The 142,495-nt window shown below is 36.9% G+C and overlaps 8 protein-coding genes and 4 long non-coding RNA genes across 20 annotated transcripts; 5 read left to right on the top strand and 7 right to left on the bottom strand.

Annotated features, from left to right (window-relative positions):
• Positions 1-25,359: 25,359 nt before the first annotated feature.
• Positions 25,360-31,688, bottom strand: LOC129373433 (sodium-dependent phosphate transport protein 2A-like). Of its 2 annotated transcripts, none has more exons than XM_055051339.1 (13): positions 31,420-31,545; positions 30,745-30,898; positions 30,501-30,644; positions 30,264-30,375; positions 28,439-28,634; positions 27,646-27,741; positions 27,442-27,493; positions 27,117-27,284; positions 26,860-26,976; positions 26,553-26,677; positions 26,094-26,206; positions 25,704-25,987; positions 25,360-25,622 (listed from the first exon to the last, which is right to left on the bottom strand). In XM_055051339.1, exons 2-13 carry the CDS (start codon positions 30,878-30,880, stop codon positions 25,411-25,413), a joined length of 1,755 nt encoding a protein of 584 aa, XP_054907314.1. In that variant the 5' UTR covers positions 30,881-30,898; positions 31,420-31,545; the 3' UTR covers positions 25,360-25,410. The 2 variants fall into 2 exon arrangements, with proteins under 2 accessions (XP_054907314.1, XP_054907313.1); XM_055051338.1 differs by lacking the exon at positions 31,420-31,545 and adding an exon at positions 31,600-31,688 and having other exon boundaries at positions 25,361-25,622.
• A 2,135-nt stretch (positions 31,689-33,823) lies between these two features.
• LOC129373435 (solute carrier family 22 member 4-like) lies at positions 33,824-42,446 on the top strand. Its single transcript, XM_055051342.1, has 11 exons — positions 33,824-34,231; positions 36,070-36,252; positions 37,841-37,944; positions 39,019-39,173; positions 39,253-39,424; positions 39,552-39,678; positions 39,948-40,045; positions 40,800-41,014; positions 41,162-41,344; positions 41,418-41,553; positions 42,377-42,446. The coding sequence occupies exons 1-11, from the start codon at positions 34,010-34,012 to the stop codon at positions 42,444-42,446; spliced, it is 1,665 nt and encodes a 554-aa protein (XP_054907317.1). The 5' UTR covers positions 33,824-34,009.
• Positions 39,680-41,236, bottom strand: LOC129373437 (uncharacterized). The gene is made up of 3 exons (XR_008607363.1): positions 41,153-41,236; positions 40,867-41,001; positions 39,680-39,742 (listed from the first exon to the last, which is right to left on the bottom strand). It is a non-coding gene; the product is annotated as an uncharacterized LOC129373437 (long non-coding RNA).
• LOC129373434 (organic cation/carnitine transporter 2-like) lies at positions 42,077-59,394 on the bottom strand. Of its 3 annotated transcripts, none has more exons than XR_008607361.1 (10): positions 58,881-59,394; positions 50,386-50,489; positions 49,904-50,058; positions 49,658-49,829; positions 48,480-48,606; positions 47,533-47,630; positions 45,932-46,146; positions 45,652-45,838; positions 43,982-44,117; positions 42,077-43,089 (listed from the first exon to the last, which is right to left on the bottom strand). XR_008607361.1 is itself a non-coding variant. In XM_055051340.1 (10 exons), the coding sequence occupies exons 1-10, from the start codon at positions 59,310-59,312 to the stop codon at positions 43,002-43,004; spliced, it is 1,710 nt and encodes a 569-aa protein (XP_054907315.1). In that variant the 5' UTR covers positions 59,313-59,393; the 3' UTR covers positions 42,077-43,001. The 3 variants fall into 3 exon arrangements, 2 of the variants coding, with proteins under 2 accessions (XP_054907315.1, XP_054907316.1); XM_055051340.1 differs by having other exon boundaries at positions 45,656-45,838; positions 58,881-59,393; XM_055051341.1 differs by lacking the exons at positions 49,658-49,829; positions 49,904-50,058 and having other exon boundaries at positions 45,656-45,838; positions 58,881-59,391.
• On the bottom strand, positions 52,274-54,101 carry LOC129373436 (uncharacterized). The gene is made up of 3 exons (XR_008607362.1): positions 53,982-54,101; positions 52,931-53,014; positions 52,274-52,365 (listed from the first exon to the last, which is right to left on the bottom strand). It is a non-coding gene; the product is annotated as an uncharacterized LOC129373436 (long non-coding RNA).
• A 2,136-nt stretch (positions 59,395-61,530) lies between the features above and the next one.
• On the bottom strand, positions 61,531-62,799 carry LOC129373567 (uncharacterized). Its single transcript, XR_008607382.1, has 3 exons — positions 62,567-62,799; positions 61,901-61,991; positions 61,531-61,737 (listed from the first exon to the last, which is right to left on the bottom strand). It is a non-coding gene; the product is annotated as an uncharacterized LOC129373567 (long non-coding RNA).
• Positions 62,800-65,861: 3,062 nt separating this feature from the next.
• On the bottom strand, positions 65,862-77,088 carry LOC129373583 (solute carrier family 22 member 4-like). The gene is made up of 10 exons (XM_055051590.1): positions 76,612-77,088; positions 76,194-76,297; positions 74,550-74,704; positions 74,283-74,454; positions 72,064-72,190; positions 70,980-71,077; positions 69,895-70,106; positions 69,634-69,816; positions 67,626-67,761; positions 65,862-66,872 (listed from the first exon to the last, which is right to left on the bottom strand). The coding sequence occupies exons 1-10, from the start codon at positions 77,086-77,088 to the stop codon at positions 66,773-66,775; spliced, it is 1,764 nt and encodes a 587-aa protein (XP_054907565.1). The 3' UTR covers positions 65,862-66,772.
• Positions 77,089-81,102: 4,014 nt separating this feature from the next.
• Positions 81,103-90,015, top strand: LOC129373584 (organic cation/carnitine transporter 2-like). The gene is made up of 10 exons (XM_055051591.1): positions 81,103-81,927; positions 82,009-82,112; positions 82,562-82,716; positions 82,788-82,959; positions 83,036-83,162; positions 84,113-84,207; positions 84,382-84,596; positions 85,296-85,478; positions 85,579-85,714; positions 89,693-90,015. The coding sequence occupies exons 1-10, from the start codon at positions 81,538-81,540 to the stop codon at positions 89,793-89,795; spliced, it is 1,680 nt and encodes a 559-aa protein (XP_054907566.1). The 5' UTR covers positions 81,103-81,537; the 3' UTR covers positions 89,796-90,015.
• Positions 90,016-91,308: 1,293 nt separating this feature from the next.
• On the top strand, positions 91,309-97,138 carry LOC129373531 (solute carrier family 22 member 4-like). The gene is made up of 10 exons (XM_055051520.1): positions 91,309-91,864; positions 92,504-92,607; positions 92,706-92,860; positions 93,385-93,556; positions 94,232-94,358; positions 94,538-94,638; positions 94,764-94,978; positions 95,217-95,399; positions 96,382-96,517; positions 96,669-97,138. The coding sequence occupies exons 1-10, from the start codon at positions 91,436-91,438 to the stop codon at positions 96,739-96,741; spliced, it is 1,695 nt and encodes a 564-aa protein (XP_054907495.1). The 5' UTR covers positions 91,309-91,435; the 3' UTR covers positions 96,742-97,138.
• Positions 97,139-97,219: 81 nt separating this feature from the next.
• Positions 97,220-104,897, top strand: LOC129373530 (solute carrier family 22 member 4-like). Of its 5 annotated transcripts, none has more exons than XM_055051516.1 (12): positions 97,220-98,204; positions 98,381-98,457; positions 98,979-99,038; positions 100,112-100,545; positions 100,938-101,041; positions 101,130-101,284; positions 101,472-101,643; positions 102,330-102,456; positions 102,601-102,985; positions 103,909-104,091; positions 104,278-104,413; positions 104,578-104,897. In XM_055051516.1, the coding sequence occupies exons 4-12, from the start codon at positions 100,138-100,140 to the stop codon at positions 104,630-104,632; spliced, it is 1,725 nt and encodes a 574-aa protein (XP_054907491.1). In that variant the 5' UTR covers positions 97,220-98,204; positions 98,381-98,457; positions 98,979-99,038; positions 100,112-100,137; the 3' UTR covers positions 104,633-104,897. The 5 variants fall into 5 exon arrangements, with proteins under 5 accessions (XP_054907491.1, XP_054907494.1, XP_054907490.1 ...); XM_055051519.1 differs by lacking the exon at positions 98,979-99,038 and having other exon boundaries at positions 100,280-100,545; positions 102,601-102,701; positions 102,771-102,985; positions 104,578-104,893; XM_055051515.1 differs by lacking the exon at positions 98,979-99,038.
• Positions 104,898-106,184: 1,287 nt separating this feature from the next.
• On the top strand, positions 106,185-129,016 carry LOC129373529 (uncharacterized). Its single transcript, XR_008607376.1, has 2 exons — positions 106,185-106,509; positions 127,950-129,016. It is a non-coding gene; the product is annotated as an uncharacterized LOC129373529 (long non-coding RNA).
• Positions 129,017-133,940: 4,924 nt separating this feature from the next.
• On the bottom strand, positions 133,941-137,238 carry irf1b (interferon regulatory factor 1b). Of its 2 annotated transcripts, XM_055051689.1 has the most exons (10): positions 137,081-137,237; positions 136,459-136,553; positions 136,216-136,315; positions 135,957-136,124; positions 135,800-135,840; positions 135,485-135,617; positions 135,268-135,378; positions 135,110-135,138; positions 134,834-134,948; positions 133,941-134,603 (listed from the first exon to the last, which is right to left on the bottom strand). In XM_055051689.1, the coding sequence occupies exons 2-10, from the start codon at positions 136,543-136,545 to the stop codon at positions 134,515-134,517; spliced, it is 873 nt and encodes a 290-aa protein (XP_054907664.1). In that variant the 5' UTR covers positions 136,546-136,553; positions 137,081-137,237; the 3' UTR covers positions 133,941-134,514. The 2 variants fall into 2 exon arrangements, with proteins under 2 accessions (XP_054907664.1, XP_054907665.1); XM_055051690.1 differs by lacking the exon at positions 134,834-134,948 and having other exon boundaries at positions 134,516-134,603; positions 137,081-137,238.
• Positions 137,239-142,495: the final 5,257 nt, after the last annotated feature.

Genomic DNA, 142,495 nt, shown 5'->3' with positions numbered 1-142,495 from the left:
ACTGCTGCAAAACAATTGTTGTCGTCTCACATGGACATCGATTCACTTGTCATGGTTTTAGGTGATTCCTTTTCTCAAAGCCAGACAGCAATAATTTATCTGCTATAGTTTGTTCATGGCTGGGTGTAACTGGGGTGTAGAACTGAAGAAAAGTTTTTTATTATTATTGTACATTAAGATGAACAGTAAAATAAAATAAAAAAAAGTGTTTATACCCAGAGTTTTTGATCAGGGCTTTGCCTATATATGTATTTGCCCCTTTTCTTTCCCCTTCAGCTGCAGCCTGTAAGCAATCAACCACATGCTTCTTGTTCTCTAATCACCTCCCAAGCAAACAGTTTTTGTTACTCGTCTCATTGGCAGATCAATGCCTGTTCTCTGCTGACTCAGTCATTTTATCAATGGCTTCATCTTGTGTTATTTGTCCTTTTCATGTTTCAGAGTTTGACCATTTTTCCTGCACTGAAAAATATCTAAATTACAAGACTGATCTACAAGTTTCTGGTCTTGGATTCAAAGTGAAAACAATTTTTCAGAAGATAATGGACTCCAATAAAAAGTAATTTCAAATTTCCGAGGTTTTTATTGTCTAACACCTTCGCCTTTTCTAAAAACCAAAAATAATGCTGTAACTCTGGAGAATTGCTCCAAAGTTCTATTTGTCTTTTCCACAAACAATGAGAAAATCTGACATTTTGTTGCAGCCAAGAACATCTAATCAGAAAAGCAAACTGAAAAGCAAACTGAAGCACGTATCGGCCAATAAAACACCAACAAGTTACCCACAGTCAAACCAAGTGAGATCATTTCTCCTCTACACAGTAATGTTAGAATGCTGAAAGTATCTGGGAGGGTTTGTGTTTTACAAACTTCATAAAGCTGCAAAGATTTAAGAGATCAGCATCATTACTTCAGTTAATGTTAAATATATCCAATTTTATTCAACATCAGTGTAAACTACTGTCAGGCAGTAAAGCTGAATGTAACTGAAGCTCCAACATGAAGACGCCAGTTTGCATTTATTTGCTTAGTGCTTCTGTTCCCTATTATTTTATAAAGCTTTAATATTTGTAACTGTTTTTAGTTTTGCTTTTTGACAATGTGATGCAACTTCTCCTTCTTCCAGTTGTCAGAGTGTCACATACTGACCCAGGCTGGTCAGGATTTATTTTAGCTTAAATTGCAAGAAAAAATAAGCCATTTAAGTGTTAATTTCTTATTTTTATCCATTTTTTTTTTCATTGTTAAATTTTTGCTGAAAGGGGAGAAACTTTATCAAATGACGTCAGGATACCTGATGCTTTATAAAAGTTGTTTAGTAACAATAGTATTTATCACTATTGTGTACTAAACTACATTTGTCTCTCAGAAATTCTTAGCTGTGCAGAAAATATCCTGACACATTTATATACCATCATGAGCTGAACTAATTACGTCACGCTGAACACCGAGCTCACTGACCTCAAACATCCTTTAATCTTATTTCCAGCTGCGTTCGATTAAACGGCTTCTGTGCTGCAAACGGGAGGAAGGTTGGGAGGAGCTTGGCTTGTTTTAATTGGTAGAAACATTTCCTGTTAGGAAGATGGATGGCAGAGGAAGCTCTCTGCCTCAGCCTTGGCTCATGAAGAGCTCATTGTTGCGAGACGTGCAGAATGAAGCTGATCTGGTGATCTTACCACAGATTGACCTCTGAGGTTATTAATGTGGAAAGAGATGGTCAGTTGGTAGGGTGTGTTATAACATCACCATAAAGACAAAAAGGCAAGGAAGGACACAAGTTAAAAACAACATTTTGGAAATATTGACATGGGAGGAAGGTTAACTATGCATTACCTTTTGTTCTCAGCGCCTGTAAGAAAATATCCCTCACAAAAAACATTATGAAGGCAAAGTACAAAAGATTTAATATTTTTCAAATGTATAAAAGATTAAAAGTGGGAAATTTTATTAGTTTTTTTAGTTGTGCATGTTTCCACTTCAGAGAGTTCGTATTAGCATATTTCATTTGATTGCTTTTTCAAGACAAAAATGTAAAAAATAATAAAAGGCCAGTTTTTAATACTGAAAAAGAGACGTCAGATTTCTTATTGATCAACATATAAAGCTTAAAATGAATAGTTTGAGTCAGTAACATCGCGCCCTTTTAAACTAACATGGTCTGATCTCATTATAGGTTTCAGAGAGAACTGCCAAACAAATCTGCCTTGTGTGTGAATATTATCCTTAAAATATATTTGGTTATTTAAAAACTCATGAACTGCAGACACTTTTTTAACCTGTTTTAATGTTCACTTGAATTTGTTTAATTTCAGCTTTTCAGTCAGAACATTTTACGTCAAACTGAGTTCACAATTCTACGAACCCAGCTTAACAAAAATATGTTTAGAAGAAAATATTACATTTAAACAGCACAATTAAATCAATTCTCTTTACACTTTATTTGCAACGTTTATTTAAAAAAATAAAGGTTGCAAATTTGTTATAGCGTATATAACCATGACAGTGATGTAGATAATCTCATGTTACACTGAGATTAAAAGAGTCATTTTTAAATGTTAAGTATTTTAAGTGGTTCAAACACTTAAAATACTTGTGTTGGAACCACTTTGATTTGATTATAAATCAAACATGATTTATAATAAATTTGACTTTGTAATTTGATGTTTTGAAATTGGGCCTCTGTTTCTTTAAGAAGCTCCTACTCTTTAAGACTCTGATCATCATATAAAGCTTAAAATATGTTTTAATAATTATACTTAGCATTAACTTTAAATCTTTAAATCTGTGATTTCCAAATTAACTGGATCCATTTGGCACCACATTCCAATGTGCCATGTTCTATAAACTGTTTATTAATAAAGGCCAATTCCATTGTGTCACCATATTTGCTGAATGTGTGGATTTGTTTTAATGCAGGACTCTGTTCCACTCTCTCACCTGGACGTTTTCCACTTCTAAACAGTAAAAGCCTGAAAGTCAAAGCAGGATAAAAGCTGCAGCTGTGGGAGAAGCAGACTGTCAGACAAAAGTAAATGGAGTCATTCTCCAAATCAAGGCCAGCTCACTGGACTGCTGCAGTTGTAACCCAATTACTCCCAGGCCACATGTTTTCAGAGCTGGGACGTCCTGCAGCAGAGGGAAGCCCTTCTCCCTTCTCTGCAGTCACCCTATAAAAACACAGCAGGCAGAGCGAAAGAGAGAGGCAAGGAGAGAACGATGAAAACCTGCAAGCGCTGCTCCTCATGACTTCAGTGTAAAGATATCTTCAAATACTTCAGTGTAGAGCGAAAGCTGGCACATCCAGCCATTTTGTGCATATGGAAAAATGATTGACTATTCTAACAATCGCTGTAAATTCAGCCACAGCCAGATTCATAAAAGAGGTGTGACTGAATGATTTACTTTAGTTTTTAAAGAACTTTAAAATGTATGTTATTTTTAAAACACATTGAAATGATCGGATGAATAGGATGTAAAACTATTATTTTGTAAAGAGGAGAAGAAAGAAGAAAAGCGCAGAGCAAAATATATAGCGCCAATAAAACTAAAGGAGACTCCACATCTATGAAGCAGGGCAACCCAGAGAACATGAACCATGCGGTTTGCAGTGGAGGTTTTGTGTGGGGTAATTAATGATGTGAGGATGAGGTCTTGTTCCACGGATGTGTGTGGGTGACTTTACAGTCTTTGCAAATGAAACCAGCCCATTCCATCAGCTTACTCTCCGAGCTGACAGACAGTATTTATCCCTAAAGGTCAGCGGAGATATTATTAAATAAATGTGGTGAGATGGCATTCTAATTTTCATCAACACATTTTATTCAAAGGGCAATCGAAATTAACCAGAAAAATGTTGTTAATTATTGTGGTAGGCCCTGCTGTGAGTTTTGTGGATTTTTTTGTTTTACAAGCCGGCATATAAATGAACAGGATTTGTTAAAGATAAGTTACAGTTTAATTTTTTGTCTCATTTCCAAAAATCTTAAAACATCTTATTTGTTGCTAATTTGGAGTTTTACTTACAGATTCTGTGTCGTTCTCCTTCACAGAATAACGGTTTTCTAATTAGGTCACAGGGGGAATTTTAAATAAAAAATCCAATAAAAGAAAATCCAATACATGATCAATGTTTGTCAACATCCAAACAGCTGATCTATACAGAGAGGAGAGAGGAAGAAGGATACAGAATGCAGTACAGATGGATCACAGAGTTTCTACTGCCATCTACTGTTGGCCTTGGCTATGACACCACAGAGCACCAAAAACCATCAGTTTTTATTTGTGTGCTTTAGAAGATTATATTCATATAATACATTAAATTCATATAATACATGATGCACGAAATAAAACTATTGTGAACAGGTGAATCTTAAATCAGAATAAGAATGAATAGTGTTTTTCAGTAATTCAGTTCAAAAAGGGAGAATAAATCTACAAAATACAAATTTGTCACACAAAGTGAAAAATTAAGTTTTGATTTCTACTTATTGTGATTATTTTGGATCACAGCTCCAATTAGCTTCTCCATAAACCATGAAACGTAAATTACTCTAATCGTTCATTAGCTGGCTGCTCTTTCTTTGCTTTCATAAAGAGCAAAGAAAGAAGCTTTAGCCATAAAATCATCACTGATTGTGGAAACGAGACTTTGGACTACAAGGAACATGGATTCTCTGTCTGTCTGCTAATCCTCTAGATTCTGGGAAAAATTTTCATTCCTTTGAAAAGAATGTTATGATTTTTCAGACTGAATTTTACTTTCTCTTCTTGGTGTTTTTGAGGATTATATTTGTGATTTTCCTGTGCAATCTGTGACTTTGGTTTGACCTTCATGAAACAAATAAAGCCAGAATGAACTGATCACATTAGATCAAGCCGAGTTTAATCTCTTATCCTAGATTTCTGAATTTTGCTTTTATGAAACAACCCTCTGAATAGAAACAAATAAATATGAATTTAACAAAACTAATGTAAAAAATGAGAATAAACTTCAGCTTTAATCAGTAACACATCTTGGTTAATGTCAAGATGTCATAACAGACATTTTGAATGTCAACTTTGTATTAAAAGTGTCATGATTTACCAAATGACACTTTATGACATCAGTCATAAATATTCATGAAGTCTTGCTCATGTTCATGTCTGTCTTATTCACAGCCCGTCAAATAAAGTGTTACCAAATAAACAATCAAAATCTGCTAGAAGAGAAATTAATTATTTGTTCCTAAATGTCCTTTTGATAAATAGATTCAGTCACTGACACAAGTCATGGTTGTTATTAGTCTTTATTCAGGATCATTTCCAATTTATTGCTCTTCTATTTATTCAACTTTTTTCTCATCATTTCAAACGCTTTAATCTTTGATCTTTGAACAGGCCGCATGTTTTTCCCTTTGTGTGATCCTAATACTTGCAGAGGCAGCAGTTAGACTCTAACACAAGTAACTTACTCTTGTGCAACAAATCAAACTTATTTTATAGTGAATTTTATTGACTTGACAGATTTAACAACATTCTCGATGGTTTCAGCCCGACCCAAATGCAGTACACAAAATGTTTAAAATACATATTCTGTATTACAAAATAATATACGACAGTAATCTGTAAATAGTAAAATATGGAGACTGATGCATACAACATAGATGAAATCCTATTGAAAATCCAAAAAGATGATTACAAAAATTACTTTTAAAATACTGTATTTTTACTATAAGAGAGAAAGCAAAATATATTTCTAATTATTGCTCTTTACACAAGTATTCATCTTTCATTTCTATGTATATTGTTAATGAAGAGATGCCATGAAAGGCTTCTTGTTTCACATCCTAACCATCCCTCTTCCTGTCAGCCAGATTCACTCTGACGTCTGAGTAAATTATTTCTGCTGCAGCATCACCTGAAAGAAGCAAAGTAGACACAACATAAGGGACGTCCATTACTATTAATGCACTTCAGAATAATAAAAAAATGTCTATTTTTATCTCACCTTCTGTGATAGTGGTGGAGCTTCTTCTTATTTTCAGTTTAAACAGTTTGATACCAAGATACAAAACCAGCAGAAGAAGCAGAACTGTTGCACTTGCTAAGACAATCACAGCCAGAAAATGTGCTGCTAGAATAAAAATAGACATCAGTCATGAGAAATATAAATATCTACCATGAAAATACTTTTTTATGTGGAAACGGAAGAATAAATTATGCAGAGCATTTTAATTGGAAAATTTGCACAATTTGGCAAAAGGATTAAAGGTGCCATTTTATAGAGTAACTTAATTTCAATATTATAAAAAATATTCAATGAAATATAACTACGAAATTTGACATTGTAATTTAACTTCTTGTAATCGGGCCTCTTTCTCTTTAAGAAACTCCAGGTCTTTCTAAAGCACAACCTTCAGGATTCATCACAACTTGGTGATGACATCTCAAAACTGAAAAGTGCAAAACTTCTCATTTTTGCACTGAGAAGTAGCTCCCAGAATGAGCTCAGCAAAAGCACGGTTTCTCCAGGTGTTTGCTAATTGCTGCTGGCTAGTCTGAAGGAGCTGAGTGGAGGAGGAAGCTCTGACTCTTGGAAACTGCAACTCTGCGAAGTAGCTGCACTGCAAAAGCATTTTGAAGCATTTTGCCATGGAGATTAAAAGACGTCCCAAAGATGCATGAAAGAATTTGTTAGTTTTACGTAACACTGCTCTTTTAAAGAAAATGGAAACAAAATGGAAAGTAATCAAACTAAATATAAGACTGAAGCCCATTACCTTCACAACTTGGAAGATGGATGATGATCTGTTCACTGCTGACCTTGTTCTGAACTTTACACTCCAGTTTTCCTTCCAGTTGACCATTTAAACTGATGGTGACACTTCCATTATTTGCACTGGTGGGTTTAGTGTGTAGTAACAGGTTATTATCCAGAGAAAAGAGAACTGTGTGTCGTCTCCCTCTGCTGAGCAGATGACTGTCCTCTGCTCTGGTGACAAACATTTCTGAAACATGGCAGGTTGTGAAACTGGAGCTGAAAGACAAACACAGTTAAAAGTGTTTGTTTATTTTTATGTGTATCATTTAAGAAAAAAATCATCATTTTATGACATTATTTAATATTTCATATTATGGGTTAAACTGTAAATCACAATGATTCTTATGAAATGCATTTATATACATTTGAAGATAAAATAAGTTATATGTAGCACAAACCGATAATTAATGTTCCTACCTATAATCTGAAGATTGATGTTGACTTTCTTGATGTTTTTGCCATTATTATCATGTAGCTCCATCAGATAAACTCCAGAGCCATTCATTATGATGTGATCACACTTCAGTGCTCCATTTTTGTCAAATTCGCAGGATTTAAAGTCCTTTGATTTTGTTTCCAATGGACACAATACGCATGTGTTGTTTACCCAATTAAAAAGTATATTTTCTTTTTCTTTCATCGTAATCTTTGTAGTTTGAATTGGAAGGTAAAATATCAGAGGTTTTCCAGGTGCTCCATAACAATGACATTCTTTATCACATTGAGTTATGTGGCATTCTAATGTCCCTAAGAGATTAAAAACAAGCAAGTCATAAGTTTACAAGATAGTAGTAAAACATTGCAAAACATTCATTACAATGGCAAATAACTGGCAAGATTTAAAATATATGATATATAAATATAGCTCTCATTAAATAATATTAAGTGACAAAATCCCTGAAGTAAATTTCATTTAATATCTTAGATCTAACATTTACAAATGATCTAAGTAACTTAAAACTTGATTAACTGTATGTACTCTACCTGTTGCCATGGCTGATAGAGCCAGAAATGGCATCAACATGTAGATGAAAATCATTTTCTGTGAAGACAAGAAAAGATATGAAGAAACGGTTATAAATAACAGATTTTTGTTATCCAAATACAAACTGCTAATATTTAAACAAAGTTTGTTACCATATTAGTTCAGTTAGAATTATCAACATTATTATTCATCATTAAATATCAAATTAGAGATACATTTATAAAATACCATCCTAACATTTACACATTACCTCACAAAATGTTTCTTTAATGGGGTAAAACAATATGAGGAAATATGAGTTTATTCTGCACAATTTTAGTATTTTTGCAATGATGTGATTGGTGTCTTCAAGTTTTTGTTTTTAATTCTTGCACCTGCACATAATTTAAAACTTTGCATGATATATTATATTAATGTTCTCAAATTAATCCTGATCAAAATGTTCTACTCAAATACTCAAGTTTTTTTTTTTTATAAATATTTTTTTCTCTTTCTTGAATAATTTTGGATTGTGGATGAAGACATTTGGTTTCTTTTTGTATCAAAATATATTGAATTATTACTGTTTCACTTCAACACAGTTTTCAGTAAATGGACCCACGTCTGGTTTGAGTGAAGATGAACTAAAACTTTTACTTCGTTTTTAATCAATTTCTCGTTTTACAGTGGAACCTCTAACAAAAGGCTCATATCATGTTAATAGTGTGTGAATGATTTGAATTGTGTTTTCTAGACAGAAACTTGTTGCTTTTGTACTGATTTTATTCTCATGTCATTAAAAAGCTTTCAAAACATAAACCTGTTAATGGTATCGGCTGGTAAGGAAAGAAAGAGGTGTTTCATATTCATAAGTAACTCTATCATATGTTACAGTCTGCAGTGTTTCATGTATTCACTCAGATCTCACAATATTTATCTGGCTTTTCAATCTGAACATTCAGTGCCATGAACTTTTCTGCCACTGGACATCTCACCAAAAATCTGCTCAAAACTGCTTACTTTACGAGACAGAAGCTGAACGTTAAGAACTCTGATAAAGATGCTTTCAAATTAAATCATCCTAAAATTTTTATATGCAGTGCTTATTGTGTTTTGTTTCTTTAATGTCAAATAAAATCATAAATCTTTTAAAGGTTTTTCAACAGAAATGTATTGGCTGGTCAGATTAAGAAAAAACTCTAAATGAATAACATTCAGATCTGCTGTGTAAAACCCAAATAAGTGAATAAAACTATAAAAAATATTTAAGTGTTTGGATAACAGGATAATTTCTTTCATCTTTATTACATTTGCATAATTATAGTAGTAATGTTAGTAAGTAGTTTAAAAAATATTTCAATCAAGCTACTTATAAAATATGGATTTTCTTTTGAAAAATAAAAGTAATGCCTTCAACAAGATATTGGTTGGGCTATGAAGGTAACAGTCTGCAGATTTTTGATAAAAAGTAAAAATCACTTCAGTAGAAATCATTTTTTTAGACTCACATGCGATAGAAGATCGTCGTCTGTGAAGAGGTTGGTTAGTTTTCCACTCGCTGCAGGGAGGTTCAGCAGAAACTTTTATCTGTGGTCTGCAGGGAAGTGAAAAAGCTGCTGAATTATTGACGACTGAGTGGCTGCATCTTTATCTCTGATATTTATGCATCAGATGCAGCCGAACGATTATTACCTAGAAGGAAATATTTAGATCAAAGATTATTGTGCATTTTTTCTTTGTTTATAGAAAACAAATTTTCTATATTTCTATAATGGAGGTTTGGTGAAAGGTAGTTACAATACATGGCCTTTGACCCACTTTACATAAAAATGCTCCACACTGAGATCATGTTTAATGTCAGAAAATTTTCCAGGAACCAAAGCTAAAAAATCAGATATGAAATACATTGAAAGAACATGAACATGATTAGTTTAGACAAAGTTTTATGTTAAAAAATAATAAAAAAAGATTAAAATTTGTAATAATTGGTTACCAGTAATATTGAGTTCTCATTATTGTTTGTTTATTATACTGTAAAAATGCAACAAAGAAATAAAAATTGTTCCTACTGACAAGATTAAGTTCATTTCATAAGTCTGTTCTTTTAACGCCTCATTACAGTAATATATAATGAGGCGTTACTTATTTTTTCAGAAACTTAATCGAGTACATGCAGTCATTGAGTACAATTTTATTCAAATTAACAAGCATTTGTACAGTTTATAATGTATCATCATAAGAAAACTTTCATTTCAATTCGCTTTAACAGTTTAACATTCGTCTTTTTGGCTTCATTTCCTCTTAATTAAACGGTTTTAGTTTGTTTGAAGGAAGTGCAACCTCAAACTCAAAGCTATTTTGATACTTGTTAAAACCACATTTTCCATTCTGTTTGTGTGCTTACTGCTAATGTGTCACTGCAACCTATTTACTGTCGGGTGTTAAGAGAAAAGGCTTTTATTTGAATTGGTGCACAGAGAGGAAGGGCTTTGTTGTTGTTGTTGTTAATGTTAACAAATGTAAAAACGCACAACGGATGACATCTGACCTTCATTTCCACAGCATAACTAAAGTATTCACACCTCCTGAAGCTTTTCACATTTTGTTACATTACAATCACAAACCTCATGTGTTTAATTTGGTTTTGATAAGACAAAGAGGAAGATAATAGAAACATAGCACCCAGTTTATACCCAGAGACAACAATTTATAGGATCTAATGTTGTTTGAAGGCCTCAGATGTTTGTTGGAAAACATCAGTGAACAAACAGCATCATGAAGAAACACAGTGGAAGTGGAAGATATAAAAATTAACTGAAAACAAATGGAAAACGCCTTTATTAATTTATTTGGTATATAAGATAAGTGTTTGCAAATGCTGAATAGATTCAGAATTATAATTTTAAATATTAGTTCTGTCTCAAAATGCCCTTGGTTAGACGATGATTTTGTGGTTCTGGGACCGGGTCCCGGCGGTGGGCTCCTGTCAGGCGATCTTTGACTCGAAGTCTAAAGCTGCTGAGCTCCTGTGAGAAACTCTAGTCCTCAAAGGCTGATGTCCTGCAAGTTTTAGATGTCTCTCTGCTTCAGCACACCTGTCTCTCATGTGGCCTTGCTGGGAGAGATTGACTGAATGCTTCTGAGGCAGTTTTGGACTTTAATTTGTGAGTGTAGGACAAAAGTTGCAGGACTCTATTTGACTAGCTTGAGTCTACTGCTTTTGGGCAGAGGTTCCCAAACCTGCCCTGCACGTTTTAAGCGTCTCTTTGCTTCCTAATAGCTAACTGAACGAATGAGTAATTAACAGACGTCTGCAGCGTTCGATGGCTGCAGAGGAGGCCATGCAGTCATTTGGATCTGGTGTGCTGGAACTGAGACACATCTGAAACATGCTGGGAGTTTTGACGACTAGGTTTGGGAATCAGTGGTACACAGTAAATCTAGCAGGTCAAAACTAACTCTGTTAGATTTGATTTTAACACTTTTAAAGTGCCTATAAGGGCACTCTCCAGAAAGTGTTAATTTAACTCTTTTTAGAGAGTTGCTACCTTAACTCTAATTAAGTCTGCAGCTCACACGTCACATCACTGTGTATTGCGCAGGTAGAGGAAGCAAAAGTTAAATTAGCTCATTGCTTTGGAAAACAGCAGCTGTGTAGGACGACACATGGTTTAGAAATATTGGATTTGAGTTTTTCAGACAGAGGTAAAATATTTTAGCTCAAGCTAATTCTTCACTTCTGTGTCAACTTGCCAACAGGCTTCATCATTAATCCATCTCAACTCACTGGAGTAAAAAGGTTTACATCAGGTTTGGTATGAGAGGTTCTGGGAGGCTGACATCAGCAGCAATCACCACTAGATGGCGATGTGGCTTTAGATTATTTAACTGAAATAATTCTGAAGACAACAAGGATCGACGCCTCGGATTAGTCACATCAACAGCTCACATATTAGGTATATAAGGAAACAGATGTAAAGTCAGAACTCAGATCTCCACACTGAGAAAATATGTTTAAGGGGTTTTCTCTGGAAGTATGAGCAACAGAAGAATTTCACACCAAATCAAGCATTTGAATAAAAAGAGTTGCATTTATTTTCAATTTTATTTGTTTAACAGTTCAACATTCAAAATAGCCAAGGTAGTCAGGCTTTCAGTCACTGTGGTTAACCATCCACCCTGCAGGCAGGCTGAGTCATCTGAGTACACAACTTCTTCATCGACTGAAAGAAGTAAAAATAGAAACACATCAGTTCATCAAACACACTCACATAGAGGCAAACTTACAGGCATGCATGCAGTAATTTGATCTCTTACCTTCTCTAAGAGCTGCAGAGCGTCTTTTCTGATTGAAGCATTGTAGCCTCTCTCCTTTGGCTTCTGTTCACCATATCCGTAACTTCAATTTAAATTTCAGTCTTCTGACTATTTGCATATTAGCTTTTATTACAGCAAAATCAAGCTCTTCCACTCATGGTTTAAATCTTGTGGATATCAGGGCTGTTAAAAGACTTAATAACAAGACTGGAAAAAGCAGCAGAACAGAGTTGATATCATAACCACAATCAGTTACAGCATTCGGGTCTAAAAAGTTCATTTCTCATCAAAAATAGTCAAAATCATTGTCCAGACAGATTTATTCATTTTCTGTGGTGACAGACGTGTTTGACACACTGCAAGCTGTTTACAGGAGCCGACAGACAAGTTCAAAGTCACACTTAGTTAATAAAGTTGACAGTAAATGTACATTTCAATAAAACATCTGAACAAATATCAATATGTTTTTCTTACCAAGAATGTGAAGATTGAGTATTTTTGTCCTCAGGTGTTTGCCAGAGGTGGATGAATATGAGTCGTTCTTTATTGTTTTGACAATCTTAAAAGTCAAATTTTGAAGTATTTTGCAGTTTTTTCATCATTGATTGACTTAAAAAGCCCAACCTCATTTCTTCTAAGAGTTGTTCTCTCTTCAGGTGAAACATCCGAGACTCTCCAAGTCCTCCAAACCAGTATAGTTTGGTTTATTAAATTACATCTAATTGGTCCTGAAAAGGGAACAATAAAAACCAAGTCACAACCACGGAAAATAATTTGAAATCATGTAAAGTTTATTCATTATTTTTTTTAAATTTGAAAATATACAATATAATAAGTTCAACTTTATAACATGTACTTGCATTAATTGAAACTTGAATAACTGCTTAAAATATGAAATGCACCTTTTGCCAAAGCTGATGTTCCCAGGACTGCGATTATTAGTAGATCAACATAATCACTCCAGCAACATACGGTGGGATTCAAACACATATTTAGAGATGTGAACAAACCATTTGCCATCTTTAGTTCTTCAAACTTTCAAATCAATTTGGTGTCATAGCAATGAGGGTAAAAAAGACAAAACAAACCCATAGCAACATTTTTATTATATTTAGTTGACCTTTAATCTCACGTCTGTCTACAAGACAAAACAAAAGGTCTGATGAACCTCCCTGCTGCAGGAGGAAGAGGCACCAGTTGGTATTGAGGCGTTGCAGGTGAGTGCACATCAATATTTCAACATTGCTTATAGCAGATTAAAAAGTTTTTGTAAAATGTCTGCAGAGGCTTTCAGTCAATCCCCAGCATAGAAAAATGGTATTAAGATACTAAACCAAATACTAGAAGTAGATAAAGTATTCAAGTCTGATGTAATTCCACATAAAATGAGAGAGAAATAACGTTACATTTCTAATTTATTTACACTGATGGGGAACATCATCAAGGTGATGATGTTCACTTTGATGATGAACATCATGGTTGATGCATTCAACAGGATGTATTTAAATGAAAAACCTGCAGTTTGCCTCCCATTATACCAGAGCATTGAACCCGACTGTACAACATATTGTTTTCAGTGTGGAGATCAGAGTTCTGTATTTATATCTGTTTCCTTATCCTGGTGACCATCCAGACCCAAACACAGCAAATCTCAAGTGTTTTTAGCATCTTTTTGCTAAGATGCAGAAATATCTCATTTCTTCTCCCCTCTTCAGTTTTTGTTTCTTTGTTGTCTTTCTGAAATGAAGGAAATATAAGTAGGCAACAGGCAATAGATCTCGTAATAAAATATTTTAATCTTTTCTGTGTATTATTTCAGGAACATAACCTCACCTGTGTCATCTGGTCCCTGTGGGAACCTTGTTGTGATTTTGTCCTCTGTCTTTGTCCAGTCTGTCATGTTACTGGTGCTTCTGGGTCTTTGTGGACTTTTATAACATTGAACTACTTCTGCACTCCACCTCTCACAAGATGCAGTCAGGATCGCATCTTGTCCTCGCCACCAAACCTCCAGTTCATCCCAGTTGCTACTGGAACATTCTCTGGAATTAAACAGTCTCAATGTAAAGCGTTTTCATGTAAAGTTGGTCAATGGCTATGTATCATGACTACCTTTCACTAAATGTCCATAACAGGAAAGCATTACATTCATTTTTCAAACATATGTTGATGTTGCTGTAATCCTCACACAATAACAAAAAGTTAACAAAATGCACAATATTTTGATACAAATATTAAACCAGGTGCTGGTAATTGTTCGGCTCTGTCCAATGAGAAAAGATGCAGCCACTCAGTCGTCGATAACTGAGCAGCTTTTTCACTTCCCTGCAGATCACAGATAAAAGTTTCTGCTGAACCTGCAGCGAGTGGAAAACTAACCGACCTCTTCAGACGACAATCTTCTATCGCATGTAAGTCTAAAAAAAATGATTTCTACTGAAGTGATTTTTACTTTTTATTAAAATCCACAGGCAATGTAACCGTTATAACCCAACCACATATCTTACTGAGGGCATTACTTTTATTTTCCAAATGGTATTTATTTTATAAGCAGCTTGGTTGAAACATTAATTAAACTATTTACTAAGATTATTATGCTTATCCAGATGCGGCTCCGTTGAATGAAAACATCAAACCAACAAAACATTTTGAACATTTTGAACTTACAGTTTGTTAATGTTAGAATGGTTCTGAATATTTTATCAGAAGCTACAGGAGGATTTATGTCTTATCTAATTTCACAATATTCCTCCATGAAATCACTCAGGGATGACATGTTTAAAATACAAATTCATTAATTGATCCAAAATGTTGTCAGAAGTTTCCAAGTCATGACATCATTTCGGCTCTATCAAATTGCTTAGTCATAATATGATCCTTCTAAATTTGATTTTTAAAAATATGTTTAAAAGGTTTTATAAATGTGTCTCTAGGTTATCAACATACAAATAATATTGATAATTCTACTTATTAATATAGTATTAATATAATTTGTTTAAACGTCAGTGGTTTGTATCTGGATAACAAAATCTGTAATGTAAAACTATTTGATCATAATTTTTCTTGATTTACAGACAATGATTTTCATCTACATGATACCATTTCTGCTTCCAGTGGTCATAGCAGCAGGTACATTTAACTCAATTAATCAAGTTTGTTTTTTTATTAATTTATGTATTTTTTATTTAAATTAAATCATTTAGATCTGATCCAAGGTGTTAAAAAAATTGAATTCAGGGATTTTATTTTTTATCTTACTGATATTAGTTATTATTATTTGGCAATAATTATATTTATATACTACATATTTAGTATTTAATGATGTTGTCAGTTGATTGCCCTAGCAATAAATCTTTGCATTTAAAAAAACATCACTGACAATAAAGACATTAGGATGTTTTACTATTATCTTGTAAACTTATGACTTGCTTGTTTTTAATCTCTTAGGGACATTAGAATGCAACATAACTCAATGTGATAAAGAATGTCATTGTTATGGAGCACCTGGAAAACCTCTGATATTTTACCTTCCAATTCAAACTACAAAGATTATGATGAAGAAAAATAAAACTACACTTTTTAAGTGTGAAAACACATGTAAGGAAGAAAATTCAAACTACTTTAAATCCTGCGAATTTGACAAAAATGGAGCACTGAAGTGTGATCACATCATAATGAATGGCTCTGGAGTTTATCTGATGGATCTATATAATAATAATGGCAAAAACATCAAGCAAGTCAACATCAGTCTTCAGATTATAGGTAGGAACATTATTTATTGGTTTGTGCTACATATAACTTATTTTATCTTCAAATGTATATATATGCATTTCATAAGAATCATTGTGATTTACAGTTTAACCCATAATATGAAATATTAAATAATGTCATAAAATGATGATTTTTTTCTTAAATGATACACATAAAAATAAACAAACACTTTTAACTGTGTTTGTCTTTCAGCTCCAGTTTCACAACCTGCCATGTTTCAGAAATGTTTGTCACCAGAGCAGAGGACAGTCAGCTGCTCAGCAGAGGGAGACGACACACAGTTCTCTATTTCTCTGGATAATAACCTGTTACTACACACTAAACCCACCAGTGCAAATAATGGAAGTGTCACCATCAGTTTAAATGGTCAACTGGAAGGAAAACTGGAGTGTAAAGTTCAGAACAAGGTCAGCAGTGAACAGAAGATCATCCATCTTTCAAGTTGTGAAGGTAATGTGCTTCAGTCTTATATTTAGTTTGATTACTTTCCATTTTGTTTCCATTTTCTTTAAAAGAGCAGTTTTATGTAAAATTAATCAAAAAAACAAAACGCCCATAGTGTTAATTTTATTCTTGATGCCTGAGAAATCCTTTTACCTGAATTTGTTGAACCATTCAGCTTCAACACACCTGAATGGACTTAGCCCCGCCTTCCAGGCGCAGCTCCTCCTCACATCTGCAGTTCCCAAGATTCAGAGCTTTTGCCTCACAGAGCAGCCCTCTGCCACAACTCTCCCACTCAGCTCCTTCAGACTAGCCAGCAGAGACTAGCAAACACCTGGTTGAGCTGCTGAGCTCATTTGAGGAGCTACTTCTCAGAGCAACACTATTAAAAATGTTGTGAAAGGTTAAACAGAGGATCCATGTTGTGAAGACTTCCTGAAGACAAAGATTTAGAAAAAGCAGGAGTTTCTTAAAGAGAAAGAGGCCCAATTACAAGGAGTTCAATTACAAAGTCAAAGTACTTTTAAGGTATATTATACTGAAGTGACTTCAAAATACATAATACTGCCCCTTTAAATCTTTTCATACATTGTGCAATTCTTCCAAATAAAATGTTCTGCATGATTTATTTTTCCATTTCCATATAAAAAGTCTTCATGATACATAAATATGTTTTTTTCTAGAGGCTCGTTTTCTAGCTGTGATCGTCTTAACAAGTGCAGCAGTTTTACTGCTTCCTCTGGTTTTGTTTCTTGGTATCAAACTGTTTAAACTGAAAATAAGAAGAAGCTCCACGACTATCAGAGAAGGTGAGATAAAAATATCACTGACCTGTTTTTAATCCCAAAGAGCATTTATAGCAATGAACATGGACTAACATGGCTTTTTATTGAATAACCTTAATATTTTAAATCAATATTAAACTTTGCCCTTATTCCTTATTTTGTGTCTATTTTTGCTTCTTTCAGGTGATGCTGAGGAGGAAATAGTTTACTCAGATGTGAGAGTAACTCGGGATGCCAGAAAGAGGGACGGTTAGGATGCTGCTGAGCAGAACGAAGAAGGATTGAACAAGAGTCACCTGTGAAACATGAAGCCTTTCATTTCAACACAGATCTACACAGAAATGTAGATCTGTTAAAATAATTGAAAGAAGTTTCAAAGTAGTTACATGCTGCAGTTTTAACGAGACAATATTCTGGGTTGTTGTGTTTTTAACGAATCTGTTAATGTTTCCCAAGATGCACTGCACAGTATGTTTAGGTTGTTAAAACTTCCCATTTATATTTTAACACAAATCTTCACTCCCTCACTAGTCTTCTGAATTGACTTTCTTAAAGTATCACTGATGTGATAAAATCAATTTCACGATTTGAAAAGATAAATGACTCTGCTTCCAATCAGAAAAGCTTTTAATAACACACAGAAGTTTATATTTTAAATCGTGTAAGTGGTTTTATGTCAGTAGCACTTCAAGATATATTAAAAGAATACCACTGCAAACTCTTTCTCTACATCAAATGACCAAATGTTTAAAGAAGTCAAACTTAGCAGAGGACTCAGCTGAACACATCGTACGGTGGCGTGAGCCAAAACCACAGTGGCATTTTTTGTTTCTCAGCTTCCTGCTTCAGTAGCAGACAGGAGGGTTTAATTTTAGCTGAGTGAAAGTTATTGACCCATACAAAGTAAAAAAAAAAAACAGAAAAAAACATTTTGATAGCAGAGTCTGAAAAGTGAAACAAAGGCCTAAACATTTATACAGCTGTCATCCTGTCAACATTTACCAGCAGTGTTAACAGTTTACCTTTAAAGATACTAAAGCTTATATATTGTGTCAAACCTCCTCTCACCAACAGATATGACAGATTAACATATTAATAGATCTTAAATGTTTACTTCCCTTCATTTCATAAAGCTGTTGCTGCCTTGATTTTACTCAAAATGAAGATTAACTGGATTAGATTTGACATATCAGCCTTCGTCTTTGAAAAAAAGATTTTTTAAAAATTTAATCTAAATGTTGTGATGTTAAAATTTAGTAGTCCAACTTAAAAACTGACACCTGAACAAAATTAGTCCAATTCAAGTCTAACATCTACGAACACAAAGAGTGAGGGGAAATCCACTCTCTCCCTTTCTGAGAGTGGGCGAGAGAGCCACGCTCACAAAATGCATCTTTTCTCTTTTATAGGCCGCTGATCTGCAACTTTTAGATGTGCCTGTGCTGCACCACCTGAATGAAATAATTAGGATATTAGCAGGATTCTGGAGAATTTCTCTACACAAGGAGGAGGAAATTAAACCTTTTCTTTCCAGTGTTTTGTGGCACATCTAAAAACAGCAGGTCACTTTGAGGACTGCACTCTGGTAGCTGTGTTACAGAAGAACAATGACTGTTACTTTCAAACCAAAAGAGGAATTGGACCAGAGGATAGTTACTGATACTTACCTACCAACCCTGAATAAGAGTATCTAGTTTATTCACTTTGGATCAACATTATTAGCTTTTTCTTCTTTTGCTCTTTATTTTGGGTCATTATTTTGTTTCTATTTCCTTTAAATGCTTGTAAAGTTCTTTGTATTGCCTTGTTGTTGAAAATGTGCTGTATAAATCAAATTAAACAAGTTTATTTCAAATAAAGAAATATATACAAGTCAAATAACATTTGTTTTAAAGTTCTCCATGTTGCAAATCTGGATTTAAAATAATCAAGTAAAAATATGTTTACACAGAAAATATATAATTTTTAAAAAACAAAAAGTCTGTAAGCTAATAATATCAAATTGTTCACTGTGTAAAGACTCCAAAGCAAAATACATGTTCTAAGCTTATAGCAACAGTTCACGAGGCTTCGACCAGGAAGACGTTGTTGAGCAGCTGTCACTTTGCTTTGTCTTGGATGCTCAGTTCAGTTCTTCCTGTATTGTTTTTCACTTTAACATCTGCATAAATAATTTCCTCTTCTGCATGACCTGAAAAATTTAAGCACAAAAATTATAACTAATATTAAATAGACTTTATATAGACCAACAATTTTCATATGTTTTAAAATATTTTGCTTACCTCTATTATGTTGTCGACGTTTTTTGCAAAACTTAATTACAATGAAACCCAAAACCACCAAACCAGCAGCTGTGGCAGCAGCTGACACTGGTACAGTGAAGCTCCCAGAACCTGAACAAGACAAGAAAAATAATATCAGATCAACAGTAAACGTGCTGATGCCAATTTGGAAGTTTTAAAGAAGCTGGTAAGGATTTTTGTATATAAGACAAGACAGCAAAGCATGAAATCTGATGCTAACAGCTTCAAAAATTGTTTTGTTTAGTGATAGAATCTGAGGATTTGACACAGATTTAAAAGATATTAATGAAACATGGAAAGGAACATATTTTTACCTTTGCATGCTGTTAAGTGAATTCCTGAATCCTCTCTGCTGACTTGGTTCCAAACTTGGCAGCTGAGGCCTCCTGTCATCTGGCCGTGTATTTTGATCCAAACATTTGTGACATTAAGTCTTTCACCTGTGCAGTTGCTGATGATCTGTCTGCTTGGTATAAGAGAGAGACCATCTAAAGTCAGGATGAACTCCACTTCTTCTCCTTCAGAAGAACATGTGACCGTCTTCTGATCAGCTGAAGAACATTTTTGAGACACTGCTGGCTTCGACACTGGCTCTGCGAACGCAAAGTAAAGTCATGTAGAGCAAGGTTGATTCATTCAGAAATTACTTTTTAGAATTTTCTTTAGCTATGTAGCATTGAAATTTAAATCATTTTTATAATATAAACTTTTTTTTATTATATAACTTGGACATTACAATTTCTAACATTAATATTAGCCCAGTACGTATAGATTTTTTAATTATCAATGTTCTAATTTGTTAATCTTTTTTTTTATCTTCATGTTAATCTTTTTTTTAACATATCAACACTGTTTATTGAACAGACATCTAAGTGCAGTCTGTCTTGGAACTTTTTAGTCTAATAAAATACATATCCAAGGTTTGTTTTAGAACAAAAAAGGGAAATTATATTAAATTTATGCAAAAATAAAATGGGTTAATATGGTACAAATTTAATTTAAAAATCTTAAATGAACTAAAATATATATTCTGTTGTAAAATAGATAAAAGTTATATTCTTGAGCAAATTGTTGTTGTACAATAATCACCAACATGCAAGATGTAATCACAACATTTCTTTCAGAATATTAACCTACTTTGTATTTTTATGTGGACCTGGACATTTCTGATCCGTTGTCCTGCAGCATCGTATTCCTCCAGGGAGTAAAGTCCAGAATGTTTCTTCATTGCGTTTCCCAGACTGAATGTTCCAGGTCGGATTTCCTCAAACTGATCAACATTTTGGCCCCTGATGTCCACTTTCCCATTACTGCATGTTATTAAAAATTGGTACTCGCCATCTTTTGTCAATCTAAAATCAATCATTTTTGTCTTTGAAAGGTGAAAAATGAGTTGCTGTCCTTCTGCTCCATAACACGGCTGAGTTCCAGCGGAATCATAAAATTTACACTCGATTGATTCTACAAGAAACAAAGAAAAGCTTCATGTAAACTTTGGAGTTAAATTCAGTCACTGAAGATCATTAGTCAGATTGAAATACTTTTGAAAATAATTATGTTTAAGCAAATATTAAAAATACTTTTCATTAACCAACATTTAAAATGTCTTTCCCAATTTTCATTAGTTGTAACTTAAAAATAATCATGGTCAATAGAAATACGACTCAGAAAATATTATCCTGTGAATAACTAATCTATAAGTGTTTTAATTATTTTACAGAGTTGATGAAATAAATAGACTTTCCATTATAATTCTATTTTATTGAAAATATTTGTATACAAATAGTTAAATTAGAGAAACAAACTGTGAAGCATAATTCCATATAAGCAAATACCATTAAAAGTTTTTATTCTTTATCCAATAAATTTTAACAAAAAATATCAATTACCAAATGACATACAATATAGTTAAGAACTGAATAATACCTTTTGCCAGCGCGGTTGCAACAAAAGCAGCAAACTTTATGAAGACAGTTATCATTGTTCCTGTGAAAAACAAATATTTGAAAGTCATCACACATCATCATTCTGAAGAAATCCTCTAAATATGAGCATAAAATTTGAAGCAGAGCCTAAAAGTCAAATGAAAGAAGATTAGAACTGCCTGGTTTGACAAAGAAAACCAGACAGTTTTATTATTGATTTTAAATATTTAGCAAAATAAAGTTTTGTGAGATCTACTCAAATTCTGTAATATGTATGAGTTTCATTTCCACGGATTCAATTGTTTTCAAAATGCTTACCAGGCTGAGGGGACGTGATGCTGAGCGTTGAGGTTGAGATGGAGCTGCAGACAGACGGTTGGCTTTATGTTCTCCTTCTCTTTGAGTTGAGCGATCTGAATCAAGGAAGCAGTAACACCTTAGGGTGTTACTGCACCAGAAGGTGTCGCTGCACGTGGCACCTTTAGATTTTGATTAGCAAAAATCATATATAGCTTTATATTATGTTGTCAATATACATTTTCTGAAATATGTGGAACACAACACAGAAATAGAGAGTATTTAACTTCAGTAGAGCAAAGGTGCACATATTTTATATCACAAAATGTCCAGGTTGCTTTTTGCCTCAAAATACAATCTTAGCTATTGTATACATTTCTTACAGAATATGGAGATATCATATCTGGTGTGGTAAAATCCAGGCCTATGTCCTACACTATTTGATTCACACTGAAGATCTGAAGGATTGGACTCTCCTGAAGGTTGTAATAACCTTAAAATGTAAATAATCCATTCTGTAATCCAGGTCAGAAACATGGGCAGGAATCAGTACATTAGTCTCAATCAGATCAGCTCTAACTGGAAATGGCTTCAAACCCTCATCCTTCTCCAAGCAGACTTATTTTGTGACTCTTCACTCTGTCAGGTTTATTCAGTTGACCACTTCAGCAGTTAGCTGAGTAACTTCCTCTTCTCCATAAGTCATCTGTTACCTAATGTAAATCATGTAGATTTATTTAATCTATCAAAATCATCCTGACATGACAGTGAAAGGCTCTAAAAGTAAGCAGACTTTTCCCAACAACACTGCAAACTTGTGTCAAATACATTTTATTCAGGTCATTGGTTTAGGTTTTAATGAATGGTTGAGTATGTATCTGCCCAGTTAAAAACCTTAAATTCATCCTGCATTAATGTTTTTGCCTCATAAACATGCCGAATACACAAAGCCCACAAAGAAAAATGCAAGTACAAAGGTAGTGGAAAACCTGGGTTCTGTAATCAGACAGGAGTTTCCATTTGAAGCTTGTTTCTTTTCAAAGGTCACACAAGGTGACTGAAATGCAGAGGTGATGGTTAATACTTCATACCCTGAGGAAGGATTGGACTGTTTCATTACAGTTTAAGGGGAAAAGCTTCTTCAGATCTGAAACAGAGCATATCATGAAATACAGCAGAAGTTCTATTAAAAACTAACTGAAAACCAGGTTGTGGTCACATATAGAGCAGCTCATGTCAGCCAACAGGCAACAAGGCAAACAATGATTTCACATTAACAGCCAAGAAAAGTCTGTCCTTGTTTCATTTCAGGTGCATCTTTCACATGGTTGGGTCAAAATCTGGTAAAAGCATCTTGAAACATGGATCACTCCTTACTTGTGCCGTTCATGCTGGTAGAGGAGGTGTCATGCTGTGTGGATTACTGGTTGTGAATAAGACCGTTATAAACATGACATAACACCTGTCATGTAAGCCTTCATGAATATTTATGGCTATTGTCATAAAATGTCATTTAAAAATTATGTAGTTTTATGTCATCAGAGCTAAAGTTTAATCAGTAATACATAAATTTATGTCAGATCATAATGTCTTGGTTAATATCAAGTTGTAATAACAAAGACATTTTGAATGTCAACTTTGTATTAAAAGTGTCATGATTTACCAAATGACTCTTTGACAACAGTCATAAATATTATATTCATGACAGGTGTTATGTCATGTTTATGACGGTGTCATATCAGTATTATTCACAACCCGGCAAATAAAAGTGTTACCGATTTTTTAAAGTACTAATAAAGCAGAGACACCATAACTGCCATCACATCTTTGTGGGCAAAATTCTCTGAGTAAAAATGAAGAGAGTTCCTAAAGCAAGTAGGGGTCCAGTTCAGGACTCATCCAGTGCAAAACTCATCCAGTGCAGGACTCATCCAGTGCAGAACTCATCCAGTGCAGGACTCATCCAGTGCAGAACTCATCCAGTGCAGAACTCATCCAGTGCAGAACTCATCCAGTGCAAAACTCATTCAGTGCAGGACTCATCCAGTGCAGGACTCATCCAGTGCAGGACTCATCCAATGTAGGACTCATCCAGTGCAGGACTCATCCAATGTAGGACTCATCCAGTGCAGGACTCATCCAATGTAGGACTCATCCAGTGCAGGACTCATCCAATGTAGGACTCATCCAGTGCAGGACTCATCCAATGTAGGACTCATCCAGTGCAGGACTCATCCAGTGCAGGACTCATCCAGTGCAGGACTCATCCAGTGCAGGACTCATCCAGTGCAGGACTCATCCAGTGCAGGACTCATCCAGTGCAGAACTCATCCAGTGCAGAACTCATCCAGTGCAGGACTCATCCAGTGCAGGACTCATCCAGTGCAGGACTCATCCAGTGCAGGACTCATCCAGTGCAGGACTCATCCAGTGCAGAACTCATCCAGTGCAGAACTCATCCAGTGCAGGACTCATCCAGTGCAGGACTCATCCAGTGCAGGACTCATCCAGAGCAGGACTCATAGGATGTGCTTAACATCGGTCACTCCATAAATAGTTTGTATCTACCGTACAATGACTCGCATTGTGCTTGTAAAAGTCACTAAATTAAAATAGGTTCATTTGGTTTTCTGCCCACTATTCTCCTACATGTGATTAAAGTGAAATAATGACTTACATCAAAGAAAAAATATTTTATATTCAAAATAATTCAAATATGAACCACTTTGTTGTAAAGAAAACTTTCCTAAAATACTAAAAACTCCTTATTAAAACGAGTGTTTATTGTGCCAGGCTGCAGTGCAGTGCGCAGGAAGGACCTGATGTCACCGCAGAGCTGCAGCTGCACTGAGCTCAACACATCGTTGGTTATTTGGTATATTTTACTGAAGATAAAAAGATATTTTTAACTTGTCAAGCACCTTCATCTTTTCACTCATAGCTCTAGGAAGTCCAGTGCAGACTGCAACAGAAACCTGTTCAGCCATTTATTCAGTTTGTCACTGACTTTGAAGCTGCAACTCTGACATCAAAAAGGTTTTCATTAACAAAATGTATCAAAACACCAGACATTTATAGATTATTTGGAACACAATTTTAATGTCAAAGGTTTTAATGTGATGCAAATTTTGCCGTCTTAAACAAATAAAAAAATATTTGTTTTCCAAACTATGTGCAGAAATGAGCGACTTTGAAATGATCAACTTCATGTTTCCTGCGTCTCTGACTGACAGCATCTCTGCATGTTTGCACAGGAACAGAAACGAAACAAATTTAAGCCGAGCGAGAGAGTAACGGTTAAAAAACCGCAGGTACTTTTGGTCACCTCGGCTGTTTGTTGCATGGTGTGAAGAGAAAAGCTTGCATTTCAATCGCGCAACAAGCCGCACTTTAAACTCTTCAAGTCTTCTCGACCCACAATAATAAAACACCTAGCATAAAAAGGAAGCATTCATAGATTTTTTTGTTTTACAATGAAGGATATTTTTATACCACACCATAACCATAAGTTTTTCAGTCCTAAATCGAACTTTTGAGAAATCGTTGTGGGTTTTTGGTCTTTTTGTGTATATTTATTAAATGACATTGAGCCACTCCACGCCTACCAACAGCTACAGAAAGGCATTACTTACTTTTGTTGATGTCGTAATATGAGCTTTGTACATTGAAACCAAAAGTTTCCTGAGTACGTAAACTCTTCTTCACCAACCATATAAATGATAAACTTCATGCACTGTAGTTCTAGAACTGGTGTTCATAAAAAAGCAAAATAAGTGAGTGATTTGAAGTCTGTGTGTTTCTCTTAGTTTGGCATGTTGTTTTCTGAAGTCAAACTCCTTGTTGATTTCTTTGTTCTGCTTTGTTCTGCTTTCCTCGTGTGTTTTGATACCCAACTACGATGATTATATTGTTTTGTTTGATTTATTTGGCTTTCATCAGGCTCTTGGGATTCCATGTTCTCCTTCGATTCTCCTCTTGCAGTTGCATCTGGCTCATAATTTCTCCCTAGACACCCTAGAACACCATATTATCGTCAGCAAATAGAAAAATGCACTAAAATGTAACAATGTCCGATATTATGAAGGGGATATCTACCTCTGGTTTGTCCACACCAAAGAGTCACCCTGGTTATGAGGTCATCCATTGGCTGCAGTGAAGTGAGCCAAATAGGAAGAAAGTTCCAGTTTTGCAGTATTGGTGGCAAAAACTGAGGCTTCCGTGCTTGGAGGAGGTTTATCATTAACACAGATATAATCAATATTATGACTGGTACACCAATTCCAGTCAACACCTTCCAGCCAGCCAAGGAGAGAGCAAACACCACCAAAGGCAACAGCAGGAATAACACGATGAGGTAGAGGACCGGAAACCAGCGGTATCTGGAAACGTTTCAGTTTTAGCAATTTTTTTTCAATTATTTCTAATAAAACCATGTGTTGATTTTTGGTTTGTTTTTAATTAAATATATAATATTCATAAGCATACCTTGCAGTGCACTTTCCCAGTGCATTGGCCAGTCGTATTGGTAAACGAGTGGCTGGTATCGGATACAAAAGGAGGATACCAAAGAGGTTGAAGAATAAGTGGCATATGGCAACCTAAAACAAAGAATAGAATAGATTAGAATAGAATAGAATTTTAATGATGATTCAGATTGACTTTGTTCCAATACATAAGATTCAACTGTGCAATGCTGAGTCTATACTTATTAATTTTCAACTATTATTCATAGTTGGGATTCTTCAAAATCAGCACAACGATATTTGACTAACCAACTAGCTTAAACTGTGCATAAAATATGTGTACAGTGTCATAATAATACTAAGAATGGATAAAATAAAACAAAAACTTTCCAAAACAGAAAAGCTACACTCATGTTCTAAAACATGAAAATAATTTCTGAAAGATGAAACCTGGCTGAACAAAATCAGAATGTTTTTTTACCTGTGTGGTAGCAGCTAGCTTATCTGCACGACTAGCCATGGCTGCAAGCAGAGCAGTACCCGTGGTTCCAAGGTTGGACCCCAGGGTCAAAGGGTAAGCCCTTTCGATACTAATCACACCAACCCCTGTCAACCCACAATGCAATATGTAACACCACATTTCATAAACTTTTCAACCAACTGATTTTGGGTTGGTTTCACAGCATTCCACAAAGCTGCTGTCAGTTTGTCTCAATGGAAGAATGATTCTATATTTATTCAATATATTCAATCAGACTGCAATAAAAGATTTCTATTTTTGTTTTTACCTATGAGTGGTGTAATGGCAGATGTGAAGACAGAACTACTCTGGATCAAAAATGTTATGCCAGCTCCAGCTAACAGAGTCAGATAACCTGTGACCCAGGTGAAAGGAGGCGGGAAATCTGAAAAGCAAGACAGCACAGAATGAGAGAAAGAAATCAGAAATCCTGACTGGTCTGTGTCATAACATGTTTGGTTGAGCTCTCATACTTTTCACAAAACTATTTTAATAAGTTTTGTGTGTAATGACTCAGTGGTTTACCTGTGTTAACGATTTTGTTAATAAAAATTGCCACGTGTCCCTTTAGCAGGGAGTTCAACAGTCTGACCAGCAGTATGAGGCTGCCACAGAGGACTAACAAGGAGCAGATCAGCAGGATGAGACCGATGGCCAGGTCTGACAGAGAGGAGCCGGCGAACAGATGCTTACCTGACAGAGACGGAGACGTGGGATTTAAAGCTGTTCACAGTTACAAGAGATATTTTCTAATAAATCTTTGTGAAAGTAAAATAAAAGCTCCTCCCATTGTCTCTTTTGTAGTGCATTGTTATGAAAAACACTGAAACTCATATTTGTGCAGACGTACATTTATATGTTTTCTTTGAAAGGATCTGTGCTCCCAACAATGTTTTGTTCTCCTGTTAACAACAACAGAGTTAGGCAAGAAATAATGGGACAAAAAATACAACGTACAGTTCTCACACAGTATTAAAACAATATTATCATAAGCTTTTACATATTTATGGACAAAGTAATTTATTTTTGAAAGATTTTACCAAACAAGACAGACCTTGATAACAGCAGAGTGACACCAATGCTTCACCAGACTCTTGTTCATGTGAATTTGGTCCTCTGTGGCCAGAGCACCGAGAACTGATTTATCCAACTAAATCAGATGAAACAACATTGTGTTTTAGCTTCATCTGGACTGTCAGGGTTGGGAATAATTAAAGAAAAGATTTTTGCATGTAATCAAAGTGTAATGTAAACCCCTATGAGTAAATACCAGACGTCCTAGTTAAGTTCATAATTACGCTGATGAGCTAAACTAAATCACGTTTTGCTCTGTTCATCTGAAGTATCGCACAAAATCATTTTTATCGAGTTCTAAATAAGTGGATAATGGTTTTGTCTGAACAAAATTTTATTTTATTTTTCTTTGGCTTAAACCAGCATTCAAACTAAACTAAGTGTGTCAGAGAAAAAAGAAACATTGGAAGAAATTAGTTTCCACTCCGACTCGTTTCTTTCTGTTCAGTCTGGAGCTTCAGATGAATATCATGTCTCTATTGTCAGGACAAGCATCTACTGCAGCACAAAGCCTTAATGCTGCTCCCAAAGTCCCACAGCTGCAGGATGACTGCAGAATCAGTGTAAAAGGTAAGCATTTCTCTCTGGGAAAATGCTAAATCTCTAAATGAGTGATGCTTTCAAAGGACACTCTTTTCACTTTGTGAGAATGCTCAGACTTTATTTTGCCAAGACATGTTTGAAGTTTTAGAGCAGCAGGATTATGTAGAAATAAAAGAGAGAGTGAGTCACGTTATTAAACGTGGCTGAAAGGAATGTGACTTTCACGTTACCTGGATTATCAATTTAGTCAGTGGCTTAGTGAGAACTGTCAGCAGTTCAGGTGCGTTTTCTCCGCTTTTCAGAGGAAGGGAGTCGACTACAGCCTGTGACAGATGTCTTAACACTCCACAAACGACTTCCACAGGGAGAAGCAGCAGAACCGATAAACAGTTAAAGCAGTCATGAACTGTTGCGCCAGCAAATGCCCTGCAAATAAGCATAATGTCAACATTTGACAGGTAAATCAAAAAACATAATATAAAACATGCAGGACACTGGGCCTGGATACTGGGCCTGGACACTGGGCCAGGACACTGGGCCTGGATACTGGGCCAGGACATTGGGCCTGGATACTGGGCCAGGATACTGGGCCAGGACATTGGGCCTGGATACTGGGCCAGGATACTGGGCCTGGATACTGGGCCAGGACACTGGGCCTGGACACTGGGCCTGGACACTGGGCCTGGATACTGGGCCAGGACACTGGGCCTGGATACTGGGCCAGGACACTGGGCCAGGACACTGGGCCTGGATACTGGGCCAGGACACTGGGCCAGGACACTGGGCCTGGATACTGGGCCTGGACACTGGGCCTGGATACTGGGCCTGGACACTGGGCCTGGGACTGGGCCTGGACACTGGGCCTGGATACTGGGCCAGGACACTGGGCCTGGACACTGGGCCAGGACACTGGGCCTGGATACTGGGCCTGGACACTGGGCCTGGATACTGGGCCTGGATACTGGGCCAGGACACTGGGCCTGGATACTGGGCCTGGATACTGGGCCTGGATACTGGGCCTGGATACTGGGCCTGGACACTGGGCCTGGACACTGGGCCAGGACACTGGGCCTGGATACTGGGCCAGGACACTGGGCCTGGACACTGGGCCTGGATACTGGGCCTGGACACTGGGCCTGGACACTGGGCCTGGACACTGGGCCTGGATACTGGGCCTGGAGGGCTGGAATGGGGGTTCATAATGCAGCTCCTGAGGGATTTCAGTGGGACATCAGCTAATTTTCTGTCCACTAATGTGGACGACATCCAGAAAAAAGAATATATGCAGAAACAGCTGCAACAGGAGGGCAACAAAATGTTTTTTCCATCTATCGAGCTTTTTGTCCTATTTAAACTGTGCAGATCAGAAACAATGAGAGTAGATAAATTTGTATCGTCTAGGGTTCGTTATCACACACCTGGAAGAGATTAACTGGGTTATCAAAGCATGAAAATAGAACTGATTCAAGATGATCATTCTTTTATGGACCTAAAAAACATACATTTATAAAATTTTAATTGCTTCAAAACAATACCGTGGCTAAAGCTAATTTAATTATATATGTATATATACATAAGATAAACTGACCATGTAAAAATTATATTTGTATGCTCTATTAGCGCCACCAAGTGGTGAAATTATAATCCAAATGAATCAGACAGCAAGGAAAATGTTAAAGTTCACTTTCATTTTCAAACCATCAGGATGACTTAGTGTGACATTATTTAATATCATTGCAGTTGGTTGGTATGTTATCAGCTATCAGGAAAGTAAAGCTGCTGGTGATTCTTGATGTTATTTTCCTCATGTTTACTTCCTTTGCTAATGAACTGTGGCTGTAATAAAAGAAGTTTGTTTTTGTGTTGGCAGCTGTGGCAGACATTCCTCCAACCACATTACATTTCTATAGACTCCAGTGTGGTTCTAGTTGAGCAGTCAGTTTGAATGTTTTTCTATCTTCACTTTTCAAGTTTTCAAACGACTGTTTGAAAACTTGTTTGTCCTGCGCTGTGCATTATGGGTAATTTTTTTAAGCTATTGAAAACACACAGTACCTTTCAAACACGTCCTTGTCTCCAGCCTGCATTAAAGCAACAATGGTGTTGGTGACTGATGTTCCAACGTTGGCTCCCATGATGATGGGAATGGCTGACTGTACATTCAGCACTGAGGAGACAATTAGACCAGAAAGAATGGTGTAACCTGGCATAAACACTAATGCTGACAAGTGGAGACTATTTTCAGAGTTTTGCTAAGTGTTGCTGTTTCTGTAGATAGTTATTCTTACTTACAACCAGAGGACACGAGGCTGACTGTGATGGAGGTTGATGTAGAAGAGCTCTGGACTAAGACTGTCACCAGAATCCCCACCATCACGCCAGCCACTGGGTTAGACAGAACAACATTTTTATGGAAGATTTTCCCAGCTGCCCTCCCTGTAAGCAGAATCAATGGAAAACAGAAGAAAACATCCCAGTTTTAAAAATCAATTCATTTTCTGTGCCTTTAGTAAATGAAACCATGTGTTTATCTTACCTCCTACAAGTTGAAAGGCAGAGCTCAAAATGTCAAGTGAGCAAATAAAGACATAGAGCAGCAGAAAGAGGAGGAGGATTTTCAGGATAGTAAGTGCCGTTTTTTTCACTTGGGGTAGTTGAGATTGAGTCTCCATGCTCTGAACCTTCAAGAACTGTAAAATCACAGAGCACACAGACACGGTTCACAGTGTCAGTGGCATTTTGTGTAAATTAACTTTAAACAAAACGGATCTATTCTCTAACTTCCAGAAGAACAGAGCAGTTTGTAAATACTTATTTTATCTCAAAAGAAAAAGAAAGTTGAGTTGTGTTTTTTTTTTTAATTCATGCGCAATTAGCATCAAAGAACCTAGCACCGACTAGTGGTGTGGCGGGAGCATTACACCTTCTCAAAGCGTATTGTTACTGCGTGAACAACGATTGTAATTAGAATGTGTTAACAGAAACTAAATAAAACTCCATGTTCGTTGGATCTTTGTCGTGTAAACTGGGCTTTATTCGGGCCAATCATTTTATTTGACATAATCGCGCTGTGGAACCAGAACCTGACCTCAAACTCACAGAAAATATTCTCTACTTTCATGTAAATGTACAGAAAAACACAACCAAACCATTTGCCGACACTGTTGTCGTGGAAACGGGCTATTTTACTGTTACAAACATCGTCACGAACCAAAGCGGAACTTGGTTGAGTTTTTGTCGCTTGTTTAGAAATCGCAGCGGCTGCATTGCGCCACAGTGAAGCCGCATTAACGCTGATAAACAGGTGAAGAGTAAAACCAGACAAAACCACTCCTGCTCTGATCTGATTGATCTGATTGATCTGATCTGATTGATCTGTGTGTCCGCTTACCCTGCGCGCTCAGCCGTTACCACGGTGACCGTCAGACAGAGCAGAGAGACGTTCAAGTCCATCCGGACGAATCACCTCCAAAAAACTAACTTTTCACACACAAAAACTTAGGAGAAAATCAGAGCCTTCAGTTCAAGCTGTTTAAACATGACGCGGTGTGTGGGTCGGAACCAAAGCAGGCCAGCAGCAGTTAGACTGGCATAACTCACTCACTGCTCATTTTCTCTATATTTTCTATCAATCAAACTTTTTCCTCACTTGGTAGGAAAACCCATTGGACCTTGTTATGTGTGGCTGACAGTAAAACAACTGCATACTTTGTTCTGATTCTTTGCCTGAATGTGGCATGTTTCCGATCACCGATATTTCCGAGTCAATGGCACAATAAGTCACGTCAAGTCCAATCCGATAATACATGTCCATCGATGTACATCGATGGTGCCGCCTTGCCCTCTGACCTGGCAGCTTCTCTCATGCTTCCTGCTACTGACAAGGTACCAGGTTACATTGGGTTGCATTCAATGTTGCCGGAAAAAAAGAGGTTCATGCTCTCAATGTCCAATTTGTTTAAAAAGTTTAAAATCAATCAGTGATTATTGGCTATAATATGCTGTGATGTATTTGAGAACAAATTCGGCTCAAACACAAAGATTACAGATGGAACCATATTGTAGCCATTATGACTCATCTTGATAGTTTAATTAATGAGTAAAACTTCCTCATTAAATCCTAAATGTGCCGTTTCTTTTTTTTATTATTATTTTATCTAATCTGCTGAACACATTAGATGAAACTTGATAGTATAGTCATTGTCAATAAATGACTGCTAAAGTTTTGGATCAATAGTCTGTGTTACAATTTAACCCTTTCAGCACTGTCAGCAGCAGAAACGGCAACATCACACCTATCAGGGAAAACAGACTAAATTTGTTCTGCATTGCTCCCACATGGTGACAATGACATAGCATGACCCAATTAAATACTAGATTATTGATTAATATGGGTTGTTGTTTTGTTGCTGTACAGCGTTTTAAGATATTGTGCAATCTTTAAAAATTTAACCCTCATCCCTTCCAAAGGTCTCTCCAAAGCCCTGCCAAAGTTCTTGTTTTGCTGTCATTATGTGTGTATTGTTGTGATGAGTAATAACTAATCAATCAATCAACCAACCAACCAATCAAGTTTGAGTAATAAGACATATCAGGATGTTACAGAACGTTATGAAGCACTTCTCAATCAATTATCCTCCAATAAATTAAAAATGAACGTTTTTTTTTTTAAGTATCAGCTTGTTTATGTCATTTTAATGACTCAGAGGAATGTTTGTCTCTTTTTTACAGATGTAGTGCCAGAACACTACATCTCGCTCAGCAGCATTCCACTGAGCGACGTGCAGCACACAGTGAGCGTGACACTTTCTGCAACCCGTATCAAAAACTGGAAGCATTGCAGCCTTTGCTGAGATACTCGTGCTTATGTGCCAATGCATGTAATTTTTCCTACTTATTCTTGAAATTATTTAGCAAATTGAATGTGGTCATTTTTACGGACTTGATATGATTTGTAATTAAATATCTAGTTGCATATCAGAGCAAAAAGTGAGCAGTGAAGTTAAGGGAATTATTACAGGTGTAGTTGTGTAAAACTGACTGGTGTCAAAACCCCAATCTGGAAACTGACACATGAAAGGTTTTGTCTAAAACATTTGGTCACAATTATTCAGAATTAGAATAAGTTGGAATAACGAGAACCTTAATAAGCTCTTGCCAATAATAAATGTTATAATTCTATAATGTGTTAACATCGATATCAAGGATGTAACAAAATGTGAAAAGTTGCAACGATGTGAATACTTTGCAGTCATCATAAAGTTGTTTCCTCTGTTAGAGACCTCTATCCGTGTGATAATGGAACTTTCAGAAAGTTTTGTCAAAAGTCAAACATGAGACAGTTGACTTTTCAGACGGGTTTCACTGCAACTTTTTTATTTTAGCTAGAATTTTGGTTTCCGGTTCTGGTAATAGATCCCCCCATTCTCTTCTCCTCCTGTCTGCTTCCTGTTGCTCCTCATGACTCTTACCTGGATGTTTTCCACCAATCTCAACCGCAGGTTTTCCATTTTTTAGGAACTGCCCACTACACACGTCTGCATCACATGTTGCCAGATCAGGATTGTCTTTCTCGTTTTCATCAGGACAAAAGGTCAAATCCTTCCCTACAAAGGCTTACAGCTCCTTACACTGGATCCTTGTTTGAACTGGCATATTTAGTTATGCATGATTTTACAAGAGCTGGCATGTTCAGTTGAACATCCACACTAATCAGATTTGCACAATTTTTAGCCGTTGCCTGCTGGACTATGTAGCATTTAACCTTTGTGCTGAGAACAGACTGGCAGTCGGATCAGGAAATGAATCAGTTAAGAATGAAAGACTATGAGGAAATTGTTGCTTTTTTGGATGAGTGGGGCTGTTTTCAAAAAGTCGTCTTTTTTTTGCTCTGTGCGAGTATTATCCCCAATGGATTCGGTGCTTTCAATCTTGTTTTTCTGACTGATGTACCAGATCACCACTGCTTCGTACCGGACCTCAATCTCTCAGGGGAGTGGAGGAGAAGCATTATACCAAAAACAGTAAGTCACCTCATTCAGGTTCCTGGAATATTTCATTTTAGTGTACTAATTAGCTGTACATTTTGCTAGAACAAAAAAATGCTTGTTTTTTTACAAGTTTATTGTCTTTGTGTCGTTTTAAAGCATAAATGTTTCAGATGAGTCATATGAAAGAAAATAGGTACAAGGAGCAGTTTTCAGATAATGATTTTATTGAAAAAGGGAGAAACGGGATTTAACCAACTTCACCTGGAATATAAATTTCCTTTGTTTAACCTCACCAGACCGAACGTAGCCCAGATTATTCCTACAATCTGTTTGGTGATATGAAGTAGACTAAATTATCTTAACAAATTATTGTGAAGATTCTGGGTTTTCAGGTTGTTTTGAGATCTGATTTGCCTCAGTTTTGTTATTATTTTTATTTAGTTTGGTATCTTGTTTTTATTCTTTAAGCTTCTCATTCTGAGCTCATCCTTGCCGGTTGCTCGTAACCTCCTGCTGTCTTTTTTCTGTTTTATGTCTTTTTTTATGTTTCGTCTCTGGTTCCCTGTGGTTTTGTTTGCGAGTTTTTTCTTCTGTTTGCATTTTGGATCCTCCAACAATCACTCCATGACAATTATTCAGTTTTTTAAGAAATTCTTTTAGACACACTGTTAGTATCTGAAGGTTGAAATGACATGTTAAGGCTTCATAACTATAGCAAGCCACAAAGAGAGCCAATTTTTACGTTAATGTTAATATTTTACAACATATGTAAAACATTAACAGTGAAGTGGTAAAGTGGAGAAATATTCTTAAACGATTGATAATGACTCAGAGTTCATTATCAACTCATTAAAGTCACAAAACGTTCAGGACGACATCCGAAACGCTCCAGAACTCGGCATTCAGAAATATACCTCAGGATTTCCAACTCCCAAAGGCCTCAGTGTGGAAAAATTCTTCTGTGTTTTTAAGGTTATTTCAAAGTTCTGTTTAAGTTTTTAGAGGTAATTTAATCTGACAGCTCTGGATGTCTGACATATGTTGCTCTCATTTCCTCTCTTGCTCTCAGTGAAGCCAGACGCTTTTGTCCTCTGCTCCTGCCTGTCCTGCCTGTCCTGCTTGCTCTGTTTTTGTCTTTTTCTCTATTTTTGGAGCCTTTGTTTGCACATCTTCCAAATCTACAAATTGTGGATAAGGTCAACCAGTCTTTTCAATGCAATTGATAACATTTTCTAGACAAAGAGTCTGGACATGGGAGAGTCCTCTTGACCTGCAGGGACACACCCGGCAGAAATCACCCTGGATTTATTCATGATAACAGGATTTGCTGTTCGGAGCTTGCAGATACCTGGATTATTGACTAATTTGTGACAGACTTGGCTGAATTCGCAAACACTCGGACTGTTGGTGTGGACAGAGTGGGATGCGAGTCTTACGAAGACTCGCAGCCCAGTTGAGGAATCTAAAACTCACTGACAGAATGGAATGGATCTTGGAGAAGTTGCTAGTTTTGGATCAGTGGAACGACCAAACTAATTTGGATAATTTGGAACTGAGATGTATCGGAGACTGAAATTTATAATCTAAGACATTCTGTATCTGAATTAGCTTACCCTGTTTTGCCTTGGAAGGGCTGCATATTTCTAATCTTCTTGAAGATATGTAAACATAACACTCCTTTCCACCGCCTGTTATCGATGCAGCTGTGGAGCTGAGCACTCCCAAGGACATTCCTTGATAACAACATCCTATTGGACTTCTGTCAGGAGGCTGAGCAACGTGATTTCATGGCCCCGAGATGTCATGCCTTGTTGCTGAAAATGTGCTGTATCAATAAAATTTCCTTCACATTTTACCTCTGTGTTTCTAAGGTGCTGAATGGAAAGCAGGAACTAAGCAGATGCAGCAGATACAGGCTGGATGTGGTCCAGAATCTCTCTGATCGAGGATTGATTCCTGGGAGAGACATCAACCTCACCGACCTGGAGGAGGAGCGATGTGTGGACGGCTGGAGCTACAGCACAGACACTTACCTGTCCACTGTAGTGACAGAGGTGAATGTAATTTCTTTTCTGGTTTTTGTTTTGCCTACTTGTTTCCTGATGAACGCCAGACAGAGCTTATCTTGGCATCCTTTCTGTCTTGCTTCTCATGTTGTAACATGTGTGCTCTTATGAAGTTATGAAGTTATGAAGTTAACTGTAACATGAAACATGGTTAAGTACCCGCCCTTTCAATTCTCTCCCTTTGAGACCAGCAGTCTGTTATCACAAGCATAGTCTTTAATCTCAGTATTTATGGAAAGATAGCAATACACAACCTCAAAATCTACTTCCAAACTAAACAAGATATTGTTCATGAGATGTGCCTTGTCTTCCTTTAAGCAGAAACCGCATAAATAGAAAAGCAAGCACCAGAAATATTTCATAAGTCCTGACAAAGCAGGAAGGAATACTGAGTTCCTTACTGGATTGCTGAAATGATCTGCCTCTCACTGAATAGACAGCGACAGGCAAATGCTGCTTGTAGAAATCTTAAATGTAAGAAAACTTAATAAATCTCCAACGTTATTCTGTTCCATTCCTTCAGTCCAATCAGCTACTGGGCTGAAGCTACTGGTTACAGTCCAGTAGCTTCATCAGTGTGTGAATTGTGCATGACTGGAAATGACTGACTTCATGTCAAACATTTTTGAGTGTCAAAATTGTTTGACCGTCAAATGTTTAATTTCCTTCTTGATAATTCAAATGAAAACTACATAACTAAGTTCTTTTTCATAATCACAGTTTAACTGGTGTTGACCAATTAGATATTTTCTGAAATATGAAGGAAAATATTTAAAATTGTCCTTAGCAACCTGCTATTTGTACAGCAGGTTCAGGAGATAACCTCTCTCTCTCTCTCTCTCTCTCTTTCTCTCTCTCTCTTTCTAATAAAACAAATGTAGCAACTTCATAAGAGCAAAATATGGATGTAAATGTTTTCACCAGGACATGATTGTAGATTATGATCCACCACTGAAAATAAAGAAAGAAAAAAAAACATTTGAGCATCATATCACTTAAGGTGACAGTTTCAAAATGATAAGATTCTGATTTAGACAGGTTCTGACTTTATCACCTACAGTTTGGAGCACATTATGTAAAACATTAACTGCAACAACTTCTTAGCTATTTACCAAATGCTTTTATTTGCAGGTCCAAGGTTTATATCATCTGTCCTTCATTTTCTTCTTGTTAATTCCTGGTTGTGTTTGTATCTCTCTTTCACCTATTTATGATGACTACTGGGAAAGAGGGTTAGGGACACACTTTACCCGATGGTTTTACAAAGTTCACTCTTTTTTAGTTAGAATGTTTCATAGCATAATGATCATAATTTCTTAGGATTTCTAAAATAAATTTTAAGACATAAACTACATCAGTCTTCTTGTGAAACATTGTTTGTAAATCTGAGTGAATTGAATGCTTCACCAGAACCTCGTTAGGAAATGAGCAGCAGGGAAAACAAACGTGAACATCATGGGCAACTATCACCACTTCCAATAGAGCCAAAGAAATGGGAAGAAATGCGCAAAGCTTTACTGAGCAGAGTTTATGTCATTTGTTCAATGTTGGGATTTAAATAAATTGCATGTTTCAGTTTGACTTGGTGTGCAGTGACCAATGGGCGCAGCCATTTACCACTTCAGTTTTCTTTATTGGGGTTCTTGTTGGATCCTTCTTCTCGGGACAGCTGTCAGACAGGTAGAGCAACTTTTTTTTTTAACTTAAAAGCAGATTTGCATATTCAGTTTAGTAATTATTTTGAAATATGTTTTAAGAGGCTTCTGAGGCTAAAACAGTTCAGTGGGTTTAATTACAGTAACTATCAAAAATATCAATTCTTCCTTTTCACATTTTGTCAGATGAAACCCATAAACACATCAGTTTGTTTTCTTGGGATTATATGTGGTTAGACTAATACATAAATTGTGCATACATATTTCACAACAGTAAAAAATATATTTACTAAAAAAAAAGTGTGGCATACATCTGTATCAATTTAACTTCTAAAATATCCAATGTAAAAACCTCTCTGTACCTAAACAGTAGATACAGTCCGTCTCTGTAAAATGTCATGTATGATACAACTTTGTTGGAGGTCAATGGGACATAAAAAATCACAAAGACCAAAAACACAATGTAATTCAAAGCAGGAGAGATTCTGGTCAGATGGGACCTGCATTTTATGGTTTGTCTGAAATGCTAAATGCTATTTGTACATAAAAATTAGCAAAAAGGAAAATGTGAAATAGTGGCATTTTTTGCATTTTTTTCAGAAGGAACAGGAAAGAAATGAAAGTTGGTAGATATGAGACTAAATGCAGAGATGTGTGGTAACTTAGTACTTTTATGCAGTTATATTCAGACTTTGGTCAAACAACTTTACTTTCAAAAATAGTTTTGCTGTACTGTATTTCTTACTTTTATTTGAGTAATAAAACTGAAGTGGCACTAATCTTAAGTAAAAAAAAATCTGCACAATTTACTTTACTAGAATAACGATATAAAATCTAAAAATGTAACACATAAAGACACTCAAACGCATTTTATTCTTGTTTTTTCACAACTTTCATGTTCAGATGTTGTCTGCTGAGACATCAGTTCAGTAAACCCAATTATCACAGACGTTTAGTGTTCTAACAGATGTAGAAATTACCTACTGTGTTAGTTTAAGATGTTTAATGCTGAAAAAATTATTTGAAAAGTGTTTATTCTGCTTTAATTTTGTCTTGCATTAGGACCTAATATAAAATATTTCTTTCCTTCATCCTCTAGGTATGGACGGAAACCTATTCTATTTGCAACGATGGCTGCACAAACAATATTTACCTTTGCTCAAGTCTTTTCCACCTCATGGCCCATGTTTGTCATTCTACTCTTCTTCAATGGACTGGGACAAATATCCAACTTTGTTGCAGCTTTAATTCTTGGTACAGAATATGATTTTGACACATAATTCTCTGTATATTCTATCATGATCCAAATAGTTTTCTTGTTTTTGGATTGCAGGTGCTGAGGTTTTGACTGGTAACATACGTATCCTTTATTCATCAATGGGCACATGCTTAGGTTTTGCTGTTGGATACATACTGCTTCCTGTTGTGGCTTACTTTTTGAGGGACTGGAAATCTCTCCTCATGGCTCTCTCTCTCCCTTGTCTGGCTTACATCCCCCTCTGGTGGTAGGTTACTAGAAAACTCCTTGAAATTGCATTTATAACAAGTTACTTGAGAATCTTGGAGACCATGTTGCATTTTAATGAAATGATCCTGTCTAATCCTGTTTGTGGATTGCTTGCTTTTGAGCAGGCTTCTCCCAGAGTCTCCTCGATGGCTTCTCTCTCGAGGCAGAGTGAAGGAAGCCGAGGCTGTAATCAGAAAAGCTGCTCGATGGAACAAAGTTCAAGCTCCAACGGTCATCTTTGAAACTGACAGCGTAAGTTGTCCTTCAAACAGCCTATGTGGTTCAAATCAGAAATCCTTTCTTTCAACAGTCAAACCTGAAACACAAAACATAATTTATTCTAAATTTTGCCCCGAGAGCCTAAAATGAACAATTTCTGATTTTCAACAATTGTAGAGCTTTCAGAAATCGAACATTCAGGATGAAATATTGCCAAGACGTGTAAACATCATCACAAGGTGAGAATGTTACAGAAGCTGAATTTAAAATCTCTTCCATAATCATGTTTTCTGTCTCCGCAGATTAACAAGACTAAATCTGACAAGAAACCAAGCGGCGTGTTGAACCTTTTCAGGAACAGAAGCATCAGAATCACAACTCTCATCATCTTCTTGGTGCAGTGAGTACCATAACTCTCGGACTATAAGGCGCGCTTTAAAGCCTTTAATTTGGTCAAAAGAAACGACAGTGCGCCTTTATATTATTCTGGGGCAAAACAGCGCCCTCTCGTGAACTATCATGGAATAATTCTGGTTGAGCTCACTGGCCTTAAAGTGATTTTGTGTTACACTGCGCTCGGTCGAAATGTTTTAGTTACATTACATTATGTCTACAGGAGTCAGGAGGGGAGCAATACTGTACTTTGACTGACTGAGTTATCTTTTTGTTTGGCTCAATGCGCTTTATGGACTGGTGCTCTTTATAAATGAGGCAATTCATGGACAGTGCGCCTCATAATCCAGTGGAAAATATGGTAGACACCTTTATGTTATGGAAAATAATAAATAAATGATCCTAAATATGGAATCAATATGGAATCAATGCTGATGCTACTTGGCCTTGTCACTATGTTTGAATAATAATAATAATAATAATTAATAATTGAACTATTAGGTAAATTTTCCATGTAAAAATATTTAAAGGGGTATTATGTTCTTTCCAGACACATAGTGTCATTTTATAGGATTTAAATCAAGGCTAAAATCCCTTCTGTTTAGAGTTGTCTTTGATTATCAATAAATGGAACATTGATCAATAAATTATTGATTATTTCCTAATCCATCACTATATAATGTTTTATGATGTAAAGCACTTTGGACTGATTTGCTGCATGAATGTAATATAAAAATAAATCAAGCTTTGCTTTTTCACAGCTTCGTCATGACGACTGGCTACTACAGCCTGTCGTTTAACACGGCTCAGCTCCACGCCGACCCCTACATGAGCTGCTTCATCGCTGCAGTGGTGGAGATCCCTGCATACGTATCCAGCTGGATCGCACTCAGATTCCTTCCCCGGCGACTTTCTGTCTCTGGGACATTGATCCTTGGATCTCTGCCGCTGTTCATATCACTACTGGTGCCAGAAGGTAAGCAAAAAGTTTTGGTTGTTTAAAGCACTGTTTAAGAAATGTTTTGTTAAAGTTAGAACTAGTAGTTTCATATTTTGAAGTAAGAAACATTCATGCCTAAAATGTGTTTCATTCCACAAACTGAACCTCATTTACCTGTGTTAGATGTACTTAGTGTTTCTCTTGCTCTGGAGATGGTGGGTAAGTACAGTTTCACCACTGGGGCCTCCCTGATGTTCGCCTACACCACAGAGCTTTACCCAACATCCCTGAGGAACACCGCAACAGGGACAACCACCACAGTTTCCAGGACTGGAAGTTGCATCAGTCCTTTTCTGTTAAGTCTTGGTGAGGAAACGAGAGCTTGAACCTTTAGAAATACCTGAATCTATGAGTATTGATTCTCTCTTGTTCATTTCAGGTGGATACTTCACCTACTTGCCTTATGTAACTATTGGGTCTCTGGGAGCTGTTACTGCCTTTGTTGCTCTTTTGCTCCCAGAAACTTTTAAGCAACCGCTGCCTGAAACCCTTCAACAAATGCATGAAAGACAAAGGTATGTAGTCAGGTTTTTATCTAACTTAATCTGTTTCTAAATTATTTAATTATGCAGTTTAGAACCAGATCTATAAATAATAATGTAATGTCAACTTTTGAATCTAAAGAAATGAAAATGTTGCCTTTGTGTTTTGTATTATTTTGGTTTAAAATTCAATATTTCAAATTAAAACAACTTTCAGCGTAACATGCAAAACTGAGTGAGGAACATCACTTCTTAAAAACTTAATGTTGTGGACTTCCATGTTGTGTATTTATCTTTTGGATGTATAAAAAGCTTTTATAAACTGATTAAAAGCAAACCAGACTAACTGCCTTAAATGGAGTTGCTTCATGTCAAAAGGAAGAAAAATATGAAAATATCTGGTTTCAAATGTATTCTGGTCAGTTCTTATACACAAGAATACAGTGCAGCTTTCTGTAACATGCAGAGACTTAAATTTTCACCGTAACTGGGTTTATAATCCTCAAACCAAACTGACAGGCAAGCAGAGGCACAAAGACAACCACTGAAAAAGAAATAACAAAATAGCTTTTTTATTTAGAGATTTGTAGCTTAACAATCTGCATCACACTCAGTCGATAATAGGTAATGATTACAATCAACCAGTGGATGGCGCTGGAGCACAAGGTGTGATGAAACAACTATTAACATGCTAACATGCTAACATGCTGCTCCACCTCTAAATGTTGGCTGCAATTTTGTCAGCAAACCTTCACAGAAACGTGTGTGTGAATGGGGGGGGGGGGGGGTGGAGAGGGGGAGGGGTCATTTGATGAATTCAGCTTGCTTTTGCTCATTTGTCTTTTTTTTCACCCAGGAACAAATGTCCCTGCATCCAAAAAGCTGAAGCCTCAGAACCAGTTGCGTTACCAGATAGTCCTCTGTGACTATCTGGTTCTCTGTGACTATCTGGTCCTCTGTGACTATCTGGTCCTCTGTGACTATCTAGTCCTCTGTGACTATCTGGTCCTCTGTGACTATCTGGTCCTCTGTGACTATCTGGTTCTCTGTGACTATCTGGTCCTCTGTGACTAAGTGTTGCTGATTCACCTTTAAATTCAGTTTTTTTAACACTTCCAGAAGTGTTGTTTTCTGAATTACATTGGACATCCCACCTTCCTCAATAGTTTTATTGCTGTTTATGTTAAACAAATGTTTCTGTGTCTTAAAATTTGTGAATTTGAGGAAACATCATCCTTTGTTCTCCCTGAGTTTATCACTACAACATATAGAGTTGGATCCCCTCTGTGCAAAACAAAATAGAGGAAAAGGGATTTAGAAAGGCTCTTCTTTTGTCTTCAACAAAAGAGTCTAGACTCTAGATCAACTTCAGAATCAGGGACTCTTTAAGTAAATCCATTGTTTGTGGATAGAACAGCAGATTTCCATATCCTGAATCTGTTTTCTTATATCTTTTCTGTGCAGTTTTTACTCCACAGAATTTACAGCTGTCTGGCCAGAGATTTTTCTTCAGCAGAGTTTTCCTCTTCTTTAGTCCTGGTGAGAATGTAAGGTCTTTCCTGGCAACATCTGGAAGATAAAATAAATGCACATTTCTTTAGTCAGATTACTCACACTGATATTTAAATAATAATACAGTTAATAATTATAAGTTACAAAAGACCTGCTGGGAAGTGAAATCAGAATTTTGTAAAACTTGTCTATGAAGCTTGAAATGCAATAAAATAGTGGGCAATGCAACTTTTTTGAGTTTGGCTTTGCTTCTTAATCCTCTCAAGCCTGAAGTCATCCCTGGTGCTTATGCATGTCGCTCTATCACATCTCTTCCTTCCGCTTAACTTTCTGGTCAAGCTGATTTTTTGTAGCAAAGCCTCTAACACTGTCAGTTTTCAAGTTCCTTCCTGACTCAGGTTGTTAGTAGTTTGAATAAATGATTTACTTTCTTCATGCATAGTTTTAGGATATGCATGAAGAGAACTGATCTTTTCCCTTTCTTTTCTGTCATCAATATTTTTGTGCTTTTATTTTTGGCCTGCAGAAAAAACATCAATTAAAAAAACAAGAAACTAAAAGGCATGTCAAAATGTGACTGTATTTTTCCAAACTCATTTGAGCTTTTGTTGTTGTCTTGCATTACTTTACCACACGGACAGTGAATGATTTACAGGTTCTAAACATTCCCTGAGGCTTGGATGGGCGTATCTGGTTCAGAATGTTTCATGTTAAATGCTGGAGGTACTGAGAAAACTTGCTAAGCAAGTAGAAGCAGTTCTCTTTTTAGTTTCTGCTACACTTCCCAACACCTAATGTTTTTTGTGCATGTGGAATTTAAAGCTCAAACCTTTAAACACAAAATACATTATTTGATGAAATAAATCAAATATTTTATTAATATATTTTCAAATTGATTTAGCATCTGAATCGATGTAGAATCATAGATGTGCAGGAGTTTTTTTGTTACCCAGGAAATCTTTGCATTTGGCTGATGGTGTCGGGGAGGGGCATCCCGAAGCTCTCAGGGAGGAGCAGACTCAGCAGTGCAGTCAGAGCTGTGAGGCTTCCCACTATGATGTACGGCAGGAACACGGAGTAGGTTCCTGTGGTGTAACATCAAAGGAGAGAATATGTGAATATTTGAAAACTAATGTGAAACAGCATGTCTCCACAAATATAAAGTATGTCAGCTCAGATACGCTGAACTGACACAGCATACACACACGCACACACACACACACACACACACACACACACACACACACACACACACACACACACACACACGTTTCTGTGAAGGTTTGCTGAAGTCAGTGAGCTCTGAGCCAACTGAGCTGCTGTTCTAAAATCTAATTTCTGCCCGGTTGCAAAGAAACGAACAAAACAGAACAAAACGAGTCAGATTTCATTTATAAACCCAGCCAACCTGGAGGTCTGAATGAAACAGTCACATATCTGATTAAAAGTAACTGCGTTATGAAGAGATGAAGCCAAACTCCAGTTTTAATGTTTAAGATGAAGCAGCTCTGACACCTTCTGCAGGTCCAAGAGCCATAATTAGTTACAGCTGTGGGCCTGAGAAGTTTGTAAAATTCAGAGGAACAAACACAGCCTTCTGAATGAAGTCCAGTCAGAGCCAGTCAGAGCTGGACTTCATTCAATCTGTTGTTATTAAAACAACAGGTTTAGTTTTCCACCCAGTAGACTGCTGCATGAATCTGTGGGAGGACTGAGATGACAGACGTCGTCCATTCAGTGAAGCGGCAGGTGAGCCAGACATTTCAGTGTGTCTCTGAACAAAAGCACCACTTTCTGCTCTTCTTTTCCAGTTTGTCACTTTCCCTACAATCTTATTTAAATTTAATGCTACATATGTGAGCCCCATATCTTTGCTTCAGATTGTACCAGTATTGATACAACATGTTATTCTAACCATAAACCTCAATGTATTCTTTTGGGATAACACATATTTTTTGCATGGACAAACAACTGTGACATCCAACTTTTAGGACCAAACTATTTGACTTGGTGTATTTAAGCTGAAAAATATCTAAAATTTTGATATATTCCATCCTATTGCAGTTCTGGCTGCATGTTTAAGGTATTCTGCTCAATATTGTTATCCTTGATTCTCAGTCGGAATAAATCTGCAGACATCAAGAACAAACACAAATTTATTAGTGTGAAGAGACTTGAGGACTGGAGTCTAACTGGAACCGCTCCAGTCGCTGCTGGTTGAACCAGTGAAACCAGTGAAGCCAGTGAGCTCTGAGCCAACTGAGCTGCTGTTCTAAAATCTAATTCTGCTTCTGGCTTATTCCTTGTTCTTTATGATGCTGTTTGTTCATTAATTTTAACTTTAAAAACTGTGACACCTTCACCGGACAGCTGAAATATACGGAGGTATAATCAGGTGAACTCTGTTTCCAATTGAGTAAATTATTAGATTTTATTAAGGATTTAAGATCAAAGACGGCTGAATCCAGATGTACGCTTAAAAATATAATAATAATATGATAATAAAATATTCTTAAGCCCCATAGTTTTGATCTTCCATAATAAGACAAAGTTCAAGGCATCTTAACTCAAGGATTAGTTATTTTGTTTTGCTCAAAGGCTCAGGGAATATGACTGTACTTGCGTAAGTAAATGAAGTATGGAGCAATAATGCTGCCTATTCTGGAGGCCGTGGAGCAGGCGCCGACGGCCGTGTTCCTCAGCACAGTGGGGTACAGCTCTGCTGTGTAGGCATACACAACGGCAAAGGCAGTGGACACCGCAAACTTCCCCAACATCTCAAACGTTATGGACAGAGCAACCAGGTCTGCAGGAAATGAAATATAAAACTGATCAGGTTTGGATATGAAATCCTGATGTAGATGTACAAGCTGTAGTTGTACAAGCTGTGATGTCGTACGTCGTGGTATGAACAGTATGATGAATATAAAGAGTCCTCCTGCAAAAAGTGTTGAGAATTGGCTGAGTCGTCTGGAACACCAGCGGAACATAACCCACGACAAAGCGTAGGCTGGGATCTCGATCACAGCAGACAGGAAACAGTTGAGGAACGGATTTCCATGGAGGTTCGCCGTGTTCAGGGAAAGAGCGTAGTAGGCGATGGTGAGGGTGTTCCTGTTGGAAGCACAAATGATTTACGTTTTTAACTACACAATAAAGCAATAATGAAAAATTGTCGTTGTCTGTGTGGCAAGAATGATGAAAATGTTTAGGACAGCAAAGTATTAAAGGTTGGGAACAATCAAAGATGATGATTGAGGATGAGGATTTGTGTTTTAGCAAGAATTATCAAGAACACTGCAGAAATGTCAGATTGTAGTTATTGTTTTTAAAGAGAGGTTGGGTTCTGAATGGATCTGGCTGTTCCTGTAGTTATTGTGCAGGATAGCAAACCTTTTTGACAACCTGCTCTTTAAGTAACTCTTTATCAACCTGAAATGTGTGAAATGGCCAATCAAAAGCATTCTGATAACTAATTATAGTTAAGAACACATTTATCGTCATAAGCATGAAAGGTACTGGTCATTTAGGTTGTATCACATGACTACCTTTGTTTACTGCAACCAAAAGATGATTCAACCAAAATTGTCTGACCTGTAACTGAAGGGAAACTATAGCAGAAAAAAAAAAAAAAACTTGGTATTTTATTCTATGTTGCATGCCTTTGTGTTTTGTGTTTATGATGTAAAGCACTTTGAAATGCCTTGTAGCTGAAATGTGCTATACAAATAAAATTTGATTGATTGATTGATTGACTGCTGTTGACCTCCAGTGAGCAGGTGGAGAACATCCAGAAGTAAACCACTGTGTTCATTTATTTTCTAACAGCCAGAAACAAAAAAGCTCAGGGGCTTTCTAATGTCTATTGAAAGTTCTGTAACTTCTAAAAGTTTTGCTATACTTGTTTAGAGTGAAGCAGCGAAACCTCTAAAAGTTGCAGGACTGAATTATATTTCTGTCCTACATGATGGCGAGGTGATATTATGAAAGAACACGCCACTGAATCTGCTGTTGTTTATGAAAGTATGAAACAAGGAGCACGTCACAGCATGTTATTAGTCAAAACCAGATTTCTAGCTTCGCCACAGGCATCAAGACTATTAAATGTGTTTCCATTCAACTGACTGAGGTGGATTGAGTTTGACTCAAAGAGACAAATTGGTTCTGTGCATGCAAGACTGAATTTTGTTTTCATTTTTGTCTGTTTGATGGAATCATCTCAAACTCCAGTCAAGGGCCGTGTCCTGCAACTTTTAGCTGTTTCTCTGCTTCAGCTCCTGTCTTCATTATTAGCTCATCAGCATAGCGCTGCAGAGGCTGACGCCACGCTGGTGAAGCAATTTAAACATTTAATTCAGGCGTGTAGAACAACGGACACAAAGAAAAGTCACAGGACTTCTGCCTTTAAGGAATGCAGTTTGAGATGACCGGTGCAAAGACTGCTAGCTCTGCACGCGTAGTTGCTCTGCAACATGTCAGCTGAAAAAATGTCAGACTAACCAGACCAGCCACAGCGTGACAGAGAGCCATCTGATGTTTGGAGAGCGAAGAAGGTCACAGATGTTGAGCACTCTCGTCTCTGTGGTCCTGCCTTCATTCTGGGAGAAACCAGGAACAACACATTTTTAGAAAGTAGCAGTAGCAACATTAATTAAAGTTAATATTATGATTGATTAGCAGGCTTGGCAACTTTTATACCTCCACTTCTGGCACACCTGCAGTAATTGCAGTTTGCAGTTTTAACGATTCTGCCGAAAGTGGCAACGTTTTTCTCACAGCTTGAAGAACCAGAGAAGTAATTCTACAACATCTTGTTTTTGCATCTTCCTTAAGAACAAAAAGTACTTAGAATATGCATTAACTCATTTTTATCAAACAAACTCTTGGAACCCTGCTGAGGGTCTTGCAGTATTTTTATTGAAGGAAAATGAAGGGCCAGTGTCTGCACAGAGGAAACTATTATTCATTATTTGTTGTTAATTGTTCCTTTTTCAAGTTTAAGCACAATGCTGAGACCCAGCAGGAAATATTTTCTAAAGGCAGAATTTCTCAGTTACAGAAATGATTTTCTTCTTAACATACAGTGACTAATACACTGTGGGTTTGCTTTAAAACGTAACTGTTGTTGCAGTGGGTTCACCTGTAAACTTTTTAAAGAATATATAGAAATATTGCAACCTATATCCGACATTTCATTCTTTTTTTTCCAATTTCCTCACTTTACAACCAAAACATTCATATGTTTGAATTAGATTTTATGTAGTAGACAAACACAAAGTATCATGTGTGAACTGAAAGAAAAAGGAGGCATGGTTAACAAATTTTATATGTGTATTTTTCATAAATTATCAGAAAAGTTGAGCTTGGCCATGTCCAGAGGGACTCAACTCTAATTTGGTTGCAGAGTTCACACAATGCAGATGATGGAGAGTGTTTGATGCTCTGACCTTTAGAGGCCTGAAGATGACGGGTGGAGATTCAATCCTGTTCATCTTGGCAGCGTTCCGGATGATGACCTCGGCTTCCTCCACTCTGCCCTGGGAAAGCAACCAGCGCGGAGACTCTGGGATGAACCTGACTCGTTTGCAACATTGTGGACAGAAGGAGAGAGAAAATGAAGACTTCAGTAATGATGCAAAGCTGTTATGGTAGGTGATATGATTGAGTTTTGCACAGCCATAAATGCACACTCTTATTAAAGGCAATTTTATCAAAACAGCATATTGGAATCAAAGCAAGGAATTAGAAGTTTGTGAATCAGGAAGAAATATTATAAAGGAAATCAAACCTGATAAAGTTTTGATTCACATTTTCTGTACCTGTGTAAATGTAAATCCATGACATTATTTGTGCATTTTTATTTCTGTGCATATGAGTCATATAAGTTATCAGACAAGTCATTTAAATTTATAATATGAAGCATTCTATACAAACACTAGCAGAAAACAACCGTCATGTTTCTGCTCTAAGCAGCTATTTTAACCTTTAAATAATAAACTTAAAATAATTAAGTTTTAATGAATGACTCGGTTCCATATCACAGTAAAAGTATTTGATGTTTAAGCTGCACTTTTGCTCATCACTGATAGTTTAAACATGTTTAATTGTATCAATAAATGAAATAAAAATCATTTATTGAATAAGACTGTTCATGCGATGAATCATTAACAGTGTGTTAAAGACAGGAAGCTTCCCATTTAGACTTCTTTGTGTGTTTCATCACTTACAAATTAATGAAAAAATCTATTTTTCCAACCTTTCCTCCAACCAGCTGCTATATTTTTTTTAAACATGACACATCTAGTTTATTTGTCTTGTGCCTCTGAATCCTACAAAAAAGTTCTTGTATGGTTTCTACCATAAAAGTGTTGTAAAAAAGTTGCCAACCTGGGTTTTAATGGCCTGTCATTCAGAGGTTACAACAGAAAAAAACTTTTGTTAAACAAGCAGCTGCAAGCAGTGATGCTGGGAAAATCCCTGAAGACAATCCAGAAATCACATTTTGGAAGGACCAATCATTGACTCTTTCTGAGCTGCAACTGCCAGAGAACATGGAAAGAAATCTGAAACAAATCTTCCATGAAAGAAAATCAACTCAAAAACAATATGCAAACATGACACGTACCAGAAGAGCGGCAAACAAGCGCAGCCTGCCAACATGAAGCCCACCTGAAGCATCCTCCAGCCTCTCACACAGAATGCAAGCAAAGGTAGGAGTGTGTAGCCCACCGCGAAGGAAAGACACACCCCAGCAGTGGAGAAAAATGTTCGGACCTGTGGACCTAAAATTTCTGCTCCTGAACACAAAAGTATGTTGCATTAAATTCAAATCTGTTTGGGGTATTGGTTGGGCGCACAGGGACTGACATACCTAGAACAAATGCAACCAGGTAATTGGAAATTTGCTCCACTGCAATAAGAAAATACAAGACGACAAACATGATCCAGCTTGAAGAAAAAATCTGAATCAGTGTTGTGGCTACTTGTAGTCCGATGGTACAAAACATCACCATTTTCCTCCCAAATCTAAAATTGACACAAAGCAGAGAGAGGTTAGTGAACAGTTAGTTACATTCTGCTGCATTATTGTAGTGAAAGCCAAACCCTTGTTCTACGTTTTGCTCTGGACCCTGAGAAATAATGGCTGGCTGTAGGAATGGAATCTGTTGAAGTTTCAAATGATTTTATCTGATGACAAGTGATGGTTTTATAGAATTTTTGACTTGTATGAAGTTTACCTAAATATTTTCTAGATTATGCATTTAAAAAAACTGATTTGTTTTTAATGTTTAAAACCAGAACAGTGAGTGCCTCGAGTTAAGTTCAGTTGTAACAAAATATTTAGTCTGCAACCTGTCTGAGAGCTGTCCTGAAACAAAGGAGCCAGCGAGAATCCCACCAAAAAACATAGAAGAAGTGAACGGCTTCTTCCAGCTTTCATCACACACCAGGTTCCACTGTCAAAAAATAAACACAAATCAGTTCAATTCAGTTTGGTTAATAAGTTACAAAAAGGGAGAAACAGTAGCATCATCAAATCAGTTAATGGAGGTAACAGGAACCTTTGCCCAATTTCTATGACAACTTTAAGTTCAGTACTTTTGGTTTATCCATTTATGAACCAAAATGTTGAGATTTTGGTCCCAGATGTGATATGAGGGCAATTTATTTTTTTATTCCATAAAAAAATAGAATAACTTGTTGTCACACACTGAAAAAAATAAGTCATTGGATGAACATAAAAAAAATTATGGAAAGGATTTCCACCTGATTACTTTGCTTTATTTCAGCACCATGTACTTGTGTTACACCTATTTAAAGCAAATGTGTTAGGTCAACCTAATTTATTAAGATTATTCCAATGTAAAGCAAATGTGTTGGCTCAACTTGTTACAATGGTGATTCAATGGGTGATTCTAAATCAAACATGTTGGCTCAACGTAATATATTGTGGTTATTCTTATATAAATAAAATGAGTTGGCGAAACATAATTCATTAAGGTTGTTCTAATTTAAACCAAATATGTTGGCTTAACCAGAATTATGGTAATGCAATGGATGATTGTAAATCAAATGAGTTGGCTCAACTCCATTCATTAAGGTTATTCAAATTCAAATGAAATGTGTTGGCTCAACATATTTTTTAAAGGTTCCTTTAACTGAGTTACTATAGCGTGACCCAGTGTAATGCAATACAGCCAGTCCAACTAATCTGCAATGTTTAGGACCAAATCATTGATGTGACTTCATTAAGATGAATGTAAATCTAGTTGAATCCACCTTATTTTACAGTGGTACCTTCACACTACCTGATTCAGTAGGTCCAACTCACTAAAAGCAAGTTAGCTCAACAAATATGCTTCATGCTAAAAGACAGCTAGTTAATCGTGTGGAAATCCTTTCCATTATTTCATGACGTTAATTCAAAGACATTTTTTCAAGCGTTAATGAAGCATTTTAAGATAGCACTAGGTGAAAGTGTAGGAAGAACACTCAACAATTAGAAAAGGTACAACACAATTGTATTTTCAGAATTGTTATACATCGTTTTTTTACACAGCACAAAACACAGCCGAGTTGGACATTGAAATAAAAAAACAACTACAAAAAGGTTACAGTTTCATTTCCCAGCCAATTCTTTACAACATAAAACATGTCAGTATAGTTGCTCAACTTAGAGAACTGTAACAATATAAATCTTTTCTACTGCAGACTTTAAACACTCATTTTCCATATGAAACTTTACTCAACTTAGCAGCGAGTTTCATATTGAGAACTTGTGCTTTCTTTGATAAGTTCTTTCCATCCAATTTCATTATTATTTTCTGTATTACTTCAAAGGTATGCTTGAGTTACTGAGCAAGTTGAGTGCTGAACACACTAAACTTGAGGGTAGCTCAAGTTTAGTGCGTAGATTAGTCCCAGCAGCATCACTATTGCAGAAGATACACTGCCCAAGCTGTTCATAACTTCCACCTCCTCCAGGACAATCCCAACATCCAGATGTGCATCGGCACCCTCTGCTCAAATGACGATTCCGAGGACAGTCTCGGCTTTGGCCATTTCATTCATCAACGTCCTAAGGGAGTTAGGGAAGGGTATTGGGGGGGAGACAATTCACATGTAATTAAATAAATAAATTAAGACTGACATTGATTGAGTCACTCATGGACCTTAGTTGGTGAAAGTATTTTAACAACTCTTAGGAGTTCTATTGTAAACACAAAGAGAATTTAACATACCATGTACTCTCTCACCAGCTTCTCTGGATCTTCATTTAGGTACACACAGACCTTTGAGGATGCACTCTCGTCTGACCTCAGCAGTGTCTTCCTAAATATGCAGATCAAAAAACAATGAGAACAATCTCAAAACTCCAGCAGTATAGGTTCACACACTTGAAAACATAGCTACATTCAAAGGAAGTGACAACAAAAGTGATCAGTGGCTTGCAGTCTGTTTGAAAGATATTTAAAATTGTTAGTATCCCTTCATTATGCCATGACTAAAATTGAGTATAACATCTCATTTAAACATCTAACTGAAGCTGTTAGATGTTTAAATAAAGACATGAATATATCACCAAGGAAATATGTGAAAAGTACAGAATGGTCAACACAGTCTATATCCTTCTACTTAAATGAATATGCAAAGCATTCCATGTCTTACAAGTACATGGACAGTCTATGTGTGGGCATGGATAACGTCGCATATGCCGGTGTTTAAGTGTAAAATGTTTTAACAGGTCATATCTACGAGACAGAGAGAGACTACACTCCTTACATTTCCACATCCCCACGCAAATAAAACAGACTGGCCAAATAAATGTTTAGCTGAACCCTAGCTTTATAAGCTCTCTAACACTACATTCAGTCACTTTAGATCTGGCAAAACTTACTATTAGCCACTGAAATCTATAACTTGATAGCCGATGAGCCCCTTGACCAGTACTTACGCAGGTGGATTACAGACAGGTGATGTTCTGAAAGAGATCAGATATATTTTCAGCCATTAAAATATGCAATTCATACTGAACTGAGTTGTATCTTTTAGTACAAGTCCCTTGAATGCCTCATGAATATAACCACTGGACACATGCAAGCACATATGTGCAGAACAATGGTGAATTGAACATGGTAGAAAGCAATAGTAACATAGGTCAAAATGAGCACAAACAATCAACACAAAAACATCACATTTCAAAATTAAACCAATGAACTTCAATATTGTTTCTGAGCTACAATTATTTGGGGACAACAAAGAAGAGTCCAAAAAACCCCAACATCTTTACAGCAGAGGAATATGTATTTTAAAGAAAAAAATAGAAAGCTCAAGTCTGTAATAATGGATAATCCATTGAGAGTTTTAGCCTGACAAAATATACTAGAAATCCATAACTAACAGGTATTTAAGGAACATTTAACAAAGCTCAGAAAGCAATGCTTTCTGCAGGTTTCACCGACTGAAATGTAGGACTTTTTATTACCATAATTAATTAAGAATCTCGATGATGATAGAAAGGTACCAAAGTGTGTGTGTGTATCTACATTTACCTCCATAGTAACATTACTGAAATAGAATTAAAATAGTTAGAAATAGACTGATGTTAGATCAGTGTGTTAAAAATCCACTAAACCTCCAGGGAGCTGAGGAGGAGCAAAACTGTGACATTTCTGGGGTCCATTTGTGTCTCTGGCAGCAGCTTTGTACACCACATATGGCTCTGCAGACTTTTTTCGCACAGAATGTACCTAACATGGTGCGGCGATAAATGTAAACTTACCAATGATATCACATATAGCTAACTGCCTTAACCTAACCGACTTAATCTACAAAACATGAAATAATGTGACACAAGTATGGAACAAGTAGAAAATGGTGCAAATGGTAGAGAAATTTTAAGTTACATATTTTTATATGGATTTAGATGAAAATAGTTTGACTCTTACCTTCTTCAAATTAAGTAGATGCACGCCAGGAATCTCCCCTCTGCCCTTGAAAAAACCCAACAAGGTGCGAGCCAGTTATCTCGCGTGATTTTCCGTAATCTCTTGATGTCGCTGGATCCTCTTCAGCGGGAGATGTGTTTTTTTTTTATTAGATTAACTTTGACAAATATTGATATTGAATAAAGTAAAAAAAACACACACACACACACACACATATATATATATATATATAACTCGCGTATATATATATATATATATATATATATATATATATATATATATATATATATATATATATATATATATATATATATATATATATATATATATATATAAAAAATAAAAAAATCCCTTCTCACCCACCGCGGGTGGTTCTTATCCTCTGAGCTCGGGTCCTCTACCAGAGGCCTGGGAGCTTGAGGGTCCTGCAGTATCTTGGCTGTGCCAAGGACTGCACATTTCTGGACTGAGATGTCTGATGTTGTTCCTGGGATCTGTTGTAGCCACTGCTCCAGTTTGGGGGTTACTGCCCCGAGGGCCCCGATGACCACAGGCACCACTGTGGTCTTCACCTTCCAGGCCCTCTCCAGTTCCTCCCTGAGGCCCTGGTATTTCTCTAGTTTCTCGTGCTCCTTTTTCCTGATGTTGCAATCACTTGGTATTGCTACATCTACCACAACGGCTTTCCTCTGATGTTTATCCACCACGACAATGTCTGGTTGGTTCGCCATTACCATTTTGTCTGTCTGGATCTGGAAGTCCCACAGGATCTTAGCTCTGGCGTTCTCCACCACCTTTGGGGTGTTTCCCACTTTGATCTTGGGGTTTCCAGTCCATATTCTGCACAGATGTTTCTGTACACTATGCCTGCCACTTGGTTATGTCGCTCCATGTACGCTTTCCCTGCAAGTATCTTACACCCTGCTGTGATGTGCTGGACTGTCTCAGGGGCCTCCTTGCACAACCTACACCTTGGGTCTTGTCTGGTGTGGTAGATCTGGGCCTCTATTGCTCTGGTGTTTAGGGCCTGTTCCTGGGCTGCCAGGATGAGGGCCTCTGTGCTGTCCTTGAGTCCAGCTTTTTCCAGCCATTGGTAGGATTTACTGATATCAGCCACTTGGGTTATTTGCTGGTGGTACATCCCATGTAGGGGTTTGTCCTCCCATGATGGTATCTCTGGCACCTCAACCTCCGTTCCCTGTTGTCTGAGACATTCACTGAGCACATTGTCTGTTGAGGCTTTGTCTCTGATGTATTTATGGATCTTAGTTGTTTCGTCCTGGACAGTGGTTCTCACACTCACTAGTCCTCTGCCTCCTTCCTTGCGGCTCGTGTACAGTCTCAGGGTGCTGGATTTGGGATGGAACCCTCCATGCATTGTTAGTAGCTTTCTGGTCTTAATATCTGTGGCTTTTATCTCCTCCTTTGGCCAGCTAATTATTCCAGCAGGGTATCTGATTACTGGCAAGGCATAGCTGTTTATCGCACGGATTTTGTTCTTGCCATTGAGCTGGCTTCTCAGGACTTGCCTTATTCGTTGGAGGTATTTAGCTGTGGCTCCTTTCCTTGTGACCTCATCGAGGTTGCCATTTGCTTGTGGTATACCTAGGTACTTGTAACTGTCCTCTATGTCTGCTATTGTTCCTTCTGGGAGTGAGACCCCTTCTGTGTGGATGACCTTCCCCCTCTTTGTGACCAGCCGACCACATTTCTCTAGTCCGAATGACATCCCAATGTCAGTGCTGTAGATCCTGGTGGTGTGGATCAGTGAGTCGATGTCTCGCTCACACTTGGCGTACAGCTTGATGTCATCCATGTAGAGTAGGTGACTGATATTGGCCCCATTTTTGAGTCTGTATCCGTAGCCAGTCTTGTTGATAACTTGGCTGAGGGGGTTCAGGCCTATGCAGAACAGTAGCGGGACAGAGCATCTCCTTGGTATATGCCACATTTGATGGACACTTGTGCAAGTGGTTTGCAGTTGGCTTCAAGGGTGGTTTTCCACAGCCTCATCGAGTTTGCAATGAAGGCTCTCAGAGTCCTGTTGATGTTATACATCTCTAAGCATTCAATGATCCAAGTATGCGGCATTGAGTCATAGGCTTTCTTGTAATCAATCCAAGCCATGCACAGGTTGGTGTGTCGGGTTTTGCAGTCTCGGGCAACTGTGCGGTCTACGAGGAGTTGGTGTTTGGCTCCTCTGCTATTTACACCGATACCCTTCTGTGCCGTGCTCATGTGTTTATCCATGTGTTTGCTTATCTTGGCCGCTATGATGCCTGACATGAGCTTCCAGGTTGTGGAGAGGCAGGTTATTGGTCGGTAGTTGGGTGGGACTGGACCCTTTGATGGATCCTTCTGGATTAGGATTGTCCGCCCTTCAGTTAACCATTCAGGGTGAGTCCCACTTTGTAGCAGCTGGTTCATTTGGGCTGCCATTCGCTCATGGAGAGCAGTGAGTTTCTTTAGCCAGTAGGCATGGATCATGTCAGGCCCTGGTGCTGTCCAGTTTTTCATACCTGAGACTCTTTCTTGGACATCTGTCACAGTGATGGTTACCGGGGCTTGCTCAGGGAGGTTGCTGTGGTCCTCTCGTAGAGAGATCAGCCACTGTGCATTGCTGTTGTGGGACGCCTCCCTTTCCCATATGCCTTTCCAGTATTGTTCCGTCTCCAGCCTTGGTGGGTCTGCTCTGTTGTTATTGTTACCCTGCCATTGAGAGTACACCTTAGCTGGTTGAGTGGAGAAGAGCTGGTTAATCCTTCTGGATTCATTCTCCCTTGTGTATCTCTTTAGGCGGCTGGACAAGGCTTGGAGCCTCTGTTTGGCAGTCTCGAGTGCTTCAGGTATGGGCATCTGCCTGTACTTTCTGGGTACTGGTCTTTTCATTGCACCCTTGTGGAGCTCTGACAGTTGGCTCACTTCCCTCCTTGTTACCTTGATTTTAGCCTCTAACCGTCTTTTCCATGGTGGGTATTGGGTCTCATGGTTGCTCTTATAGCCAAGTATCTCAAGGATCACTGATGCTGAGTTGTAGATCAGCTCATTGGTTTCTGTTATGGTGTTGGTAGGGATCGTTCTCAATGCTGCATTCACATTCTCAATGAGACTTTCAGATGGTACTTCACTCAGCCGTTGTAATTGGCGCCGGGGAGGCCTGGTTGTCATTCGGGTCATGATTCTCTCTCTCAGGTCAGCAGCTGTCTCGTTCAGCTCTGTTTCGCTCATTGGGGCCGTGTATCCCCTCACTGGGTGGGGACTTGTAGTTAAGTCCCCACAGTCCTGACATCCAGGTTCCTCCCTTTTGCCGTAGCATTTGTGTTGTATCTCGTCAATCTCAAGTTGTGATAGCAGTTGCCGTTTGCGGATGTTGGAACACTGAGCTACTAGTTGTTTAGCGCTTAGTGTTGACTGGGGATGTCGAAGTAACCATTCCTTCCCCAGTCTTTGCATGTAACCTCTCTCACTAGGGTTACTTGAGTAGTAGCATTCCAACAGATCCACATTTTCATCTCTCGCCCATTTCCGTCTTGTTCCAGTAGCCCATTTGTCATCAAGGTGCTCTGGTTCCCCAACACCTGACGCAGACCTTGTTTGGCCGGGCGACGTCTGAGCCGGCATGTTATGCAACTTAGTATCTCTCATGGTATGAGGTAGGCAGTAGCTTGAAGGGTCTTGCCTAAGGACCCAGACTGGATTCGAACCCTGCCCTCTCGGGTGATATACTGATGCCTTATGTATTGAGCTATCCAGTCAGCTCATATATATATATATATATATATATATATATATATATATATATATATATATATATATATATATATATATATATATATATATATATATATATATATATATATATATATATATATATATATATATATATATATATATATATATATAAGATACTGCGCAGGACCCTCAAGCTCCCAGGCCTCTGGTAGACGCCTGGGAGCTTGAGGAATTATTCAAGTTGAGATAACGTCATTCAATCACGTTAGTCCAGTTGAGAGAAAAAACCGATTGTCTCGCGTGTTCTCGCGTGATATCCCGTGATCTCACTCGTTGTCGTCAGCACAATATCAGTCTAAATATAATGAATCATGTTAGCTCAACATGATTCAATTTTATAAATGTGAAGTCGTGGAATATCTTGTTTATCCAACATGATTTTATCACGTTTTCGCTTCAAACCCAACATTATTGTGTGAAAGGTACATGATATTTTTTTGTTAATGTAATACGCCCCGACGTTCTTTTTTTTTGGCGGAAGATCTAGCTGACGTAATTGAATCACGTTATCTCACCTTGAATACATTTTATTCCATTTGCGAGAAAAAACCGATTGTCTCGCGTATTCTCGCGTGATATCCCGTGATTTCCCGTAATCTTGCGTGAACTTGTGTGATATCGCGTGATATCACTCGTGGTCTTCAGCATAGGATCGGTCTGACTATAATGAATCATGTTCGCTCAACATGATTCAATTTTATAAACGTTGAAGTTGTGGAATATCTTATTTATGCAACATGATTCTATCATGTTTTTGGCTCAAACATGCAATTATTTAGTTAACAGTACATGATATTCTTTTGTTAATGTGATAACCCCTGAGGTTCCTTTTTTACAGTGCAGCTGAGTGCAGATATGTTCATTAACAATTTCTATTTTGCATGTTTGGTCGTTTTATCCTTCACAGAATGAGACTTTTTAGTGTCCATGCTATAGATTCATTCCTATACATAGTAAATTATGATAATTACTGATTTTAATCATAAATATACCAAAACATAATGGATTTGCTTGTGTTTTGCAGGGGATCTTTATCAACAAAATCCAAAAGTCTTTCTGGATGTGAACCAGGACAAAATCCACACAGCATCCCTTAAATCCACCCACCTCAGAGACAATAGTAGATTCATACACGCTGTGGTCAAACTCCCATCCGTCCAGGCAGCTTTCTTTGGGCACGTTGGAGAGATTAACGTCCAATCCGGGCAGCAAGCCTCTCTCCGTGTAATTTAATAAATATTCCACTTTGTATCTGGAGCACTTGCTGGGCACCAGAGCGCCGCCGCGGCTCGCATCCTCCTCCAGCGGGATGCTGCTGTTCCTCCAGGCGGCGCTGAGGTTCAGGTGCGCGGGCAGCGCGCAGCGGTGATCCGGCGTGTCGGCCAGAAACACCACAGACAGCGCAGTGAGTCCATTAGGGACGAAACTCAGGCAGAGGAGGAGAAACGCCCGCTGATGGAAACGTCCCCATTCTCCCAGGAAAGAGGTCGCCGCCTCGTAATCAGTGATTTTGCTGGTGTCAGAAGTTGCAGCGGGCATTTCGAACCAGAGTCCGGCGCATGGATGAATGCGCGCAGGTTGAGGTTTTCTCCAGTCTAGTTTATTTCCTGCTGTGAATCTGTCCAGCCCACAACTCGCTGTGACAAGATTTGGGGTGTTTCTTGTTCTGTGCTGCTGCTTTTCCCTCCCAAAGCAACTAAACTTCCGATGGGAGTCATTTGTCCTTGATTATGATGGATCATAAACTACAACTTCCAATGAAGAAACACGAAACGCTTTAATATGTTGCGGCTCTTAAATTAAGTTTTAGAGTTTTGCTTTTTAATCAACACTCAAAATTTCTCCATATTTACCCTAAATAATGTTTTTATAGGATCTATTTTCGAGCATCTTTGGAGACAGATGATCTTTTTAATCACAGCTCATGTTCTGACTGGCTTTTGAAGAATTTGTGACTAAGAACTCCTCCTTGGTGCAACGTGACCTTCTTTAAACTCTTCCTACTGAATGGAAGAGTTTTGGTCTTTTCCACTATGATGCCATTAAATAATTTTTGTGGTCCTGGCTGGGTTAATCTGGGTATGCAGTAATGTTTCAGATCAGCCCAGGGTGCCATTTATTTACACATCTTGACAGCAAATCTAAAATAAACGATTCAAAAATGAGCTTTTCTTTAATTGTATATTTAAAACAGTGAGGAAATGCTCTTGCATGGGTCTTAAATTAGGATAACCAAATCGAGCATCCACAGAACTGCTGCTGCCTGACATCTTGATGACCTGGTTTGTAAGATTAACTGAGGATTTTGTTATAAAATTAATATTTTTGTGTAAACAGACCTAAATAAAAAAAGCTCCAACGTGTCTTCATGCTGTTACTTTTCTTAATGTTTCGCTACGTGGAGGTGGTTCATCTGAGAAATACAATGATTTAAATCGGCTCCTATTTTAATCATTTTCTTTTCTCTCTTCTAGTTACATTTCTGTCCATTTAATTTCTGTTCAAATTCAAGCAAGTTTTAAGTTGCAAGTGATAAAACAAACAGCCAACATCAGTAAATTCACGAACAAACAAGTTGTACACACTGAAAAAAATAAGTCATTGGATGAACATAAAAAAATTATGGAAAGAATTTCCACCTGATTACTTTGCTTTATTTCAGCACCATGTACTTGTGTTACTCCTATTTAAAGCAAATGTGTTAGGTCAACCTAATTTATTAAGATTATTCCAATGTAAAGCAAATGTGTTGGCTCAACTTGTTACAATGGTGATTCAATGGGCGATTCTAGATCAAACATGTTGGCTCAACGTAATATATTGTGGTTATTCTTATATAAATAAAATGAGTTGGCAAAACATAATTCATTAAGGTTGTTCTAATTTAAACCAAATATGTTGGCTTAACCAGAATTATGGTAATGCAATGGATGATTGTAAATCAAATGAGTTGGCTCAACTCCATTCATTATGGTTATTCAAATTCAAATGAAATGTGTTGGCTCAACATATGTTTTAAAGGTTCCTTTAACTGAGTTACTATAGCGTGACCCAGTGTAATGCAATACAGCCCGCCCAACTAATCTGCAATGTTTAGGACCAAATCATTGATGTAACTTCATTAAGATGAATATAAATCTAGTTGAAACCACCTTATTTTACAGTGGTACCTTCACACTACCTGATTCAGTAGGTACAACTCACTAAAAGTAAGTTAGCTCAACAAATATGCTTCATGCTAAAAGACAGCTAGTTAATCGTGTGGAAATCCTTTCCATTATTTCATGACGTTAATTCAAAGACATTTTTTCAAGCGTTAATGAAGCATTTTAAGATAGCACTAGGTGAAAGTGTAGGAAGAACACTCAACAATTAGAAAAGGTACAACACAATTGTATTTTCAGAATTGTTATACATCGTTTTTTTACACAGCACAAAACACAGCTGAGTTGGACATTGAAATAAAAAAACAACTACAAAAAGGTTACAGTTTCATTTCCCAGCCAATTCTTTACAACATAAAACATGTCAGTATATTTGCTCAACTTAGAGAACTGTAACAATATAAATCTTTTCTACTGCAGACTTTAAACACTCATTTTCCATATGAAACTTTACTCAACTTAGCGGCGAGTTTCATATTGAGAACTTGTGCTTTCTTTGATAAGTTCTTTCCATCCAATTTCATTATTATTTCCTGTATTACTTCAAAGGTATGCTTGAGTTACTGAGCAAGTTGAGTGCTGACGCACTAAACTTGAGGGTAGCTCAAGTTTAGTGCGTAGATTAGTCCCAGCAGCATCACTATTGCAGAAGATACACTGCCCAAGCTGTTCATAACTTCCACCCCCTCCAGGACAATCCCAACATCCAGATGTGCATCGGCAGCCTCTGCACCCTCTGCTCAAATGACGATTCCGAGGACAGTCTCGGCTTTGGCCATTTCTGCACATTCATCAACGTCCTAAGGGAGTTAGGGAAGGGTATTGGGGGGCAGACAATTCACATGTAATTAAATAAATAAATTAAGACTGACATTGATTGAGTCACTCATGGACCTTAGTTGGTGAAAGTATTTTAACAACTCTTAGGAGTTCTATTGTAAACACAAAGAGAATTTAACATACCATGTACTCCCTCACCAGCTTCTCTGGATCTTCATTTAGGTACACACAGACCTTTGAGGATGCACTCTCGTCTGACCTCAGCAGTGTCTTCCTAAATATGCAGATCAAAAAACAAAGAGAACAATCTCAAAACTCCAGCAGTATAGGTTCACACACTTGAAAACATAGCTACATTCAAAGGAAGTCACAACAAAAGTGATCAGTGGCTTGCAGTCTGTTTGAAAGATATTTAAAATTGTTAGTATCCCTTCATTGTGCCATGACTAAAATGGAGTTTAACATTTTATTTAAACATCTAACTGAAGCTGTTAGATGTTTAAATAAAGACATGAATATATCACCAAAGAAATATGTGAAAAGTACAGAATGGTCAACACAGTCTATATCCTTCTACTTAAATGAATATGCAAAGCATTCCATGTCTTACAAGTACATGGACAGTCTATGTGTGGGCATGGGTAACGTCGCATATGCCGGTGTTTAAGTGTAAAATGTTTTAACAGGTCATATCTACGAGACAGAGAGAGACTACACTCCTTACATTTCCACATCCCCACGCAAATAAAGACAAATAAAACAGACTGGCCAAATAAAAGTTTAGCTGAACCCTAGCTTTATAAGCTCTCTAACACTACATTCAGTCACTTTAGATCTGGCAAAACTTACTATTAGCCACTGAAATCTATAATTTGATAGCCGATGAGCCCCTTGACCAGAACTTAAGCAGGTGGATTACAGACAGGTGATGTTCTGAAAGAGATCAGATATATTTTCAGCCATTAAAATATGCAATTCATACTGAACTGAGTTGTATCTTTTAGTACAAGTCCCTTGAATGCCTCATGAATATAACCACTGGACACTTGTATGCAAGCACATATGTGCAGAACAATGGTGAATTGAACATGGTAAAAGCAATAGTAACATAGGTCAAAATGAGCACATACAATGAACACAAAAAACGTCAACATTTCAAAATTAAACCAATGAACTTCAATATTGTTTCTGAGCTACAATTATTTGGGGACAACAAAGAAGAGTCCAAAAAAAAACCCAACATCTTTACAGCAGAGGAATATGTATTTTAAAGAAAAAAATTAGAAAGCTCAAGTCTGTAATAATGGATAATCCATTGAGAGTTTTAGCCTGACAAAATATACTAGAAATCCATAACTAACAGGTATTTAAGGAACATTTAACAAAGCTCAGAAAGCAATGCTTTCTGCAGGTTTCACCGACTGAAATGTAGGACTTTTTATTACCATAATTAATTAAGAATCTCGATGATGATAGAAAGGTACCAAAGTGTGTGTATCTACATTTACCTCCATAGTAACATTACTGAAATAGAATTAAAATAGTTAGAAATAGACTGATGTTAGATCCGTGTGTTAAAATCCACTAAACCTCCAGGGAGCTCAGGAGGAGCAAAACTGTGACATTTCTGGGGTCCATTTGTGTCTCTGGCAGCAGCTTTGTACACTACATATGGCTCTGCAGACTTTTTTCGCACAGAATGTACCTAAAATGGTGCGGCGATAAATGTAAACTTACCAATGATATCACATATAGCTATCTGCCTTAACCTAACCGACTTAATCTACAGAACATGAAATAATGTGACACAAGTATGGAACAAGTAGAAAATGGTGCAAATGTAGAGACATTTTAAGTTACATATTTTTATATGGATTTAGATGAAATAGTTTGACTCTTACCTTCTTCAAATTAAGTGGATGCACGCCAGGAATCTCCCTCTGCCCTTGAAAAAACCCAACAAGGTGCAAGACAGTTATCTCGCGTGATTTTCCGTAATCTCTTGACCTGGATCCTCTTCAGCGGAGATGAGTCTGACACAATAGCGCTTTGGAACTGACGTCACTGTGTTTTTTTTTTTTATTAGATTAACTTTGACAAATATTGATATGGAATAAAAAAAAAACCCAAAAACATATATATATATATATATATATATATATATATATATATATATATATATATGTTACTATATATATATATATATATATATATATATATATATATATATATATATATATATATATATATATATATATATATATATTATATATATATATATACTGCGCAGGACCCTCAAGCTCCCAGGCCTCTGGTAGAGGACCCGAGCTCAGAGGATAAGAACCACCCGCGGTGGGTATATATATGTTAATTAGATGTATTCAAGTTGAGATAACGTCATTCAATCACGTTAGTCCAGTTGAGAGAAAAAACCGATTTTCTCGCGTGTTCTCGCGTGATATCCCGTGATCTCACTCGTTGTCGTCAGCAATATCAGTCTGACTATAATGAATCATGTTAGCTCAACATGATTCAATTTTATAAATGTGAAGTCGTGGAATATCTTGTTTATCCAACATTTTTATCACGTTTTCGCTTCAAACCCACATTATTGTGTGAACGGTACATGATATTTCTTTGTTAATGTAATACGCCCCGACGTTCTTTTTTTTTTGGCGGAAGATCTAGCTGACGTAATTGAATCACGTTATCTCACCTTGAATACATTTTATTCCATTTGCGAGAGAAAACCGATTTCGCGTGATATCCCGTGATTTCCCGTAATCTTGCGTGATATCCCGTGATCTCACTCGTGGTCTTCAGCATAGGATCGGTCTGACTATAATGAATTATGTTCTCTCAACATGATTCAATTTATAACGTTGAAGTTGTGGAATATCTTATTTTGCAACATGATTCTATCATGTTTTTGGCTCAAACATGCAATTATTTAGTTAACAGTACATGATATTCTTTTGTTAATGTGATAACCCATGAGTTCCTTTTTTACAGTGCAGTGGGGCTTCAGAGAAATTCTCACAATATCTTTAAGTGAAATAAAAATGAGATAAACAAAAGATAAATTTGCACTTTTATTTTAGCAAGAAATCCAAAATGTGGGGGAAAATGTCAGCATGACATACTGTTAGAAATCCACTACTGGAGCGTCTTTAGTGGTGTGAGGAATGTTCCTCTTATTACATGTAGTTTCAGCTGAAGGTCAGCTGTTCTAATGTCATGATGATTATCTGGAGGAGGAAAGAATCATCCATCACCTCGACCAGGTCAACTGAAACTAAACAAACCTCAGACATCATTATGCAAGTTAAAGCTTAATTGCAACTCCAGTCACACAAAGGGCCAACTGTCTGGTTTGGGATAGAAATGTTATTTAATAAATGGTTTAATGCCTTTGCACAAAGAGAAGCGTCTTTTAGTTGGATTCAAACAAGAGCCAAAACAAGAAGACCAAGGAGCCGAGTGATGCACATGGTTCAGTAATAGAAGCTGCGTTGTGACCCTGAAGAGAAGATACAGTACAGTAGGCATCAAGTCTGAGAGAAATACTGTCAAGGCTGCCAAAATAGGTCAGAAGTCAATGTCTGCTTTATTTTTATATGTTTAAAAATGTCTGTAATTTTACCCCAATAACTGTTTATTGTAGTTAGGCACATATTCAAACTTTATTTGTCTCTCTCTTTGCTCCTTGTAGATTTTTCTGATGCTAGAGTTGAAGGCCAGCTTGTAACAGCAGCTGCATGCCACAAGAGCAACAAGTTGGCTGATAATGGCACATTTCTGTCCTTGAGCTTTTAGCACCCTCTGGTGGAATGTAGAGGAAATGCTTGTAATGTGGCGAAAGACGAGATTTAGAAACTGGAGACTGATGCTTATAAGTTATAAACTAGTTTGTAATGCTTATGTTTCTCATTTACTTGGCACATAACGACTTGGCTTCTAATTCCAACTGTATTTGCATCCATCCTTCTGAATAAAATAAACTGCAGCACGTCTGAGATATTCTTATTTTAAACTACAATTTAAACAACGGGGTGGAACAAGGAAATGTGTGGCAAGCCTGTTGGAACCTGAAGCTCTTTGTTGAAAGTCAGTTGTGAAGGAAAAATGTCTGTAAATAAAACTTAGAGGCTACAAGTAGGGAAGAGTGATTGCATTAAGATAATTATCATTTCGATTAATATCATCAAATATGTTTGGGTCTTTTACATTTCAACATGCATGCCTTTTTTTATTTTTTGCATCAATACTTGAATTTTTTATCAAAATATTTCAAAAACAATGTCCATGCTTTAATAATTCAGAAATTCAAACTATTTGCGATAAACAAGAATATAAATTATACATGGAAACTTCACTCCCAACAGAGATTCTCCTTCTCCCTGGTCAATTCAATGTTTCTTTTTACCATTTGTGACCAAAGAAGTGCTCCACAACAACCACACTGACCCATCTAGTCATGACTCTAGAGTCAAATACTAATCTCTATTCTCACATTTTCACATTTTATCACAAGGACTTAAGATGATGATCTGTTTGCATAAAAGAATCACAAAGATCTCACCATTTTGACCTGTCTGGTTAAAATGCTTTGCCTCCCAAACTCACAGCTCAATATGTAACTTTAAATCAGTCGTAATCAAACTAACATCAAAAATAAGTCATTACAAGTTAGTAAAATGTGGAGTAAAAAATAAGTTTTATCACAGTTTCAAAAATGAATGATTTATTAGAAAACTGCTAAAACGTGTAGGTTCATGTGACTCTTAACAGTCTGACAGTTACACAGAGTTACATGTAAAACCCAAATTTAAGGTAAAGACTAATCTGTATTTGAGTAACTACTTTCTAAATTGTTTATTCTGCTACATCATTTTCAGTTTATCAGCACTATCAACTCTGGCTGAAGTTGTATTAATAGAGAGAAATGATAACAATAATGGTGTTCACAGAAATGTTGGACAAAGAATCATCAAAATGTTTTTCTGTTTGGTTTCCCAGATCAGATGGATTTTCTCTTTTCTGCACTCTTGGACTTCATGGCTGCTGAGTGATTTGAGGGTGACTCCTTTTGACCAGAGTCGTTTCTTCTTCAGCTTTTTCCTCATTTTCAGTGTTTGGTGTCTTTTGACAACATCTGGAGAAACATAAAAATGTAAGTTGTCATCTCGCCCAAGACTCACTAACCAGTTTCAGCACATCTGCATCCATCATACACATGTTACTAATTAATCTACATGAAGCATTTGAAGGACTGACTCCATTATCTGAGCTTTTTTTGAAGGCATATTTCTATTAACATCCTACATTTCCAAAATCAAAGCAAATAAAAAAATACTGCACCAAGTAATCTAGTGTTTACAACATAAAGCAGTTTTTAATTATCCTAACTGACCTAAAATAGAAAAGGTTCAAGCCTCATTAAAAAAGAAAAAAAAACATTTATTTATGTGTAAATGTTTGGTTTTAACTGCAGATGTCACATTTTAAACAGCTGCAGTTCTCTTCCCAGCCTTCATGTTGCCAGATATGTTCAACTATAAGTATATTGACAAAATCATAAAAACATACTTTACAGCACAAAAACACTTTCAGAATCACAAAGAAGCTTTTTTCTGAGGCTTGATTATTTATTATACTAAAGTTAGTTTCTGTTGCTGGTCCAACATGATGAGTGTCAGGATGATGATTGAACATCGTGTTTAGAATACAGGCAAAAATGAACTTTGAATAATTAAACCCCATTTATCCTCAATAAGCCATCAAAAATATTTCTCTTTTTCTGAAAAATATAAGTAAATCTTTGTGATGCTATTCCAAGATCAGGCTTGTAAAATATTTAAAAAGAATGAAATGTTATTTGGCCAGAGGCCTGAAGGGTCAGTCTTACCCAGGAAACTGCAGCATGTGACTGATTGTGTCCGGCAGCGGCATTCCAAAGCTCTCAGGCAGCAGGAGGCTCAGCAACCCGGCCGCAGCGGTCAGGCTTCCCATTAGGATGTAAGGCAGGGACACCGAATAGGTTCCTGTGTCGCAACATCAAACGGAGGAGAAAGGATTGTGAAAAACAACCTGGTCTACAATCAATGGATTGCTCAGCTGCTGTAAACAACAAGACACATAAACATTCAAGTCAGACAATTACAGAGAGCTTTTGTGTCAAGTGGCTGGTTGATGGTGTGTTTCTGCCTTGGGCTCTGCTTGGTTGTATGTGGTTTCCTCCTTGATTACAAGGATTTTACAGCACAGCAGGTTAGAGTTCGGGTTACACAGATAATCCTTAGTTCTAGCGCCTGTATTTATGTCCAGCCATTATCTACATTATCCTGCCGGGTCAGAGAAGCTGGTGGCCATATCCAGAGACAGACACACACTCACCCCTTTGGGCATCTTGCACATAAAATGACCCAAACATGTTTGTAGACTGTGTGGCTAAAGCGTCAGCACCCTATAAAAACCAAAGTATAAACGTATAGAAAATGCAAATTCCCTACAGAAACCAAACCACAATCTGAGCTTCCAGACTTCCTGCTGCAAGTCGGTAACGATGAGCTCTGGAGATTCAGTTTTACGTCTCTCCATTCTGCTGACTGAATGTCAGGATCTTAGCCTGGTTTTGGATTTTGGGCTCATAGTTTTGATTATTGTCCGTTTGCTTTATTTTCCTTGTGTCTGTTTTACTTTATTTCAGTCTTTCAGTCTCCATTTTTCTACTTAGATTTTGTTTATTATTCTTTGTTATTCTTTGTTTCAGTGACATTTGTTTTCCTAGTTCCCTGTTTGTTTCCTCTCCCCCCTTCTGCCTGCTTTCTGTACTGCAAAAATACAAAATGTTATCAAGTAATTTGCTCTAGTTTCTAGTGTAAATATCTTAGTACACTTGAAATAAAACACAACTTGCTTACAAGCAAGTTATAGGAGTTTGTTTTAAGTCAATATGTCCTTAATATGTCTGAAAGATCACTGGTTTCATTGGCAGATTAATTCACTTCATTCATTTTTCCCATGTTCCATGTGAAATAATCTCCCAATGGAACTAGAACGTTTTTGTTAATATAAAGAAATTATTTACTTAAGCAAGATTCAGGCATTTTTTAAGTTATTTTTGTCTGTTTTAAAGTGTTCTAAGATATTTGAAGTAAAAGGTCATAATCAAATACTTGGTAAGATTTAGTTTTTTGCAGTGTACTATGGCCCCTCACAGCTGCAGCCTGTTAGCCAATCAGCTCAGGTCTATTGTTCCAGCGTTCGCCCTCCCACTATTTAGCCACCTCTCTTTCCTTTTGTCTCATGTTCCTGACATCCCTGCAGGCTCCTCCAAGTTTTTTGTACATATTTGTATTTTTGATTTAAACTCTTTTTCTTTATCTCCTGGTTGTTAACTTGCATTTTGGTTCCTTCCATCACAATAACAAGATAAACTTGGGTCATCATCCAACCTTTATCACTGTTCCACTCTTTCTGCAAAAAGTTTGAACTATTTCTATGACTGCAGATGTAGGAAAGTTCAAGCTCCCAGGTTTTCACTTGCTCTCATTTCATGACTGATAAACATAAACACACATTTGGTTTACATGAGGAAGTTTGTATTTTCCTATTTTGAAGAATGCCTTTGTGCCACATAATCATGCCCCAGAAACACAAACTTGAATGTTGCTACCTAAAACTACAGCTAAAAACGTATTTATTCAAAGGCCTTTTAAAATATTGACACCTGAAAATACTCCTGAAAACTGGTCGGGTGTTTAAAATAAGAAGCCAACATTAAGACAACTAGAGAGATCAGGAGAAAATCATAAAAACTATTAAGTGCAATCAATTGAACTGACCGCTACATTAATATATTAATTGGTTCTTAACTCATTAACCTAACAAAGTAAAAGAAGATAACAACTTACGTAAATAGATGAAGTATGGAGCAATAATGCTGCCTATTCTGGCAGCCGTGGAGCAGGCGCCGACAGCCGTGTTCCTCAGCACAGTGGGGTACAGCTCTGCTGTGTAGGCGTACACAACGGCAAAGGCAGTGGACACCGCAAACTTCCCCAACATCTCAAACGTTATGGACAGAGCATCTAAATCTACAGCGAGTAAAACATTAATTTAAAGCTTATACAACAAAATATGATCAAATTGTGAAAACAGTGATTTCATACGACCTGGTAAGAGCTGTATGATGAGTAGAAACAACCCTGCCGAGGAGAGCGATGAGAAAACACTCATTCGTCTGGAGCACCAGCGAAACATAACCCAGGACAGAACGTAAGCTGGCATCTCCATCAGGGCAGACAGGAAGCAGTTGAAGTAGGCGTTTCCGTTGAGGTTCGCCGTGTTCAGGGAAAGAGCAAAGTAGGCGATGGTGATGGTGTTCCTGAAGCATAAATACAAAAATATTCAATCTTTACGTGTTAGAATAGTTTCATCAGAATATTAACTCTATATTGGTTGAATGCATAATTGCACTTTAAACTAACTGTAATGTTTCCACTGCAAGCTGCTTTTTTATTTTCTCTATTAGAAATATTCATCCTTTGCAACAAATGATGTGGTTGTAACTGTGTAAAGATGACTGTTGGAGCCTCAGTGTGATGATTAGAAAGTTCTATTTAAACCATCTCATATTTTGACAAATCCTGAACATTAAAAAACTTTGTGTTATGCTCTATCTTAGGTAAAAGTCTATTTCAAGAAAACTTGTAGTTTGAAACATGGTTCCTTGTAATATTTTAAAAAATCAACCTGCACTTGTTCCACTCAGGATAGAGAGCGTCCATGTTGTGTAATTGCATAAATCCTGGTTTTCATCATAACGGTCGCTGCACAGGACTTGACGTGTCTTTGATGTTCACAAAAAAGCTCTGAAATTTTCTTTAAATGACACATGAACAAAAGGCGACGCATGAAAGGACTGTGTGCACTGCTTGTGCAGAAATGTATCTAATCAAAGAGTGTGTGTGTGTGTGTGTGTGTGTGTGTGTGTGTGTGTGTGTGTGTGTGTGTGTGTGAGTGTGTGTGTGTGTGTGTGTGTGTGTGTGTGAGTGTGTGTGTGTGTGTGTGTGTGGGTGTGCGTGCGCGTGTGTGTGTGTGGGGGGGGGTGCGTGTGCGTGTGCGTGTGTGTGCGTGTGCGTGTGCGTGCGTGCGCGTGCGTGTGTGTGTGTGTGTGTGTGTGTGTGTGTGTGTGTGTGTGTGTGTGTGTGTGTGTGTGTGTGGAATGTGGAGGCCCACTGGGACTGCATGGACTCACCAGATCACCCACAGCGTGATGGAGATCCAGCGAATGTTTGGAGAACGGAGCAGGTCACAGATGTTGCAGGGCCTCTTCTCCTCGGTCTTCACTCTGTGCTGTGGAGCGACGGAGCATGAAGAACAACAACAGACATCTATTTAACAAGCTGAGACATCAGCCACAAGGTACCGTAATAACACTGAGGCTTTTGAGTTCGCAGCCACTTGCTGCAAACTCAAAAGCCTTTTTTTTCTTTGGTCAGTTGTGAAAAGCATGCTTCCATCCTTGCCACTGATTCTCCAATTCATTTTAATCTTTGACTTGGCCCTTTTACTAAATAATGCAGTGATCAGCATCTGGCTGCAGTTGTCAGCCCATTGTTCTCCTGAGAGGTGAACTTCTAACCTGCTTCGTTAGGTTGGAAAAGTGTCTCTTATTCAGCTTCATCTGTCCAAGCAGGAAATCTGACCAGTTTTTAAAAGAGCAACCCCACAGGATAATGCTGCCATTACCATGTTTCCAGTGGGGATGTTTTTTGTTTGTTTGAAGGTTATCGTTACTTTGCTTTCCAGATTTTCTTCTTTTGACCAGATTGTTTTCTTCAACCATGTTCCTTAAGGTTTCTTATTCTTCACATGTATTCACTGGATGTTGTGATTATAATGTTTTCAAGGTAAGTTGAAAATGTTATGGTGCATGTACAATATATTTGCAAGAGAGGAATCCAGTGTAGAAGGGGAAACTGCAAGGAGTTATATCCCTTTATTATTATTTATTATTATAGAACAATTAAACTGCAAAATAAGTTGTATGCAACAAAATAATAATGTTCCTTTAACAATAAGAAGCTAATTTCTGAATATATTTTGCTTCCAAGAACACACAAAACTAAAAATTAAAAATATATCTATATTTAGGTCCACTCACAACTAATCAAAGTAGTTTCATTCATGATGCTCCAGAGGCTGTTTCTTTACAGTTTAATTACAGCAATTATTTGATTAAGAAATTTAGAAAAATGGACAATTTGTCTTTACAAAATATTTAGACTGTAGGAAACTCCAGTAAATGTTTCAGTTTCTCTAATGAAGGATGTTCTCACCTGTAAAGAGCTAAAGATGACTGTTGGAGGCTCAATGTTGTTCATTTCAGCTGCTTTTCTGAGAACGGCCTCAGCTTCTTCTGTTCGTCCTTGAGAGAGCAACCATCGAGGAGACTCTGGAATGAACCTGCCACAAAGTCAACAAGAAAACAGCTCAATTATTTTAGAGAATGATGATGAATCTGAATCAATGTGAGCACATAATGAAATGCAAGAGAATGTATTTCAGAGCCTGATGCAGCAAACCGGTTCTGTTCACATTAACACGCTCACTGCTGTGCAGACGCAGGTTCATAACTCCAGTTATGGGGAGATTCTTGTTCTGTTTGTTTCACATAAAAAAATCACATTTATTTTTCTTTTTTCAAAGTTATTCCAACAGATGACTGTAGGAATATTTCTAATATTACATGCAGTATCATCTGACTAAAGACAGTTTGGCAAGCGTGGCTCAAAGGTTTTCATAAACACTGAAATAATGTTTTCATGTCCCTTATGCCCTCATATAGACTGACCTCGTTTACAAATGAGATAGTAAATCTAACATTGGATGTTTTGCTTTCTAGATTCAACAAGTAAAAACCAACATGGTAAAACATCCTGAAAATGTGTACTTTTAAAATGCCTTACAAATGTATTCTGACACACTGAATTTGTTTTTGCATTTTGATGATGCAACCCCAAACCAAAACCATTTCAAATAAAAGTCTAAAGTGTTGAGTGCATTTTGGCACTTTTCATCTGACACCCCTAAATAAAATCCAGTGCAGCTAATTGATTTCAGAAGTGAAATAAGTAGCAGATGTAGCGACTCTGCGTCATTTAATTTCAGTTCAAATCATTACTTTTTCCAGAAATGGTAGACCAGCTGAAAATTGTTGATTTGTTCAATTCTTGTCTTACCCAACCCAACCGCAAACACGTCAAGACTAATTGGTCATCTGAACTGAGAGCTGCACCTCAGCTAGATTCATCTTATGACAGAAAATGTTTTGCCTTCCAAAAATGTCTTTGAAGTGTGCAAAGAAAGCTAGAATAAGTTAAATTGGCAGTCGGCAACAAACCATGCAGGTGACGCGGTGAACGCATGAAAAGCGTTGCTTTGGTCAGATAATACCAAAAGGAATTCTTCTGGCAAACATTCAAAATGGTGAAAAACAGAAATAAACGACACTAAAAGACAATCACTATCATGGGGGAACATGGGGGAAGCCGTGTCATGCTGCGGGGATGCTAGTCAGAGTTGATTGAAAGATGGATTCAAAAGATTTGAAACTGAAGCAGATATTCACATAGAAGTAACTACACAGCCTGAGCAGCAGAACATTTTTATGAAAAGTCCAAACCTAAATACATTTGAAGGTATGTGGCAAAAGTTGAAACTGACATTCACAAATGCTCCACTGATGGAGAGGCTTTAAAAAAAAAAGATGTCAGTCACTAGACATACAAACTAAGTAGAGGCAAAACAAAGAGACTCATTGCTGCAGAAACTGGTTCTGCAAGGCGTTCGTTTAGTGGGGCTCAGTACTTGAACACGCCACTTTTTCAGAATCTGTTTTAAAAGAAAATCCCAAAAGAATAAACTGACACTTGTTGAAAAAAGTTTAAGGATATAAATACAATTGTGAGGCACTGTAAATGCATCAAAAGTTTATATCTAATCAATTTTTTAGTTTAAGTATTCACAACTATTTCAAAGGTAATGAAATAACTTTTACTAATTATGTAATCTATTTCAAAAGGAAAATCTGTTGAACATAAAACATTGTAAAAAAAATAAATAAAAACTAAAGACATTTGATTGTTGCTCCAGACAGGACTGATCCAGTAGCTTTTCATGAATGGAAAGGGCAGATTTAATAGAAGCCCATGTAAACTACAGATCAAACCCACCTATAAGCTTTTTAGTTCTTCTTCGAGCAGTTATTCATGTTTTTATAAAACAATACCAGCACATTGTTCTGTTTTCACTGGATTGTTCTTCTTGTGGTTTAACCTTTGTAAATATTTTTCTTTTTCTCCCCAAGCATGCAGGCCACAATGTTATATAAATCTAGCTTGCCATCATGAATGGAAAGGACAGATTTAATGGAAAGCATCTTTGACTGTCTTAATGAAGCGTCATTTCAGAAAAACATAAAGACATTGTAAGTAAATGATCAAACTCAAACTTTGGAAGAAATTAGACACAGACATGGCAACACACACCCACCTACCACCAGAGAGGCATACACAGGCAGCTGGGCAGCATCAGGGCCAGCAGCAGCATCCTCCAGTCAGTGAGGAAGAACGCAAACAGCGGCAGGAGCATGTAGCCCACACCAAAGGACAGACTGACCGCAGCCGTGGAGAAAACTGTTCGGGTCCGAGGGCCCAGAACCTCCATTCCTTAAAGCAACGTCATAACGGACAAATTTAAGTCACGTTTGTTAAACTGGGTTTAAGTAATAATGAGTAATTTGAAAACATTTGAGCTGATTTACCTAAAACAAATGCAACAATGTAATTTGAAACTTGGCCTATCCCCACAATAAAATGCAGAGCACAGAAAACAATCCAGCTTGGAGAGAAGACTTGGATGAATCTGGAGACCGCCTGCAGGGCTATGGTGGCAAACATCACAATTTTCCTCCCAAACCTGAAATTAACATGAAGGATAAAAGAATTGGAAAGTAAACAGATTGGATCAAGTGAGGAGATGACAAAAAGTCAATAATATTTATAGTAGCTTCACTTCTTCCACTATTTGGATCAATGTTGAGAGGAATCGGCTCGGTTTTAAAATGTGAGAAGACATTAAGCGCACAGATAAACTGACTCTCAAAACACATATTTCATCTGTAGACATGAAAACTCTGTGAAAATAAAGTAAAATTTGTACTAAATGCACAAACAGATTTTCTTCTAAGGTGTATTTTTGCAACTCTAAATGAACTTTCCATAAATATTCTCACAATAAGAAGATTGACTTTTAAACTGATTTGGGTTGATCTTGTTATGAGCCTCTTAAAGCTGTTTGCTTGTTTTTGCTCCATTCATCCAAACAAAATTGGTTTAACTCAGGTTTGTACACATCACCTTGCTAACATGTTAAACTCATTTGCAAAATGTTCCCCACTTTGCTTAAATCTTTCAAGATTTGTCAGGGACAGATTTATGTTTTCTGAAATGACTTTAAGTTGTTACTCGTTTTACTCTCAGAAATTTCACAATGTATTCTGCTGCTGTTTGAAGACAGCAGCAGAATACTGCTGTAATAATGAGTAATTATTATTACTCATTATTGGGATAGGTGCTCATCCCAGACATGATGAGCACCTATCATGCTCATCATGTCTGGGACCAGGAATCCATTGTTTTCTGAATTACCGCTGTGTGGGACAATAAGGAATATTTCTAATCTGTTGTTTTTCCCAAACTGAATGATTTCTGCTGTTTATATCAACAGATCTGGACTTGTGGAGGTTTACTCTTCTCTTGGTGATATCTTATTAGATTTATCTGAGAATCAGAGAAGCACCTCTATGGGTTAGTAAAGCGTCTGTTTCCACATTGTTCTGAAACCTGAACACTTCCACTCAGACATCTGAGTCATGTTGAGCTAACATTTGACCCGGGTGTTTTATTGTTGGAAGTTTGTGACTGATTGACAAAACAGCATCAAACTCAGACAGAAAACATTGTCTTGAGTCTTGGGTAAGCTTGTGTACAGTACAATGATTATTCAGAGGTCAAAGGTTAATTCTACAGATCAGGGTTTTCAAGAGTTCTGAGGATTTTTCCTTAAAATCTAACCTGATGGATCCAATTTTGACAACTTCTACAACTTTCTAAAACATAAGAGGGAAAAATAAACTGCAGGTAATTTAATAAAGTAAAAAAAAAAATCTTATTGTATGTTGTGAATTAATGCATTTATTGACCAAATATGGGCATTAAGATTTCCTGCACTTAACAAACAGGACTGAGCAGAGCCAGTCAAAACAATATTGTCTGTTTTGGGTTTTTTAGTTATTATTTATGTGAGTGCATCACCCAAAGATCCCTTCTGTATTCATGGAGAACTTGCAGGATACAAAATGATTCATGCTGCCATCTTTCTCCAAAACTACAAACAGGTCCACCACCTGTCAGAGAGTTGTCCAGAAATTAATGAGCCGGTGAAAACACCACAGAAGAAGATGGACGACGTCAGTGGAGTCTTCCAACTTTCGCCACACGCTAGGTTCCACTGCAGAGGACAGGAAAATAAAAACAAGCAGAACAGATTAGATCCAGGAAATCGTGAACATATCAAATACACATGAAGAAAAAAAGTAGGTCTCATAAAATGATAGTTTTAAAATTTATCACACACAATTTTTTCTCAAATGTAGATAAAAATCATTAACTTTTAAGAATATTACTTGCAAAACTATCATTTTTTTAACCATACTTATAAAATTGTATTTCCATATGTATCCTCGTTACAAGGTTAAGTAATTTGGTTGGTTTCTATTGACTGGTATCTTCACTGACATCAGTAGCATCATCCGATGGACCCACCTCAGAGACAATAGTAGATTCATACACGCTGTGGTCAAACTCCCATCCGTCCAGGCAGCTTTCTTTGGGCACGTTGGAGAGATTAACGTCCAATCCGGGCAGCAAGCCTCTCTCCGTGTAATTTAATAAATACTCCACTTTGTATCTGGAGCACTTGCTGGGCACCAGAGCGCCGCCGCGGCTCGCATCCTCCTCCAGCGGGATGCTGCTGTTCCTCCAGGCGGCGCTGAGGTTCAGGTGCGCGGGCAGCGCGCAGCGGTGATCCGGCGTGTCGGCCAGAAACACGATGGAGAAAGCGGTGAGTCCGTTAGGGACGACGCTCAGGCTGAGCAGGAAAAAGACCCGCCGCTGGAAACGTCCCCATTCTCCCAGGAAGGAGGTCGCCGCCTCGTAATCAGTGGCTCTGTTGTCCGGCAGCATGTTGAGAAACAGCGGAATGGAGGAAATCCGGGTTTTCCTGAAGCTGCTGGGTTTCATTCTGGGCCCTCATCCCGCCCTCCAGGCTTCATGTCTTTTTTTGCTTTTTCATTCTGAACAGCCTGTTTTTTATCGGCCAAACCACAGTTCACCTCTCTAATAATTAACTGACCTCACAAATATAGACTTCTCACAGACTTATTACAAGGTGTTGTGTTTTCAAGGTAGAAATATACATCCTGCCCCAAAAAACAAATTGAAACAAAATTTCTAACGTTTTTGACAATTATAGAGGATTCAGACATCCAGAAATAAATTTCAGGAAGGGGAAGCAAAACATTCCCCACCTAAGTCCAGTTGCTGTCCTGCAGGAATTGATTCTCAAAGTCAGAAACGCATTAAGTTTGTCAGTAACATCAATTAAACTTACATCAACACTGCAGCATAAATTCAATTAGATTCACTCAAAGTGTTGACTCTTCTGAGTTTTCATACAGTAGAAAACTGATCCTTAAATTCACTTTTTGGTATTTTTGTTTGGAATTTAATGATCAGCATCAAAGTCCAGTTTCACCTTTGTGGCATTCCAGGGATGCATCACAGCTTAAAAACAAAAATGTTTATTCCTCCTCCCCTTTGATAAATTTAGCAACGTTGCCAAATTTATAATAAAAAGAAACCACACTGCCTGCTCAGCCAGCAAGGTTGAAGCGCTTCGACCTGACGTGGCTTAAACAGAGAGTAAAACATTGAATGTTTGATAGCATGCTGTGTTTTTCAAAGACTTGAGGAACCAGAGTGTTTAACTCAGAGGTTACTGGTCCCAAACCAGTAACCTCTGAGTTTTTAAAGTTTTTAAAGAGAAACTTTGACATTCAGTCAATAATAACAGCAAATTGATATTTTAACAGCTTGCATTTTGTAGATTTGGAGTCATTACCTGTCGAGCACAAGCTGAAAAAGACCCTTTTTCTCTGCTTTTGGCCTCAGGGACTTACTAAAACGGATTCTCAATACTCTGCTCAGATCCAATATTCCAGTTTATTATCCACTGTCATTAAAAACTGCAGCTGTGTCAACTTCATACTCTATAAACGTTTGAGTAAGTGAAGTTTGGAGGTAATGTCAAACAGAAACATTTTTATTTTTCCTAAACAAAACCAACCCAGGAGCCTCATTCTTGTCGAAGTGGATGCTAAGGTATCTTAGGAATCTTAAAGGAACTGATGAAATCTTTCAATGACTCTAGAAAAATCAGTTCAATTTAAACTGTGCAGTAAAATGCAAACTCAAGTCATAACTTCACCTACTGCAACTCGAGGTGACTTTCTTAACTTCAAGGACAAAACTGATGCTTTCAGCCTACAGTGTTCGAGTCATCAAACACAAACCTGATGCCTCTGAACAATACGTGGCTCAAGAGGCTCCAGAGCTTTATGTGCAATATAATCCATATTAAAGTGATGCCCGTTTTGATAAGAGAAATTTTCTGCAAGTAGGATTATTATAAGCAAGTTTCCAATCCCATTCGCAAGCAAACTCCAAAAACTCCCAACACCTTAAAGGTTGCAGGTCCATATGGAGAAACGTTCTCATGGCTTTTTGTTGCTTGTCTTTAACTTTACTTGGGAGAACTGCATTTAGTTTTCAAAGATGGATGCTGTATTTAAATAAAGAAAATAGTTCCAGTCGTCCACAAGGGGGTGCTGTAGACAAAAAGACATTTACAGACAACTCAGTTATAAATTAAAAAATAAGACTTGGCAAGTTTTTAAATATGCTTTGTTTTTATGTGATGCATCATAAGATGTGATACAATTGCAAAAAGTTTAGGTAATCTTTTCTAAATTGCAAATTTTCAGCAACAAGGCAGTTCAGTAACTGCAGAAGAATCTGGCTGTGCAGAACCTAATGTTTGGAATACTTTCTCCAAGTCCATCAAAACACAAACATACACAGTTAATCCCCAAATTATTGTCAGATTGATCATGAAAGTCCATCCTTTATTTAACCTGCTTATTCTCGCAGGGTCAGCTGGTGCCCATCTCAAGCTGTCTGATAATTAAAGTAGCTGTTTAATTTGTCCAACATTTTGATTCTGCTACACATGTGCAGGAAACTAAAGCTAAAATAAGCTCTAAAATAAACCAGACCCTTAATGGTTTGGCTGAATCCAAGTGCTTGTATATTTTGTCACGTGTACGCAGTCAGGCTCTGACTGTGTGCACTATGATCCTCAGCATCAGACTAGTAACACCTGGTATTAAAACAGATGTTAATGATTACACAGACTGCAACAGACTTCATCACAAAATAAACTCAGCAGGAACTAACAGTGTTTCTCTCAGACTCTATGGTGTAAAATATTGTAAAACATAAAACAAATGCATAATTCTCTGGAAGGAAATTAATTTAAAAGCTAAATGTAAATACCTAAACATGTCAGCAAATTAAATTATGCCATGAAACTGGAGGGTAATCCAAAGAACATTTTGTTGCCAGCCTGCGTATCTGCATCCAGATGTAAAACAAAATAGGAGACGCTTAAAATATTCTATGCAGTTGGACAGACGGATATTTAATATAAATCTCGAGAATTTCCAAAAATACACATAAGAAATCTAAAACACTGAAGGAAAAAACCTTATAAAACTTTCATTAAAATTTAATAACAAACATTCCCAGATTTACCTGTCCAAGAAAATTCACATCACCACATCCTCAAAGCCCCTAAAATGTCACCATGAGGCCTAAACTAGACTATTGCTAATGATGTGGGACTGAATACCTCTGCCATCAGATGTTCACCAGAGAGAAGTCAGATAAAGCCCAGCAGTCCTGATAAAATATTATTTGGGCAGATTAATAAAACTCGAGTCCTCTGGACATCAAAACAGAGGAAGCACTCATCTTTAAACTAATCCTAATTCAGCATTCCACATTATGCTGGATTATATTATTCATATTATAATTTTACAGGAGAAACTTTCTCCCCTGTAGTTTAAATAGTACGTAATATCTAAAAAATCATTTCAGAAGACCAGAAACTGAACAGCAGTTATTTTTTTCACAACTAAATAATTTCTAAACATTCCAGGCTTGACTGAAGTTTTAACATTTTATGTTTTGAAGTCATCAACCCAAAGCAAGCTGACAACTGAGATCAGATTCAAAAGTTTGATTAGCTGTGTATGTAGGATAAAAGACTCAAATAAGCATGCTCTGATCTTATTAAGGAACAAAGAGCTTGAAACTGTTAAGCACAAAATGTCACATTACTAAATCTGACGTTTAGTAATTGGAGTGGAAGTGGAAATATTGCAAACAATCTGGAGACTCTGAACTCTATTTTTACAATACTGTCCTGATGATTAATAATTAATGCACTGATTGAACTAATTGATTTTCAAAGGAGAGTAGAAATTTCTTAAAATTATTTTGACACATTAATGTTTTTTAATTCAGAGGTTGTGTTCACATCTGTTTGCTGTTTTCTAAAAGTTTGTGTCTGGAATACTAAAGTCCATGAAGCGGCGCAGCTGTCACTCCAGTCCTCCAGCAGAATGCACAGAAGTTTTCTCTGTGAAGTTTATCAAATTATTTCTGAGAAAAAACAGAAAAATCTGCAATTGGACGTCTTAAACACGACACACAGCAAAAATCTGACTTCATTGGGAACATCTGCTCCCTAATCTTGCGAGCAAACCACCAACACAGAAAGCTTTATTTAGTTAAAACTTATTATGTAATCCGCTAGCAGTGGCTGCTCTGCAAAACAGGATTTAATGTCTCCCTCTAGAGTTACAATCTTGAAGACTTTCACACACAGTAGGTCTGGTTTTCATGTTTTCCAAAAACACGGTTAGAAAAACATCAATACATATTCTGACCCAACAGATTCGTGTGTCGCTCCACAAACGCTGGTCTGCAAAATATGTGTGGGTTCTCAGGGACCATGTGAGTTAAGAGTTTATCTTTAAGATAGCAAAGCAAACATCCAATTGACACAGTTTCAGTAGGACTCTCCATAAAGGCAGGTTTGTCTCAACAGTCTGTTTTAACACAGTGCAACAAGAGTCTTAGTGCTACTTAGCAACATTTAGAGTACAGTCATGTGGACTACTTGGAGTATTTAAAAGTGAGGAATGCTGTTTAGGGAAAATACCACAGCAGGAACTTTTTCATGGTGGTGTGGGTTGTTGGGTACGTACAGTAGAATAACGACTGTGGAGCGTTAATTTACTTCAAGCAAATCAGATCACTGAGTGAAGGCTCTGACAGAGTCAACTGGCATTTGAGAAGATTCCCATTTTGGATAGAAACTTGCGCTCCACACGGCTGATTTAATACTCACAGGACTTGGAAATGGAAATTTTTCAATTCTGACTCCGGCCCACCGAGGGACCCGGTCCACTCTACCCCACAGAGAGCTCAACCCTATAACTCTGGCACTGAGCTGAGGGGCTGAAGAGGGACTCCACACTTCACTGTGAAGAAGGAAGGGGGGAAATGGGAGACTACGATGAGGAAACTGCATTTCTTGGACAAATCGGTCCTTTCTTCTGGTTCACTTTCTTCCTCTTGAACACAGTTTTTGTATCAACCGGATTCAACGGACTTTACATCATCTTTGCAGGAGCAGCTCCAAAACACAGCTGTCTCATTCCAGATGTAAACCTGACAGAGGAATGGAGAAATGCCATCATTCCCTTTACAACAGTGGGTGACGAAGCAGTTCAGAGCCAGTGCAGCAGATATAATCTGGCTGCGGTTAAAAATCTCTCTGACCAGGGTTATATTCCTGGGAGGGATGTTAATCTCACTAATCTGCCACTAGAAGGATGTTTAGATGGATGGAACTTCAGCAAAGAAGTCTACCAGTCCACAATAGTCACTGAGGTCAGTATGAAGGTCCATTTACTGTTGTTTTTTTTCATGCTGGGTTTTTTAGTTTTGTTTCTAATCTTAGTGTCTCAACAGTGGAATCTTGTTTGTGACAACCAATGGAAAGTTCCTTTTGCATCTTCAACCCTGTTTGTGGGATATTTGTTTGGCTCTCTAATCTCAGGACAACTTTCTGACAGGTAATCCAAGAAATCTGTACAACTTTCGATTTTGCAGACCATAAGTTTCTGTCCAGTATCATTCGTATCGGTTTATCTCAGCCACATTGTGAACTCTGCTGAAGATTTCAGATTGACTGCTGACACAGACAACAGCGCCATCTTCTGTTGCAGTAAATGCATTTTTAGTCAGATTATTTTTTTTCTTCACATTTTTTTCTTTCAGCATATAAAATGTGGTATTACATTCACAGGGCATTCATTTTAATATGCTGCCTCCATATAATTAGATAAATTAAGAGTTAATTTATTTCAACAATGGAGAAACGTGTAAATTTTTATTTATCATTATGCACATAGTGGTTTTATTTTGTTCATTTTCATAATTTTTACAGATAATAAAAACTGAAACTGTTCCACAGACAATTTTAATTTAAAACTAATGAGATGAACCTGTTTTTGTTCTCCAGGTTTGGAAGGAAGAAAGTTGTCTTTATATCTCTTGGGGCTCAGTCTCTCTCTGTTCTGCTTCAGTCATTCTCCCAGTCATGGAGAATTTTCTGTGTCATGTTCCTGTTTGTTGGAGCCTCTCAGATATCCATCTATATCTCTGCATTCGTACTGGGTAAGTAAATATAAACCTAAACCTATTAGTCTATCAGTGCATTTTATGCTTTTTCTTGAATCCTCTGATAGGTACGGAGTTGTTGAGTAAAACCATGCGAGTTCTCTTTACAACTCTCGGGGCCTTCCTCTTTTACTGCATCGGCTACATGACTCTTCCTTGGATTGCATTCGGCATCAGAGACTGGAGAACTCTGCTAGCAGTTCTGTCAGCAACCTCTGTGGTTTACATCCCTTTGTGGTGGTAGGTTTGTCATAGGACTCACTGATTTCTAGAACAATGCTCAAAATGTGCTGAATGTTTTAATCTATATGTTCAGGTTCATCCCAGAGTCTCCCCGGTGGCTGATTACTCAAGGAAGAGTGATGGAGGCGGAGGTCATAGTGAGAGACGCAGCGAGGAAAAACAAAGTGCAGGCACCGTCAGTCATCTTCAAAGAATCTGAGGTGGGATTCGGCTCAGTCCACGCTGCGGTTTTTTTCTTCAGATGCTATGAAAAATTAGCGTGTTTTACTCACCTCCATCTTTATGGTGAGTAAAACACCCTAAACATGGGTGTGTCGGGTGTCTTAACACCCTAAACATGAAGTCTCGTCACACAGAGGAAAGCGTTACTGCAAATTCCACTTAAACAGATAATCACTGAATGAGGGATAAGCCTGGCTGAATTAACTGAACTGAAGTGATTTTTTGTCACATTCATTTCTTTATTGTGTTGTTTTGTTGTTGTCTGCTGGTCTAAATTAAATTTTTTATGATTTCAAAGTTATTTTTAAAGTCAAGTGTTAGGATTTTTCTGACAATGGTGGATACTCCAGTACAGTATGACATGAGTAGAGTAATATGACTTAATTTTATTTCACAGATCTTGTTTATTCATTATACATACAGTTTTGTGGCGACTGTGATGTGTGTTGTGTTGTGTGTTTTTGTGCCATTACCAAAGATAAATTTCCATTTTATGTAAGTTTAATAAACAATAAAGGAGTCTAAAGTCTACAGGTAGACGGTGATTAAAGGTTTATTTATCTATTATTCCCAGATTCAATTGCTGCATTTTTATCAGGAGTTGAAAATGTAGGTTCATATTTTTACATCCTGACTGAACGTGGGCCATTGCAGAAACAATGGACAAAATAAGTGCAAAACATATTAAGACAAACAACTGCAGTGCAAAGGAATATAGAGTTAGGGTGGAAAAATATGCACCATTTTCTATATTAATTTAAAAAACATATATAAATATAGTATCCAAACCTCTTGTGTTTGTTGCTAATTTCATTTTTGAGAGTATTATTTCAAAACTAAATGATGTAATCTTTGCCTCAACTGTGGGACAAATAAAAACGTGCATTACAAATTGGAGATATTTCTTTGCACATGTATTTAATTTTAGGTTGAGGAAATTCCACCTGGGAAGAAATACACCATGCTTGATGTTCTGAAGTCCAGTAAACTCAGGTGCATCACACTGATGTGTCTCCTTTTGTGGTAAGAATAAAAGTTTTTAATTTAAACATTTGATTCTCTGGGGATCAGAAAGTGATCATTTGTGGATAAATGAGCGAACAATTGTACATAATGAGAAAAATTACATAAATAAAGCTACCTGTCCCTTACAATCTGGATATAACCTCAACTGTCATATTCTCTTTGTCTTTTCAGGATGGCCATAAACATTGGGTATTTTGGTTTATCCCTGAACACTTCTAACCTGAGTGGCAACCCGTTTTTAAATTGTTTTTTATCAGCGATTACTGAAGTACCCGCCTATATAGTCTCTACTTGTCTGCTGAGGAAATGTCCAAGGAGAGTAATTCTGTCAACCTTCCTGGTTATCGGAGGAGGTGTTCTTCTGCTCATCCAGTTCATCCCTGACAGTAAGACTTCTTTAATCCGATCACATTATAGAGTATTTTGGGAATAGGAACACTTTGGCTAGATGGTAAAGTTACGAGAAACTTTCACTATTTTATAAAATTTGCATAGTGTTTAAGATATCAGATGCAGAAAGTATGTAAAAATGACTTTCTTCCATCGGTACAGCAATCATGTACTGTAGTTCAGATTATTTCTCATGTTTAAACTGGACAATGTTTAGCTCATTATAGCTGACTGATTTCAAGATGAAGACCTGTAAAGTTGCACACGTGCACAATGAACAGCTGTGTCAGGTAAAATAGCCAGACGTTGTGTTCATACTGATACCTGAATGCTGACTGTGCAACTCAAAGTTTACCAGAAGACCAAAAACATGTTGATTATGTAAGCAGCTCACAGTTTAAGGTGATTTCAGGTGAAGTAAAAGTGGCAGTAAAGGAACATTTAGCCTCTAACCTTAAAATAAAAGTCAAAACTGTTAATCATGATTGAAAATGTCCTTTCAACAGTAAAACAGAAATGTTTTCTCCAAAATAGATAGAAAACAAATCAGTTTTCAGAATTTGCTCCCAATACTTTTTTTTTTTGCGGCATCATACCAGCTGCTATAAAAGTTTTGGATTCATTCTGTCATTATTTGTGTCACATGAGCTGCATTACTATAAACTAAACTGTTTTTCGGCCTTATTGCTCCTCAGCTCTACATTATGTTGCTCTGGCACTGGAAATGACTGGGAAATTTGGCTTCACCATGGCCTTCACCATAGTTTACATCTACACTGCTGAGATCTACCCCACTGTGCTCAGGAACGTTGGCATGGGAATGTGCTCCTCTGCAGCTCGCATCGGCAGCATCACCGCTCCTTATGTCATCTACTTAGGTACCTCCTGCCTCTGTTGAGTTCACAAAGCAACAAGCATCTGCACAAAATACTGAGTGAACGTATGTCATTCTTCACAGTCTAACATATATATTTACAGGTACATATAACAAAGTTCTACCTTACATCCTCATGGGAAGCCTCACCATCGCCTCTTCTGTGGTTAACTTCTTCCTTCCGGAAACTTTCAACAAAGATCTACCAGAAACAGTGGAGCAGATGCAAGAATGCCATGGGTATTCATTCATTCATTCATTCATTCATTCACTGGAGTTTGAGTAGAAACTGCAAATACAAATAAGATGAAAGTTAAACATAACATGAAGCAGAAGAAGGAATGAAATACTTAAGTGAATAGAAAATGATCAGTAGCTGTTAATGTAATAGTAAAAAAACACTTTACTTGAAAATCACCTTGGTTTTTAAAGTGCCTCTGTAATGAACTTACGTAACGTCTGGATAAGATGATTGAAGTTATGAGTCGTGTTAAAACTCGACCTTGAAGCTGGTGTGCACTAAAAACAGAAACACTTCAAACAGCTCTGCGGTGAGATAAGAAGACGTTAGTTTGAGACTCAGGAATCAATCAATCAATCAAATTTTATTTGTATAGCACATTTCAGCTACAAGGCATTTCAAAGTGCTTTACATCATAAACACAAAACACAAAGGCATGCAACATAGAATAAAATACCAAGTTTTTTTTTTTTTTTCCCTCTTTTTTCCCTTTCTTCCCCCTTCCCTTTGACACGGAATTTAAGCGCCTGTTACCGCCGGACTCCGCCGTCCGTTTAACCACGGGTATTCGCCGGGCCCGTTGCCCACAACAGGAAAAAAAAAAAAAAAAAAAAAAAAAAAAATTACATACATATCCACAAAATCAAATCCATACATATTACATTTCAAATGCAACTCTAAACAGGTGCGTTTTTACTTGAGATTTGAAGGAAGTCAGGGTTTCCGCTGTTTTACAGTTTTCTGGAAGTTTGTTCCAAATTTTTGGTGTAGATGCTGAAAGCTGTTTCTCCTCTTTTGGTTCTGGTTCTGGGGATGCAGACAGACCAGAACCAGAAGACCTGAGAGGTCTGGAAGGTTGATACAACAACAGCAGATCTTTGATGTATTGTGGTGCTAAACCGTTCAGTGATTTGTAAACTAACAACAGTATTTTAAAATCTATTCTTTGAGCTACAGGGAGCCAGTGGAGGGACTTTAAAACTGGTGTTATGTCTCTATCTTCCTGGTTTTAGTGAGAACAGGAGCAGCAGCTTCTGGATCAGTTGCAGCTGTTTGATTGATTTGTTGGACAGGCCTGTGAAGATGCTGTTGCAATAATCAATGCGACTAAAGACAAACGCATTGATGAGTTTCTCTAGATCTGGCTGAGACATTAGTCCTCTAATCCTGGAGATGTTCTTCAGTGATAGAAGGCCGATTTTGTTACTGTCTTTATGTGGCTCTGGAGGTTCAAGTCCGAGTCCATCACTACTCCCAGGTTTCGGGCCTGATCGCTAGGTTTTAGTTGTAATAACTGAAGCTGTGCATTGACTCTAGATCGTTCCTCTTTAGGTCCAAAAATAATGACTTCAGTTTTATTTTTGTTCAGTTGGAGAAAGTTTTGGCACATCCACACATTTATCTGCTCTAAGCATTTATTCAGTGATTGGATGGGTTCAGAGTCACCTGGTGACATCGTAATGTAGAGCTGTGTGTCATCCGCATAGTTGTGGTAGCTAATATTATTTCCTGTTATGACCTGAGCTAGTGGGAGAATATAAATATTAAATAAGAGGGGTCCTAAGATTGAACCTTGGGGTACCCCACATGTGACCTTTGACCTCTTTGATGAGAAGTTTCCAATTGAAACAAAGAAATCCCTGTTCTTTATGTAAGATTCAAACCAGTCGAGCACCGAACCAGAGAGTCCAACCCAACTCTCCAGTCGATTCAGTAATATGTCATGGTCGACAGTGTCAAAAGCTGCACTGAGATCCAACAGAACCAGCACCGTGGTTCTCCACAGTCCGTATTTATATGGATATCATTGAATACTTTTACGAGGGCAGTCTCCGTGCTGTGGTGAGCACGAAAACCAGACTGGAAAGTGTCAAAGCAGTTGGTCATCATGAGGAAACTATTTAATTGTTTACACACAGTTTTTTCAATAACTTTGCTGATGAATGGGAGGTCAGAGGTCAGAGGTTGGCCTGTAATTCTGCAGTAGTGATTTGTCCAGGTTGTTCTTTTTTAACAGTGGTTTGATGACTGCTGTTTTCAAAGCCTGGGGAAAACACCTGATGTAAGCGATGAGTTTACGATTTGGATCAGATCAGTAGCAATAACAGGCAGGACTTTCTTAAAGAAATGTGTGGGAAGGACATCCAGACAGCAGGAGCTTGAACTTAATTGACTTATAATTTCTTCTAGGGTTTTATAATTAAGTAGTTGAAAGTTGGTCATTTTTCTGTATTTGTTTTGTTTTGGTACAGCAATGGTTCTGGCTTTGAAGTTGATGTGCAGATTAATCCTCTGATTTTTTTGAATTTTCTCTGAAAAGAAATCAGAAAACGTATTACAGGCAACATTAGATTGGAATTCAGGTGGAAACGTCACAGGAGGGTTTGTGAGCCTGTCAACTGTTGCAAATAAAGTTCGAGCATTATTGATGTTTTTGTTTATGACATCTGAAAGAAAGCCTCCCTTGCATGTTTTAATGTTAAGTGATAGTTACGTAGTTTTTCTTTGTAGATGTCGTGATGAACGTGAAGTTGTTTTACATTGTCGTTCTGCCTGCGGCAGACTTGTCTTGCAGACCGAACTATTTGTGCATTTCTCCATGGAGATTTCTTTCTACCAGTCAAAACCTTTACTTTAATTGGGGCAATGGAATCAATGATATATGAAACTTTAGACTGAAAATCATCTACCAACTTATCTACATCATTACAGTTTAAGGGTGAGGAGGAAGAGTAGATTTGATTAAATGTTTCTGCTGTGTTTTCTGTGAAAGAACGTTTTGTGACAGTAGCTGTTTGTCCAAGTGGGTCAAAGAATAAACAACTTTCAAAGATAACAGCAAAGTGATCCGACAGGGCGACATCAGTTACAGAGACATTGGAAATATTCACACCTTACTGATAACCAGGTCCAGTGTGTGTCCTTGAGTGTGTGTTGCTTGTTTCACATGTTGTGTTAAACCAAAATTTTCTAAAATATCAGAGAGCTTTTTTGCTCCTCTGTTTTCGGGTTTGTCCACATGAATGTTAAAATCACCAACAATTATTAAACAATCATAATCAATGCATATGAGAGAAAGAAGATCATTCAAGTCAGTAAAGAAATTTTCCACATATGCTGGAGTTTTGTATAAAGTTAGTGTCAAAGTTCGTTTGAAGCCTTTAACCTGAATTCCAAGATACTCAAAAGATGTGAAATTACCAAAAGAGATTTTACTACAGTTTATGGTATTTTTAAATATAGAAGCCACGCCTCCTCCTTTTTTATGTTTTCTGTTCTCACTTAAAAAATTGTAGTCAGGAGGCGCTGATTCAATGAGTACAATTTGGTCATTATCGTCATTCAACCATGTTTCTGTCAGAAACATAACATCAACATTATACTCAGTGATGAAATCATTAATTAACAGAGCTTTAGCACAGAGTGATCTGATATTTAAAAGAGCTACTTTAAGTGGCTTGGAGGCCAAAGATTTTCAGTCTGAGGTTCCTTTAGGCAGGGGATCACTCTGAGGTTTGAATTAGGACCGCTGTATTTCATATTTCTGGTTTTTGTAAATTTTCTTGTAGTGATCCGGACAGGTAATGTCCTGTTCTGCAGAACCCGGGGGCCAGACACATTCTGGATGGAGACGGGTGTAAATATAATATCTGGTCCCCGACCTCTGACCTCAGAAACGCAGATAAAAGCAGCATATAGCTGGAGCCATCAATTTTTCAGTTTGAGCACCTTAAATTGATTTACAGATTTTAAGAATATATTCCATGCAGGAAGTACACAGTGTCCAGTATAAGAACATGATGTGAAATGTTTAAACAAATTGGAAAAATACCAAAGAAAAGGTATCAACACTTATGAGTTCATTGACGTTTAGTCTAGTTCTGTCAAAAGGCAAGAAATCAGAAATAGGAAGCATTTAGTTTTCACTTTGATGTTGAACTGGTACTAATTATGTTTATTTCTAAAATACATTTTAGGTTCTGTGGACGATCTGAAAAGAAGAAATATTTTCAAAATGGAGCTTCACGCAATCGACCAATTCTACAAGAAAAACCTGAAGTGCAAACATTAGGCCTTTAGATTTTTTTATCTTAAGAAAATAAAATTTGCCTTGATCTCTCAACAGAGATTTGTAAATGAATCTTATAAAATATCTGCTGGGGATCCAAAAAAACATCAAACAGGCAAATAATGTGGTGTGTTTGGTTTTATTTTCACTGCGATGATGTTTCGGAATTTAAAACATTTTGTAGAATTGTTACAAAATAATAATTGAATAAATTTTTTGGGTATCCACTTGCACCATTGGTGATTGGTCAACATTTTTTGTCTCAATTTTTGTCTTTCAGGTGTAGTTTCCATAATGCACACATGAATTTTCCCAACTCAAAACCTGATAAATTGATTGAATATTATGAGAGAACAATGTTGTTCATTTATTTTCTTTACTAAGAGGTTTCTTTGGTCCTCTAAATTCAAATGTTGTTTATTTAGAAAGATGTATTGTGATCTATTATATTTAGATCATGTAAGAGATCTAAATATAATCTAGTTATATTTGACTTATATCCAAGTCAAATATATCTAAATAGCAGAGAAATATTTAACCTGACTTTGTTTTATGGTGGATTTACCAATTAACTTGATGACAGTAGTCACCTGCCTGTTTGTGGTTAAATATTTCTCCTTTGCAGATGATGCGATTATTTAAATATAGTTGTTAATTACACACTTTCCCCAACATCAGCTTTTTAAATACATACTGAGTCTCCAGGATTTTTGCAGGAAATTATAGGTTGTGATAGCTTGACGTTCTTTCTAAACAAATCATCTTACCAAATGACAACAATGATTCATGTCGTGTAAAATTTATAGCTTTGGTCACCAAGGTAGTATATGCACAAATCCTGCATTGAAGCAACATTGTTACATTTATTTTTGGGTTGCTACATTTCCAACATGACAATAAACCAGCATGAAGGAGAGTTAAGATTAAAAGAATCGCATTTAGACGTGAGGAATAATATGTGCTTCCATGCATTGGAAACAATTCGGTGCCTTGTTTTGCTTTCCAGGTATTCCTGGAACTCAAGTACGATGTGGATTATTATTTCAGCACAATAAATAGCCTGGACTTTGCTCCACAAATATGCTCAAGATTACTCTTACAAATTATCCTATTTATCAAAGCTGTAGCTCAGAATACTTTCCATGATAAATCTGTGCCTTAAGTAAAAGTCATCAGGTTCGTTGTGTTCAATCTGAGACGCACGCTTTCGTCTTTATGGCTTACTATCTTTCAGGACTTTGGTCCTTGATCCAGTATATGAGCAACCACAACAAAGCCTTGTGCAAACATCCTGATCATTGTTTAACTTGCTGCAATGAAAAAACAAGTATCCATGGAAACACGTAGTTTTCATTACTGTTTTATATTTATCTGAGAATGATTTGAAGAATTCTGGAAAGGATAAGTCTAAATAATGAGCTCACAATGTGTTTAGTCATGAGAAGTAAATTGAATCTAAGATAAATCTGAGATAATCCTGTTTTATAGTGCTGTATGTCAGTGTGACCTCCCACAATTCAATGGGAAAATCTAAAAATGTGAACCCAGCTTTAAGGTCCAAACCAAGTCTCTGCAGGACACAGAGCTGAGCAGAAAACTGTGTTGTGCACATCAGCTTAATGGACTATATTACCTTCCTTTTTACTTAAAAATGAAGGAAATCAGTAAGGAAGAAGACGACCATAAAATCCGGGATTATGACACCATCACCTCTTTCCTGGGATCCTGGGGACGCTTTCAGATGAGGATTTTTTTGGCGTTGGGCATCAGCATCCTCCCGAACGGATTCACTGGGATCTACATCGTTTTTGTAGGCGCCACTCCGCCTCATGAATGCCAGATTCCTGAGAACAACAGCATCAGTGAGATGTGGAGGAATGTGTCAGTCCCAATGGAAACAGTCGATGGCGTCACAAAGCGCAGCTCCTGCTGGAGGCTTAACCTGGAAACAGTCAGGAACTACTCTCAAAAGAACTTGATCCCAAATGTGGATGTGAATGTCAGTGAAATTCCCCTGGAGACGTGTCTGGATGGATGGACATACAGCAAAGACGTCTACCAGTCAACCATCGTTACAGATGTAAGACGATTTTATCCTGAAATATTCAAAGAGTGGATTGTTCAGGCTTTTTCCTGGAGGTCTTTTCTACATGATCAATAAGAGACGTTTAAAAATTTTTAATGTTGATGAGTATTGAACTTTAGTTAGATTGACTCAAACTTAAGCAGAAATTACTTCTTGCATGCATATTGCAAAACTACTCTGATTTCACTGAAGTCTCTAAGTTTCAAATGATATTCAGACTCAAAATGCCAAAAGTTTTTTTTTCCAACAAATCGTTTAAAATAGTTTTGGCAAAGTCTTGTCCTGCAGCTTCAGAGGCACATCGAAATGAAATGGTTGAAATCAGCATTCAGCTCTGCAGAGGCTTGATAATGAACTATTCATCTTATTTTGGTGTTTTATGCATCTAAAAGTTAAAAAACAGAAGCTGCTGAGGAATGCATTGGGCATTCCTGTTTTCAATTGTTCCTGTAATATTTTAGTGATTTAAACGTTACGTCCAGTGCTTCTTGCAGGAACAATGTCCTGCTTGTTTCAGGCTGTTTTGGTTGGAGGTTTTAATAACCAAGCTGAAACATAAATGTTTTTTCTTACATACTTATTAATAAAGAAAATTGTCGAATAAAAATCCTTTTCAAAACCCTGTGTTTACAGTGGGACTTGGTGTGTGATAATGCATATAAATCTCCACTGACCACCTCTATTCATTATGTTGGGGTTCTGGTGGGAACCGTGGCATCAGGCCAGATGTCTGACAGGTATGTATCTTTTCAGGATTTTTCTTTAAGCAAACTTATTTTCCCATCAGAGGAAACTAAAATACCATCTTGCTGATCCAAACAGTCATGTTCCGCAGGTTTGGGAGGAAACCGATTCTTTTTGTCATGATGGCTCTTCAAACTTTAGCAACGGCAGCACAGATCTTTTCACCCAGCTGGGAGATCTTCACCTTCATATTTTGTCTCGTGGGAGCTGGAGGATACTCCAACTACACTATAGCATTTGTTCTGGGTGAGAAAAACAAATCAGCTAATAATATTGTTCAATATTTGGAGCGTTTCTACAGATAAGTTAGGACAAAAGAATTGTGCATATTAAGGATCAATTAAAATGTATTTACAACAACCTTGCACAGAAAAGATTCAGGTAACGACTTCTGCTGTCAAAGTTTTCAATTACAATTGACTAAATAAGAAGAAAATCTGTCTGTTATTGGTTTGTTTGGTGGATTTATGTCAATCAATCGAAGAAAAGTCTCTTTTTGTGACAGGAAGCCAGAAACACATTACCAAGATATTACATTAAGATAATTTTGCAAACTTGTCTGTCATACAAACATATAATACCTCAACAGAAAATGATTTATTAATCGTACAGTCCAATGTACTGTTGGGATAAGAAATTAGTTTGGAAAATGTTTTTGCTAACTTTTGTACACCACTATTTAACGTTATAAAACATTAAATAGTTTAGATTTTTAGGACATTTATAGCAATTGTTCCTACTTTTAAATATTCTCTGTATGAAACACGCAGGATCTGAAATTCTCAGCCCGAAAACTCGGGTTGTTTTTTGCTCGCTGGGCGTTTTTATGGGCTCAGCTGTTGGCTACATGCTAATGCCTGCGGTGGCCTATTTCATCCGGGACTGGAGAATGCTGCTGATCGCAATGGCTGCATCTGGACTCATCTATATTCCTCTGTGGTGGTAAGATAAGGACACCTACAGCAAAATATAATAATTACATTGTTTTACATAATACTTTGTTTTATTTTATTTTTTTGTAGTTCTGTATAGCCTTAAATTATCTTTTTTTGTCATATTTGGATCAAATGGATAAATAAAAATAAAAAGCTGTTACAAATTGATGCTTTGATCAAATTTGGAGGATAAAACATTTGTGTGAAAATGCATTTCTAAAAATGTAAGACCTCAAAAGAATGCAGTCAATGTGGTAAAACCAATACATGATATGAAGTGAATCCGAACCTCAGGCTTAACTAAAACTACTTTGGTTTATTTATTATTTGTACATGATAAATGTAAAATATACTTTTGAAGTTATTTTTCTTTTGTGGCTTCTTAGCATTTTTTTCAGCTGGTTTAAAAGTTTTGTTTCAGCATCATGTAGGTTTTCTCTAAGGTGAGTGAATTTTTCTGTTAAACTAGGTCTTGAGAGTATGCATTTTCTCTGTCAAATCTTAGTTTATCTTTTTATCATTCTCACAGAAAAAATATGTTCAAATTAGATGCAAAAACAACCTTTAATAGTTTTGACACTTATTATCCCAGTCCTAACACCACACACTATCAAAGATGCATTTATAAGCACTTCATAAACTGTTGTCATGAACTGATGTGCAGATGATGTTGTGTGTTCAGGTTACTCACAGAGTCTCCTCGCTGGCTGCTTTCTCAGGGGAGAATAAAAGAAGCAGAGGAAATTATTATAAATGCTGCAAAAATGAATAAAGTAGAAATCCCTCAGGATATTTTCAGACCAGCTGAGGTAAGTTTATCCTGAGCTACATCGCTATAAAGATGTTGCTCACTTCAAAATAACATTTTTATCTGTTCTGCGTTGAGCTTGAAGTCAGACATATGAACACTTTTTCTTTTAGTGATTCTTCAACAGTTGATATATGGAGTCTGTCAAGTGCAGTGACTATTTCCTCTTATTTCACATAGATTGAAGATGCTTTGTCTAAAAGTGATGAGAAAACAAACATATTTGTCATCCTGAAAAGTTGCAATATAGCATCTATTACACTGTTATGTGCCAGTCTGTGGTATGTATTCAACTTCATTGTATGACAAAGTTTTGAACTATTCTACCAGTTGCACTAATTAACTGTGCAGTTTTTGCTGCTCATGTGACTTTCCATTAAAGGGAGTTTTGTGAATCTCTTTGCAGGGTAATCATTACCCTTAGCTATTATGCTTTGCTCCTCAACACTTCCAATCTTAATGGTGACCCCTACCTGAACTGCTTCCTGTCTGCTGTGACAGAAGTCCCAGCGTATATAATCGCCTTGTTGCTGCTGCAGTTCTGCTCCAGGCATGTGTGTCAGTCCTCCACTTTGCTCCTTGGAGGCGTCATGATCCTCTGTGTCCAACTCATTCCCAAAGGTAATACTCCAAGTCTTTTATGGAGCACTGTTAATTAACAAAACTAATGAATATCAGTGCAGCTCTAACAAGATTATCAGCGCATTTTTACGGTTAATCTGCTATTCTGTTTGCTTAAAATGAATTTAGCATAAGCAGGACAAATATAGGAAATGATGCCTTTTTCTTGCCATAAAAAAGTCCATGTTTTGATGAAACATTAAATGTGAAACTTAATTGTTCTTCTTTGATTGTCCAGATCTGCCCACTGTGGCTGTGCTGCTGGAGATGTTAGGAAAGTTTGGAGTGACTGCAGCGTTCTGTGTGGTGTATTCAGTCACAACTGAGCTCTTCCCCACCGTTATCAGAAATACAGCGATGGGCTGCTGCTCCATGGCCGCCCGAATCGCCACCATCATCTCTCCTTTCATCATCTATCTGGGTAAGCAATCAAAATCAACTAAAAAGCATTGTGCTAATCTCCAATTTCTGGAAAACATTTAAAAAAGTAACGCATAAATGTAATTTTTGAGGTTTCAAAAATCACTCTTTTTGCATTTTAAATACATATTGTCACATGTTGCCATATATATTACATAAAACAGAGATAAGACCACAGAAGATAAACAATATTGTATGTTAAATATCTATTGCAAAATTACTATGCACATCACACATTTTAGATTTGACTTATTTAAAAAATATTTTTATATATAATTGTTATGCAACTTTGCATTGGCTTAATATGTAAAATTATAATACAAAGACTGAAGTTTGGGATTGAAATATGACAAATAAGTGTTAGTCCTTATTTTAATGTGTAACTTATTAACTTATTTCAACGTGTATTAACAAAACTAAATTTAAAAAAGTAAGAATCAATTAGGTGTGAGGATTTTGTGTTATGTGCGTTGCTTTTTACCTTATCCTTAATACAGAACGTAAGTTTGCTACATAACAGTAACAAAAAAAATCTGTTTTTAAATTTGATTTCTTTTAGGCTACTTCCGTTTTGTGAGTAAATAATTACAAGTTAAATACTTGAAAAAAATTTTGATAAATATTTGAAGCCAAAAAATAGTTCCTCTAAAAAATTATTGCAAAAATTAAATGTATAGATAAAAAGGGTTTGCAAAAAAGCTTTGACCTAAAATCTTATGTCAAACTGCTCCACCTGGTGGCTGTTTGTGCTAATTACAATAAGCTTCAACATGCTCTGCTTTTTCACATATTTATTTAGAACGTGTTATTTGCAACATATGACTTTTTATGAAATTATAACTTTTCACTCAATCACATAAAAAAAAGTTTCCATGGCAGTTGTCACAAATGAATTGGGGAACACCATAACATTTTTAATGTCAACATAAAATTTGTACTAAAAGTTTTCCTTGCCCTCTCACAGCATCTTCCTTAATTTTCAGGGAAATACTACAAGGCGCTCCCTTACATTGTGATGGGTGTCTTAGCCATTTGTGGTGGGATTATCTGCTTCATTCTGCCAGAGACGTTTGGGAAAACGCTGCCAGAGTCTTTACCGCAAATGCAGCAGATCTGCGGGTGAGTCCACCACTGTTTACATTGTCTAAAAAAAGCTGCTTTAAATAGTATTAATATGGAATCAAATGTATTAAACTGCTACTGTTATTGCTTAAAACGTAATGATTTTATTGAAGAAGAAAGCTAATGTTGACTGTTTTTATTCAAACAGGAGAAGAAAAAAAGTGGAAGATGAAACTATGGAGAAAGAGAACATTTCCCAATCTAAAGAAACCAAGTTATAGTTACACACATATTTATATATATACTGTGTTGCTCTTCCTGTTGACATAGTTGCCCTTATTTAGTTGCACTGAATATTTTTAATATGCAATATCATTATGACAGTTGAGAGAGGGAAGAAAAAGTTTGTTCTCACAACTGCTGATTCATTTATTTACTTATTTCCTTGTAACTTAAATGTAAAAAAAAAAGTTTTTCTTCATATTGACAGGAAAATGTTATTTTCCTGATCGTATCAGCCAGATGAAGAGTGCACATCCAGCTATTGTGACACAGTTCAAAGGTCATTTCTGAAAGTTGTCTTTGAGTCAGAGTTTGGAGTTGCAAAGTTGGGTTTGTGTCTGCAGAGGACATCCAAGGACTAACTTTTGTACATTAAAATTATTTAAAGCCTGTCAACCTGCAATCTTCCTGTGTCCTTACAACATTGAACACTTTGATACTTGAAGAAAAGCGCAAACTTCTTCGCTAAGTCGTTTGTTCTGTGACATAAAATGATTCATGGTTGGCATTTTCATGCTTTCTCATGCTTCAAAATTCAAAAAGTTAAAATCTGCAAGGGAAATATTACAACATCTAATCTGTTTTTCATCAATAAAACAGGATGGACTTGGAAATACTTCAAACTGGATAGACAGTTTTGTTTCCTCCTTGGTCTTAGAGCATAAAGGAAACACTCTTCAGTAATTGTACACTGGAAACCAGATTTCTTTTAAAAAAAAAGGCAAAGTCTCCACATAATTTACAAAAAGAAGTCAGAATTTTGAATTGCAAGGGTAATGTGATTATTGTTTTTACTTAAATGTGAAACGAAACGCCAGTCTTGGCTGTTGATGCTAAAAGTGATTAGCACTAAATCTTTAACATGAGATTCAGTAAAACCTACTAGATGTTGTTTTTATTTATTTAATTTGACAGTAATTTGGACAAGCTTTGGTAAGTAGTTCCTTTTTTGAAGCCATTTTCTGAACTATGGCGATCTGGCGCCTTACAGCTCAGTGCAATGTTCTCTTATTTTTCCCATTATAAACAGTGACAGAAATAAATCTTTATGTCTCATCTTATTTATGCCTCATGAAAGTCATGGCTCAATTCAATCCAATTTAATTCAATCGTTTTAAAAATACTGACAAATCAAAATTCTGATAGGTTTATTATTTCTGGACTGGGTTCGTCTTAAAGAGAACTTATTTACAGATAACGTGACGTGTTTAGACGATTTACGTCCCATCGGGTCTCATCACTGGGGGGAAAGGAATACGTGTAAATTTAGCTTTGAACGCTCCATGATTCTGGCAGCTGTACACAGAGAGTGTTGGTTCTTCCTCTGTGTTTATGGTCACGGACAGACTGACAACTTTCCACCAGAGCAGTTATATCAGTTGTTGACCTGAGGATTCTGCAGGAAAGTTACCTCCACTAGTACAAAATCCACAGGACATTCCCCCACTGCAACTCAAACTTGGTAAGTTACGTCATTTTTCCTTCTTTACCACATATTTGGTATGGTCAGTCAAACCCTTTGGTCTAAGAACGTTGCTTTTTGAATGAAAAGAGACTGGCACAGCTAAACCGATCTCTATGCTATGCACTCAGTAAATATGCAGTAAATTATCTAACAGTGAAAAATATTGTTTTAAGGGAGCCTGTTTTCTGCTCGCGGTTGGTTCCTATGAAGAGCTGATGTGAAGAAAACATCCCTGCTGTGCATCAGCTCGGTAACATGACTGACTGCAGCAGCTCACATTTCTTCACACCCACATGCTCAAGTATTATTTTGGGGGTTTAATATGTCAGCCACTTACAATTCGAAGCCAGGGAAATTGTTGTGGATAAACATTTTGACATTTCTAGCTCTAATCCAATGACTTTATTATAAGCATAACAAACTTATCTGACCTCACCGGGTTCTTCCTAACTTACCCACCTGCAAAAAAATTAAAAGATAAACTAATCTGCTTAGATTGTATCCTTTTAAAATATACACAGACATTTTCTAGTAGACTAATGTTCATTCCTTAAACATGAACTAAATGTCAAAGGACTCCTGCAGAAGTCCTTTGACATTTGCCGGGATGCTAAATATGCATTTAGCATATATTTATATATATACTGAGTTGCTAGGAAACTCAGTATTCGTAGTAATACTGCGTTTGTGGAATCTACATGCCATTCCAGTAGATGACGGTAATCTCCAACCTTCAGACATCCTACATGTTGTCTGTAAGGTTATTTACAGGAAACAACGGCGAAGTCAATGTTAAAGCCCAAGTCCTGGAAGAATAATGAGGAGCACAAGGTCTGAACGCTGTCTGGAGCATTTTGCTGTACAAAACAAGGGAGTAATGAGTAAATAATACCAGCTTTGAAAATCTGCCTTCAGGAAATGCTTAAAAATAAAAATGTGCATTAAAAGTGCTTAAATATGAAAATGTAAATGTAGTCACTTCAGCAAATGTTTTCATGCTGCCTTAGAGCTACCATTGAAATTTACGTATATAAAATCAAACACAAGTACCTTCACTTTTTGATCTTTGATTTGACTATCAATAAGTGTCTTAATGAGAAAAAAATTGAATGTTTTCTATCACTTACATTTGTGCAGACAAACGTGGTAGTTGCCATTGACCACAGTTTCATTCAACTGTCGGTTTTATTATGCCACAAGGAGAGAAAACTCTGGTTTTCTGCTGCAGAACAAGAATCTTTGTGCAGGTTTACCAACAAATAGTTTTATTCATCTGATTTTAAATGTGGAAAAAAAGCTGTCACACACTAAGCTGATCTTTATTAAAACTAAAAGAAAATCTTTTTCTTTTAGATTTTCTAAAAGAAAGTCCTGCAGGGTCGGTTGCAGGCCTTGATCATTTTCTTGCATTATTCCAGACTCCGTTTAGGTTTTGGAAATGTAATAAATAGTCATTTGTCCTCTAAACCTTCTGGGTAACGGATTGTGTTCCCATTGACAAACCTTGACCATGACTTCCTATTTTCCTGGAAACCTCTCTGACTGCAGTGTGTGAGTATTGAGGAACCCCAGTGTTCTGACTATCTGTGCTACCTAACAATCCGTCTATTATGTGGCGATGCGCATGCAGCACAGGTTGCTTACGCAGTAGCTTTCTACAAAACACCGTCAATGTTGACTGAGATTCGACGTTGACGGTGGGATGTTTGCTTCGAGCCGAATGGCGACCACAATTAATCAGTTGCTGACAAACCTCCAACCATTGTCAATTATTATCAATATGCTGCTGGATTCTGCCAATAGCTGAAGTTGGCATTTAAATTTGATCCATGCTTTACATTTTTCAAAAATCTCAAGAAGATAACAGGTGAATGAATCAGACATCTGCTTGTGTTTTTGTGCAGTCTGTTAGGATTTTTATTGTGAGAGAATGGATATCCAAAAGGTCAGGAACTATGACACCATCACCTCTTTCCTGGGATCCTGGGAACGCTTTCAGATGAGGATTTTTTTAGCGCTTTCCATCAGCATAATTCCAAATGGATTTGTTGGCGTCTACATCGTTTTTGTAGGCGCCACTCCGCCTCATGAATGCCAGATTCCTGAGAACAACAGCATCAGTGAGATGTGGAGGAATGTGTCAGTCCCAATGGAAACAGTCGATGGCGTCACAAAACGCAGCTCCTGCAGGAGGCTTAACCTGGAAACAGTCAGGAACTACTCTCAAAAGAACTTGATCCCAAATGTGGATGTGAATGTCAGTGAAATTCCCCTGGAGACGTGTCTGGATGGATGGACATACAGCAAAGACGTCTACCAGTCAACCATCGTTACAGAGGTGTGCAACAAATGGCTGTCATTTACACAATTTTGAAAATATGATATAATTCTGTTTTTGGTTTTTGGGGGGGGAGTTGGGAGAAATTGCTATGCCTGTTACAAATGGCTGATAAATTATTAAAGCTGCAGCAAAACATTTATAAAAAAATCTTTTTTTTACATATTTGTTGAAGCTGCCACTATGTTGATGATTTGTGAACTACCAGAGTCTGGGAGGCGGGTCTTAGTGCTGTCAGTCACAATCTTGTGTGGTGCAGCTCATCCTCCTTCTCCCCTTCGCTTTGTGCTATCACGACACGGTGACAATTTTAACAAATATATATATATTTTTTTTTTTCTTTTTTTTTCAAAGTTGCACACTCGATCTTTTGATTTTGTCTGATTTTGCAGTGGAACTTGGTCTGTGAGAATCAATATAAAAACCCACTGACTACCTCCATTCATTACATCGGGGTTCTGTTCGGAGTTCTGTTCTCAGGCCAGCTGTCTGACAGGTATGAGCTGCATATCGATACTTTCCCAGTCAGTTGAATTTCTCAGTGAGGAATACATGGAGTCAGATCAAATGTATTTGTTGTACAGATTTGGAAGGAAGCCCATCCTGTTTGTCATGATGGCTGTTCAAACTGTTGGGCTAACGGCACAGATCTTCTCTCCAAACTGGGAGGTCTTTCTCCTTATTTTCTTCATTGTTGGTGCTGGAGGATACTCCAACTATGTCATTGCATTTGTTCTGGGTATGTGTTTTTAAAGTACACTTTATAATATTGGTTAATTGCATGTATAATTATGTATTTTATTATCCTATCTGACCTCAGATAGTCAGGCTGTATTGGGTCCAACAAAAATGTTAACAGAATGTGACATTATTAAATGTCAACAATTCTCCATAAACAGATATAAAAATATGGCATTCACCAACAGGAGCTGAAGTTCTGAGCCCTAAAACCAGGGTGGTTTTCTGCTCACTCGGGGTTTTCATGAGCTCAGCTTTGGGATACATGGCGATGCCTGTGGTTGCTTTCTTTCTCAATGAATGGCGGATGCTGCTGGTCGCCATGGCTGCCTCTGGCCTCATCTACATCCCTCTGTGGTGGTGAGAAAATTCATACATGCTAACTTTTAGTTCACAACGGGGGTTTTTTTAATATTGACTTAAAATATTTTTTCATACTTAAATCAGGCTCTTTGTGCAGAAGCTTGTTGTAGCAGTTTTTCTTTGTCCACTACTAAAGAGTTAGCCACGTTTAAAAGAGAAATTGCATATTACTCAATTGGATTGTGACTTCTGGGACCTGCTGCGCTCCAAATGATAGAGCAACAGAATTTTAGAAACTTGAGTATGTTCAATTTTAAGTCGGCATTTATCTGCTATGGGCAGGAGCTTTAATGCCTTCAGTTTAGAGAAATAATGATCTGATGACTTAAATGCTGAACTTTTATCCTCACTCAGTTCTAAAATATGGCAAAAAGAAATGATTAAATGGAATACTGTCCAACATCCCAAAGGTAACAGACAAACGTCATCATGATGTCCCACAAGATTAGTTTACTGTTCTCACATTTTGACCTGCGTAACACTATCATTTCTTACTTAATGTCAGATGCACTTTGGCAGCAATTTAATGAAAAACCAAAATATGTTAAAGTTTAGAACCTGCTGGTATCTGTTTAAAAATGTTTTTGTGTTTGTTTGGAATACATAAATGAGGTTATAGCCGAGTGAATTGATCTGTGAAGTAGTTTAAACGGTTTGCAGGTGAAATGTTTGTATCCGAACAGGTTCATCCCAGAGTCTCCTCGCTGGCTGCTGTCTCAGGGGAGAACGGCCGAAGCTGAAGCAATTCTTAAAGATGCAGCGAAGCTGAATAAAGTCGAGGCTCCAGACGCCATTTTTACACAACCAGAAGTACGTCTGAATGTCTGTCCTGTAATATTGTATTAATATCATCTCGTCTTTTGCAAACGTTCCCACAACATTTTTTATGGGAGACTGTTTTTTTCTTGCTATGTTTCACCTGTCTTTGTTTTGTTTTTGTTTTTTTTGTCAAAGATTGAGAAAATATCGATGATCCAAGGCAAGAAATTCAACATTTTGGTCCTTCTGAAAAGCTGCAACATTTTCACCACAGCGTTGCTTTCTTCCAGCTTGTGGTATGTGTGCAGTAGCATCATATTCTACGTCTCACCTGTGCTGAAGATTTTTCCTGGATTGTTTGGCAGGATGATCGTCGCCATGAACTACTTTGCTTTAATCCTCAACACTTCGAACCTGCACGGCGACCCGTACCTGAACTGCTTCCTGTCTGCTGCTACAGAGGTTCCAGCGTACATCATTGTCTTGTTGCTGCTGCGCAACTGCTCCAGACGCCTCTGTCTGTCTGCAACGCTCTTACTTGGAGGCATTATGATCATTTGTGTTAACCTCATTCCGATAGGTAAGATCCACACAGAGTCACCGCGTTCACCGCCGGCGCAGTCATGTTGGGTTTTTCATACATCAAGTTTTATAGTTCCTAATTATAAAACTTTTTCAGAATAGACTCAGGTGTTTGCAAATATGTTGGACAGTAGGAGCCAAATTTAATTCACTATACTTACAAGCAACCACAAGAAACAGTAAAATATTTAACATTTATTTGTAGTTACTGTTTGTCTGAAATATTTACTCACCTGCGTGAGAAATTGAAAAGTCAAGACCCAAGTTCAGAAATACACAAACAGAGAAACACATAAAAAATATATTTTTTTTACAATATTAAAGATATTCATCCATCCATTATCTAAACATATTTATTCCTGCAAAGAATTGGGCGAGAATTTAAACAACTGGTTTAAAAGATGTTCACTTATTCAGGAAGTTTTAAACTTTGTGTCTGGATAATATCCATCCATCTAGAATAACTCTGAGTGGGATTATTGGTGAAGCTGTAGCATCGTCCAGACATTGCATAAAATTCAACAATGAGTTTAGTAAATGTGCATTAAATAAAAAACTCCTGCAGTGACACACATCTTACCAACAATTTGCTTTAAATCAGAATCTTATGGAATACTGGAATAAAACTTTTGCATTTGGGATGTTTTTATAAGATTGGAGCAACCGAAGTTGCACCTAAATGTGTGTTTTCCTAAACATTAAGCTTATCAAATCATTATTTTAATCTGTAATTAAATCATTTTTTCATTTTTCTGTCACATTACATGTTTTTTATTTTATTTACTCGTTATTTTATTTTAGTTACTCGTTTTTTATTTTATTTATCAAAATTGACTTGTTTTGTCAACATCAAGGTGGTTTCAGTCTATTTTGAAATCGGATCAGTTGGTCTGATTCTTCTGTCTGACTTTCTGGCCTCAGATTTACCCGGTGTGTCTGTGCTGCTGGAGATGGTGGGAAAATTTGGCGTCACATCGGGTTTTTGCGTTTTGTACGCCTTCACGGCGGAGCTCTTCCCGACCGTCATCAGGAATACAGCCATGGGATGTTGCTCCACCGCCGCACGGGTCGGAACCATCATCTCCCCGTTCGTCATTTATCTGGGTCAGTGTGAAATCTGTGACCACTTTTTAAGATACAAATGCTTAAAATTATTTCTCTGATGTCAGTGAGAGTTACTGTAATGACTCATGCTTCATCTTGTTATTATTCACTGAACAAACAAGCATTACAGTTCTTGACGTTTCTCTCAGGAGGTATTAAATTATGGCGGGGTCGGTTCTGTCTCAGGGTTTTACTTCAGGGCCCTTCCATACGTAGTGATGGGTGTCATGGCCGTCTGTGGTTCTGGTTTCTGCTTCATGCTGCCAGAAACCCATGGAAAAGCTTTACCCGAGGCGCTAGCAGACATGCAACAGCTACATGGGTGAGTTGTTGCAATTATTTAAAAAGTTAAACTTACTTGTGGTAAAATGTCTTCTTCATTCTGTTTGGTCAACTTTGATTGGCTTTTTCTGATGATACTTAACTTTATCTATTAGTTTTGTGCAGAATTGTTTTTCCTGATATTTTGTTCCTTTGTTCAAACAGGAGCTGTGTGAATAAGAAAAGGGAAGCAGAAAATGAAGAGAACACACATGTATAGTGGGTAAATGTTCTTATAAATCTGCTGATTCTGCCAAAGATTTCATCTATTTGTTGAGCTTGTCTCAAAGACTGACTGATTTATTTTTTAATGCCATTATGTTCTTATGATTTGATGAACAGACCAACACTTACGGTAATTGGAAATAAGCAGTAAAATGATACAAATTGTCTTCAAATTGTCTAACAAATAAAAATCTGACAACTGGTTGTGCATTTGTATTCACTGTCTTTACTTTGATGCCCCTAAATAAAATCCAGTGCAACCAATTGCCCTCAGCAGTCACCTAATTAGTCAATGAAATTTAAGTTTAAAGCAAGGTCTGTTTATTTTCTCCGAGATCAACAGCAGAGCTGCAAGAATCCAGGACAGCAACAATAATTAGTTTTTCATTTTCCACAATTGGCCTTTATGAAAGAATGAAAAACAGAAAACTTTAAGAAGTCCAGATTAAAGTCATGTTACTGAAAAGTCCATTTATCTCAGTGATCAAGTGAAACACATTATCTAGAAGATTTAGACAAAGGTTGATTTTAACACCTATATTTCTAACAGCTAATTAAAACACAACATTAAAACTTTGAATATTACATCAGACCAATGAAATGTGGGATTAATGGAAAAGTATGTTTATTACCTGCATAAAGATTATTTTCAAAAGGTATTTTTAATCTGACCAACAGGACTCATTGGACATTTATTCTCATTTTTGAATAAATAAAGAACATGGAAAAGATGGAGAAAGTCCTTTGGATAAATTTGAATTTAACTGAACTTCTGGACCTTAATCTTAAAGCTGGAGCTGGACAATGAACACTGGGCGTCCGTGTGGACACACCGTCTCCACCGGTGGCACAAGGTCAGCGGCGGCAGCATCCTGAGGATTTCCTCTCCAGAAGTTCATTGGAGTTGATGGGAAGTTTGATGGAGAAAATCTTTCAGGAGCTGCATTTGACTTTAAAGTGTGGTGAAGGTTCACCTTAAAGCAGAATATCAGTGTTAATAATCAGATCTGCACTGAAACAGATCAGATCAAAGCATATGGAAACGTTTGAATCGTCCAAAACCTGAAAACTGATGTTCACCTTTAAATGTGACCAAGTTTGATCTATTAGTAAAAAAAAACAGAAGTAACACCACATTTCCAGTTGATTATCTTTTAAAACATAATCAATACTGTGTGTTATAGACCTTAATTTAACACATATGGTTGGTTTATCACATGAACTGCAGGCAGAATCAGTTTTGAATGAAGATATGATGTAAAAGTGACTGGGTTTTAATAAAGATTTTTTTATTGTGCTACCTGTCCATTTAATTAAAATATACATTTAATATGAATGAATAACATTTACACTTATAATAAAGTTTACATTTTGTCATTTGCCCCTCAGATTTTAAAAAATCTAATATTTCCACCTTAGATGAGGAAAATCTCTGAGCAGCTCCAACATTTCAGATGTTTTTTCTTGAGTTTTGCTTTTTTCTGTGACAGCGTTGAGCTGTGGAGAACCTCGCAGGCTTTTTTCTGGGTATTTCAGTGGAAGCCGTGAAGGCGTCAACTGTTACCGTCATTTCACTTTCGCTTCAACACGATGCGCCGCAGCGGATCCTGTTCAAAACTCTCGTCTTGGATTTTATGCTCCTGGTTTAAATCGTCCCTGCTGGGCTGCAGATGTTGGCATTTGGTTGTGTGGGATGATAATCACTGGGATCTACAGCCGCAGCTGCTGGGAATGTAAAGCAGCTGCAGATGAAATTGGGGCCAAAGTAAAAGTGAAAGCGTCTGTTTTCTTCAAGGCTCTGAATCTTTGTTCGTTTCGCTGAAGCTCTGAGGATTTTAATTCACTGAAACCGAACAATGTGATGGATTTAAGGTAAGTTTAATGTTTTTAATAGAATTTGTGTGGCTACAGCTGCTCGGCGATGATGATGATGATGATGATGATGATGATGATTTGTTTTTCCTCAGCTGTAGGCCTATTGATGCTTGTTTTAAATGATCCATGATGATATTCTATAATATATAAAGCCATCTTCTTTTTATTACACATAAGTATAGTTTGTGTATAATAATGTACGTGCATTGCTGTTCAGTGTTTTTACTCATCCTCATTTTTCTCGTTTAATTCTCTGGTTGCATTTTGCGAAATCGCTTTGATGACTGATAGTAAAAAACAATATTAGTTTAATACGTAAGAAACTTAAAATACATAAATATTACTCCTTTTTAAATTCAAATCATTTTACTTCATATAAGAAAAGGCCTTTTATAAGCATGTTGTATCAGAAATGACCGCTTGATGGCGCTAATCTGTACTTCGCTGGTGACGTGAATTTCTGAGTGAGTCAGAAGCAATAAATCATATTCAGCAGCTTGAAGCTGGAATAAAACACCATGAATTACTGACAAATATTCAGAATTTCAATAATTTTACAATATAAATGTGTGTTTTGGTTTTTGTCCCAGTTTTGTATTGTATCTATGTCACAAAGAAATTTCTAACTTTACTGCTTTTGATTTTTTTTTTTTTTTTTTGGTGTTTTGGTGATGTACTGAAATTTGACACTTCAAACGCTTTGAAACCTTTTAAGAACTAGAACAAGCTCTAACAAACTGCTAAAGCGATTACAATCGGGAGTTTTCTGGCTGATCGCTGAGTGACTATCGCCTTTCCTAATAAAACTGTTTATTACGACGGCACTTAGATTATTTTTGATCTCAGTTTATATTAATAGCAGATCCGCTGTAAATGATAACACTCCCCTGGACTCAACCCGACTCATAAAAGCTTCAGGATGTTCTGCTGTCATCGTGACATTAATGGGCCTTGAATTCTGCTCTTTCCAGCTGTCCTAAGCAGCCTGCAGTGAGCTTGGCGTGAGAAAATAACTTTACTGCAGCCATGTTGCTGCCCTTCTTGACCCTACGCATGTGTCCAGAAGTCCTGGCCTCGCATGTGTCCAGAAGTCCTGGCCTCGCACCAACCTGCTGCAGTTTCTGAGCAAACTCTTCACAGATCTGAAGAAAGCCCCTGTATCTCACTTTGGACTTCTTTGTGATTGTGGGTGGTCTGTCTTTTGTCTCGTTTGCAGCAATAATCCGCCTGCGCATGCCTTTCGATACAAAGCGACAGTATGGAGGTTTCCAGCACAGTTTCTGTTTAAAGGAACCATTCTGATCTTTTAATTTATTTAGAATTATGGCAGCTGCTTCGTCTTCCCCTGAACTGCAGACAGTCTGTTCCTGCAGCTGCATCATGATGACACTCTGTACTACACAGGGCTCTCCATTAAAGCCTTATTAAACATATTTCTGGCTTAGGACTGAAAAAAATGAATGTGATAAAAAAAAAAAGGTTTAATATTATTCTACTAATTTCAATCTGTGCTATAAAATCATCAGGACAACCACTTGTCTATTGAGCTTTTCAGTCTTGTTTGCTTGAATTTAACTGTTAATGTGAAGAACTGAGATATATTTTGTACTTCTACCCTGATTAATGCAAACAATATAATTTAAACGGATGCTTGAATCTGATTCCACATGTTTTTGTATTGAACATAGTTGATCTAATTTTGATGCAAAAGTTACTTTAAGCTATTGCTATTTAGAAAAACTGAATATACTGGTGCAGCGTTTTAAGACTAAATGTTTAAGTGCATGTTTAACTTTTATTTGAGCTTGTTGCCAATTTAATCCAATTTGTATGTTGAAAATTAGATAACTTTTTGTAAAATATTAAATAAAACAATGTTGTTGCTCTGCAGACGACCAAATAAGAATAAAGGTAATGTCAAGTTTATAGGCAATGTAGTAATAAAGTAAATATTTTCTTATAGAAAATGCATATATACTTTATTATTTGGATAAGGAACTATTATTACTGAAGACCGTAATAGACTAAAATGCATTTAAACACTGACAATAATATCCACAAACTTTGCCTTCATTTTGACAAGTAATCACTTGGGCATCAAGTTTTCTGTTACATTTTTGGAAATTAATGCAATTTTTTTTTCTCTAATAACAAACTTAAAACATATTTATCATATTTCTATGTTTTTGTGGGTCACAGGAATATATAGTTTAATTGCATAGCGTTAAATGACTTCACATTCTAAAACCATACTACATTTCAAAATATAACAAGTTGGCAACCTGTAACTGTTACCATAAACAGCTTTATCTCTCGTGAGATAAGACTTTACGGATTCCTGAAGCAAACTTTACGGTTTACCAGATGTGTCGTCATCCAGGTTTACCAGCAGCAGCAATAAAGTCATAAAGTGGCACAGGAAAATGTTAATAATTCTACATCACTTCAGCAGAGTTCAAATTATCTTCTAATGGAAGATATTTTGAAACTCTGGTCATGTCTTCAATTCTAACAAATGAAGAAAAATTCAAAGTATGCTGGTAACATTTTGCACCAGCTAAATATAAGGTTACTTTTGTTTTTTGCAGCATTTACTTTGCTTGCAAACACTTTACTGCTTAACTGGCCACCTACAATGGAAAACTAAAATTGACCACTAGGTGGCACCAAATTACTTTAAATCACTGATGGTTGCCTCATACTCATGTCGTGAGAAACATGCAGCAATATAGTTTATAGAATTGATAGCAGACAGTTTTGTTGGTTTCTCACCGTTTTATTGTTTTGAAATATAAAAATAAACCACAAAATAAATGTAACCTTTGACATGACAAGGAGCCTGCAGGACAAATGAGAGGCATGCTATTGAACCAGGAAGTGGACCGAAGTGCGAGTCTGTGACAACTTCATGCCCAACAATCCTGACCTGATTTTTACATAACTGCTTTGTAGAAATGTTATCACGAAAGATGACAAGCCTTGTACCACCACCTGCTCAAACCAAAGCTTTGGAGACTTTTATAAACAAAAGTAAACTCAAGACTTAAACCCGTATCCACCAAAGGCTATGAATGTAGTGTTTATGTTACAGTGGGTGAACAAATGAAGCCGTGGTATGTCTGGGTCTGGCTTCCTCAGAATCTGCTTTGCAGCTGAATGCTTCCTTTATCAGTCATCAGTGAGAGGATGACATCTAGATGTTGAGGCGGAGGGTAGATAACAGGCTGCCACAGATACCTCCTCAAATCTGGGGAAAGACAAACAGAAAAAAATTGGCTATGTCATTTTACTTAAATTACATAAACCCAAAACTGCTTTCGTGTAAATTGCTTTGCAGCTCATTTAAGTTTGTGGAGTGTGTGTGGTTGAGTTGTATTCATTACTCATTATCTCTGAGACACGCCTCAAATGCACTTCAAACGCTTCGAGAAGAAATTACCAGTTGTTAGAACTGATTGTTACCCAAGTCGAGTCTGGATAAGATGAACTACAAAGATGACGGGTTTCGTCTGATCCATACTTATGTTATCTATCACTTCTAAGATTTGCAGTAACAAAAAAGTGCAAAGTATTGATTAACTGAAATAAAATGACCATTTTATGTGCCAACCAATAAGAAAATGTCAAAATCTCATTTGAATTGTATATTGTTCTCTCATCCTGTTAAATGTACTAAAATATAAGTCGAAGGTTATGCATAATCCAGTTGCTCAGGTGTAGTTGTCCAAGACTCTTAAATTTTCATAATTTGACGACTATCTGTATATTAACCTTGTAGTGTCAATGTTTTATTTTGGAGTCCTTTGTACAGGACTCCATGATGGGGGTCCCAGAAGTCCAACATTTTGGAGTGTGTGTGTGTGTGTGTGTGTGTGTGTGTGTGTGTGTGTGTGTGTGTGTGTGTGTGTGTGTGTGTGTGTGTGTGTGTGTGTGTGTGTGTGTGTGTGTGTGTGTGTGTGTTTCATAGACAGCAGGTCTTCGAAAAGACATCCTGCTTTATGACAGTGTTGTATTTCCCAACTCCACAAGCATTTCCCATAAATGGTTCAACACGCACCTTCCAGCAACAGCACCACCTTTTGGCGACATAATTATACTGCACTAGTTGATTCTTTCAAGTCACGTGATTTAAAAGAAATCGAGGCTTCAGCTTGGAGCATGTCAGGTTGTACATATTATTTTCAGAGAGAGATTAGCTTCAGGTGTTTTAGTTTCACATATCTTTATAGTAAAATGTGTGTGTAAGAAATGAGCTGCTCTGTCAGTTTGATTTTCAAACTGGGGCTTTTGGATAAAGCATCATGTGACTGCAGCATCATTCAGTGTGAACACATAAGGGGAATGAATATCTTGTCAGCTGCTTATGTTGAATTTTTGTGGATCACATGAAATATAATAAGAGACACTTTTGGAAGAATGCAGACTTTGACTGATATATATTTAAATTTGCATGCTTTAATGACTAATAATTTGAATAAACTGCAGTTGCCCCAAGTTTGTGCCTTTTGCCTTAAGTTGAGATCGCTCACTCTGTGTTTAGAGCTTTGTGGTTGGCGGCCCGTATAGCCTCCAGCTCTGTGTTTACTTCCTGCTGCTGTTGCTATGACCTCAAATCCTCCTCACCTGTGGCCACACCCTCTGCAGATGGCAGTATCAGAGCAAACATGCTGCCACTGAAGGGTGATTTCATGTAAATGGGGCATTTTGGCACATACAAGTCTCTCACGCATACGGGACAGTTTCTGCCTTTTTAAAACTGAATTTTTATCAATATAATCTGCATCTTCAAACTGCAACTTGACTCCAGACTTTTGCCTTTCTGTTTTTGTTGGAAAATTTACCATGCGATTGATTTATTCATTGCTTATTTCAACAGGCTTAACCATTACATGAATGCCAATCTTAACTGACCGGCTGAGTTATGAAAGCAGCCAAGAGGTCAACCTGGAGGAGCTGCAGATATTTACAGCTCAGGTTTTGATAGGACGGTTATCAGGAGTTCATTCCACTAATCTACTGAAGTGACACGAAGAAATCTATTGTTTGAAAGAAGATCACAATAAATCTTGCTTAAAGGTTATCACAGTTCAAATAAGGGGCACAACAATATGGAAATAAGTTTAGTTGGATAAAAACAAAAAGTACCTTCTTTACCAACAGAAATACCCATTGTAATACCACCTGCAGTGCATGGTGGTGGAAGCATCATGCTGTGAAAAAGCTTTTCATTTAGTGGATGATGCCAAAGAAAGAGGCAACTTGGGGCGTCTTAAGGAGACGCCGGTGGATTTTAGACTGGAGTGAAAGTTATTTTCCAGGTAAAGACACTAAACATACAACCAGAAGTACAACTGACCAGTTTTATTCATGTTGAAATTAAAACCACTTTAAATCTGTTGCATCCACCTAACATTTATAAACTGCTTTATTTTGACTTATCACAGCCTATTAAAAGTTTATTTTTGGGTACAAAGAGACAAATACTGTCTCAGGCCACAGTATTTCCTGTAAATAGATTTGTAAAGCCTCGCTGCACGACATGACATACTTTGAACATTAACAGCTGAAAAGAAGTATTTGGGGCCGAGTGTGGAGTGGAAGTTAATGTTTCCTGTCTTGGAGGACGAGGACAGTGTCCACTGTAAGACGAGAGCGATGCGGTCTCAGTGTAGGACAGACTCTAAGCATTTTGAGTGACATTTGTCGTCCTTATCAGGGTTGTTAGATAACCATGTAGACAATGTGAATTGACCATGTGCTGATTTACACCTACATCTATTTTAAACAGATTCAGGAATGCAGGTCAGTTGTCTTTATAACATCCACATAGACTAACTCGGTTTTCTTTGTGTCGTCTGTTCACTACATTACATGGCAACAAAAATAAAGCCTCACGTTCCTGTAAATGTGACGGGTGTATTCAAAGAAGTTCTCTGGAAATGAGCCGACATTTTCACCTGCTCCACATAACATTGAAATTATACCTGGAGTGAGTCTAACGACACGCTGCATTGTTGACGGCGGCATGCCCACGCAGCTCCAAACTGGAAAGCTACACAATAACAATCACCTCTTAAAAAAAGTGTGAAACATGTTAAAACTGACATGCTCTTGTTTTCATCTTTCTAGAGAATCCTAGAAAGATGACATTCATAATCACCTGGTTGACTTATGACATTACTAAACTCTTCTTTTTAATGCGTAATTTGTGAGAAGTTTTTGTTTACCTTTATGGATCACTTCTATCTGAAGTTGTCTGGTTAGGTAATGGTTGGTTTGACCTACATTTTGTCAATAGACATTCTCTGACCCATGCAGATCCGCCCTGCTTTATGCATGCTGGTTTTATAATCCTACAAACAAAACCGCAAAGTTCAGATCTCTCTTCTTAATGCGCTTTCTTATTTGTTTTCATGTGAATAAAAAGAAGAACAAAGCATACCACACATCATATTTCTTCAGTTACTTAATGGACTGAACTTATATGGCGGTCAAAGCACTTTGCACTTGAACCATGTTGACTCACACATTTTTACACCGATGCGTAGACTTGGGCTTAAGTTTCTCACCCAGAGGCAAAACAACACGTGACAGGAGAAAGAGGAAGGAGGAAATAGAACCTAAAACCTCCTGAGTGTAAAACGGCTCTACTGAGCCACAGTCTCTCTCGTTTTATTAATATTTAGAACAATACACATGTAAATACAGCATATTCTATTTCCATTGTGTATGATTGTACTGCTGGGTGGATGGCCAACGGTTGGTTAAGTAAAAAATCAGAAGACGGACGGAGAAAGGATGAGCAAAGCCTCTTTGCTTATGCAAAGAGCAAAGAGCTGATTTGCTGAACCAAGATGCTGATTTGCATCTTGGTTCTCTGAAGGCATTCAGAATCATTTCATGACGGCAATCTAATTTATTGTCTCACCTTATCGGCCCTTTCCTCCTCGCATAGCTTTCTGTAACCTCCAGCATGCGATGCATTATCCCTCATCAGCATGCACAAGTGAATGCATTCACACAAACGGGTTCTCCATGTTTGTCAAGAAAACGATGGCATGAGAATCACAGGTATCTGATGGCATCAGCTGTCCTCAAAACATAAGGACATAAGAATCACACACATTAACTGCAAAATACAGCTGCAAAGTCAGACTGAGAAATATCATGAACATTTTGATATTTGGTGTGGAAAATGTTAAATATTGAACCTCAGATGTAAAAATTGGGCTTTTTAAAAAAATTTCTTTCCTCCCATTCACTCCAAATCTCACTTTTTCTCTGCGAAACAATCAGAAGCTTCCAGGTTTAAAACGCTCGTCCAAACAGCAAATTAGTACTTCACAGATTGGGGACCCAAAGAAATAGCCGGCCCAAGACATAAGTGAACTAAGCAACAACTTCAGGGCTGCCTGGATAAATGCTTGGGCTATAGCTCTAGATTAAAACATTTTAGCATAACATTTAAATTTAGATGTTTGAAAGTTTACTTTCTAGAAGAGTTTCAAAGAATAATCTTCATAGTTGCAATCTAATGATGCTAGAAGTTTAATCTTTGGTTTGTTCACAAATAAGATTCTTTTTAATCACCGGCTTTACTATTCTTCATTAGCGAGAAACGAACCATATTTAAATCGTTTTCCTTTCTAAAAACAAAACTTTAAAGAAGAGTTTGTTTTTAAAAAGAAGTGGCACTGAGTTATTTCTACTGCAGCAGCACAAGAGGAAAACAATCTGCTAGACGGTGAACTTCCAGCCTCAGAACAAGCAGCAGCAGGATTTGAGATCGCGTGGCTCATGTCGTCACAGATGGGTTAAGATATGTTCAGGTGGTGATGAAACAGAATCCTGCTGCAATTAAAAGCAAACTTATTGCACACAATGTATAGACTTGTTCTTGCTTGATATTCTAAAATAAAGTTTAGTATTCAGAGGAAAGTCATACAGTTGCATCCACTTAAAGAAGCATTGTTGAAGAAATATAACTGTCTAGAAAACGTTGTAAAACGGTTTCACAAGTGTGGCTGTAGCCTGCAGGGTGACTCATGCAAATGTTTTATTTGGTATCTGTAACTATTTTTACCTGGACATTGATGAGGCCTATAAAAAACAAAGTATAAAGCCCTATATGTTGTTCTTTTTGGAAATCCAGTAAATGTCATGAGCTACATAAAATGTGGTGTTTCAAGACGTATCAGGATATCAGAGAAACTTCATTTTTATCCATGAGCTAGACTTGGTTTGGAGGAAACGGAGGGGATGCAGGATGTGGCCCACTGTAGCGTTACATCATCTCATTTTGATTCCAACGCCTCCAGTCCACTCTGGTGTTTGCTGAAAATCTGCAGACTCATACTCATGTCTTCTACTCTCCTTCTAACTGTGATATGCACCCGCATCCAATATTTCAACTTCACACAACCTCACAAACATCTAAGACTCAACAAGCCCTGACCCCTGAACTTAAAAACATGACCATCGCTCTCTGGTCTCTTGTGTAAACAATCAGGCAGACATGAGGGAATCACTCTGTCATTCAACCACTGAAGGGATTTGCCACTGAAGGACATTTTGTAAATGTAATTTCTGAGCACTGAGTTCCAGAAGTTATTTTCTATTATTTGTTTTCAACCTTCTGTGGTTGTTTGTTTTTCATCACTGGTGACGGAGGCTTTGGAAACCCGTCAAATTCTTTAGTGTGTGCAGAGTAATTTCCTTTCAACTCATTAAAAAGACACGCCTTTTCATATAATGCAATCTTTAAGATTCCTGCGTCTGTGTTCAGGCGTTGCATTGAAAACCAAACTTTATTGTGGTGATTTTGTTTATGAAGGCCTGGCATGTGCTGTGGTCAGTGCAGTTTCACAGAAACCAGAGACTGTAAAGGGTAAAATGCTCCAGATTGTGGAAGTGGCTGTGACGGCTGGAGTTCCCGACTCCAGAGGCATTTTATGTAAACACTTTGGATTTCACCTTACTTCAACTTAATGTTGCCTTCAGTGTTGAAATGCCCTGTAAAAACATGACTCAGCATCTGTAATAGGGCTGATAGCCAGTGAAATGTAAAGCAGTTGCTAAGCTATAAGGAAACTTTGGATGAAAATCTTGAAACATTGTCGACTGTTGGCCAGCGGTGGAACCAAGTCGGTGTTTTATAAGTCCCAAGCCGAGTCTAAAGTCAAGACGAGCAAAAGTCAAGTCCCAAGTCTGACACTTAGAACTTCAAGTCATTTCGAGTCTTTATTTTTCTTAACAATTATATGTTAAATGTAAATAATAATCAATGTGGGTATTTTTATGCATCTCCTGATAAAAAATGTGTAGCTGAACACAAAGTATAAAAACAGCATATCGAATGCACTGCCTGCAGTAAACAATCTATTTATTGTCGATATAAAGGGCGTTGATGTCTTCAAATACACCATCCAGATGGAACTGGACCCGGTTCAGCTTTATGATGGGACAGAGAGAAGCTCTTTTCCCCGAGTTCAGGTTCAGAACCTGCTTTCTGATCCAGACCTCTCTGCTCACTATCCACTGTCTATCATGAGCTGACACGCTGCACATTGTGTGTGGAGGCGTTTTAAGGACCGGATCTATGCAGCATAACTAAACATAACATACAAATAAAGCTAAGCTGTATCATCTGCTAATAACACAAAGTTAACTAAAGTTAGCTATGTCTCAGCAAAAGTTGCACAAGTTGCTTTTTGTGCAACTTCAAATGTCAAAGTTGGAAGTTGCTATATCTCCATCTGAGATCCTCTTCTTGCAGGTTTTGCATGTTGCACTCAGGTTTTTGTTGGATACTTCATAATTGATATACTCAAAAGAAACTACTGATGGGAGCGTGTCTGCTTTGAGTGACTTTTTTTATTCTTTTTTTTTTGGCAGACGCACTTTAAACAAACAAACAAAAAGACAAGCAGAATTTTATGAGGAAAATTTTATGGGTGAAATAATCTGCCAATGAAACCAGAACTTTTTCAGCAATATTAAGGAATTATTTACTTTTAAAAAAGTTTCTATATCTTACTGAAAAGTTCCTTTTAAGTTAATTTAGTTTTATTTTAAGTTTATTAAGATATTTGCACTAAACAGACAAAATACTTTAGTGAGATTTTGTGTTTTTGCAGTGCCCTGTATAATACTTTTCTTTCAGTTAGCCTGAAGCTTGCATGTTTTTTCTTTTCTGATACAAATGAAATGGATATAATTTCCCCACATCAATGGGAATGGTGTCGAGTGTGTTAGGCTTCCCCTTCCTGCAGAACAAGGTGTGTGTTGCACTGAAGCCTCTGTGTAGTCTGCTTTCTGTAGCTTCTGAGGAAAAATGTCACCCGCAGTGAGATGACCTGGGAGTCGCAGCAGCTCAACAATGGTTGGAGAAACTGCACAGAAGAATCAATGTCGCTCTTTCCATCACTAGAGAAGCTGTTCCTGTAGGCCAGGGATGTCAAACTCATTTTTATTTTCATTATTATAAATCTGAATGTTCTGAAAGGGCCGGTTGCACCACAATGTATTGATAAAACCCATCTACTGTTGAAATATTAATAAACAGCTATAATTGGATTTTGTTTTGATGCTAATTTAGAAATATTTGTAAGAAATTGTTATGATAAACTGATGTATGATGTTAAATGTCTTTTTATTGCTCGTCATCTTGATCACAAACTATAACTTGTCATTAAGTCAGGCTGCAGCAGCAGCCAATTAAACTCGATGTTTTTCACCAATTTTGAGAAAAAATTGAAGTAAAAGCAGAAAACATGTTGGTTCTGTGTGAATTTTGCAGATTTGTGAAAAAATGGAGGGTTTTGTTGATATTTTTATTTATTTTTCATATTTTATTTTCATTGGTTGTGCTGCATCTTAGGCTCACATACTTACAAAGTGTGGAAAACCAGACGGACGGTCTGAGCCTGTTGGTACAGAATGAAATGTATTACCTGCAAAAATATGTTTTAACCTTCAGATCTTGGGTAAAATATCAAGTCTTTTCAAGTAAACGGGTTGAAGTCCCAAGATATTAGTGTAAAAGTAAAGCCTGGGTCTCTGAATATTTTTTAAGTAAAGTCTAAAGTTTTAATATTAATGACTGGAGTCCAAGTCATGTGACTCGTGTCCCGCCTCTGCTGTTGTCTGCTTCGATCATCGACAAACATCTGTCCCTCCTGTGAGTTCTGCACTGCTGCGTTGTTTACACCCCATCAGTCATCGGGTTTAAAAAGTAACGCACATCGCTGTGATCCTCACTGACGACGTCTGCTGCTCACGATTCTCCTCTTATTTGGCTGAAACTGCCGCTGTCCTCGTTTCCCCCAAACGTTACACAGCAAGCGGAGAGACTTCCTGCATTAAATGCTTCTGCACCTTTTCTCACATTTAAGTTTTAATGTTGTGAAAAATGTTGTGAACCACATTACCGACGAGGCCCACAAACAGAAAATATGACCTTTCACCTCACAGATCCTGTAAAAAGTTAGATCCCACACTAAACTCTCTGTCCTTCACCTCATCTAAATGTGGTTGAAAAGTGAAAGGCATGTAAGTGTAAATTAGAGACGCTTTCGCTGAAGAGTCTGGGCTAAATTTGATCATATGCAGTTTACTCTTTCACAGCAAATATATTCAGTAGATATTAAGTCTTTTATTTGCATCAAAACAACCAATTGTGTTGGTGAAATTTGGTTTCCTCCTAAAAAAAAAAAAAACTAAACATCTTGTTCACACAATGAGAGTATTGCCCAGGGCTGCACTCCTGCTGAATGGGAAGATTTGGTTTAAAAAGTTACCTTGATGGTGGAAATTTTGTAAAAATTGGTCTAAATCTGTAGCTGCACAGGTTGCACTGAATGTCACTTGTGGAGAAACATTGTTTATTTGTTTATTTGTTTTGCTGCAAGAACATGTGAAGATCCAGAGAGTAATGGGAGCGAAATGACTCTGGATTGCATAAGTGATGTGAGATCAGTGGTCTGAGGGTCAGGAAGTGGAAGTCATTCCTCCTACTTGGCAGTTGTAAGTGTTTCTTATTTGAGTCATGACAACAGGCCTCCTGCTGCAGCGGCTGCTGCATGGGTTGCTTCGGCACAGACAAACTCCAAAGCAACATCTGAGTTTACAGAGTTGTGTTTGCAGAAGCTGATCATGACAAACTGGTGCAGCTTTGTCACTTACTGGTAAAAAGACATTGAACATTGTCAACAACTCCTTACAAAGCCTTTTTTTAAAGTGGAGATTGCATTCATTTTCTGAGCGACAGAGATAAGGCTTCCAGTTGGACAGCTCCTCTGTTCTGCTTCCTGCTATTGTTTCCAGCTTTCTTGTAATGAAAGTTACAACTTCTGCCAAACCAGCTAACAGACATAAAACGTCAGTGAAGGTGAGGAAGTGGCTCCTCCAGATTACTGTTGGCAACGTATTAAAGTCACGCATGCTTTAGGAGGAAAAAAAGAAATGCATCCAAAAAGTTCTGAAATTTAACTTCTAGATATGAACTGAAAATGATCCTGATCTATTTTTGTCCCAGGAATGACTCAGGCGTAACTGCTTGGACTTTCAGAAGGTGATTCTAGTTGCGGCAGGAATCCATGCATGTGCTTTAATGAGTCACTGTGAAACTTGGGCACAGTGTGGCTGACAGTTGATGTTTTCAGTGGTTTGTTTGGACCCTCCAGTCATAATTGGTTGAGTCAGAACTTGTAGAGTTTCTGACAGAAGAATCACCGACAAAACGAACCAGATTCATTGAAAGCTGGTTTAACAGGGACTTCCCTACCTGGGTTTTTTAAAAAATAAACAGTTTTTAGCTCTACCATCCGTTGTTAAAATAACCTCATGTTGTCACAGAGAGTCTTGCCTTTGCAGCCATCTTCTCTGGAATATCGTTTATAAGGAAAAGTAGCACAAAAAGAATAATTTAAATATTTTCACTGTTAAGGCTCCTGTACACAACTCTCAATTTTTTGCAGGTGATGCAAAGCAGAATTCAGCAGCATAGTCAGTGTGGTTAGAGGTGTTAAAACATTTCCTCTGCAGCTCTTGAAGGCTTTTTTCCTGTTTTCTGACCCATATCTGCTTCATAAAAGTGGAGTTTTATGTCTGCAATAAGATCTACGAATATTGGTCTCTCAAAGTGACATAAAGTTGCTTATTCATACCCAGATTAATATTTAAATTCTTTCTCATAAAATCAAACTTTTTTTTCTGGTATAAAATGAGAAATGCAATTCTTAAACAACAATAAAACATATTAAAAGCAGATGGAGTAATTCATTTTTGTTTGCAAATTAATTCATTAGAATTGGGATCTCATGCAACTTATACCCTTCATGATATTCAAAAAAGATCTTTATTAATATTGCAGCAATTAAAGTCTTATCATTGATAACCAAACAGCAACATAAAGACCAAAACAGAGCCAGATGGGTCGGAGATGAAGCTGTGGATTGGTTAAAAGCAGAGTTAGGGTTCAGTCATCTTCTGAATCTAGAAGTTTGGCTCTAAGAATGAACACTTCACTTGATCTGTCAGGCAGAATGAGGACAGGTTTAATGTGAGAAGCAGTGAAGAGGCAATTTGTGACTTTGGAGGAGCTGCAGTGATCTGTTGGAAAACTTGATCATGCTCTCTATAAATTTGACATTTATAGAAGAGTATAAAAAAGAAAGTCTTTGAGTTACAGGTATGTAATAAGTGTTGGGTAAATGACAAACGAGGAATTCTCTCTGCATCCTGGCTGAAAACTGACTGAACTCACCGTTCACATTGGGAAAAATATTAATAGATGTTCAATCCTTAGAAAACATGTTGGACATAAAAATCTAAGGTACAGGTTCACCTTTCAGCAGAAAAATTAAAGCTCCGATGTGCTTGAATATCTAACAATGCAGATCAGCATACGACTGAGAATGTGTAGAAGTTACACTGACACTGATGAAACTCTCCATGCTGATTGAACATTGGCTTTTTGCAAATAACCGTGTAAATTTGACTCCAGATGCTGCAAACTATTCCCCAAATCACAAGCTCCAAAAGGTGGTTCTATACAGAACCAGTTTAGGCAGGCTAAGTATAAATGTACTCCACACTTTTCAGATTTTTATTATTAAGAATTGTGTATTTTTTCCTTTCACTTTTTTGTGCTTCTCATTCAAAAAGCACATATAGAGTAGTTATCACTAGAGTTTAATTCAACAGGTCAAGCTGTGAAGTGTTTCTTTGCTTTTGCCCTGAGATTAAAAAGTTTGAGAATCTGTTTTAAATTTCCTCTGCAGCTCAGCCGTAAGGCAGTCGATGACTCAGTTCAGAAATGAACCAACTGTGAATGTATTGAAGACGTCCTTGGTTCCTTGGCAATTTAATTATCCCTTCAGTAAAACATCACTCACACAAGCCACAAACCGTGCGCCACCGCCCGTACGTGTCTTTCATGAGTCTGAAAGTTTGGTATGTGCTAAGTAGCTATCATGACAGCTGAAAGTACTGTAAATCACAAGCTGACATTTCAAACCTGAAACTCTACTCATCATTCAACTTTCTTTGTTGTTTTTGGCTTTTCTGCTCATCTGAACTTCTACCACTTAATACCAGCGTACTCTTGATGTAATGGTGGCACAGACTCACATCGTCTCCACCCACGTTTGTGTTGGCTTAATATTCAATCTTTTACAAGAGCCATAAGCATGCATAACTGGTTTTTAATTCTACTGGCGGTTTAATACAACAGGAATGATCTAAGTTAGATTTTGGTAAGCAGACTAAAGCTTGTTTCTTTATGAACATGAAAGTTAAACCAGATTAAGTGTGTTAATTTTATGCTTGGTTGACTGCAACCTAAAACACAGATGGATGGAGTTTTATTCTGCAAACAGAGGAAAGAAGGAATTGTTTTAGATGTCTGCTCCAGATTATTCACTTCTAACTTTCTTACATTTATTTATGGGACCATAAGAAACAACTTAAACTTTCTTGAAAAGAAGTTTTTAAAGGCATATAATATCTATTTATTTGTGGCAAAATGAAAAATAAAAAAAAACACAAGATTGAAATGACTGAAAGTTAATGAAATATAATTAATGCACACCATCTGATAATTGACAAGTGATGATTTTGTGTAAGTTTGTTCCATTTTCTACAAGCAAAATTTTTTTTCTTAATATTTAACATAAATAAAAACCCTCTGTTTAGAGTTCTAGGAGACTATTACTGAAATATTAAATCAGCTGTAAAAACATGAGTTTACATTAAACCTGATCAACATATTTTCAAAGTGCTGAATAAATACAAAACTATTAGTTGCACAAAACAATTTAGCATCAAAGTCTGATATAGAAAATAATCACAGAATTTCAAATGAACAATTTAGTTTCCAAGCAAGGATATAATACAACCTACATTTAAAAAAAATAATAATAATGTTATTTATTGCTGTGAGGGAAAATGTTCAAAGATTTCCATAAACTAATCATGGTGATGGGACAAGATGGATTAAAAAAATAAGTCAAAATGTAAATATATCAGCAGATATATTTGTTGCAAGCAAAATAAATTACAATATTTCTTGTAATTTCTATTGCATTTTGTAAAAATGCTAAGCAAGTGCAACCCCACATATTACCTGATTAGTCAGATGTACTATATCTGTTTAAAGCATAAATTTGTCGTCATCAATTAGTTTTCGTCAGTGAATAAGATTGTGACAGTTTAGAAAAATGATTAGAAAAATATATGGTGATATTGATGAACGATCGGCAGCGGTTTGATCTCTGATAAAGAAATACCTACATGTTTTTTTCTGCATGGGTTTAAAGCAAACATCAACTGTAGATAATTAATTTTCTGCCAAGTGCCTGGGAAAAAGTTTTTTTTTAGCTTGGTTGTCATTAATTAATCCAACATACACAGAAACTGGAATCTTGCTTTCCAGTTTCTGTTCAATTTTTGTCAGTGATTTTTCTCAATCAGGTGAAAAGTTAATTTTATTAAATGAGACAAAATTAGGATGTCATACCTCAGATATAACCAGAAGGTTAATGAAAGCCACATATCCCCAATTATTACAAATTAGAGCCTAAAACTTGAGACTGAGGATTAAGCAAATTGATCCTTTTGAGAGTCTTTATTTTAGATCTGTTGGTAAAAATGTTTTTAAAAAATTATTTCAAAAAACAACCATAAATTGATATAACAACAAAACCATGTCAATCTAACTTAATTCAGACAAACCCGTTTTACAGTGCATCGATCAATAAATTCAAGCCTTAAAAAGAAAACAGAAGATGCTGTTAAATATTTTAATTATTAACATTACTTTCAGGAAGCCCAATAAAATCTTTTTGCAGACGTGCCAAATCTTTTTGTTTCACCTAAAAGTCTAAAAACCTGGCAGGCGCTCAAGAATAGCGACATGATTTTGATTAAAAATGGAATTAAAATCAGGCTTTGTAATCAAGTTTTACAAAGCCTGATTTTAGAAAAATAAAGTTTTTCTATTGCAGTGCATTTTTTTCAATAGACAACATAAAATTTTAGCTGTGAGTTTTTAAGTGTAAAGTTGTTGTTTTTTTATCAGAATTGTGTTTTAATCTGCATCATTTAGTAAACAAACTTAATGTTGGGTGAAATAAAGTACAGATTATTCCTGTGCAAAGTCGTGATAGGTCTACTATCACACCAAAATTTGCCTTTTTAATTTGCATAGGATTTCCTCACATTTGCCTCCATTTTCTGCAGGAGTTCAGCTTTACTTCGAACATGTTTAAGAAGAACCAGGAAGTTTGTGACCTGCTGAAGACACAAACAATTTTATTCATGTTTCTAAAACAAATTGTCTGAAAAAATAAATGGTTTCACCTTTGCACTCGTATACTCTACAGGAAAAAAAAATACTTTCAAATGCCACTCATTTAATTTAAGATAAAAACATACAGATTTTTTTTTTGTACATTAAACTTTTTTACAAAAAGTATTCCACACTTTCTATAAATGTTGTTTTCTAACTAATTCCTACATAAGCAGTTTATAGTATCTCAGTCAAAATACACATTAAAAATTGGATATTGTAACGTAAATATTGTACAAAATGAAGACATAAGTTGCTTCATACAGATTTTAGATAAAAGCTCCGTTCTATTTCAGCTTACACAGTTTTTGAGTTTGCGACGCTCTGATGCCGTCACTTGCTGCAGATACAGACGACTTCCTGACATTTTGTAAATGTTTAATTCAATTGAACAAATAAAGGTAATAAAGTAACTCAAAATTATTGCTGTCACATTTTTAAAGCTCTTCATAATCATAAAAAGCTCAGTCAGTTGTAGCTTTGAAACGAGTGAACAGCTATCACATGGTAGCAATTTATAACGTCTACAGTCAGAAACTGTTTTTACCCCTGTTTTTGTGTTTTTGCCCCTGTTTATGCTCCTGTTTTTGTGTTTTTGCTCCTGTTTTTGCCCCTGTTTATGCTCCTGTTTTTACCCCTGTTTTTGTGTTTTTGCCCATTTTTGCTCCTGTTTTTGTGTTTTTGCTCCTGTTTTTGTGTTTTTACCCCTGTTTTGCCCCTGTTTTCACCCGTGTTTTTGCCCCTGTTTTCACCCGTGTTTTTGCCCCTGTTTAGCCCCTGTTTATACCGCTGTTTTTGTGTTTTTGCTCCTGTTTTTGCCCCTATTTTTACTGCTGTTTTTGTGTTTTTATCCCTGTTTTTGCCCCTGTTTTTGCCCCTGCTCCCCTTCCTGTTGCCTCTGGATCAGATGTGACTCTACTGAGGACGGGAGCAGGGTGTGGCTTCATTCGTTTAATATGAAAGCCGTTGGTCAGTTTACCTGAACTGAGTTCTCCAGGTAAACGTCTTGTGAAGGACTGAGGTTGGAATCAAGGATTGGGGGGAAGGTCAGGCGTTGTCCTAAAATGTCCCAACATTTTACTCAGCTGTCATGGGACGTTGGGGAGAAATATTTACATGTGGGCGTTTTTATGAACTTCATCAAATGTTGCAATGTAAATACGAGAACATTTCTTCCTCCTATTGTCTCTTATGCTACAGAACATAGAATTTAAAAAAGAAATAATTCACAATTGGTTGATGATAAATATGTTTCTGAGAGCATCGCATTGGGAATTGTTAATTCACAAGTCAATGTTGTTTCTGGGTCAAACTAAAAAGCATAAAAAGCATTTGAACACACAGACCCGTTGGGATCATGTTCTGCTCCTCAGGTTTCCTCTACCGGAGCGTCGTGCCAAGTTAAACAAGATCAGGAACGTTTGTAAAGATGCTGACAGATGATAAATAGACATGCATCATGTGCAGCAAAAAGAAGCGCCAAACTGGAAGGACAGAGACAAACGTACAGAGGAAGTGGAGTTATTTAGCATAAAGTTGTTTATTATGTGTAATTCCTCATTATTGAGGGCCACAAACTGCCTTTTTATGGTTTCATTGTAGAAGACAAAAAGCACTGAAGTATGTAGTTATTTTTTTTTACTAGTTGTAACATGCTGCATCTTATAGATTAGAGCCACAAAAAGTACAAATACTCAGCAGCAAATAAAAAATGTGAGATTTCAAAGTTACACGTCCTTTTCTGTTCATTTAAAACTTTGAAAAAGTCCAATCTTGTTCTGTTGAACCCACAGCATTTTGTAAGTTTTGTAAACAGAGGAATGCAACAGAAATGCTCGGAAACACAAACACAGTGACTGGTGCTGCTGATATAACCGATAATGTGCCATAAACAGCACACTGTCCCTCTGTGATTCTTAATGTTTGGCACCCTCATTCAGCTGACCTTATTTTTGACCCTGACAATGATTTTCATGCTTTTTGTTTGTTTGTTTGTTTGCTTGCTTATTGATGTCCAACTTAAACTTGTGGCGTGAATAAAACGGATTGCTGCTAATCTGTTTTCACTCTAATTTTCAAAAAGCATTCTTCAGAAAATTAAGAAAACTGATAGGACATAGTTTACTGCTCAACAATTTACAAAAATCTGAACTTTTACATACGTAGTAAGTAAAGAGTGATACAGTTTCAGTGTCACGAGTGAAAAACCTGGGGAAATACCAACCCACATTAATTTTACCCTGTTGGTTAATGGCTTTGTTGTGCATCTTTGAGGCTGAAAGGGAAATGACGTTGCATGTGCTTTTCTCTCATGGCTCTGAACACAAACCTTTGCTGCACTCTAAATTAAGAGAAGCTTTATTTTAAAAAGTTTACATTTGTGAATTGGAAAGCATCAGACTGTTCCGCCTTCATTTGCACTTTTGTCCTCAAACGAATCACCAGCAAACACTCATTTAATTTACCATCTCCTTTAACTTTTCTCTCGCTTTTACTCACTGCCATCACATCTTGTCTTTTCACAAGTTTTGCAACCTTTCCTGTACTGTTCACACATACACTGCTTTCTGTCTGACGGGAGGTGAACAAGTGTAACTTTGTCCTTTTTAGAGGCACATTTTTTATAAAATTCATCAACTGCAACATATTTATACAACTCAAACAAATGGTGGAATATTTGGCTTTCTGGTGAAATTTATAGAGAACTTGAAAGGTTCCATTACAGAGTCATACATCATGAAAGATTTGTTTTGTTAATGCAGAGGCTGGATTACTACAATCAATGCTACAAAATAAATTAAAAACATTAAATGTTCCCATTTTTTTTCCTCACTCTTCAATAATCATCCTTTCATTTAGCACAAATGCTGCCACATGCTTTCAGATTTTAGTTTGCAATGTGGTGGAAAATCCACCCAAGTATATTGTGAATTTCTTAATCTGATGTTGAATATTTTACAGAAAAGTTTATTTAATCTCATCAGTTTGGGTTTTCTGCAGCAGTGTCCTCCATCTTTGGTCTTTTTCTTGTATTTCACTGGCAGCCAATCAGAAAGATGGAAATGAAAATTTGGAAAATAAAGATTTATTTCATTAAAGGCTGCTTCTCTTTTCTTCATCTTCAATAACATATATTTTATAAAAATGAAATGGATTACATTTATAAAAAGAAATCAAATTTCTAATTTTTAAAAATTTATTTGATTCCATTTATTTTGTTATTTTTATTTCATTTTTTTTCTAATTTTCTCTCCAACTTTCTGAGCCGCCATTCTGGCTCCTGAAATGTAGCTCGTCTCATTAACTTCCTCTTTAGGGGAAAACTATTCCGGTCCAAGTAATGAAACATTTAGTGATGTGTATTAAAGGTTTGGAGGTTACATCAGCATCTCACCAGGAGATTTCTGATATATCTTATTCTAATGTTTTATTCTCATTAAACACCATGAGTAATTTTTATAAACTCCTCAATGATTAATGTTGTTCTCCAGAATCAAATCTAAATGGCTGTAAAAATAAAACTCATGAGGAGAGACAAGTGGGAGCCGTGCAGCTGCACAGAGTCAAACATTCACTGTTGCTTTAACTGCTGCGCTCCATCTCTAATGCACTGAGATATGCATCAGATTGATAGGAAAACGAGCAGTGGCAGCTACAAAACCTCTTAAGAGCTTCAATTTCTCCTGTCTCCATCTTCCTTCATGTAACAGAGCGTGGCTACTATGGCAGACAAACTTTAAACTAAATACAAAAGAAAACCAACACAAGCAAACTGTTTAGAAAATACTTCTTACTGATAAAATATTTGTTTTCTTCATATAAAGCTCCTAAAGTCATTTTTGCAGTTGTTTTTAAATGGACATTTCAGTTGACAATTTTTGCAGCTCAAAGTCTGACATGGTCACATATTTAGCCAAATGACTTTGTGAAATAATGTCATGAAGCTAACAGTAGCATCCCTAGTTTATGAGTAATAAATGTTATAACTGAATATGTGACCTTTTGTCAACGTCAGTTTAGATTCAGAAAAATACATTAATCTTACAATTTCTTCAACTCAAAATTTCAACAAGTTCTTCAGTTTTTTCTTATAAACATTTACAAAATGTTTACTTTTTATTCAGAAACCAGAGATATTTATACCAATAACATTTCATATTGCCGAACAAAATGTGTAAGATCTGCGTCTGTAGTTGTAAAGTAATGAACTTTTTTCACATTTCAAATAACTGCTTTTATAATCTGCTTGTTGTGAGACAAATGAAGTTGCTTTGTGGCTGAGCAGATTTGATACCTGCAACAAACTAAAAATTATAATTCTATCATATTAACTTAAGTTTGATTTCTCTTTATTGACCTGTTATACATCAATTATGATGATAAACCAATTTGTTTTTGTCAGATAACAGGATGCTTTTATATTATATATAAAATCACTTTACTTCTGTACATGGTATAGCAGTAAAGGAGGAGGGAAGGAATGCATACTTGTTGTTTCTTGCTGTGAATTTAATTTGGCCCACAGGGAGACCAGGCAGGAATGAAAGTCACATCTTTAATCATAACTTATTTTCTTCTCTTTTCAAAGGACAGCAGTCTGTAAAGCATCAGATCGCTGGGAGAAAAAAGGAAGAAGAGGAGACGGAGACGGATTGTGGGCATCTTGCATCTCTGGCATTATGCACCATCAGCAGAAATAACAGACCTTTTGGACATATAGAAAGTTTCACATGTTTTTTTGTGGTTCTTGTTGTTCACTGTGGATTTTTGTGTCACGATAGTTTAGTCCAAGTATTCGTACATTTTAAACCTTTTTACATTGCGTCTCTTTGCACAGATTGTAGCCTAAAATGCCTCATAATTGTGAAATGAAAGGAATATAGTTTATGTATTTATTTATCCTCACTTAAAGAGTAATAAACAAAACAAAAATAAAAGATCAGAACACAAAGGTTACAGTGTGTGTGATCAGCTGATTGGTTTAAGTTCAAATAGCTCATTTTGTTCTCAGCCAGGTGTGGCCAACTCTTGTTCCTTTGTGTCCTGCTTTGCCTGATTCGACACACCTGAATTAAATGAACGATTGTCCTGAAGGCTTCAGAAATTCATCCTTTCAATAATTACTTAAAGCTCCATCCAGGTATTTGTGGATACACCTAAAATATTTAACATAGCAACTTTCATGGGCTGAATGTGGCCAACCAGAGCGAATCCCCACAGCATAATGCTGCCAACATCATGCTTCACCACAGAGTGAACAGATTCTCCAACTTGTTCACAGTTAAGCTGGTCTATCAGTAGATCTAATTTCATGTTATGTAAGTTGACCTGGTGTTTTAATAAAGGACTTCACCCTCATTGGAAGTGATTCATGTCAAGCTTCACACTTGTTCTTCAAATGGTTAATGATTGAACTGATTATATATTTACTCTACTACAATTAAAATGCTTCTGACTTTTATTAAGGTGCAAATTTCAAAGTGTGATCTACGTCACGTACGGCCATTTATTTCTTACACAATGGATACTGCAGCAGTTAATACCAAAGAAATAATTTCTCATCAAATGTTTGTCAAGCTTCCACAGCGACACATTTAAGATAAAGTTTTTCTTTATCTTACTAGATGTACACTGAATAAAAGATGTTAAAACATTTTCTTTGTCAAAATGAGAATTTCTACTGGAAATGTTGCACCATTAATGTGTTTTAAATTTTATTTATGTTTATTATAATTTTCCATATCCATCTAATAAAACATAATACTGGAAAACTGGACCAATAAAAGAAATTAATGCACAAAGAAAAGTATGCTTAATATTCAACGCTGTATTTTTAATTTAATAAGCCTCAATGAAACACATGCTAAATTACTGCATAATTACAGGAATTACTCTTTGTCCATAAAAGAAAATCAATGTGGACAATGTGGACAAGTAACGTCTGAACAAGTAACTTTACAAGTTTTGCATCATTCTTTTAATAAAATGTTGAATCTTTCCATGTCAGCAACTCATGTAGATTATTTGTAAAAACGGGCTGCAGGTTGATTATCTTCACTGATCTGGGATTGACTTTGTAAGTTTCCAGGAAGCTGGCTGGTCGAAGCCACCATTCACTGCGCTGAAAGACTTACAGAATGTATAATAATTCATAATAGTTCTATTGTCATAACATAAGAGTCTCAATTCAGGGGGATCTTTCACAATGTTTCAACTAAAATCTTTACAAAGGTTTTAGTTGCACTGAGAAATGGACTTCAAACCAGAGATATAAACTAAATGCTTTCAGTGTTTTCATGTTGGATTTTATATCTATAAATAATTTATAGATAAAAACTGAATTGATTTTAATTTAATAAAATCTCACCAAATACTCTTGAATAAGACAAAACTAACTTACAGGTAACTTTTCAGAAAGAAATGGGAGCTTAATTTAAGTTAAAAATTCCTTAATATTGATGAGAAATTTCTAGTTTTATATCACTTATAATATGAGGAAAATGTTTTGTTTTAGATGAAATAATCTGCCAATCAGCCAGAGGTTTTTCATCCATATTAAGGTCACGTATGTTAAGACGGTGGAACCAATCACAAAGGACATTTCCACCTCTTCACTGTAAAACATTTGAGCCACTTTGAGTTCTGTTTACTCTCTTTTTCTCTTTAAATAAAATAAATTTAGCAAGTTTTAGATTTTGAGCCTAAATGTGAGTTTATGAAAGATAAACTGCATTATTAAAGAAAATGTTTATTTTAATGCAGTTGGAAGATAATGTTCTGTTAACACTAAATGCTTCTGAGCAGAATTGATTGGGATGTTTAATAACATTTATTACCATATCAGAAGTTTTGTTCATGCAATTTGAAACAAGAATTTGAATTAATCTAAAGTAAAATTATTATTTTAATTTGATATTGTGAAAGAAATGTATCGTTTAAATTGCAGCATTAAGTTAAAACTCACAATTTAAGATTAACAAACTTGTTTAAACTTTTTTTTTTTATCTCTCGTTAAATCGACTTCATGAACTTTATTTCTGAGTTAAAAACAATGACATTTCTGAAATTACATTTCTGTGGCACATTTATAATCAAGTTAAAACAGCTTTAAATGTTTTAAAGTGTTTGAACTGCTCATATCAGGGTACAGAATTAAAAACAAAGATAAAATAAAAACTGCTTTTTCACACAGCGGTGCCAATATGTGACATTTAAAACCTATTTCTTTAGCTTTTTTAATTCACTGGATAAGAGACATTTTAATTTTTACAGTAACAAAAATGTTGATTCTGATTTAAAATGCCAAATAGGAATGTTCTTATTATGAATAGTGGAAGTGAGACACCTTTGTATAATTTATTATGTATAAGAACATAATAAAAATAGAGCTTGCCCCGTTCTATTCATTACCTGCAGTTTTGAACATTGAACATTTAACATGCTCAATATTTCTGAATGGTTTACAGAACTGTTTAAATTAAAATTTAACAACCGTATCCCAAATATGATTAAAAAAAAACTGTGGCTTTTACTGTCTTATTTTGAGTTAACATCATCCTGAGCAGTTTTGTAAAATCCACTTATGCTTTGCCTTGGTTCAAGTTTATGACTTTGAACCACAATCAGGTGAGCAAACTGATAAAAATTGAATTATTTGCAAAATGTAAATGGGGCAGAAAGCAATGCAGGTCCAAAACAGAAGTTTATGTATCAAACAAACGTCTGCAGGTGCAATGGCACTTTGGTATCCGTTCATATAAACTGACATTTTTTTAGGGTCTCTTAATTAAAATGTTTTTTTTTTTGTTTTGCTTCAAAATATGTGAAAAGATTAAATGTGATTTATTCACTCAAGATTAATACTAGTCCTATATATTTGAACATGGCTTAGTTTGTGCATATTTTTAGTTTATGAACTAATTGTTCAGTTTTAATCCATTACAGTCAGGATGAGGTAGAGCTCATCCACGGTTCATCAAGGTGGGATTCTTATCTCCTTTTCTTCGACCTTGCCGTGAGTTACGACCCGGACAGTTCTGATTTCAACTCTGGACCTGCACAGCTTCAAATCTGAGATACAAAGGTGCTTTATTCTTCAGCCTCCTTAGAAGTGTGAATATTTTGGATTTGTGGTTTTATGACCAAGAGAGTCAGCTTGGGAGTTCCATAATTCACTGCCTCTCAGCAGGTCAAAGGTCATTCCGTGGTCCATGCTGAGCAAGAGTCTAACGAAGATTTGCTGAAAGAAAAAGGTATTAATTTCCTCGGCCTTCTCCTGTAGTGTGCTATATTTAACTAAACTTTAGAGGAAATAAAATACAGTCTAACAGGAACAGTGTGTGCATGTATGTCTAAATGCAGCCACTTTGTATAAAGGGAAAACAGGAAGGCAGATTGTGACATTCTGCACATGAGACTCATGGTGTTCTTCACAGATGCAGCCTGGGGGAAGAAACTGCCTCAATAATCTTTATACATAGCATTGCTCTGGAAGGAAAAGTCTGTATGGTTTCTGTCCAGAATGTGTGGGGTCTGCAGAGATGTTGGCAGCCCTTTTTCTGACCCCAGTCTTGACCAAATGGATAGAGGGAATGTTGATCCTCTCTGCTGACCAGATGGTTTAATGCACTTTAACAATTCATTAAACTTAGCCTTTACCTTGTATTTTATATGGCACTTCTTTAAGTTTTTGTTTTTGTCCTTTAGTTGTTGTGACGTCAATGCTTTTTGTGATATCTGCATTTACTGGATGCACTTTGGGAATGTTATGTTTCACACCATGCATTCAATCACGCCTGCAAAAACACAAAACCTTATTCAAGTATTTTTGGTCTGGTTTCTAGTGCAAACATGCTCAACATTTAGAGACTTGTTTTAAGTCAATAATTACTTAATATTGATGAAAAAGTTCTGGCTCATTGGTAGATTATTTCACTTTTAGCAAAACATTTTTCCCATGTTATAAATTAATTTATCTGCTAATGAAACTAGTACATTTCATCAATATTAAGGAATTATTTACTTAAAACAAGCCTCAATATCAAGCTGAAAATTTGTTTTTAAGTTAGCTTTGAAGATATTTGCACTGAAAACTAAGTCAAATATATACTTGATAAGATTTTGCAATTTAAAATAAGCTAAAAATGTCTTTCTTCCTTTCTTTCTTTGTATCTGCATTTTGGATCGTAGGTGATTTGCATGGAAACATGAATTTCAGTGTAATCAGCTATGATACAGGGCTGTCATGCCTGCCGGTCTCTGGGCAGGCAGCGTCTTGCATAACCTCAGATTTACTGCTTGAATGTAAGAATCTTTATTGATAGCATCACTGGTACCTCCTGCTGATTTTGGAGATGTCGCTCTGCAGGACAGCTGAAAAATATGATTACTTGGTGTACAGATAGAGACAAACCACAAAATATAAAAACATACCATGTAACATAAAACCAAGCAGATTTTAAAATACAACTATGAAAAAAGTTTAAAACCTTCAGAGTTTGAAACCCTGTGATCATTTTGTAGTGCAAAATTCAAAAACATTCGACAGACAACATTTGTTATGAAAAACAACAGCAAAGCATGCAAGAAGCAAATGTATGAAGATAGTACCACCGTCATTTGGGACAGAGCAGCTTTTGTTAGAGGAAAACATCTATAAATACTCTGAGCACCTATTTGCATTTTGCATGTCAAGATAGAATATTGTCACTGTGTTCTGACATTTAGCACATTGTGTGTTATTATTTATACATTTTAAGGAATATTATTCAGATTTGGTTATATTTGAGTTAATGATTAAATTGCTGGAAAGCCTTCAGTTTTGGTCCAAACTGATCAGACGGCTTCCAGGAAATGCCCTGTTTCTCCTCCTTTAGCTCCAATGAAAAGCTGCAGCAAAATCACGTGACTTATAATAAGTTGTGTTTACACAGAAAGCAATCCAAGAAAACCAGCTTCTGCCTTTTCAGACATTTACAGCTCAAAACTGAGCGGCTGAGAAGACAAGTGTGAATACTCCATGAAATGCAGCTGGCAGTCATCCACAAACATCCAGACAAACTCGAAAAGTTCTTTAGCACAAATGAAAAGAATGTGTTCTCTAAATAAGGAAATATATCTGGTCAGACATAATTACTTTTTTCAGCTGCCATTCATTCCCCTTAAATGTTGCATGTTTGTCACCTTATTGTGCAACAGCAGTTTTTCTTGAACAGCCTCGGGGTTTACAGGGGAACCCCACAGGAGGAAGAGAAACACATGGAGGAACTGTGTGTTTTGCTGCATATTAGCTGATAATGAGCGATTTAATTGTTACATAAGAAGCTCTGCTTGGTATGTAATTAGTAACAAATATCTTTAAGGCTGTCGTTTTAAATGTGATTGAAGATTCCTCCACTGTTTTAGAATACAGTCCATCATCTGCATGCTGTGCACTTTTTACTTAATCAAATGCTACTTCTATTATTTTGAGTGCTAATCTACATTATATTCTTCATCGGTAAAACATACAAAGTAAACCAAAACATCAGAGAAAATACTATTAGTTTTCTGTTACATATAGAAACTCAATAGTCATTCATATTTTAAAACATTTTTTATTTTGTAAAAAACACACAAACACAAATATATATACACTATTTACAAATGCTTTAAGCAAACAGGAAGAAGTGCTTTCAAAAGAAGTTAATAGACTTGTGAAGATTTAAGAATGTTTTTACCCCATCAGCAATAGTTCACTTATAAGCCTAACGGAAAATATGTAGGTGATAAAATAAATGGCACTTCAACCTGAGTTAAATATTTATATCAGTGTGTTGTTTTCTTTTTGGAGGTATCTCCAGATTTCTGACATTTTTGGATCGTGATGTAATGCCCGATCTTAACAAAATCTGTCTAGTAAAAAGTAAAAACACAAGTGCTTTGAACCAGCCAAAACCATATGTACACATTTTCTCGGCTTCTGTAACACAGACGAGTTCTTCATAACTTCACATCGGCGGATTGGAGAGATGAGGACAACTGTCCACACATGACAGAGTGGGTTGCGTGATAGCTTAATGTGGCGACTCTGATAGGGGAGGAGCTTGTGAACAGGAAGCACTTTAAAAACAGTCCAAAATTTTAAAGAGTCCTCCTGTCCAGTCATGGAGATCTCAAACTGAGGAAAAGTTGTTCCAGAATTCGTACGAGTTGCTTTGGAAGTCTGTGCCCAGTGTTGTGTACTGTGGTGTGTCTTCTAACTCTGCAAAACAAACACAACATTCCAGCATAAATGAAAGTGACAATAGGTATGCTTTTTCAAAATTGGAGTCAACTTTTAATTATCTCTTGTCTTCTTGCAAGAGTTATCCACAGCTACGTGCAAAATGTGTTGAATTTAAACTCCCAAATTGCAAATACACAATCTATTTCTACCTTCAAAGGTTTAAAACTGCTGCAGCGTAAGTTTCCTTTTTGGTTGTGAATATTTACCTGAGGAAGACTCACTCCAATTACTGCCTGGACTGGTGCGTGCTTCATTGTGAAGGAATCCCCTGCTGTCTGTATTGACCATCCATTGTGATTCTTTCTCCAGTATCTTGCAAATCTGTAAGAACAATACCAAACTGAGTACAAACTGGAGATTTCTCACATCATTTTTTATTGTTGAATCATCAGTGATGCCAAACAGACAATACGACAAGCAGGGGTATTCCTGCCAATGAAAAATGCATGCAGTTAAGAGTGAGAGCCGGAGGTCATGCTTACCTCAATCACGTCTTGTTGATAGTCGAAATCTGGAAGAGCACAGCGAAGAAGCAGGGAGAGAAAAAGAAAATAATATAAGTATGTTGATAGGATATATTTCTATCTAAATATCTTGCAGTTTTTTTCCCCAGTTAGTAAAATTTTTGCTGGTGTCTTACCAAGGTTGTGTTCAGGAGAAACCTCAAATCTGTGGGTAAAGTGGTTCTGAAAAGGATCTGTCTCAATCTCAATGAAAAGGGAATCTGGACCTACATCTGGACAGTCGTATCCTGCAACAAGGAAACCGCATTAACTCCCCTTGTTTAGAAAAACATTTATCACTTGCATATTGCATCGTTTGTTTGTTTGGGTTATTTTGCAAAGTTTCTCACTCACCTCCATCTTCCGTGTTTACTGTGCTGCCTATTGTGTCATCCTGAGTGGACATGGTTTCCTCAAGCGGACACATGTTTACAGGAGACTGAGTGTCGCTGTCGTCTGACTCCATCTCTTCCTTAACTGCTTGTCTCTGCAAAAATAAAAAAAGAGTCAAAATCAGTTAATTTTTTTTTCAAAACAAAAGAAAATAAAAGCTTTGTTATTGCATTTACATAGCCTTATCTACGTCTGTGTGAGAGTCACATGATTTGAATAAAACTCTCACTAGATGGAAAAGGTGCCACTATGCTGCAGCACATTGACAGTATTTACCTTCTTCCTCGACTTGGTGTCCCTCGCTTTGCTCCTTTTGTCTGTGCAGGGAAAAGAAAACATTTAATCACTTTACAGCTCAATCTTTTAATATCATGTCAGCAACAAAAAAAATCCACTGTGAAAATCTTAAAATATGCCAAGAAATGTTTCTCACCTTTGTTTTTTGAGACAGCAGGCAGCATTCTGAAGACCCGCATGGCTTGGTGTCCTTTGTTGATGCTTCTGTCTTTCACCTCCTCAATGTCAGGCAGGGAGTTCATCGCACACCGGAAGTTGGCTTTCCAAGTTTTGGGATCACAACTCTGTCCCTTTGTGTATTTACCTGTAAAAACCATTTAAACATTTAAGTTTTTCATAACTAAGCCTACATTTTATTATAAATGCAGCTGAAGTGCCTGTTCCTGTTTGCTCACCTGTGTGGATGGCCCATTCTTTGAACAGACAGGCATCTTTGTCAAGCTCCCAACCGTGTCGAGCAGCGTGCTTCCATGGAATGGAGAACATTGTCTTCTCCTGCAGCGTGAATACAAAAGATGTTTTAGATAAACAGTCATTTCACAGCAGCCATTTTACTTTGTAAATGTAATTTACAAAGTGAAAAACTTTGTAAATGAAATTTACTTTAATTTCCAGCTCCATCTCAACAACTTACTGACCTTATCCACCCATTGCAGGCCGCTGATGGTGTTTGAATCGATCATCTGCTCCAGCCACGGCCGCATTCTCATCCTATTCACTGGCATGTTTGTGCCTAAAGTACGCAGCAACACAAAAACAAGACAGTCGTTAGAAAAAGGCGGAATCCGCGTTGACAGACAGTAGAGAGAGCAACTGAAACCCCACATCCGCCTCGGCTTAGATTTATAGCTGCGGGGTGGCCGCGCTAAAAGGAGGTGAGAAGTTCATCTGAAGGCTGCAGGCGCGCAAGGAGGGAAGGTTTGGGGGCGTTTACTGCACAAGTCAACCGAATTTGTTACATCCTTAAAAAACACACGCAGCTCTTCTGAAAAGATTGTTTTCCAAACTGATCCGTTTAGTGGCCAAACAAAGTAAAATTAATTAAATAAAACAAAAAAGTAGCGCAACTCCTCTTGCAGGCGCACGCTGTGGCGCATCCCCATCCAGAAATTAGAGCCCATTTCAATTCAACGAGTTAAAAATTCACAAAGCTTGAAAAACATGTTCTAAACTGTATTCACAAAATATATCAAATGTTGCTACTCGGGCGTAAATCCTTGACATAAATCCTTATGAAATATTAGCCTCGGATCCACTTACAGTGTTTGCTCCTTTTATAATCCCAGAGGAAAAAATGGAGATGTGTGAAAATCAGTGGTGCGAAAGTTCGGAGTTCGCTGTTGGTGAGTTTCTTCTCGTTCCTTAGTTATCCTTCTGGACAGCTTGTCGGACCGAGGTGAGCAGCGTGGGACCAGCTGCGCCTTATATCGGTGCGAGCTGGTATTCCCCCCGTCAGTCGGAGGGAGGGGCGAACTGTAAGAAACATCCTCCATGAAAACACATGCAACTCTGGCTTTGGCTCTCATCTCAGTTTTGATCAAATATTTTGTTTTAGTTTTAAAATAAAATGAAAAAAAAAACATTTTCATTCAAGTCTTGTCAGTTTTCTCCTAAAATTCTTCATGCATAACTTTATAATAGAAGAATGAAGGGATGTATTTGCTGATTAAACATTTAAAAATGTTTAATCAGCAAATAACATTTCATCACTAAGCATGTATTTATGCACATCTTGTAAAAAATGCATTAAGAAAAACAGAATAGTACGTTTACTTGATCTGTTGGAGATGTTTTTTACAGTGGCGCGCATGCGCTGTGTGCGCCTCTCGTTCAGCAGTGGAAGCATTTCCGAGAAATCACGTTGTTGAGAGCAAGAGGGAAGTTAATAACAAGGCTGATTACAGTAGCCCGCTGCACGTAGTCCGCTGCATAAAACTATGACCTGGACGCCGTTTTATGATCCGGCATGCAGGACAGAGCAGGGAAGTTTGCAGAGTTTTCGGACGTTTAGCAACATGTGCACATTTATTTAAAATTGCAATACTTTTAAAACACCTCCATGCTGTATTAGTGTTCTTATTAGTAAATAGAGTAAATTGACTTAAGTAAAGTAAATTAACTTTTGTTAATTTACTCAAGGCAGAACGAGTCAGAGCGTGCACTCAAACGCATATTATTGTTATAATTATCATTATTAGAAAGAGGTTGCATTAAATGAGGTCAAACAATTGATTCCTTACTGTGTTTTTCATCAGCCAGTCTGTGAGTACCGGCCCACACAGTGACATGACAAATGTGCACATGATACCAGACCAGCCCTTTAGTATAAACTGCAGGCGCAGTGAGAACTGGAGCATTTACAAGAAATGATGTAGTAATTTTCTGCTGCCACTAGAGGCAGACTGGTACAAGCGTTCCTGAATCAGCTTAGAGAGAGGAGACATGAGAGAGCAGCTCTTACACACACACACACACACACACACACACACACACACACACACACACACACACACACACCACACACACACACGCCTTATATCAAATATGTGAAAGAACCACGCTTTTTAGCACTTTTCTTTAGCAAAAAGTGCTAAAAAAAAATAATAATAATAATAAATGAATAAAAGTAATGAAAGGCGATGAAAGAACGCTCATGACTCTTATTAATCAAAATGTTTTGTTTTTATTAACAACAGTTTTGTGTGTGTGTGTGTGTGTGTGTGTGTGTGTGTGTGTGTGTGTGTGTGTGTGTGTGTGTGTGTGTGTGTGTGTGTGTGTGTGTGTGTGTGTGTGTGTGCGTGGGTTGGTGGTGTGTGTGTGTATCAATGAAAGGTTTGCTATTTAAAACCATGAGCGCATCTTAAAACGTTTGGGAAGCCCCACAAATGCCTTGTCACATATCCCCCCCGCCCCTTCCTCCCTACTGTCCTCACGCTGGGACTTCCCGTGCCGCGCGGCGCGGAGCCGTGCGCATGCGCCACGGGTGCGCATCTTCGCTGCACAGGGAACTGCAGGGAGTTTTCCTACGGAGTTTTTCACCGGAAACAAATGTGTGGGATTTCCCGATGAAAGCAGAATAACTGCATCCCATCGGGGCCGGACGGGCTGCATCCTCCAGAGTTTCCGCCCTCTAGTTCTTGGAATGCTGTCAACTCTCAGACAGCACGGTGCAGAGAATGAGGTGAATTATAGGAATTCACTCCAGCTGATTTTCACTTTTAGTTTTTGTTTAATATATTTTGTAGCTGTTCCGCGAAAGCTACAAGAGTTTGTTGGAGAACATTTGTTCAGAAAAAGTATCAGGAAAACTAAAATGTATCAAAAAGGTGGAAATTGTCTGCGTGCACATCCACTTAGAGGGGCAGTAATATGAGTTTTTCACGCAAATGGTGACATTTCATATCATAATCAAGTAACTATGTTACTTTCAAATGCTACATAAAATATAATCTTTTACTTTAATGCCTTGAAATTGGGCCTCTGTCTTTTAAAAAATTCCTGTTTGAGCTAAGTCACCATAACATCGTTCCTCTCTTCATGGTTCAACAATATTTTTACCAGCATTGCACTGAGAATTAGCTTAAATAATGAGCTCAGCAAATGCAGTTCCACCAGGTCTTTGCTAATTGCTGTCAGCTAGTCTGAAGGAGCTCAATGGGGGAGTAGTCTGATGAAAACTGAACTTTTGTTTTATTTTGGATATTTAAAATGTGTTCCAGTTCCAGTGTTAAATATTCAATAGAATGTGTTCTTGCATTATTGTTTTGCTATTACCATTATATTACTGGGAAATGGTCTCAAAACAACAACGTTATTGTTTATTGCAATAACTTCTGGGACAATTTATCCTACAGTAATTTTTTTAATTATGACAGGCCGATTTTTAACTATTTTGAAAAAGTGAGATTCAGTCATTTTTCTTATATTAACTACTAATTTGCAGTTTTGAGTTCCAACCATTATTTCTTAGCATGGTTCTGTCTTATTAGCAGTTTGCTCTGGATTCGGTGCCACTTGAAGGGATAAAACAGTAATTTGAAGCTTTGGCATGAGACAAGCTGCTTGAGCATTCGGTCTCTATCCCCACTGGACCATCTGCTTCAGGTCAGGCCAAAGCCCTCACGCGTCAGCCACACAATTACAGCACATTGTACAGGTGGGAGATTGCAAGCAGGGATTACAAAAAAAAAAAAAAAACACTTGAATTTTAGCTCTGTGCTATTTCGTGACAACATTTGCGGAAAAGCAATTCAAGTAATCTCGTTTGAAGACGGCATGCCAGCCAACAGGACTGTTTTGCAATCCAACATGAATGCCATTCCTGTGCTGAGCTTCCTGATGCTGTCATGTCAAATTCTGATCTTTTTAAGTCACACTCAGAGTTTAACACGGAGGTAGTAGATAGAAATAAATTCCAATCACTTATAAAAGTTCTCATTAAACAATAGCTCAATAAACTGGGGCAGATCTCATGCAACTTGACTTTAGAATAATCCAAACAATGAATCATTTTAAATTGCATAAATTGGTGTTTACTGTTTACTGAACAGGCTCAGGCAATTCCACACTTAATCCCTCCACCCTATTGTCTCTAATTCTCCCTGAACTTATTGTTATACAATCATCAAACAAATGCATTGTTTTAGATATTAGGAGTTTGGAGTAAAAACTTCTTCTCCAAGTTCCTGATCTTTTATTTTCTCATGCATTAAGAGTGTTTATTCCATATTTTTAACATCTAAATCAAAACAACATCCACTTTACAACCATAGATAGTAAATAGGGTAAGAGGAAGCATCTGGATTAAAAACAGAGTGAAATGTGTAAGGAAATGAAAAGGGAAACAGAATCAGTTTCCTTGGCTTCTTCCTATCAAACATCATATGATGGAAACTTTCTGAAAGTTTAGCACCCTCATCAGGTCACTCACTGTATTGTTTTTGAGAGATGAAACACTACAAGTCTGACAAGTTTGAACAGAAAAAGTCTGATTACTTTTCTATACTACAGTGTTTTTGGTTCTACAAATCTACGATTCCTGTGTTTGTAAGTTTGGTTTTGTTTTATTTTCTAATAAGAATTTATATTTTTGTGTGACCTGGAAATGGTTGCTTCTTGGCTGATTTGAGAAGAATGCAGAATCATGACTAGAAAGTATGAAAAAATAAATTTAAAAAATCATCCCGGCTGCTTTATTTGTCTTCCTTTTGGCTGTTAAATTTTGTACTTTCACCGTTTGGCAGCAACATCTGCAGCTCAGGCTGTGGTTGGCTCTCTGCAAACTTCCTCCTCAGTGTCACATGTTCATATAATCGATTATAAATAACTCAATCTCAGTCTGAGGTGCAACTCTTTCATGTCCTTTAGCACATGTTAAATATAATTTTATTTCATTTGGACTTTAAGATGACTTTAAGCTGACAGCTGAAAGAAAATGGTTAATGGTTAAAGAGAAGGTAATAACATAACAGTGCCATGGAGGTCGAAGTTATTTTCTTTACACTGTGATTTTATCTTCTGTGTTGATAAAACTAAAAAGTTCCGCCAAATTACATAAGACGAGACAGATCTATCACAATATTCCTTCATATTGTCTTGTATTGAATTAATAATTCCTTCACTCTTCTGTAAAATATTTTTGACACCAACAACATACAGGAAATATTGACTAAAATACAGGAAATATTGACTAAAATATTCTACAAGGGAAACTTTATTGCAAGAATTAACTTAGTTAGAAATAAGATTTTGAAGCATCAGTAATCAGGTTTTACACAAACCACATATCAATACTTTATATAAAATACAAGGATGTTCTGATTTTCTGTTTAACAAATTCTAAAACACCTGAAAGTAAATGAAATAATTCTTCATTTTCATCTCTGACCTCAGTTTTAGGGGTCTAAAATGCCTGTCATAATCACAGTGATTAGGAAATGTCACAATAAACTAAAAAATAAAATACTTGACACTTATTTGGGTGGGTTAACCTTAATTAAAACCCATTAAATTAATTCAAAAAAGTAATTCAATGGAATACTACTCACATTTAAAACAATAGTACATTTTATAAATTGTGTTTAGCTTATAAATTATATAGTCTGTTGTGAGAGTTTTCATGCAATAAAAATATGTGTATTTTTTTAAGATTCTCACGCTGGATATAAAAAGCTGTGGCTTTAAATAATTTTTTCAAATGTTCTGTTTATGTTGGTCTGTTAGTTTGTGAGTTTAGAAGTGATTTCTTTTTCACCAGCTCGCAGGTTTTTACCTGCAGCTTTTCTAAAATTATTATTTTGCTTTCATATTTGCACAGAATGCAACATCGTAATTTGGGGGGCATTTTGTTTTATTCTGTTAAAGGAAACACAAAACTATTTTATTCCTTCTCATTGAATGTCATGTTTCCTCAAGGGCTTTTGATGAGAAAAAAACTTTCTTTACTTTTTTTCTTCTGCCTTTTTTGTGTCGATCAACTATTAAGTCAAATAAACTGATTGGTTATAGAACAATGAATGTGCTGTATAAATTTCTAGCCAGGAATTTCCCGATGAGCTTGTCAGAGATGAGAGTGTTACTTTAATTGATGGATTAATTAATGATTTATTAACTCAGGTCTTTTTCCAGGGTGAGATGTCATCACAGGGAACATTGTCAATGTTTTTTTTTTTTTTT

The sequence above is a fragment of the Poeciliopsis prolifica genome, unplaced genomic scaffold (assembly GCF_027474105.1).
Source record: "Poeciliopsis prolifica strain line A6 unplaced genomic scaffold, Auburn_PproV2 SCAFFOLD033, whole genome shotgun sequence".
NCBI classification, from domain to species: domain Eukaryota; kingdom Metazoa; phylum Chordata; class Actinopteri; order Cyprinodontiformes; family Poeciliidae; genus Poeciliopsis; species Poeciliopsis prolifica.
Note: the sequence above shows the minus strand (reverse complement) of the source record. Positions and strands in the feature narration are given on the sequence as shown.

Excerpts from the sequence above, each read along its gene's own strand:
- LOC129373433 (XM_055051338.1), bottom strand. The coding sequence starts at position 30,880 with ATGGAGACTCAATCTCAACTACCCCAAGTGAAAAAAACGGCACTTACT. Across the intron at positions 30,376-30,500 it reads CAGCCTCGTGTCCTCTGGTT|TGCTGAATGTACAGTCAGCC; the intron begins GTAAGTAAGAAT and ends TTGTCTCCTCAG. Across the intron at positions 26,678-26,859 it reads TGCCATTACACCACTCATAG|GGGTTGGTGTGATTAGTATC; the intron begins GTAAAAACAAAA and ends GTGGGTTGACAG.
- LOC129373435 (XM_055051342.1), top strand. The coding sequence starts at position 34,010 with ATGAATCAGTTAAGAATGAAAGACTATGAGGAAATTGTTGCTTTTTTG. Across the intron at positions 34,232-36,069 it reads GAAGCATTATACCAAAAACA|GTGCTGAATGGAAAGCAGGA; the intron begins GTAAGTCACCTC and ends TGTGTTTCTAAG. Across the intron at positions 39,174-39,252 it reads TGTTGCAGCTTTAATTCTTG|GTGCTGAGGTTTTGACTGGT; the intron begins GTACAGAATATG and ends TTTGGATTGCAG.
- LOC129373434 (XM_055051340.1), bottom strand. The coding sequence starts at position 59,312 with ATGCCCGCTGCAACTTCTGACACCAGCAAAATCACTGATTACGAGGCG. Across the intron at positions 50,059-50,385 it reads TCAGGACAGCTCTCAGACAG|ATTTGGGAGGAAAATGGTGA; the intron begins GTTGCAGACTAA and ends TGTCAATTTTAG. Across the intron at positions 46,147-47,532 it reads GTCACGCTGTGGCTGGTCTG|GAACACCCTCACCATCGCCT; the intron begins GTTAGTCTGACA and ends TGCTTCCAACAG.
- LOC129373583 (XM_055051590.1), bottom strand. The coding sequence starts at position 77,088 with ATGAAACCCAGCAGCTTCAGGAAAACCCGGATTTCCTCCATTCCGCTG. Across the intron at positions 74,455-74,549 it reads CATTGTTGCATTTGTTTTAG|GAATGGAGGTTCTGGGCCCT; the intron begins GTAAATCAGCTC and ends CGTTGCTTTAAG. Across the intron at positions 71,078-72,063 it reads TCATCTTTAGCTCTTTACAG|CACAGAGTGAAGACCGAGGA; the intron begins GTGAGAACATCC and ends GTCGCTCCACAG.
- LOC129373584 (XM_055051591.1), top strand. The coding sequence starts at position 81,538 with ATGGGAGACTACGATGAGGAAACTGCATTTCTTGGACAAATCGGTCCT. Across the intron at positions 82,113-82,561 it reads TCAGGACAACTTTCTGACAG|GTTTGGAAGGAAGAAAGTTG; the intron begins GTAATCCAAGAA and ends TTTGTTCTCCAG. Across the intron at positions 84,597-85,295 it reads CATCCAGTTCATCCCTGACA|CTCTACATTATGTTGCTCTG; the intron begins GTAAGACTTCTT and ends ATTGCTCCTCAG.
- LOC129373531 (XM_055051520.1), top strand. The coding sequence starts at position 91,436 with ATGAAGGAAATCAGTAAGGAAGAAGACGACCATAAAATCCGGGATTAT. Across the intron at positions 91,865-92,503 it reads AGTCAACCATCGTTACAGAT|TGGGACTTGGTGTGTGATAA; the intron begins GTAAGACGATTT and ends CTGTGTTTACAG. Across the intron at positions 92,608-92,705 it reads TCAGGCCAGATGTCTGACAG|GTTTGGGAGGAAACCGATTC; the intron begins GTATGTATCTTT and ends CATGTTCCGCAG.
- LOC129373530 (XM_055051517.1), top strand. The coding sequence starts at position 100,138 with ATGGATATCCAAAAGGTCAGGAACTATGACACCATCACCTCTTTCCTG. Across the intron at positions 101,285-101,471 it reads TGTCATTGCATTTGTTCTGG|GAGCTGAAGTTCTGAGCCCT; the intron begins GTATGTGTTTTT and ends ATTCACCAACAG. Across the intron at positions 102,986-103,908 it reads TGTTAACCTCATTCCGATAG|ATTTACCCGGTGTGTCTGTG; the intron begins GTAAGATCCACA and ends TTCTGGCCTCAG.
- irf1b (XM_055051689.1), bottom strand. The coding sequence starts at position 136,545 with ATGCCAGTGAATAGGATGAGAATGCGGCCGTGGCTGGAGCAGATGATC. Across the intron at positions 136,125-136,215 it reads AGAATGGGCCATCCACACAG|GTAAATACACAAAGGGACAG; the intron begins GTGAGCAAACAG and ends TGGTTTTTACAG. Across the intron at positions 135,379-135,484 it reads AGTAAACACGGAAGATGGAG|GATACGACTGTCCAGATGTA; the intron begins GTGAGTGAGAAA and ends TCCTTGTTGCAG.